The sequence below is a fragment of the Sarcophilus harrisii genome, chromosome 6 (genome assembly GCF_902635505.1).
Source record: "Sarcophilus harrisii chromosome 6, mSarHar1.11, whole genome shotgun sequence".
Taxonomy (NCBI): Eukaryota; Metazoa; Chordata; class Mammalia; order Dasyuromorphia; family Dasyuridae; genus Sarcophilus; species Sarcophilus harrisii.
This window is the reverse complement of record NC_045431.1, coordinates 234,453,085-234,577,111: the sequence shown is the minus strand read 5'-3', so window position 1 is coordinate 234,577,111 and position 124,027 is coordinate 234,453,085. Positions and strand designations below refer to the sequence as shown.

Genomic DNA, 124,027 nt, shown 5'->3' with positions numbered 1-124,027 from the left:
GATCAGGAGCACGTGCATCCTTGGGCGGTGCAAGAATTAACCGGGAGAGAAGCCCTGAAGGGAAGAAACCCTCGAGTCTCCGGGTCCGGCTAAAGCCACCCGGGAGCCGGCCCCAGGACACGCACTCCCCTGTGCTCGGGAGTCCCCGGCTGAGCGCCAGACCCTGCCGGGACACAGGGACAAACACCGGTAAAGGGAGATCTGGGAAGGCCCCGAGGGCCGGACCCGACCCTAAATGTGCCAGAAAACAGTCCGGCTCCCCCTGTGCCCTCGGTGCCCCAGCCCCCCCTTACTAGGGCTCAGTCATCTCCCCCAGCAGGTGGGAAGGTGCCCTGTGTTCTGAAAATCCCCCTCCCCCCTAGTGGGTGGGGCGTGGTGTGCACTCAGCACGCATTGCACACACCCACACACCCTCACCCGAACACAAGTCCAACCACCCCACACATAAAACAACTAAAAACACAACACACACAGATCACACTCCTCCTCAGACACCCCGACACACCCCGATACAATACCTCAGACACACACTCACACACATAGTCACACTCACAGATACACTCGCTCACTCAGACACACTCACTCAGACACACACACAGTCACACAGATACATATACTTACTCAGACACACAGCCACACTCACAGATACACACTCACAAACACACACAGATATACACACTCACTCAGACACACCAAAGAACCACCCCTCCACAGATAATACATCAGATCACACACAGTCACACACACAGTCCACACCAATACCTCAGTCACCCTCACAACACCCACAGATACACACCCACATGCCCCTCACCACACACACCTCACTCAGACACACACACCCCTCACAATCACCCTCAGATAACCTCACCTCCTCAGACCCCCACACACACACACACACTCACACACGCCCCCGATGCTCCTGGGTAACAGCCCCTGGAGCCTTGGGGGAAGAACAGGTGGGGGCGGGTGCAGAGGCCTGTGTTTCCTCCCGCTCTTCAGGAAGCCCCCGGGGCCTGGCCGCTGTCCACGGTCCTGAGAGGCCGAGCGGAAAGCGCGCCTGTCACTGTCCACAGCCGAATGGTTCTGACATTTGAGGGCCGGGAACAGCCAGGGCGACTCCCCCGCCTCCAACCTCGGGGGGCCTGGAGCCCGCCCCCCTCCTGTCTTGGGCCGATTCCGCGAGCTAAAGAAGGGTGTGGATGAGCCGGGCAGCGAGGGCGGCCTGGGAAGGGGGGCGCCGGGACAAAGAGCCTGGGAGGAAAGGGGCTGCCCTGGGCCGGGGGGGGGGCTGCGATGAGAGGGAGCAGGGCTGCTGCGCTTGGCCCCTAAGGGCTGGGCTGGAAGAAGGGGCCGCCCGCTGGTTTTTAAGAAAAGGCGCATTTCCTATTGCACAGAGATGATCATCGGAGCCCCAGGAGCAGATGAGCGCACCAAGAGGGAGAGAAGAAGAGCAGGGGGCCCAGGACAGACCCTGAGCGGCCCCCGAGGTTAGAGGGAGGAGGATCCAGCTACGGAGACAGAGCAGGAGAGGTCAGAGGGGGAGGGGGAGAGCCAGAAGGAAGGGGTGTCCCGAAAGCCCAGAGCAGAGGGCATCCAGGGTGAGAGGTCAATGTCAAAGGCGGCCCAAAGGTCAAGAAGCGGGGGCTGGAGAAAGTCAAACTTGGAAAGGATCCCGGGGGCAAGGGTTGGGCAACCAGAGTGCAGAAAAGGAAGAAAAGCGGGGCCAGGGCCCCCAAAGTTAAGCCAGAAACGGCCACGGACCAGGGGGCTGGGCGGGGCGGGGGTGAGGGGGCGGCCTGGGGAGCATGATCCCTCCTGGGGGCCCCGCCGGGCAGCTCCCTGGTCTGGCACAAAAGCTTTCCCAGCGGGGGGATAAGGGGGGAGTCCCTCCCAGGCTGCCCTGCTGGCGGGGAGGGAGGAGGGGAGAGGGAGGGAGGGGCAAGGGAAGGAGGGGGAGGGGAGGATGGAGGGGAGAGGAGGGGAGCCTGGAAAGCTGAGGCTGCCTGGCTCCATGCAAAGCGTGGGAGACAGGCATGGCCAAGCTGGGAATGCACTTTAGGGCCCCGGGGCCAGGGCTGGCGGAGGGGCGGGGGAGGGCCCCGCAGTGACGAGCTGCCCAGGGCAAGCACGAGGACCCCCTGGGGCTTCCTCCTGCCTCCCTCAGCCCTTCTCCCCCTCCCCACAAGCCCCTTCCCCTCCGGGCCGCGCTCTCGCAGGGACCCACGAGCATGCGCACAAGGACCGGGCGCCCGCCATCCCCATCCCAGCTCACCCACGGTTCTCGGCCAGAAAGCCCCTCCCCCGCCTCCCCCCGCAGGCTCCAGCCCCGACCTCACGGGCTCAGCAGGCGTGGCCAAAGGCCCCCGGCGCCCACTCGCCTGGGGCCGGCCTGGGGCAGCCTCCCCGAAGGAGCCGGGCCGGGGGCGGGCCCCCGGGTTTCTCTGGCAGGGCGGGGCTCAGCGGGCGGACCACCCCCCTCCCCAGGGGCCCCAAGGGTCCCGGGCGCGAAACCCAAGGCCCTTCCCCTGACCCTGGGCCCTGACCCTGAGAGGCGCCTGGCCCGTGACCCTCTGGGTCTTCCAAAGAACCCCGCAGCAGCCTCGAACAGTGGAAACTGGGCAAAGGGGGGCTTGCCCAGAGTCACACAGCTAGGAAGAGTCAGGTGGCACTCCGACCTCCTGCCTCCATTGTGCCGCCCAACTGGCATCTCTCTTCCTCCTCCATCATCCCCCTTCCGTCTCTCCTCCTCTCCCTCCTGTTCCTCCCACTCCCTCCTCCTCCTCCTTCCTTCCCCTTCCTCCTCTCCTTCTTTCTCCTTCCCCTCATTCCCCACTCTGTCTTCCTCTCTCCTTTCCTCTTCTCCCTCTTCTTCCTCCTCCTCCTCCTCTCTTTCCTCCTGCTCCTCTCCCTCCCCCTCTTTCCTTTCTCTCCCTCCTCCTCCTCCTCTCCCTCCCCTCCTCACTGCTCCCCCTCCTCTCTCTCCCCCTCTTTCCCTCCTCCTCCTCTCCCTCCCCCTCCTCACTCCTCTTCCCCTCGGAAGCTGACATTAAGGCAGAGTCCCGGGGGAAGCCACTGATGGGGCCCGGGCTGGGATCCAGGCCAGCAGTGGGACAATTTTCCTACCTCAGTAAAGGAGAAGATGGAGGGGTCCCGGCCCCGCGAGCTCCTTGACAGGCTCCAAGATCTGCCATTGATTTCCGAGTCGAGGCGCTTGGCCGCCCGGGATTGCCCCCTCCCCCAGAGCGGGGGCTTGGACCCCGGCCCTGCCGAGCTCTCCCCGAGTCTGCCCAGGGGAGGCAGAATGGCCCCGAGCCCTGACCTCTGGCAGGGGGCTGGGACACGGGGTAGGCTGCCTGGGAACAGCCCCCCCCAAACGGGGGGAACGGGGGGCCCTTTGCCCCTCAGCCCCCGGCAGAAAGAGACCCAAAGGGAGGCAGGGGAGGGAGGCATGAGGGCCCCCAAGGGAGCCCCCGGGAGGAGGAACCAGGGGAAAGGGGGTGGGCCCCCTCAGCCTCCAGGCCTGGCGCAGCCCGGTTCAAATCAAAAAGGGAGGAGGGAAGGAGGGGGGAGGAGGAAGGAGGAGGGGGAGAAGGGAGGACAAAAAAGAGGGAGGAGGGGGAAGAGGAGGAAGAGGGAGAGGAGGGGGGAGGGAGAGGGGAAAGGAAGAGACAGACGGGGGGAATGAGGGGAAAAAGGAGAGAGAGGAGGAAGGGGAAGGGAGAAGGAAGAGGAAGAGGGAGAGGAGGAGGAGGAGGAGGAGGAGGAGGAGGAGGAGGAGGAGGGAGAAGAGGCCTGGATACAAATCCTCCTTTTGGCCCTGTGGCCCTGGGCAAGCCCGAACCCCTGCAATGTCTATGGAGTAACCAGTTCCAGATGTCTGGCTGCGGGCTGGAGATGCCACAGGAGCTCAGAAGAGGGGACAAAGGGGGTCACTCAAGCCACGGAAGCTGAGGGGGCCGTGGAGGGAGGCCAGGGAGGACGCGGAGGGAGGCTGTCTCCTTCCTGAGGCATCCTCTTGCCCCATCCCCAGGGAGAAGCCTCAGCTTCGGGTGACTTTGGGGATCTCTGTGGGGCTGGTGAGGGGCCTGGTGGCGGCCTCTCGGTGCCCTCCCCCCGGGGCCTGGCATGGGCCCTTCCTTCCCCAGGGCCCCTCCTGTGCCAGCACCGGGGGTTCCTCTGTGAGGGAGCGCCAGCACGCCACACTCAGAGACGGAGGAAACGCCAGTTGTGAGGGACTTGGCAGAAGCGGCTCAGAGCAGGAGGAAGGCGTGGGCTCGGCGGGGCTCTGACGGGGGATCAATAACTTCCTCTGGCCCGGAACGGGCGCCTGGCACACAGAGCTCTGAGTCAGCTCCGGGCCAGCAGCGATGGGGAAGGAGGATGGGGGCGGGGGCAGGGGAGGGGGTGGGGGGTTAGAGGAGAAGGGGGTGGGGGGACAGGGAGTGTGGGGTGGGGAGCAGGGGAGGGGAAGGGACAGAGGGGCAGAGGCCTGCGCTCTGAAACGGGCCCTCAGGGGCTGGTGGAGGGGACTGGGGAGAGGGAAGGAGCCTCGGACCGCAGTCAGCAGAGAGGGCTAGTGGCTCCATGGGAGGCCATCCCAGGGACCCCCATGTCCAGCCCCGAGCTCCCCCGTGGGGTTCTAGCTCACGGGGCAGATGCATCTGGAGCCTCCCAGGGCCCTCCCCTCCCTGCCGTGTGGGAGACAAGACCCCCATTAAGTGCCCTTCCCTGCCGGGGAGAGCTGCCCCAGGCCAGACACAGCCCCACGGGCCTCTGCAGGCTGATGGATGACTCCCATCCAGCTCCGGGAGCTCCGCGGCTGTGGCCGAGAGCCGGCGAAACTTCCACCATCCCTGCTCATCATCCCGGAGCCAGAGTGGCGGCGAGCTCCCCCACGTGCTCCCTGGCCAGCCCGCCCAGCCCAGGCGCCCACGTGCCGCCCCAACTCCGCTCCCTCATCCCCACCGCCCCAGCCTGGCCCAGTCCTTCCTCCTGGGCACAAAGCGCCGAGTTGGGGAGCGAAGAAACCCAAGGAGTGCCCATCAGGTGGGAGTCCACACGTGCCCGGGAAGGAGGGTGAGGGCCGCAGGGATAACGAGGCTGGCCGGAGCCTGACGGGGAGAGCCCCCAGACGGGGAGAGCCCATGACGGGGAGAGCCCCCAGACGGGGAGAGCCCATGACGGGGAGAGCCCCTGGATGGGGGCACCTGAGATCTGAGAAGAAGAGAGCCAAACTGACCCTTAGTTACAAGGAGAAAAAGTCACATCCTTATATCGATAGATGCAGAAAAGGCTTCTGACAAAACGCAGCGTCCACTCATGTTCAATAAAAGTGTGAGAAAGTGAAGGGGGAAATGAATTTTTTCTTAATAATGGAAACCATGTTTATCCAAAACAAAGGATCCATAACACCTGTAATGGAATGAGGTGAGAGGCCGTTCCAGAAAGATCAGGAAAAGAGAGAGACCGTCCACTCCCGGCTCCACTATTTGTGGGAGTTCTGGGAATGCAATAAGACAAAGAAGGGGAATCGAGGGAATGGGCACAGGCCAGGAAAAAATAAAACCATCTCTTTGGTGAATGACAAAGAACAAAGATTCAACCACAAATTAATTTAGATCACTTCAGCAAAGTAACAGGATAGGAAAGAAGCCCACAAAACAGCACCTTTTCTGTATGTTACCAGCAGGAAGAGACAGAAAAAAAGAAATCCCATTAAAAAGAACTAAAAAATATACAAAAAATTTGAAGACACATACATGTAGAAATTGAAAGAATACAACTAAAAATACTCTACAGAAATATAGACCTGAATAACTAGAGAAATATTAATTGTTCATGGGTAGGCCATGTCAATATAATAAAAATGATAATTTTTAAATTAATTCACAAAAGTGTCATATCAAACAACCAAGTGATTTCTTTGCAGAAAAAGAAAAAAATAAACAAAATTCATCTCAAAGATCCAAAAAACAAAGAATCACAAGGGAAATGATAAAAAAAAAAAAAAATGGGAAGGAAGTGAGAGAGGAAGGAATCAGTAGTTACTGATCTAAATTTACCCTACTGAGTCAAAATATGAAAACTGGAACTACTTAAAAATATAAAAACGATCAGTGGAACAGATTAGATACATGAGACTCAGATGCTATCAAACATGGTAGCCTAGGGTTTAAAAAAAACCGAAAGACTCCAATTTACTGCAGGAAGGCACAACCACTGGATGGAAAGTGCTGACTAATAGTCTGGCAGAAGTTAGGTTTAGAACATCTCACAACAGACAGCACAATAAGCACCAAATGAATACGGTATCGAGATAGAACCGGTTGCATTAAGGAGGAGGTACCGGCCACAGAAGGAGCTTTTGACTGAAGAAGGGGTAGAGAGGACTACAGCAAGTGCAATGGGCAACTCTGATTATGTAAAATGTAAAGATTTTGCCCAAACAAAATTTATCCAGGTAGAGAGGAAATGGGCAACTGGAAGAAACAACAAATCTTTCCAACAAAATCCTTGAACATCCAAGAAATAGAGAGGATTGATAATGCTATAAACAGGGTATCAGAAAAGCTTTAGTGCCATTATAAGCGTTAATAACTTGCTTCATCCCAAGGAAGACCAGAAGAAAAAATATGGAAAATGGCAGTTGTGGGAAGGGCTGTGAATTGGTCTAAGTATTTGGGCCCAAACTGCTTACTTTGGACTCCACCTTCAAAGTCCCTAAACTGTGTAGACCTGTGTCCCAGTCACGTCCCCACCAGGCTCACACCCAAAAACGGAAGGAAAGGGGCCAGGTTTACACCAATATCGGGAGCAGCCCTTTTGTCAGGCTACCAAGGGGAATGGCCAGAGTGTGGTCACCGAAGAGCGTTGCTCCAGAAGAAAGGGGGGATGAGCTGACGTGCAGGGAAGGGACGATTCCAGCAAGGCCAACAAGACTGGAAGGAGAGCCAAGGGTTAAGGAGGGGGACGCCGCGGCAGTAGCCCTGCCTCCGAAGGCCGAGAGCGGCCCACGAGCGGTCCCGGGCAGGGAGGCGGCGAGCTCGGGGCACGGTCAGACCCGGGTGGACAGTGGCCGTGCCTTTTTGGGGACGCGGGGGCCGGTGTAGGAGGGAGCCACAGGGAAATGTTTAAAGGAAGAGCAGAATGTGTTTTTCAATGAATCATTTAAACGCATTCAGAGGCGAGCAGAAGGCGGCTCAGATAACAGGACACAGGGAAGTCGGCACACGGGTAAATTGGACATTTTTTTTAAATCCTCCGTGTTTTACATAGGGGAGGTTCACAGTCTTGCCCACAGTCCTCCAAGATTGGTCTCGTGGTTGTCTGTCAGGTTCATTGTTCACAGCGATAGAAAGGGATGTTCAAAATGCTTTAAAATGGCAAGCGGGAGGGGAGGGGAAGCTTTTCTGCCAGAAAATGAGAAGCTACCCGAGATTCTCGGAGCGGAGTGAGCCCTCTGCCAGCGGAAGGTCACTTGCGCGGCCGGGTGGAGGACTCACCAGAAAGGGAGAGGCAAGAAGCAGAGACCGCCGAGAAGACCCCGGCAACAGTCCAGCTGATGGTCCGATAGAGCACGGGCCGTGTGAGCGAAGAGAAGGACAGATGGAGGGGGGCTGAGAAGATCTGGCCAGACTGGGTGGGCAGGGGAGGGAGGAGCTCGGGATGACTCCAGGTCGCCGGCCCGGTGAGCAGAAGGATGAGCAGGCCGGACAGATGGAGAGGACCGGGGGCGAGCGCAGGCTGGGCCCAGAACACGTGACTGGGAGCCAGAGCCGGGAGGTCTCTGCCTAGAAACGATGGAGCTGATGAGAAGGCTGGGCAGGTGACCCGGCCCTGGACGCCCTCCCCGGCCACCGTGGCCAGCCCGAGAGGCGAAGGCCGGGAAAGCGGGGAACCGCGAGTCCTCTGAGCCGGCAGCCGGAGCCTGGGCAAGGGAGCTGAGGAAATCCAAGGCCTCAAGTGTCAGAACACAGCTGAGATGTCAAATGCAGCCCCCTCCCTTACCATCGGGAAGCTGGGGGAGGGATCAAAGGCCTGACCAAGTGGCAGATCCAGGACTGGACAGATCTCTGTCCCTTGTACCACGGCCTAAAACCTTGCCCCAACCCCAGTGTTACAAGTGGGGAAACTGAGACACCTCCTCCTGGGTCCCAGAGTTAGCAGGAGGCGGAACAAAGGCCAGCCCCAACTCAGCCCAGGTCTCTCGGTCCCCAGGATCCCTCGTCAGAGCCCAGCCACCATGGGAAGGTCCCCATGCTCCCAAAGCTCCCCAAAGAGGCGGCCGGGCCTTTCCCCAGCCCCTCCAGCAGGAACCAAGGGCCCAACAAACACACGAAAACCACCCCAACTCTCCTGGACTTTGATCCCCCCAATCCTCCCTGCCAGTCCTCCCTCCCGACCTCCCTCCTTGGCCCACCCAAATGAATGGGAAGAGAACATCCCGGGCCCGGAAAGGCCGGGCAAAGCCGCAAAATCAAGGCCTTGGCCCCGGGTAGGTTCCCTCCCAACCCCCACCCCGACCCCTTCCCAGGGGAAAGGGGGCCCTTTAGCCTCACGGCCGGGGCCCAACAAGGGCAATTTTTGGGAACCAAAGGGCCCGGCACTGAAACCACATCAGGCGCCGCCTTTCCGCCCTCCGCCACTGCCCATCAGGGGGGGGTGGGAGCCCCGCCGAAACCGGGCTAAAAGCCAAACCCGGTCTGGACCCAGCCAACCCAATTCCACCCGCCACCCCTTCCCGGGAAAGGAGGCAGCCTGCTGCCCACACAGCCCAAGAGGGGGAAGGAAGGGGGGGGGGAGAGGCCCAGGAGGGACCAGGGGGGCCCCCGGGAAGGGAGAAGGGGGGCCCAGGGGGGCCAGAGAAGAAGGAGGGAAAAAAGAGGGGACCCCAGAAAGGGGAAAGGGGGCCCAAAGGGGGCCAGAGAGAGGGGACCAGAGAGGGAGGGGGGGGAAAGAGAGGGGGAGGGGCCCGAGAGGGGACCAGAGGGGACCAGGAGGGAAGGGGACCAGAGGGGGGCCAGGGGGGGCCGAGGGGGCCAGAGGGGGCCAGGGGGGACAGGGGGAAGGGGGGCCAGAGAAGGGACCAGGAGAGGGGACCAGAGAGGAGAACCAGAGGGGGGGCCAGAGGGGGAAAGAAGGGGCCAGAGAGAGGGGACCAGAGAGGGGAACCCGAGGGACCAAGAGAGGGGACCAGAGAGGGGGCCAGAGGGGACCAGAGAGGGGACCAGAGAGAGGGGACCAGAGAGGGGACCAGAGAGAGGGGACCAGAGAGAGGGGACCAGAGAGAGGGGACCAGAGAGAGGGGACCAGAGAGGGGACCAGAGAGAGAGAACCAGAGAGAGGGGACCAGAGAAGGGACCAGAGAGAGGGGACCAGAGAGAGGGGACCAGAGAGAGGGGACCAGAGAAGGGACCAGAGAGGGGACCAGAGAGAGGGGCCCAGAGAGGGGACCAGAGAAGGCACCAGAGAGAAGGGACCACAAGCAGCCCAGTGACAGGGGGCCCAGCCTCGTTTTCCAGAAGAGGGAAGAGAGGCTGAGACTCTTGGCCATGATTTCCCAGCTAGGAAGGGTCAGACAGAGACCTGCCTCGGGGCGCACACGGACCCCTCCCCCCAGCCCCCAGAAGCCCCCATGCCAGATGAGGAGGGGGAGGGGAAGCGATCCGGGTCAGGAGTCAGGAATTGCCGGGGACCCTTAGGCCCCTTCTCTGAGCTGGGGCACCCAGGAAAGGAACCAGGCTGGGCCTGGGCAGTAGCAGCTGCTGGAGCCGCCCCTCCCCCTGGCTAGGCCCGCCGCCGCTGGGTAATTACTTGTCAAAACCTGTTAGCAGAGGTAAGGCAGTCCTGTTAATCCCGGAGATTCATTTGTTTTAATGACTTTTCGGGATCAGAAGCCCTCAATCTGCCAGAGCCTGCGGGGAGGGGGGGGCTTCTAACAGGGAAAGTCCTCTCCCTCCTCTGGGGATCCGCAGCCAAGAGCCGCCAGGGCCACAGGGAGCCCTCCCGACCCGGAAGCCCTCGGCGCCCCATTGCCGGACACCCGGCACTCAGAGTCGCCCCCCAAGCTTCCTGCCTCATCTCCTGAATCCCCTTGTTTCCGGGGTGTCCTCGAGGCCTGCCCCCCCAGCAGCAGTCTGGGGCCCTGAGAATCTTCAGAGATGGAGCTCTCCAGTCCCCTCTGCTCCCACCCTCTCACCACATACCAAGGAGCCATCTGCGGCCCGCAGGCAGGCTCTGAGCCAAGTCACTGGGAAGGGCAGGGGTACACTCAGAGACAGAGACAGAGAGAAAGGGGGGAGAGACAGACAGAGAGAAGGGAAAGAGAGAGAGAGAGAGAGAGAGAGAGAGAGAGAGAGAGAGAGACAGAAAGAGACAGAGAGAGACAGAGTGAAACAGAGACAGAGAGAGAGAGAGACAGAGACAGAAAGAGACAGAGAGACAGAGAGAGACAGAGTGAAAGAAACAGAGAGAGAGACAGAGACAGAAAGAGACAGAGAGACAGAGAGAGAGACAGAGAGAGAGAGACAGAGAGACAGAGACAGAGAGAGACAGTGAGAGACAGACAGTGAAAGAAACAGAGACAGACAGAGAGAGAGACAGAGAGACAGAGAAGCAGAGAGAGAGAGAGAGAGAAACAGAAACAGAGAGAGACAAATAGAGACAGTGTTAGAGACAGTGTCAGCGACAGAGTGAAAGAAACAGAGACAGAGAAAGAGAAAAATAGAGACAGACAGAAATAGAGACAAAGACAGAGAGCCCCAACCTCAGACAGAGATGGAGGAGAGAGGCCCCCCCAGTCACCGAGCCTGAAAGACTTGCCGAGCCCGCACACAGGACGGACGGCCACCAGAAAGCAGCCACCTGTCAGGGACAGGCCATGGCATTCCCCTTCGCTGCCCAACGAGGCGGAAAGAGCGAGACGAGCCAGCCGGAAGACAGCTCCCGCCCGCAGCAGAACGGGGACACCTGCTCGCTGGCAGCCATCCTGCCGGTGCCCCAGCTCGCTGGGGAGGCGGGAAGGGGCAGCTCCCGAGCACCCCCAGCGTCTCCCTCGGCCCCTGACCGCTGCTCCCGCCGGGCTCGGGGGGGCTTCCTGCCTCTGAGGTCTGAGCCTCAAGCTGGCGGCGGCAGGGGTAGCAGCCAGCAGGCATTTCCATGCCAGGGGGGATGGGGCAAGGAAGGTCCCAGATCCAGCCCAACGAGCCCCGTCCTCTATCTGAGCCTCCCACCCCTGGGGCCTCCCCCTGCCCAGGCCCTCCAGGCTTGCCTTGACCCTCTCCCCCTCCCCACAACAGGTCCAGGCTCAAGTCCCACAGAAGAGGCCAAAGAGGGGTCAGCACCACGGCCAGCGCCCTGCGGGCCCCAACCTACTTACAGAGGTGCAGGCGCACTCAGACACTCACACACACTCACTCACAGACACAGACACTCACACTCACACACTCACCGACACACACACACTCACTCACAGACACAACACAGACACACACAGTCACAGACACTCACAATCACACTCACTCTCAGACACACACACACTCAGACACACTCAGACACACACACATGCACACAGTCACACTCAGACACACTCACAGACACACAGACACTCACACACACTCACAGACACACACTCAGACACACTCACACATGCACACAGACACACACACATGCACACAGACACACTCACAGACACAAGACCTCAGACCTTCTGGGCCTGCAGCCGCCCGATGCCCTCCCCCGGAGGAAGGCCTGGGGGCCCTTGGGGGCGGCTTCCAGCTCCAGACAGTCAGGGCTGACCCATCCCCCCCAGGCTCCCGCCGGCACCCCGGGGTCACATGACTCCACACCCCGGCTTCCGAAAGGACCCTGCCCAGGCAGGGCTAGAGATCTCCAAGCGGCTGCGCCCCATGGGACTAGGGTGGGGAGACCATGCCCTGAGGCGGGAGACCCGGCCCATAATTCCCCGCCGGAGGCTCAGGACCGCGGAGGCGGGGTTTGGGGGCCAGCCCCGCCCCCGCCTGCAGGGCTGGGGGGGGGGTCCCAGCGGGCACTCGGCCGGCTCCGGGGCTTCGTGCTCCTCCTTCTCGGCCGCGCCCTGACGGCAGCCCCCCCTCCCCCCGAAGCCCCCATCAGCCCCTCCCACGGCCCGGGGCCTCCGGAGGCTGGAGAAGGTCACCCTCGAGATCCGAGCCCAAGGCCCCAGCGGCCCAGCCCAGCCCGCCCCAGCCCTGCCCCCCCAGCGCAGCCCCCCCCCAGCACAGCCCCCCCCAGCAGAGTCCCCAGGGCGGAAGGGGCCGGAGGCCCCAGAAGTCTGCAAGGCCCCCCCAGGCTGCCTGACCCCCTTGTTAGCCACCCCCTCCCATCCAGCCCTCGACCAAGAGTCTCCCCAGAACCCCTCCCGAGGTGCGAACTCCTCCCTTCTCGGTTCCGGTAACTCGCCCCCCCCCCCCCATTTGGGCACTGGAGGCCTTGGACCAGGAGACAGCCCAGCTCTCCCCAGGGACAAAATCCAAATCCAAGTGAGCTCCTAAAGGGGGGGGGGGGAGGGAAGGGACGGACAGACGGACGGATGGATGGACAGACTGCCTCCAGAGAGGGGGCCGGGACTCGCAGGGGAGGCCAGAGGAAGGAGGCAGCAAAGGGCCAGCAGCTGCCCCCTTTCTTGTGTCCCTTTTCCAATCACCAAAGAAGGAAACTCGGCCCTTCTGTCCAGGCCACCTCCTCTGGGAAGCCTTCCCTGACTGCCTCTCCCGGGACCATAAGCCCAGATTTGGAACCGATGGGGCCTTAGAGATGCTCAGAGTCCGCTTCCTTTTCAAGGGAAGGAAAGAAGCCCAAAGTCATGTGGCCAAAGAAGTCCAGCCCTTCCTCCGGGTCCACACTCTCTCCATGGCTCCAATCCTTCCTCTGAGCCGCCCCCACCCCAGGTCTGACCCAAGAGGAGCCCCCGGGACTTCTCCCCTCCCGCTGAATCCTGGCTGATCCAAAGAGGACGCCCTCACCCGCTGCCTGCTCCAAGGGGACTGACCTGCATCCCTGCCCCTGCCTCTTCGGGGCAGGATACAACCCACTGGGGGGGAGGAGGGGCGGACAGGTGGGACAGACTCCCTTCACCTCTGCAGACCCAAGGCATTGTGGGAACTCGAAGGGGGCAAAGCACCATCAGTTTTCACCAAACCACAAGAAAACCGGCCTCGCCAGCCTCCCCGGCTCTCCTGGGCCAGGTCTCCCCCCACCCTCACCTCGGCAGACTAGGGCCTTGGCTCTTGGGAATCAGGGGCCTGGCAGGGCGGGCCGTGGGAGCGGAGCAGGCAGTCTCTGGGCCTCGGGGACCCTGCCCAGAGCCAGGCTCCGTCTGGCCTGCCACCCCCTGCCACCGGTGCAGGGACATCCCCCTCTCAGACCCCGGAAGGACACACCCCCGGCCCCTAAGGAGGGAACTGGGCATTTGTGTGGGAAGTGACCTCGAAAACCAGGGACGCGGGCCTGGGCTCCCTGGTGGGTAGGACTCGGGCCCAGCTTCCAGAAGGCCTCTGCCCCCTGCCCCCAGCCCGTGTGGGCCGTAAGCCCACTCCCAGGATATCGCCTCAGCCCCAGCCCTTCCACAGGCCCCATTCTGAAGTGCCAAAGAAGTTTGGGGGGCCTGGGGTCCACCTGGCAGCGCTCCCCCAGGCTGGGATTGGCTCCCCCACATGCCCACCGAGGCCGGGCACTGCCCACGGGTTCTCTGCCCCCGCTCTCAGCAGCACCGAACTGCCTGTCAGGCTGCTCCGGCCCATTCCCCAACACTGCCAGCCAGCTTCTAGGCAAAGTTACTGCCAGCTGGGGGGGGCAATGCCCCCACTCTGCCTCCTTTTGGGAAACCAGGTGCCCTGCACCCGGCCGAGCCACGCAGCCCACCCTGGGCCATCCCTACGTGCTCTCGGGAAGCCAGTGTCAGCCGGCTGGGAGATCCGTGACAGGGGGTGAGACACCCCAGGTCCCCGGGCTGGGAACGGGGAGAGGAAGGAAGTGAGAGAAAGGCACCCCGGGCCGCCCGAGCCTGGGCCACGAATTCAAGCAGAGGCCGGACCCCAGCCCCCGCCTCCAGGGAGGGAGAACCCAGTGGGGAGCCACAGACAGGGGAGGCACGTGGCACCCTGGGACAGCTGTGGGAGAGGAGCCCAGCAGCTGGATGAAGAGCCAGGCCGCAAGGGTACCTCCTCCCCATGGGTCCCCAGCTCCCAGGTCCCTCCTCCCAGGGGTCCTCCCCCCCCGGGGCCCTCCCTCCCCCAGGGGTCCCTGCTCCCCCCCCTCCGGCAGGGTCCCTCCTCCCCATGAGTCCCTCCCCCTCCCCGGGCCTCCTCTCCCCCCCCCCGGGTCCTCCTCCCCTCCGGCACGGTCCCTCCTCCCCATGGGTCCCCACCAGGGTCCCTCCTCCCCTCCGGCAGGGGTCCCTCCCCCCGGCGTCCCTCCTCCCCCAGGGTCCCTCCCCCTCCCGCGGCCTCCTCCCCCAGGGGTCCTGCTCCCCTCCGGCAGGGTCCCTCCTCCCCTCGGCAGGGTCCCCCGCAGGGGTCCCTCCTCCCCGGCGGTCCTCCTCCCTCCCCGGCCCCTCCCCGCCAGGCCCCTTGCCCGGCTCCCCGCCCGGCCGCCCGGAGGCACTCCACCAGAAGGAGGGAGATTGAGACGAACGCGGGTTTGCGCCCTGGAGGCAGGTGTGCGCCATGCCGCAGCGCCGCAGCTCTAGGAGGAAGATGAAGGGAGGTCAGGTAAAGGCGCGTACGGCCCCGGGAGACGTGTGCCAGCCTTGGCGGCCTTGGGGCCGGGGGCGCCGGGGAAGCCGAAGAAGGAGGCGCCGGCGTCCTGGCTGCCCGCCGCCGGCCCCGCGCCGGCCCCGGCCCCGGCCCCGTAGAGGCCGCTGCAGCGGCGGAAGGCGCCCGGCGCGAAGCCCAGGTCCTTGCTGTCCAGGGACGGGCTCCGGCGGTAGGGAGACTCGTCCGTGCTGGACCTGCGCATGGCGCCCGCGGCCCGGGCCTCCCGGGCTGCTCCTCAGCGGCGGCGGCGGCGAATGCCCGCCATCCGGGGGGGGGGGGCCGGACCGGACGGGTCGGGGCGGGGGGCCCCTCCCTCGCTGGGGCCCGGCCCTTGCCCCGCCCCCCCCCCCCCCCCGGGCGGGTCGGCCTCGCTCCGGCTCCGCCCCGGGCCCCGCGGGGCCCACCCAGGCCGGGCCGGGCCCGCCCCGCTGCCCGGCGGGCGGCGCCTCCGCCCCGGACCGGCCTCCGGCTCACGGCTCGCACAACACGCCCGCGCCGCCGCGCTCCGGGGCCGGGGCCTTGTCCATGCCGCGGCCGGCCGCGCTCCTGGGGCCCCCGGCAGCCGCCGCCTCCCCGCCGCCCGCCCGGCGGCTCCCCGCGCTCACACTGCGGGCTCAGCACTCTCTCTCGCCGGCTCCCGCCCGCCCTCCGCAGCCAATCGTCAGTCCGGGCCCACGCCCCGCCCCTTCTCCCCCCGCCCCTCCCCCCGCCTCGGAGCCCCCTCCCAGACGGCGGAGCTCGGGCCCGCCCCCAGCCCCGGCCCCGGCAGCCCCGGCCCCGGCAGCCCCGGCCCCGGCAGCCCCGGCCCCGGCAGCCCCGGCCCCGGCAGCCCCGGCCCGGCGGGCCCCCCGGCCCCCGGCGGCCCCCGGCCCGGCGGCCCCGGCCCGGGGCCCCCGGAACCTGCGCGTCCCTCCCTCGCCCTGCTCTGGCCGGGTCCGAGCGCGCGGCAGTGGCAGCAGTCATTGGCTGCCGCGCTCCACAGGCTGCGCGGGGCAGGGTCGCGGGCGGGCTACACGGGATGGGGGGGCTCAGCGCCTCCCCCCTCCTTCCCCAGGTGGGGGCCCGGCTCGGGGAGAAGAGGAGGGGGCGGGGCGGACCCCCTCCGGCTCCGCCGCTTGTTCCGCCCAGTCCTTTCAGACCTGTCTGGCCCTGGGCCCCTCCCGGAGGGTCCCAGCAGCCTCGGCCTAGAAGCCCCTGCCCTAAGGGGTCCACGGGAAAGGGAAGAGGGAGCCTCAGACCCAGAGACCCTTAGTGGTGACTCGAGGTCCCCCGGAATGGGTGAGAGCGAAGGGGGGGGCAGCGAATGCGGGCGCCCAGCCCCAGCCCGGGGCCAGCCCGCTCCCTCCCGGGGGCCAGCCCGCTTCCGCCCGGGAGACCCCCAGCTGCCTCAGGCGCAGAGCAGTGGGAGACCGGGGACACCGCGGCCTTCAGCTCGGCCCGGGGTGACCAAAGGGCTTTTCCCGTCCTTGGGACGCTGGCAGAGCAGCTGGCACCCCCAGAACCCACCTGGGCCCCCTGCACCCCGACCAGGTGCCTCCACCCCGGGGGAGAAAGCCAGATGGGGGGGGGGGTTCTGAGGCAGGTGGGAGGAGGGAGAAAACCTGGGGCCGGAAGGCCAGGCTTGAGGATTGGGAGGAACAGGGAGGGGGGGCAGCTGCCCAGGGTCATCAACCTTGGGTGGAGACAGGCTTCTGGGAAGTCTGGGGAAAGGCCTGAAAGCGGCCAGCCTGGCCTGCCCGGGAGCCGGCGGGGGGGAGCCAGGGAGTCTGGGCGACAGGGCCCGAGGCCCGGGTGTCCTTGAGCCAGGGGCCCCAGATCCAGCCCACGGGCCTGCACTGGAAGCAGGGCCTGGGGTGTGGTCTCCTCTTTTGTCCCATGGGAAGGGGCAGGAGAAGTGGGCCCAGGGCCCCAGGGAGGGACTCGGTTTGGGGCCCAGGCCTGTACCCTGAGAGGGAGCAGGCACTCAGGGCAGACATCGAGACCCGGGGCCCCGACAGCCCAGCCTAGTCCCGTCTCTGCCCCCTTTGCCTCCTCCCCATCCATAACCGAGGGTGCCGTGTGCCCACCTCCCCCCGGAGCTCCAAGGACTGGGGGGGGGGGGGCAGGGGGGAATAAGAGCAGAGGAGAAAAACTGGCCAGGAGGATAACACCTCCTCCCCACCCAGCCCAGTGAGGCTGCAGAGAACGTTGTCACAGGGAACAAGGGGATCAGTCCCAGAGAGAGGATCAGCTCCCTACACCCACCCCCACACACTCACACACACACTCATATATACACGTGTGCACACACTCACTCATACACACCCACACACTCACACACTCATATATACATGTGTGCACACACACACAATCATATATACAGTGTGCACACACTCATACACACATACACATGCACGCACTCACACACTCTCACACTCACACACACTCACTCACACCCACCCACACACTCATATATACACGTGTGCACACACACACAATCATATATACAGTGTGCACACACTCATATATACACACCCACACACTCACACACACTCATATATACACATGTGCACACACTCACACCCACCCACACACTCATATACACGTGTGCACACACTCACTCATACACACACACACACACACTCATATATACGCGTGTGCACACACACACAATCATATATACAGTGTGCACACACTCATACACACATACACATGCACGCACTCACACACACTCTCACACTCACACACACTCACTCACACCCACACACTCATATATACACGTGTGCACACACACACACAATCATATATACAGTGTGCACACACTCATACACACACATGCACGCGCACACACACTCTCACACTCACACACACTCACTCATATACACACATATGCACACACACTCACTCTCACACACACACACTCTCTCACACAAACACCCTCCCCAGCAGCCTGTCAGGAGGCCCAGTGGGGCTCCTCTGGCCAACAAGGAGCCCTGCTCAGACACCATGGGGGTCTGTCCGGGGGCAGGGGGGCTCAGCCCCTCGGGGATGTGCGAGGCTGACCAGCCTCTGTCCCCCTCCCCACCCAGCGCAAGCTCGGACACTGGCGGTGACCAGAGCAGCCGCCCTCAGATCCCGACCCTCTGCTGACACCTGTCGGCTCCCGTGAGAACGCCACCCCAGCCGACCAGCGGGCCTCCTCCGCCCCAGCCCCTCCTCCTCACTCTCCCCAGGCCCTGGGACAGGCCCCCTCCCCCAAGCAGAAGCGGGGGTGACCCCCGGCCTCGGCCCCTCCCGGGCAGAGGGAGGTCGGCCTTCTAGCGCCATCTAGTGGCCGAATCACTGCGTGAGCTCCCCCTGAGGGGGCCTCAGTTTCCCCTTTCAGTTAAATAGAAGTTAGTCGAGATAACTTGTGGGATGCTCTCAGCTCACAAAATCGATCCCATTTCTGGAGTCAAGTCGGACCAGGAGCAAGTCATTTCACCTGGTTTGCCTCAGTTTCCACATTGGTCAAAGGGTCTGAAGGAGGAAATGACGAACCCCTCAGGAGCTCTGCCAAGAAAGCCCCCCGCGTGGGGGGGGTCACCAAGGCCAGACACTGACGCGGGGACAGTAACAAGGCGCCCTCCCTTCTCCCAGGGGAACAGCCGACTGCCGGGGAGGGGGACACCTCTGGGTCTGGGAATGTGCCAGTGTGTGCAGGTGTGCGTGCGAGGGCGCATGTGTTTTATGTGTGCAGCAGCGTGTGCACGTTGTGTATGCACGTGTATTTTATGTGTGCAGCAGCGTGCGCACATTGTGTGTGTGCACGTGTGTTTTATGTGTGTAACAATGCACGTGTGTTTTATGGGTGTAGCAACGTGTGCACGTTCTGTGTGTGCACGTGTTTTATGTGTGTAACAGCATGTGAAAACGTTGTGTGTGTGCACGTATATTTTATGTGTGCCCGTATATTTTATGTGTGCCCCAGCGTGTGCACGTTCTGTGTGTGCACATGTGTTTTATGGGTGCAGCGGCGACGTACGCGTGTGTTTTATAGGTGCAACAGCGTGCACATTGTGTGTGTGCGTGTGTTTATGGAATTAAACTGGTGTGTGCGCGTTCTGTGTGTGCACATGTGTTTTATGGGTGCAGCAGCATGTGCATTTTCTGTGTGTGCACGTGTGTTTTATGTGTGTAACGCCGTGTGCACGTTGTGTGTGTGTACGTGTGTTTTATATTGCAGCAGCGTGTACACGTTCTGTGTATGCACATGTTTTATGTGTGCAGCAGCGTGTGCACATTATTATTATCGCGATGTGCTAGGTGCAACAGCGTCACATTGTGTGTGTGCACGTGTGTTTTATGTGTGTAACAATGCACGTGTGTTTTATGGGTGTAGCAACGTGTGCACGTTCTGTGTGTGCACGTGTTTTATGTGTGTAACAGCATGTGAAAACGTTGTGTGTGTGCACGTATATTTTATGTGTGCCCGTATATTTTATGTGTGCCCCAGCGTGTGCACGTTGTGTGTGCACATGTGTTTTATGGGTGCAGCAGCGTGTGCATTTTCTGTGTGTGCACGTGTGTTTTATGGGTGCAGCAGCGTGTGCACATTGTGTGTGTGCACGTGTGTTTTATGGGTGCAGCAGCGTGTGCACGTTCTGTGTGTGCACGTGTGTTTTATGGGTGCAGCAGCGTGTGCACGTGTGTTTTATGGGTGCAGCAGCGTGTGCACATTGTGTGTGTGCACGTGTGTTTTATGGGTGCAGCAGCGTGTGCACGTTCTGTGTGTGCACGTGTGTTTTATGGGTGCAGCAGCGTGTGCACATTCTGTGTGTGCACGTGTGTTTTATGGGTGCAGCAGCGTGTGCACATTCTGTGTGTGCACGTGTGTTTTATGGGTGCAGCAGCGTGTGCACGTTCTGTGTGTGCACGTGTGTTTATGGGTGCAGCAGCGTGTGCACGTTGTGTGTGTGCACGTGTGTTTTATGGGTGCAGCAGCGTGTGCACATTCTGTGTGTGCACGTGTGTTTTATGGGTGCAGCAGCGTGTGCACATTCTGTGTGTGCACGTGTGTTTTATGGGTGCAGCAGCGTGTGCACGTTCTGTGTGTGCACGTGTGTTTTATGGGTGCAGCAGCGTGTGCACATTGTGTGTGTGCACGTGTGTTTTATGGGTGCAGCAGCGTGTGCACATTCTGTGTGTGCACGTGTGTTTTATGTGTGTAACAATGCACGTGTGTTTTATGGGTGTAGCAACGTGTGCACGTTCTGTGTGTGCACGTGTTTTATGTGTGTAACAGCATGTGAAAACGTTGTGTGTGTGCACGTATATTTTATGTGTGCCCGTATATTTTATGTGTGCCCCAGCGTGTGCACGTTCTGTGTGTGCACATGTGTTTTATGGGTGCAGCAGCATGTGCATTTTTCTGTTACGTGTGTTTTATGTGTAGCCGTGTACGCGTTGTGTCTCGTGTGTTTATATTGCATGGCGTGTTACACGTTGTATGCATGTTTTATGTGTGCAACGCGTGTACACATTATTATTGTGCGCGTTGTTTTATGGGTGCGGCAGCGTGCGCATTGTGTGTGCCACCGTATGTTTTATATGTGTAACAATACGCGTGTGTTTATGGGTGTAGCGTGTTACGCGTTCTGTGTGCACGTGTTTATGTAATAACAACGTAGCAAGCGTTGTGTGTGCCGTATATTTTATGTGCCCGTATATATTTTATATGTGCCCCAATGCACGTTCTGTGTGCACATATGTTTTATAGGTGCAGCAACATGTACATTTTTCTGTGTGTGTGTTTTTGTATGTGTACTTACGTGTGTGTGTCGTGTGTTTTATATTGCAACTTGGCGTATTACCCGTTCTGTGTATGCATGTTTATGTGTGCAACAGCGTGTGCACATTGTGTGTTAATACGTGTGTTTTTATAAGGTGCAACAGCGTCTTGTTGTGTGTGTGCACGTGTGTTTTATGTGTGTAACAATGCACGTGTGTTTTATGGGTGTAGCAACGTGTGCACGTTCTGTGTGTGCACGTGTTTTATTGTGTAACAGCATGTGAAAACGTTGTCTGTGTGCACATATATTTTATGTGTGCCCGTATATTTTATGTGTGCCCGTATATTTTATGTGTGCCCCAGCGTGTGCACGTTCTGTGTGTGCACATGTGTTTTATGGGTGCAGCAGCATGTGCATTTTCTGTGTGTGCACGTGTGTTTTATGGGTGCAGCAGCGTGTGCACATTGTGTGTGTACGTGTGTTTTATGGGTGCAGCAGCGTGTGCACGTTCTGTGTGTGCACGTGTGTTTTATGGGTGCAGCAGCGTGTGCACATTGTGTGTGTGCACGTGTGTTTTATGGGTGTAGCAGCGTGTGCACGTTCTGTGTGTGCACTGTTTTATGTGTGTAACAGCATGTGAAAACGTTGTGTGTGTGCGTATCTTTATGTGTGCCCATTATATTTTATATATGCCCAGGCGTGTACACGTTCTGTGTATTTTTGTATGTACATCGATTACCTTAGCATGTGCATTTCTGTGTGTGCGTGTGTTTTATAGGTGCAATAGCGTGTGCACATTGTGTGTGCACGTGTGTTTTAATAGGTGCAGCAGCGATATTGCATGTTCTGTGTGTGTCTGTTTATAGGTGCAGCAGCGTGTGCCGCGTGTGTTTATGTGTGCAGCAGGCGTGTGCATTGTGTGTGTACGTGTGTTTTCATAGGTGCAGCAGTGTACACGTTCTGTGTGTCTGCACGTGTGTTTTATGGTGCAGCAGCGTCTTCCATTATTATTAATGCGATATGTTTTATGGGTGCAGCAGCGTGTGCACATTCTGTGTGTGCACGTGTGTTTTATGGGTGCAGCAGCGTGTGCATGTTCTGTGTGTGCACGTGTGTTTTATGGGTGCAGCAGCGTGTGCATGTTCTGTGTGTGCACGTGTGTTTTATGGGTGCAGCAGCGTGTGCACATTGTGTGTGTGGCTGCATGCGTGTAGTCGGTGTCCTGCACACCCACCCGTGTGCGTGTGTATACTGTATCGGCTCCCTGGGAGGCAGAGCAGAGCCAGGTGCAGCCCCCCTTCTGCAGCCTCCCTTTGTGTCACGTCCCCCAGGCTCCTCCTTCCGTGGCCCAGGGTTCCCAGCACCGCAGTCCTGAGAGCAACCTCCTCTGCCTCCCCCCAGGACATCTTGGCTCTGGGATGCCTCTTCCCAAGGTCTCCCAGGATTCCTCCCCAAGCCCCGACCCTATCAGTGCCTCTGAGCTCTGGACTCCCACACACATGTACACCTGGAGGGGGGGAAACACAAGCTCCCCAGGGCAAGAACAACATCACCCCTGGCTCCCCCCTCAGACTGGAGAAAGAAGTTGAGAGCTCCTCTTAGAGCCCCCTTCTGAGGAGGGTGCCCAGGCTAGCTCCTTCCAGTGCCCAGGCTAGCCCCTCCCAGAGTCTCCATGTGAGGAGGGTGTCCAGGCTTGCTCCTCCCAGAGCCTCCATCTGAGGAGGGTGCCCAGGCTAGCGCCTCCCAGTGCCTCCATCTGAGGAGGGTGCCCAGGCTAGCTCCTTCCAGTGCCCCAGGCTAGCTCCTCCCAGAGCCTTCATCTAAGGAGGGGATGCAGGCCCGCCATCTTGTCTTTTTTCCACTGGCTCCTTCGGACTTTTCCAACCTTCCCCATGACAGGCATTTTCCCTCCCCACCTCACCTTTCTCCCCATGCTTTTCAGCTCCCTTCTCTGTGCTGTCTGCCTGGAAGGTCCTTAATGGCCCTTGGCACAATGCCTAGTAAGTGGTAGGTGCCAAATGAGCCACTTAATGAATCATTTTTCTTTCGTTCATTCTACCCTAGTGGTCTCAAAAGAAAAAGGAGGAATGAGCAATTCTGCCCTCCCACTGCCACCCGATCACGGCCCCAGCCACCCCAGGGAGCCTTCGGTTTCCCTCCGCCTGCTGCCGTTGCTTCCGCGCCTTGTGCCCTTCTTCCCTCGCTCCCTCTCCTCGGGCCCTTCCGAGTGTCAGCATCCCCGGGCATCCTTCTCAAGGGACTGCCCCGCCCCCACGTCCATCCCATTCGCCTTCATCCCACCTTCTCCACAGGTGTTTTAAACACCTGAATTGGTGAGCGAGCTCCCTGGGCAGCCGCCTCAGTCTCTTCAGAGAAATCCCCTCGTTCCTCCTCACACAGCTATCTCTGTCTCTGTCTCTGTCTCTCTCTCTCTCTGTCTCTGTATCTCTCTCTTTTTCTGTCTCTCTCTTTCTTTGTCTCTCTCTGTCTCTCTCTCTTTTTCTGTCTCTCTCTCTCTCTGTCTCTGCCTGCCCCTCCCGCCCTCTCTTCTTTCTCTTTCTCTCTCTCTCTCCCCTCTGTCTCTGTCTCTCTGTGTGTGTCTCTCTCCCTCTGTCTCTGTCTGTTTTTCTCTTTCTGTCTGTCTCTGTCTCTCTGTCTCTGTTTTTCTCTCTCTGTCTCTGTCTTTGTCTCTGACTCTTGATGCTCTCCTGTGTCAGACTTAGCCCATCATCTACCTTTTTTCTCTAAGCTCCCTGGACTCCCTGTCCCCCAACTCCAGGCCTCCGTGACCATCCCTCCTCCCGTGACCGTGACCGCCTCCCCTGGGTTCCTCATCGCCAGAGCCAGTTCCTCTGCCTGTCCATCGGCCTGGGGCAGCCACGCTCCCATGACCCAGTGGCTCGTGCCCCTCCCCTGCCGCTGGCCCCAACGTTTGCGCAGGGCATGAGCCCCCTCCCCCATGGAGGTTCCCCCCCCCCAATCCCAGGGGCCTCTTGGGCTCCACCCTCTGCGGCCGGGACGGGTGTCAGGCCATGGTTGTGCCCAGGAAGACCCTTCCTTGGGTCTTGTCTCTGGGGACTTCAGGAGGCCTGGGCAGCCTTCCTGCCTCCAGCCTTCTCCCTCCCCCACCCTTTCCAGCAAGTCCTTTCCATTCCATTTGCAAGACACCTGGAAAACACATTTTGGCCCCTTTGTCAAGCGCCGCTCCCGGCCCTATCCGGTTATTCCTGCCTTTGATGGAGGTCCAGAAATTCGGATCCAATTTCCGGCCGGGACCTCCCTGACCTTGGGACCCCTCTTCAGCCTCCCTGCCGGGCCCCGGGGTCCCCTCTTCAGCCTCCCCGTCGGGCCCCGCCACCCCTCCACGCTCCGGTTGTGAGCCGCAGGCCCCTCTGGCCGAGTCTGAGGGTCCCTGCGGCAGGAGCCCCGTCTGCCCTCAGGCCTGCCCCCCTCTGACAGCGAGGGGAAGGCCCCTGGAAGGGCTACAACAGGGGAGCCTGTGACAGCCCTGGCAGCGGGAGGGGTGCCTGGGAGGGGCCCCGAGGGGGCTCTCACACCCAGACCTCGGCCCTTCCTGCCAGGCTGAGGGGGACGGCCTCCAGGCGCTGTGATCCGTCACCCCCCACCCACCCACAGGGCGCAGAAATTCAGCTCCTTGCTCCTGCAGAGAGCAAGGGCTGCAGCCACTGGGGGGCAGCTTGGGTCAGGCACCCATCCTCTCTCACAGGGACCCTCGTCCTTCAGAGGTTCCCCTCCATCCCTCAGAGGGACCCCTCGGCCCGCCCAGCTCAGCCAGCCAGGGACAAGGGTGTGGCCTCGGGAACGCCTCTGGTCTCCCCTTTCCCCCCGGCTGTGGGATGCTCGGGACTGTGGGGGGGCAGAGGCCGGGAGGCCGGGGTCGCGGCGTGACCCGGGGAGTCAGGGAGACAGCCGGAGGTCAGTGCAAAAGGCCGGAGGAGCCGGGCCGGGGCGCAGCGGGACCCCCGGGCCCGAGAGAGGGGGACCGTGGCCAGTACTACCCCCCCACCCCCCACAGAAGCTGGCAGGGAAGCCCAGCAGGGAGAAGCTGCATGGGGGGGCTGGGGTGGGCAGAGGGCCCCGGCGGGAGAAGGCTCTGGCCAACGGCCGGCCGGTGACTCGGGGAGCTGCCCACTGCCATCCTGGGGCCCGAAGGCCAGAACCTCGATCCCAGCCCGGCTGATTCCGAGGCAGGATCGGCCCAGGGCAGCCCCCAGAATGAGGAAGCACGGGAGCTCGTCACTGGGGGGGTGCCAAGGGGAAACACACCCGGGTTTCTGTTTGACAAACAAAATTTGCCTAGTTCTCGTAATGCCCACTGCTGCTGCCTGGGCATGGGGTGGGGCACCCGGCTTGCAGCCCCCCCCCAGGCCGGGAGCAGAGGCTGAGGGGCCTCACCCAGGTTCACCCGGAGCCGCCTCCCTCGCCCAGAACCAACCCGGGGGGGGGGGGTGCGGCACATGCTTGGCTCTGGAGCCCCAGGACCGGGGGACTCAGGGAAGGGGGCCCAGCCCCGAGCCTTCCCGCAGCCCCGGGCCGTCCGAGGGGTCCCGGGGGCTCCCCGCCACCCCTGCCCAGAAGGGCCCCGGTTCTGCCGCCCGGGACAGCCCACTCTGGACAGCGAGTGGGGCCAGACGCCTTTGTGGAGGGGTGGGGCCGGCCTGCAGGGTCTCCAAGTCCTGGGGGGAGGGGCCCTCTGCCCCCCGCCCGGAGCCCCCGCCTCCTACCTGCTCTCAGGCCCCGAGGAAGGTCTGCTCAGGACGGTCCCAGAGGCTGCCGGCGAAGGAGGAAGCGCAGAGCCTGCAGGAAGGAGCCAGCTGGACGTCAAGGGTCATTTCGCATGTTTCCTGTCCCACTCGGAGCTGGGGAAGGAGGCTCTGGGACATGGGAGGGACTGCGACGGGGGGGGGGGGGGGGGGGGGGTGGCCAGAGCACGGGGAGGGGCCCGGATCCTGGGGAAGCCCCTTCACCCCCAGGGGCCCAGGCTGCAGGGACCAGCCCCTCCCCCAGACGAGGCAGCCTCTTCCTGAGCCGAGGGGGGAGGGCTGACAGCTTCAGCCTTGGGCCCATCGCTGACCCATCACTCCTCCCCCCAGCTCCCTCCCTCGGGGTCCTCTGGGCTCAGGCCCAAGAGCCTCCCTCTTCTTCCCATCCTCCCACCACCCCCGGCCCTGTATGCAGTCGGTACTCAATAACTGTCTGAGCTGACCCAAACCAAGTGGAGCCGTCAACCTCAAACCCTGCACTTCCCCACAAAGGAGTCAAGCCAGAAATCGTCCTGAAGCAACGGGGAGGGGGGGAGCAAAGCCCCCAGGTGTGGACTAAAACCCCAGGTGTAGACCCGAAGGTACTAGATGTAGACAGAAGGTCCCAGGTGTGGACCAAGGCAGAGGGCAGCCACAGAGACAACCCCGAGGGGAGGATGTGGGAAGGACAAGAGTGGCCCCCACAGTGTGGCTGCGAGTGGGCCCTCCTGGGTCAGAGAGTGGCCCCTTCCCCTTCGCGCCTCAGTTTCCACATGTGTACTTGTGTAGCCGTAGCTAAGGGTCACCTGTGCATCTGTATTCAAATGGACGGATGGGGGAGGGGGGTGGGGAGGCGGACAGATGGGCGGGTGACTGGCGGCCGGCCAGGGCGCAGACAGAAGCCAGGACGGACCCTCTGGCCCCTTTAGGCCCTGGGCCTGCGCTGCTCCCTCACACCTTGGAGCACAGAACAAGGTGGAGAATGCAGAGGCAGGTCCTGTCCTTTCCCCTCCCCCAGAGGCGTGGGGGGTGCTCCTGCCCGGAGAGCAGGTGCTCCCAGCCTGTTCAGGAGCAGGGGAGGAGCCCTCCGGCCTCATTATCGCCGGGAGCACTCGGGCTGAGGGAGGCTCTGCCAGCTCCATGGTAGCCGGGCTAACGGGCAGTGGGGTCAGCCCCGGGTAAGGGTCTTGGCCCCCTCCCCCAGCCTGGGGCCGGTTTTTTGGGGGAAGGGCCGTCCCTCTGCCCTGAGTCCGGGCTAGCCCCGAGCCCCCCTCCCGGCCCCCCCCGCATCCCCGGCCTCGGGGACTCCAGGTGCAGGAAGAGCTGGGGCTCCCAGAGCTTCCCAGCCCTGAGCGGGCGGAGGGCCCAGCAAGGCCCCAAGGGCGGCTGCTCGTCCCTGGACCCCGCTCGTCCCCGGACCCTGCTCGTCCCCGGACCCGCGCCTCCTCAGCCCGGAACTCGGGGCCATTTCGGAGGCAGGTTCTCCCTCTGATGCTGCGTTTGTGGGGCGGGGAGGGGGGGGGCCAGGCCGAGAGCTCTCCCCCTGATTGATTTAATGCCTTTTCTGTCTCTGGCTAATACAAGCGACCCATGGGCGGGGCTCAGAGGGTGGCCCTGAGTGGATCCGGGCCCAGAGCGTCTGGGAGCGACAGAGGGGACCAGCAGGTACCGCCCCACAAGGCTGAGGCACCGAGGGGCCCCGAGCACCGGCCCAGGAACCAGGATGGGGGGGGATGCTCTGCCCCAAAGTGGGGGGTTGGGGGGATACCAAGTGGGAGGGGGCACCCTCCCACACTGCTCACCGGGCTGCAGACGGGCCCCCCCAGGGTGGCGCCCTCCAGAGGCTCCCGGGAATCCCAAGGGACCCCCCCAAGAACTTGGACTGGTGAGGAGCTAACGGGAGACCGAGTCAGGGCACCCCAGCATGCTAGATCAGAGGAAATAGGGCTAAATGGGCCCCCTCCCCAGACAGCCAGGCCGCGGGGGCTCTAAAAGAGCTGAGTTCAAATCCTACCCAGCACTAGCTGGGTGTCGGGACATTTCATCTCGGAGCCCAGGAAACAGCAGGCGCTGCATAAATGCTTTTTGACTTTTCTGGTTGGAGGGCGCGGGGAATGGGAGTTCTGGGAGATGCCCCTGGCCCCACTTCGGCCGCCTTCCAGGAGGGGAGCGGAGTCGGGGGCAGGGAGCAGAGGGCTGGCAAAAACAACATTCCTCCAGCTAAAAATAGCCCTGCACCCCCTCCATTCCCCCTCCGAAATCGAGAACTTCAGGTCAGCAGAAAGTGGGAGGGAGGGCAGGGGTCTCTCTCCTTCCTTCGCATACCTTCCGAAATGGGCCCTGGCCGGGAGGGGGAGGGGCTTGCAGAATGGTGGTGCCGGGCAGGGACAGAGGGCGGTGCGGGGCTGGGGGGGAGTAGGGGGCCTGAGGGGGGGGCGGAGCAGAGGGAGTGTGAGGAGCAGCCTTGGGAGAGCAACCGTGGGGGAGCAGCCTTCGGGGGACCAGCCTCCGGGGAAGCAGGGGAGGAGCGAGCAGGGGAGGAGCGAGCAGGGGGAGCAGCCTTAGGGGGGGAGCAGCCTTGGGGGACCAGCCTCCGGGGAAGCAGGGGAGGAGCGAGCAGGGGAGGAGCGAGCAGGGGGAGCAGCCTTCGGGGGGAGCAGCCTTGGGGGGACCAGCCTCCGGGGAAGCAGGGGAGGAGCGAGCAGGGGAGGAGCGAGCAGGGAGAGCAGCCCTCCACCGCCGCGGCTCCCCTCCCTCCCACCCTCCCTAGCAATGCACGTCCATGGGAACGGGCCAGGGCTGGGTCCGGAAAGAAAACACAGACACACGTAAAAATTTTTAACGCCCCCCCCCTCGTGGAGCACACGCCCCTCAAACACAAACATACACACACCCTTGCTCACGTCACGGTGACCATCCTCATCCCCAGACCCCAGCACCCCCTGGGCGCTGCCGCCCCTCCCCCTCTCTTCCTTTAGGGTTTCTATTCAAAACATCGGCTCCCTTCCCACCCTCCGGCGAGAGGACGAGGGCGGGCGACGTTGGAGTTACGGCCCCCACCCCCTCCCGCGCATTACGATAATAGCCGGAACCCCAAACCCTGGGGCTGGGCCCGGGGCTCTAGGAGCAGCCCAGGGAAAACTCCCTGGACGCCGGCTCCGTTCCGCCCCGTCCGGCCCCTCGGCAAGCTGCCCCCACCACAGCCCTCCGCCCGGCCAGCCGCCTCCGCCTCTTCTACAAGACTCAGGGCGGCTTGACTTCCCTCGGCGGCTCACCCCAAACTGGGCCCCCCCCCTCGGCTCCGAAGCCCAGTGCGGGACGAGAGCAGAGGTGGAGTCCTCTGTGCACCTCCGCCCCCTCAGACCCCAGGCAGCTCACACCAGCTCCTCCCCAGGCCGCCAGCCAGCTGCAGCCATCCCCAGGACCCTCAAAGCCCCGAGAGCCACCTGGCGACCATGACAGCCCCCCCCTGCAGCAGCAGAAAGCCTGGCTGCCCCTCAGAGCTGGGGCTGGGCGCCCGGGGAAGGGGGGCTCCTCCCCGCGGGACCCCCAGCCTCCCCGCCGCAGCCCGCTCACTCACTAGCATGCCTTCGTCCCCTCCGGGGTGATCGCGCGATGGCCGCCTTCTAGCAGCAGCTCCCACCCCTCCCAGCTCTGACTCACCCTTTCCCTGCTCAGAAAGAACTCCCCGTCTCTGCCTTTCGCGGCATCTGGGAGCTGCGGCGGCCCCGGGGGATGGGGATCGGCCGCGGAACTGGGCAGGAAGGGGGGGGCAAGGACCCCGGGGGTCCTCCAGCACACACGGCCAGCCCCAGAGGCAGCCAGGGCTGGGGCAGGGGAGGACAGAGGCCTGAGGGGCAGGGGATGGAGACGGAAACCCGAGGGCTGCTCAGGACTGTGCGCCCCACACTGGAAGGGCTGCCAAGCTCGCAGGAGATTCTGGGCCAGGATGGGGTTCGAGTCCCCATCCCCATAAGCCCAGTAAGTCTGAGTCAGAACCACAGGATGGTCACGCCACCTGGTCTCTTGCCAAGAAAAGGCCTTGGCAATCAGCGGACCCCAAAGACAGACAGACAGACAGACAGACCGTGCCACCAGGGGAGGCCAAGGCAGAAGGCCAGGGAGCTCCTCCAAACTGGAGTTTTCCTTTAAAAGCCCTCTCTGGGCCCAAGAAGCAGAGGGCAAGGGGGTAGTCAGCAGGACTGAGGGCAGAGGGGAACCGAGGGCTCCAGGGGGCTGAGACTGCAAGACCTCGGCCCAGGCAAGCTGGTTCCTTCTCAAAGTGCCTCCCTGGGAGGGGGGCTCAATGAGACAGATCATCTGGACTCCCGTTGCCCCCCAAGAGGCAGAGATACCATTTGGACTGACACCCTCATACACCTCCAGGAACATAATCAAGAGGCCCTGAGGCTTCCCAGAAGGGATCAAGGGAGGACAGTGAGTGGCCAAGAGCAGGGAGGGAGCTGCCCCCCCCCCCCCAGCTACCTGTGCATGGTTGGACCTTCCCAGAGGTCCCACCTTCCCAGAAGTCCCACCAGCACCAGAAGTGACCCCTCAGGGCCGGGCACAAAGGGGCCTGGAGTATTAACCACTCACCCAAGAGCAGGGGCCCGGGACAGAGCCCCTTCCTGGCCAGGGAGCCCTCCGCAGCTCCAGCCCCGGGCCAGGGAGACGGGACCCCAGCCGGGAGTTCTGGGGCAGCCCGAGGCCCCCCCGCCCCTCCACCCCCTCCCCAAAGAGCACTGAGCCGCCTTTGAGCACGGCCAAGGCCCCACCAAAGGCAAACATGCCTGTGGTGAGCGCCTGCGTGGCTGGGCCCCCACAAGGCCAGGCAGGGGGAGAGGAGGGCCCCACGGGGGCTCAGGGCCCGGCGGCCCCTTCCTCCGCCTGGCCCTGCAGCTCCAGGAGGCAGGCCCACCCACCCCCATTCTGGGCCAGCCTTGGGTACTTTCTACCATGACCCTGAGGCCACCTGGCCAAGCTCTCAGCACCCCGGCTCCTGCCCCATTAGCCATGAGCCCCTTCCCAAACTGCCCAGACTGGGCCAGGCCCTCGTGAGCTCCCCCGGGAGTGCCAGGGCTGAGGCCGGCAGCCCCCCCCCAGGGGACCCCTCTCTGAGCAGCTCAGGACCTCCCACTCACTCCCAGGGGGCGGAGATCCGCGGGGGCTGTTCGAGGAGCGGGCTCCCCTTCTCTCGTGGCCCAGGGCCGGCCAGGGTGGCAGTTCCTGCCACGGACACAGCCCTGATCTGGCAGAGAAGAAGGGAGCTGAGCCCCCCGGGGTCAGGGAAAGAAGGGCTGGGCAGGACAGGGCTACGTCACCAAAGCCTAATGGCAGTGGGGGCGGGCGTCCCCCGACCAGCCCAGGCCGCGCTCCCCAAGCCAGACTGGCTTCTGATCCTGTCTCCCTGACAGGCCCGGGGACTCCAGGCCAGGTCTCAGTTTTACTAATGGAGAAACGAGGCCCCCCGTGTTAGGGCCGGGCCCAAAGTGGAACTCTGACCGCTCTCAGCAGGGGTCGCTAGCCCGGGGCCCAGCCCTGGACACTGCCCATCACTGCCCTGATGCCTGGCCCGGAGATGGCTGGGAACATGGGCAGAATCAAGTAACTGGCGACAGGAGCACTGGGCGCGGCGTCCGGCTTGGGGGCTGCCGCCCCCCCCATCCCGGTTCCCTTAGTCATCCTATCTCTTCCCTCCCGCCCCCATCTGTTTCCAAGGCGCCCGAGGTCCCAGAAGAGCCCGAGCTTGGGGGGGGCTCCCCCCCATCAGACCCCGTCATTTCCTTTTGTCTCCAGCCAATGTGACCCGGCCTCTGCCTGGAAATCTTGGGCAGCTGATCCCCGCCCACACGCTGGCCTGGCGCCAAGGTCCCCAGTGCCCCAGAGCTCAGCCCCCTGCCCAGCCCCCAGTGCCCCCCACCCACCCATGGAGCTCAACCCCCGGCCCAACCCCTGCCCCCTCCGGGGAACATCTCCCTCCCCACGGAGCCACAGAAACGTGGCCAGACTCCCCAAGGGCCGGCCCGGGGCCCAGCCTGCCCTCATGGGGGGCACGAGGACACGACAAGTCCTGCCGCTCCGGGGGGGGGCCTCCCGAGGCTCCCGATCCGGTTCCGGCACCCCCTCAGGCTCAACCCAGCCTTTGAGCCTGAACGGAGGCGCCCCTCGTCCTGCTGGAAGCAAGAAGCCCAACAAGGAGCCCGGGCTGGGCCGGCAACAAATGCCTTCGGCTCAAATCCTTCCAGGGACAGGAAGCTCAGCCCCTCGTCAGCTCGACCCAAGTACTCCTTGCAGGGGAGGGGAGCTGGGGCTGCTCTGGAGGCTTCCTGTGCCCGGGGCCCATCCCCACCCCCTCCCTGCCCAGGAGCCCATGGGGGCCCAGCCTCCCTCCCACCAGGCCACAAGCACCTACTATGCACCAGGAAGCCTAAGAACTGCCCACAGCCCTCCCCTTGTCAGGGAAGGCCCAGACCTGGGCTGAGACTCAGGCCCAGGACAGGGCGAGAGCCCAGGACAGGACATGAGCCCAGGACAGGACAAGGCAGGGGCCCCAGGCCCAGGACAGGACGCAGGCCCAGGACAGGACGCAGGCACAGGACAGGACGCAGGCCCAGGACAGGACGCAGGCCCAGGACAGGACAAGGCAGGGGCCCCAGGCCCAGGATAGGACGCGGGCCCCAGCCTAGTTCGGTTCTGCAGGCCCAGGGCTCCCAGCTGACCTGGCCACGGACACTTCCCTGGAAAGCCTGGAGTTCCCCTGCTGCTGCTGCTGCTCCCCTCCCAGCCTCGGGAGCCCATCTCCTGCCCCGGGCAGCTTGTGTCATGGGTACGCTCCTCCCACTGACTTCCCCCTCATTGCCCCCCAAGCCGCACCCGTGCTACAGACTCCCTGTCCAATCTGCTCCCCCCAGTCTGAGATGGCGGGAGTGGAGGTCTTGAGATAGAGATTAGAAAGGAGGAGAGAAAAGGAAGGAAGGAGGGAGGAGGAAGGGAAAGGGGAGGAGGAGACAGAGAGGAGAGAGAAGGAGGGGGGAAGAGAGGAAGGGGAAGAGGAGGGAGAGAAGAGAGGGGAGGAGGGGGAAGAGAGGAAGGGGAGGGAGAGAAGAGAGGGGAGGAGGAGACAGAGAGGAGAGGGAAAAAGGGGGGAAGGGAGGAAGAGGAGGGGAGACAAGATAGGGAAGGAGGGGGGAAAGGGAGGGTAAGAAAGGACAAAAGGGAAAGTTGGCAGGAGGGATGAAAGGGAAAGGGTAGAAGAGAGGAGAGGAGGACAGGAGGGAGGAGAGGCAGGAAGAGGAAGGGGGACAGGGAAGGGGAAGGAAAGGGTTTAAGAAAGGGAAGGAGGGAAGATGCCGGGAAAGGAGGACAGAGAGGAGGGGAAAGAGGAGAAGTGCAGAGTGGGCCCTTAATTAAATGACGGCTGACTGTCTTCCTCAGGGCCCTGGGCCTGCCCTAGGGAGATCCAAGCTCTGCCCATTGAATTTGGGTTGACTGGGAGGAGTCCCTTCTCCCATCTGGCCCCAGCTTGCTCCTCTGTAGGAGGGAGGGGCCATGGACAGATAAACTGAGACCCCTTCTGACCCTAAAATCGCAGATTCCAACCCTCGGACCCACCTCCCCACCCCCCAGGTCCCTAATTCCCTTTTAGGGGATGGAAACCACACCCCCGAAAAGCGGCCCATCACTGCTACGCCCAGGCCCCCAGCCCAGCCCTGGGCCCCCTTCTCCATCCTGTGATTTCCAGGGGCCGGCCATTTCCCTTGCCTCGTTAGCCACTGAGGGGAGGCCCAAGGCCCGGACTGGCCTCCCCACCGCTAGTCCTGAATAGGAGCACGTGGACTTGGCAGCCCCCGCCCTCCCTGCACGCCCCCCATCGGGTTTTAGTGTTTTCCAGGCCCCCAAATCCAGGTCTAGCCATTAGATAGCAGATGGAGAGGCTGAGCTAGGCCCTCTGAGCCCCCCTCCCCCAGTTCTTTCCCACCTCTCTGGAGACCCGCTTCTGAACCTCCAGGGCGATCAGACCATCCCTGCCCTGGCACAGAACAGCCAGGACCCCCCCCCTCCTGCCAGGGACCCCTCCCCACCAGCCAACCTGAAAGGGCATCCTCTGTGGAGAGCCTGGCCCCTCCCCCAGCTCCCAGCGCTGAGCTGCCAGGGATCACTGGGGCTTAGTGCAGACTGTCAGCCTCCCCCCCAGGGACTCCCCAAGAACAGCCCCAGTTGTGGCCGGGATTAGGTCCCAGAAAGCAGAGCAGAAAGGGGTTGGGAAGGGGTAGCTTTAGACTAGCTCTCAGGAAGACCTGATGAGGAGGCTGTCCCAGAACAGCCCGGGGCCTCCTGAGCGGGGGAAGCAGCTCCCAGCGGAAAACCGCGCAGCCCCAGAACCGCGCAGCCCCAGAACCGCGCAGCCCCAGAACCGCGCAGCCCCCGAACCGCGCAGCCCCCGAACCGAGCAGCCCCAGAACCGCGCAGCCCCCGAACCGAGGAGCCCCAGAACCGCGCAGCCCCCGAACCCGCGCAGCCCCAGAACCGCGCAGCCCCCGAACCGCGCAGCCCCCGAACCCGCGCAGCCCCAGAACCGCGCAGCCCCCGAACCGAGGAGCCCCAGAACCGAACAGCCCCCGAACCGAGCAGCCCCAGAACCGAGCAGCCCCCGAACCGCGCAGCCCCAGAACCGAGCAGCCCCAGAACCGCGCAGCCCCAGAACCGAGCAGCCCGGGGCTCCCAGCCCCAAACCCAGCGCCCGGCGTCCAGCCGAGGCTCCGAAGGGGGCCCGAATCTTGCCTTCTCGGGACCACGGTCTCCGCTCCTCGCCCTCAGACCCGGGGCAGCGCGCGCCCCGCCTCCCCACAGCCGCTTTACCCAGGCATCGGGCCGGGGTCTGCGCTCCCATCTACGTGGGCCGATCCTCCCGGGCGGCCCCTCCCCTAGGACTGCCCCGCGGCCAGCACGGGGGGCGCGCCCTGGAGCAGGTCGGGAGGGGCTGCCCAAGGGGGCGCGCGGCCACTTACCTCGGCCGGAGCTCCGCCGCCTCCCCCCAAGCGGCCTCCGCCCGGAGCGGGGATGTCCCGTCCGTGCGGACGGGACGGGCCGGGCCGGACCGACCGAGGCGAGCCTGCGAAGCGTCCGAGCCGCCGCCTGCTCAGGCTCTCGGGGACAGCCGCGCACCCCTTCGGATCCCCCGGGCCTGGAGGCCACCCCCGCCCCCCGCCCCCCGCCTTCCGTCTGAAGCCAATTAGGCGGCTGGGATTCGCGGGGGAGGGGCGGGACGCGGTTGGGGGAGGGGCGGCCGGGCCCCCTCTGGGAATGGGGGGCACCCTGTGGGGGGGGCAGGCCCTGTGTGTGTTGGGGGACACTTTTCTCGCACCCGAGATGCCGAGAGCGAAGGGGGCTGGAGGCAGCGGGACGGCCGCGGGAACAACCCACGGGGGATCGGGGTCCTGCTCTCGCCCCCTTCCCTGAGGACTCCGTTTCGGGCTCGGAGACGGAGGAGCGAGCCTTCACCCCCCCCCCCCACGCGGGGGGCGCCGGGGTCAGCACGTCCATCCCCCGTCTCCGAGCACCGGCCGTCGCCGCCAGAAGCTCCCCCTCCCCCCCGCGCCCCCGAGCGCTCGCCGGCCGGGTCAGAACCGGCCCGGGACTTCGCCACCGCCCCCCGAGGGCGGCCCCGGGCCAGCGAGGTCCAGCCCCCACCAGGGGCGCGGCCCGGGCCCGGGACGGCCGGCTCCGCCCCAGGCACTCCCGGGGCCCGCCCTCGCGGCCCGGAGCGAATGAGCGCGCGGAGGCGGGGGCGGCCCGGACTCAGCCCCGCCTCCTGGCCATCACTCAAATCCTGAGCGGGAAGCGCGCCCGGGATCTTTTGGCCTGAGCGGGCCGCCGTCGGCGTGGGCGAGACCATCACCGCACGGTCGGGGAGACCGAGGGGGCGTCCTCACGCCGGCGCGGCTCCGCGAGGCCACGCAGCCCGAGACCCCGCTGGCGAAGGCCCGGGACCGCGGCCCGGGGGAGAACTTGGGGCGGGGGGGAAAGGGAGCCGGGCCGAGCCGCTTCCTGGGCCCCCCGTCGGAGGCAGTGGAAGCAACCGCTGCGCCGGAAGCGGAAGCGGGGACGAGAGGAGGCGGGGCCCCCGGGGTTGCCGGAGCTCGGGCAGACCAGGAGCCGCGCATTTAGGGTTAGGGAGCGCCCCGCCGCCGCCGCCTTCGCCATGATCATCCCGGTGCGCTGCTTCACGTGCGGCAAGATCGTGGGCAACAAGTGGGAGGCCTACCTGGGGCTGCTGCAGGCCGAGTACACCGAAGGGTGGGTGCCTCCTCCGGGAGCCGCGGCGGGGGGAGGGGCGGGCCCGAAAAGCGGCCGCGGGGGGGGGGGGAGGGGGGCCGGCCCCTCCTTCAGGGCCCTCTTTGGTCTATTGCAGGGACGCCCTGGACGCGCTGGGCCTGAAGCGCTACTGCTGCCGTCGGATGCTGCTGGCCCACGTGGACCTGATCGAGAAGCTCCTCAACTACGCGCCCCTGGAGAAGTGAGGCCGCGGGGAGGCCGGGCCGCGCTGCCCCCTCCCCCCCTCGGGGACCCCCGGCCGCGCTGCCCCCTCCCCCCCTCGGGGACCCCCGGCCGCGCTGCCCGCCCTGTGACAGGCTCGGAGGGCTGAGCCCCCATGCGCGGCCTTGCCGTCCGCCCCGCGAGGAGCCCCCATCCCCCGAGGCCGGGCTCCGCCGTCGGCCCCAGGGCCACAGCTGTCAGTAAACCCGTCCTTGGGAGGGACCTTGGTTCCTTGGTCTGGCCCAGGGAAAGGTCTCCGGGAAACTGGGTGCGGGGCCTCCCCTCCCCTGCTGTGCAGGCCGAGGGGCCAGTGATGGGGGGGGTCCGGAGCCTCCCTGTCCCCACCAGCTCTCGCTGACCCCAGCGGGGAAACGTGGGGACCTTCTTTAGAACATAACGGCTCTCGGGGAGGTTTTCTGGAGCCTCAGTTTCAGTTGAAATAAATGATGACTCCAAAATCGCAGCCAGCTGGTGAAAGTTCAGCTCTTTTATTGCGTCCTTCAGTAGAGCTCAGGCCTCTCTCTCCGCTTGGTTCTATGAGCTCCCTCCGAATGTCTCCAAATCCAAAGGCTTGTCCTTCCGACTCCAGCCGGCCCCAAGGTGGAAGATGCAAGGACTCTCTTGCCTCGGAGATAGGGCCTGTGGGCTTCCTCCCAGAGCGCTCCTCTCCGACCCCTGGGAATGCTCCCAAGTAACTCTCCCCAGCTCTCAGAGCTCCCTGTATATATTAGCATCTCCCAAAGGTTAGCTCCGCCTTCTGGAGAGAGAGGGATTCTGGGTTATCTCCCAGAGTGCTCTCTGGCCCTAAGGGAGGTGTGAATTCGGATATCTCATACCAAGCCCTGAAATCTCCCAAAAGTGTGAACTCCATTGAGTACTTAGATACTTATGAGCTCTCTAAAGGTGTGAACACAAGCATTGTTTCCATCAGTTGTACTTAGTACCTTGTTTCAGGTTCTGGCCCAAAATATCTTCTGAGATCAGAGCAATCACACAAAACCAGGCCAAACCAGATAACTCTCCTCTCTATCAGCTCCAGTGGCTTAACCCTTTGTAAAGATTCCAACAGGGAGGATGCTGGAAGCTCGGGCTCCCCAGGCTGAGCGGCATCTGGGCCCGGCCTTGGAGCGGGCAAGGCTCGGGTCTGTGCCCTGGCCAGAATACAGCAGCCTCCCCTGCACAAAAGGCTCCGGAGGCTCTTGTCCTCTCACCTGGAGGTCCGATCCCAGCACCTGCTCACCTTTGGCCAAGGAGAAGGGGGGGGGGGGTGAGGGCTAAGCCCCATTTGGAGGGAGGGTTCCACTTTTCGATCTCTTTCTGGCTCCCACAAAGCTCTTAGACCTCTCAGTGACGCTGCTTTGCCCACTACTTTTATTTTTAGTGTTGGGACTTAGATCAGAGGCATTAGTGCGCCTGAGGTTAAGCTCAGGGGACTCCCAACCACTTGCCTCGCTTACTGCTAAATTGCCTTCTTTTAAAGTTCATACAGTCCGGGAGTGATGTATTTCAGACTAGGGCGTGAGATGGGAGTGGGGTCTCAGGTGGAGAGCGGTATAGGAAATGCTTGCTATGTGGGATTTGAACCTCGGCTTCCCTCCTCTTCAACATGGCTTGGCTTGGCTGGAGGCTTTTGGGCAATCACCTTGCTTGGCATTCGTCAGGCCATACCTCCTGCTACGTGTGGGGTTCACCCACTGTGCCTTTAGCACTTGGGGCCCTGTTCCGTGCAGGTGGGTGGGTAATACTGGGATGGTCTCACATTCTGCACTTGTCCAGTTTCTGGTTTGCTTCTTCTATCTTCGGCGCTGAGTTTGTCGCAGGGAGCTCATGTCTACAGCCATCACTTCCTAAGAAAGCATTCTACTGCTGGATGACTAGGTAGTGTTTATTTAAATATTGCAGTTTCTCTCATTCCTCGGGATTCAACTTCACTCTCTCTGTGAGAGCCGACTCAGGATTGGGGACTTTTGAGGACTCGGCTAGGGTTGGGATGGTGGGATGAGACTTCCTTTCTCTAAAAGGCACAGACATGGGGTAGACATGTTTCAGGCTATTTGAATCACCTTTAGGGGTTAAGCGGGGTTGAGGTCTAGGGTTGTTGAGACAGGGGGGTTTAGAGGAGTGAGATGACTTGGCACCTGTTCTTCGTGGGTGGGGCCGCCTCTGCTGCATTTGTTCTCTCTGGGGAATGTTCGGGACTTGGGGATTATCAGCAGTGGGGTTGTTTTTGGGGCGGGAGTTTCTTCCCTAGAAGGGTAGTTTTATCAGTAGTCAGTGGCTGAGCTTAAGTACAAGTGGAAAGAGGGGCACTTAAGTGTGGCAGGGTGAGTGGGCTAGGGAGGGGCCTTGTAATGCTTAAGTTTGAGGCTTTGTACAGGCAGCAGGTGAAAATCATCCTCAAGATTCTGGGAGAAGGGAGGTGGTTGAGGGGTCGGGTTCTCAGCTCCTCTCCCTTCTGCCTTCCTGCTTTCCCAGCTTTCAGCTCTGCCTTTCCCTGCTCCCTCCCCTCACTGCACACAGGCAATGCCCAAGTTTCACGGTTTCGAGGTGATCTTTCAGGTGCTCCTGAATGAACTTCTCCAGTTTGCTGATGCAGCCGCCCTGGGGGACGGGAGGGAGGCCTCCTGAGGAGGGAGCCCAGGGGCCCCAGCCAGACCTCGGCCTAAGGGACCCCTCCATCCCCTCCATCCATCAGCCACGGTGGCCAGGGGGCCCGGGAGGGGCCCGGGGCACATGCCGGGGACCGGGGAGGGGGATGGGGCACACTAGAGGCCCGGGAGGGGCACCGGGCACATGCCAGGGACCAGGGAGGGGCACGGGGCACATCAGGGGCATCCAGGCAGCCGTTTCTCGAGGCCCCACCTACCTCCACTTTGTAGATGTTGGAGGCGTGGTCCCGCTGGCCGCAGCCCTCCACCACAGTCTTGCAGCAGCTGTCCGGGAACTTGCGGCCGCCGGCCTCTCCGGAGCGAATCCATGCGCTCTCCGCCCAGTCCCGGGAGTTGTTGCTCCCGCAGCACTTGAACTAGCGTGGGCGGCAAAGGGGAGGCCAGCGTGAGGAGGGGGCCGGGGCGGGGTTCCGGGGGGCTGGGGAGGGGGCCCCGGTGTCCGGGGGCAGAGGCCCAGAGGCCGGCGAGGGCACAGGGACACCGACCTCCTGCTGCAGCTTGTCCACCGCCGTGGTCACCCCCTCCTGGCCGGGCTGGTGGTACTTCTGGACCATGGTGTCCTTGAGGGTGTCCTTCAGCTCAGAGCTCAGCTGGGGGCGAGGGAGGGGCGGCCGTGAACCCAGAGCTCCGGGCCACTGAGCCACGGCCTCTCTGCGGGGGCCGGGGCCCAGCTCCCTCCCCCAACCCCCCCCCCCCCCGGGTCCCCGGCCGAGGCAGGGCAGTCCCCGAAGGGAGCCCCATCACAGCCAGAAAGGTCTGCCGGCCGGCCCCGCCCCCCAGACCCCCTCCCGGCCCCCCCACAACGTCCCGCCCCACCTGCTGGTAGTAGACGTAAGCCAGGATGCCCGCGATGACCTCGAGCAGGAAGATAATGAGCAGGAGGATGAAGTACTGGGGAGGGCAGAGGGCGGTGAGACCCTGACAGAGTGAGTCACAGGCCCTGCCCTCCCCCCAACTCTGGCTGTGGGAGGAGGGGGAGGGAGGGGCGAGGAAAGAGGGGAAGAGGAGGAAAGAGGGAGGGGAGAGGAAAGGGGGAGGGAAAGAGGGGGGAAGGAAGGAGGGGGAGAGAGGGGAGGAATGCTCCCCCTTGGCTTCCCCAAGGGCAGAAACACCCCCAAAGGCTGGGCCACGCCCAGAGCTGAATAACAGCTCTCCCAGTGATCTCATGCAACCTGAGCTGAGCCTGCAGACAAAGGCCTTGGTTCCCCCCCCCCCCAACCTGGGGAGAGGGGAGACAAAGGCCTCCAGTCTCCGGGCACGGATCCACCCCGACAAGGCAGGGCCAGGCCCAGGGAGTGTCTCCTCTCCAGCCAGGCAGCCGGGCAGCCGCGGCACCACGGAGCCATCCCGGGTGGGCTCAGGCAGCCTCCCCCCTGTGTCCCAGGCTGGTCTCAGACCCCTCCTGGCTGCGTGACCCTGGCCCAGTCACTTCCCCCTTGCCTGATCTCATCCATGGCAGCCCACCCAGTATCTGCCAAGACCCCCAAGGGGCCGGGAGAGCTGGAGCCCACTGAGCAGCGACTTCCCGAGCCCACTCCCTTCTCCCCCAGGAAGGGCCTTTAGAACGTGGGTGCCAGACACCTGGGGGTGCTGGGGGTGAGCTGACCCCCACCCCCCACTCTGCAGCCCCCCAGGGCCCTCTGGCGCTCAGGGGCTTGACCCACCAGGCGAAGCAGGTTCCTCCGCTCCTTGAAGGTGGCGCAGCATCCCAGGATGCCCGTCACCATGACCACGGCCCCGGCCACCACCAGGATGTAGGCAATGGCCAGGTAAGTGCTTGAGGCCAGGAGGCTGATGTAGTCGCTCTTGAGGGCCAGGGTCCAGATGCCCACGGCCATGACGAAGAGGCCGGCCAGCTGGGGGGGGGGGGGGAAGAGAGTCACTGTCCGGCCCAAGCCGTCCCGCCGGAGTTGGGGGGGCACATGAGGAGGGCGTCAGGGAGACACCAGCCTCTCGCCCAAAGGGTCCCAAGAAACCCCAGGCAGCACCGGCCTTCCACCCCCGGGCCCGCCCCCCTCCCAGGAGTCCCTTTCCCCCAGGGCCCAGCGTCCCATAGGGCCGCCCCCAGGTGCCCCTTTGTCAACACAGCTCCAAGTCTCCCTGCTCTAGGGCCTCGGCCTAACCCCAAGTGGGGGCACTGTCAAAGGGGGGCAGGGAGAGCTGGTTCCGAGACTACGGGGGCAGAGGGGCAGCGAAGGGCTGGGCGGGAGAGGGAAGGCCCCGAGGCACAGGGCAACTGATCACACAGCAACGGCTCCAGGGGGCCGAGGGCCAAACCCCAGCTCACGGGCCGAAGCAGGACCCCCAGGTGGGACGTGGGTGCCCCTCCCTGCTCACACCCTGCCTCCCCCCCAGGCTGGTCCTTGTCCCCCCCCAGGGTGGTCCTTGTCCCCCCCCACCCCCGGCTGGTCCTTGTCTCCCCCCCAGGGTGGTCCTTGTCTCCTCCCCAAGCTGGTCCTTGTCCCCCCCCAGGCCTGGTCCTTGTCCCCTGCCCCCTTACCCAGAAGCAGCAGTTGAAGGTAAAGAGCAGGTACTTCAGGCAGATGGTCCCACATGTCTCCTTCTTCTCGTTATATTCGCCCATGGCGAGGGCCCAGGTGGGGAGGGGGGCTCCCAGTCAAAAGGAAGACCTGGGGGCGGCAAGGCCAGTTAGGGAGGTGGGCCCTGCCCGGCTGGAGCCCCCCCTTCCAGGCCGATCCCTCATCAGCCACAGCCCCTGGGGGGGGCAGCTTGGCCTGGGACCTGCCCCCCCAGTGCCCCCCAGGCCTCCCAGCCACCTGTGCCCACAGCTTGGAAGCGTTTCCTCGGGAACTCAGGGCAAGGGGCGGCTTCCAGGCAGAAATGACAAGTCAGAAGGGAGGGGGCCGCCCCCCCAGCACAGCCAGAGCAGGACTTCCCTCCCTCCTCAGTGCCGGGAATCTCTGCCGGGGCCAAGTTCATTTCCTCAGCCCCGGGGGAACCCTGGTGTCCAGAGGAAGCCCGAGGGCGGGCCAGGGCAGGAAGCCCCCCCAGCGGCCCAGGGCGCAGGCTCCCAGGGCGGCCCCCTCGGCCCGCCCCGCCCCGGCCCACATTCCCCAGGCCCAACGTCAGGCTGGGCCCAGCCAAGGGGAGCGGAGCCGGAGCCGGGCAGGAACCAACTGGCCCTGGGGGAGGAGGAAGCTCCAGAGCGGAGGGAGGGCAGGGGTCAAGGCCGCTGCTCTGCCCTGCGCTCCCTCCTGGCCCTCAGAGACGGCTCCCTCACCGGGGACCTGGGGGGGGGGGGGGCGGGGGCTGGTCCCTTTTCTGTAGGATGAGGCTCCTCCTCTCCGAGCCCTGCTCTAACCATTGGTCTCCAGCACCTATTACCCCAGCAGAGGCTTCTTGGTGCCCCGGTCCTCCCACCAACTGGCCGTAGCCCCTCCTCTGGCTCAGACCCCGGCCTGTGGAGGCCGCCCCCACCCAGAGTTTCTGGACAAAATGGCTGAAGGAGCCAGGAAGAGAGGGGGGGGGGGCGCGGTGCCATCCATCCGGGCCCTTGCCAGCCGGCCCCGTCGGCCCCTGGACGACAGCGGCCGCCTTCGCGGGCACCCAGGGCCGGGCCAGCTGCTTGGCCAGCCTGACTCAGTTTGCCTGCCCTGGCTTGGACTTTAGCTCCCTGGCTCCGGCCCAGCAGCGCACCCTGCCCGCTTATCAGCCTTGTGCCTCCCAGCCCTTCCCCAGCACCTGGCATGGGGAGAGGTCCAGGAAAGGGGCTCCCGCTGCGACTCCGGCCCGGCCCCGGGAGGGCTAGCGGCCACTCTGGGCAGGGGAGAACGGGGGCCAGTCCTTCCTCGAGTGGGGGGAGAACCTCGGGGGACCCCCGCTGAGCCACCTCCCCCCAAGGGTCCCAGGGTCCCAGCCTCTGCAAACATTTGGCGGGCGCCTGGCCTCTGGGGGGCGCCGTCTCCCAGGATCTCAGCAAGCCAGGGCCAGGGGCAGACAGGCGAGAGGCCCCTGGGGCCGGGGAGATGTGGGCGCAGGTGCCCCAAGCTGCTCACGCCAGGCTGGGCCTGAGGAGGGGCCTGAGGGGACAGGCACCCAAGGGTGCCCCTCAGCTCTGGCTGGGCAGGGGTCACCCCCGGCACAGAGAAGGGGAAGGGGCCGGACCCCGCCCCTGCCCGGCCGGGCCTCCCAGGATCTAAGGCCAGGAGGCACTGCCCCCGCTCTAGGACAGAAATAGCCCTTGGAGTCACAGGGGACAGCCTTGGGCCCCACCCCCACACAGCAGGCTCCCCTCCAATCCCGTGGCCTGGGGCACTCCCCAGAGATGCTCGATCCCGACTTCCAGGGGAGAGTGGGAGCGCCCCCAGCCCCGCCAGGAGCTCACCGCCCCCCCCCCAAGCTGGAGAAAGTCTCAGCCAATGAGGTGGTGGGAAACAGAGGCCCTGCCAGGTCAAGGGGGGCTTGAGGAGGCCCCGAGGCCACTGGCCCGACACAAACATCCCCCGCCCTCCAGGAGAACAGATGCTTCATCGGAGGAGCCCCCTCCCACTCCTTGAGACCCTCTCTCCAGGATAAGCGCGACCACCAGGGCTCTGGAAGGGAAACTGAGGCAGGGAGCGGCAGGGGCGCTGGGGCGGGAGAGTAGGTGCCTTGTGGGCTGGGGCCCAGGGATCCTCCCTTGGGCCGAGGCAGGCGGGCGGCCCCGGCCCACCCCGGAGAGGGGGGTGGGGAGAAGGGAGACGCGGCGCGGCCCGCGGCCGGCCCGGGGCCCCCCGGAGCCCCCCCGCCCCGTCCCCCACCCCGAGCGGCCCGGGCCCAGTCTCTCACCGAGCTGCGTGCGGCCCCGAGCGCGGCGGCGGCGGCGGCGGCGGCGGCTCCGGTGCAGGGAGGAGACGTGGATGGGACGGGACGGAATGTGAGGCCTCCGGGCCAGGCCCCAGACAGACCCCGCCCCGGCCCGGCCCCGCCCCGCCGGACCCAGGCCCGGCCCTCGGCGCGGCCCCCGCCCACAGGGACGGGCAGAAGGCGGGCGCGCCCGGCCCCCGCCCCCCCCGCCCCCCCCCCGGCAGTCTGAGAACTCCGAGCTGGGGGGGAAAGGACGGCCCCGGGCGTCCCCCGCCGAGCGACCTTCGGGGTGGCCCCCTCCCAGCCCGAGCGCTCCCAGCGCGAGCTTCCGGACCCGCTGCCTCAGTGGGCCCGGTCTGGGCCGCCGGAGCGAGGATGGGGGGAAGGCGGGAGGGGCCGCGGGGGGGCGGAGCTCTCTCCGGAAAGGGCTTAGCGTGCACCCCCTGCCCCGCAGCCTCTGACCCGACCGGGGGCGGGCACTCAATGGAAGGGTCGCCCCCACCCCCCATCTCGCTTCCTGTGCCTGGGGGAGGCGATGGAAAGGTTCCCCCCAGATTCTCGTGCTGGGCTGGGGGGGGTGGAGGGGGTCACACCAGGTTCCGGGGGGGCCGAGGCAGGATCCCCCCAATGTTCCTGTGCGTGGGGGTCCGCAGGGGCGTGTCCCCCCCGAGCGAGCAGAGCCGCGTCTTCCCGGCCCGTTTGTCTCCCGGCGCGCCCCGCGGCCGAGTCCATTTCTCCTCCGGGAAGGTGCGACCCCCAGGCCTGCCTCCCCCCGCCGGTGTGCGGGCCGCGCGCTCACAGCCGGCGCTTCAGAAATGTGCACTGGCTGCTGGGCTGCGTGAGCCGGGCAGCGCCCCCCCCCCCCCCCCGCCGCCGCGGCCGCCCCCCCCCCCCCCGAGCGCCGCCCGGCTCAGAACGTCCCGGGGCCCGCCGCGCTCCTGCCGCCTGCGGGCGGACAAATGGGCCCCAAACGGGCCGGGCCGGTTTCGTCTCCCGGCCTCCCGAGCTGTGCCGGGGGAAGGTTCTTAAAGGCGCCGCTAGGGGACGCCAGGCGCGCAGAGCGCGGGCCCGGGGGCGGACGCTTGGCGGCCGGGAGACCCTGGTCCCTCACCTGTAAGGGGGATAAGTAACGGCCCCACCCCCCGGGGGATCCACTGGGATAGCAGTTAGAGAGCCCCCGGCCCGGCCCGGCCCGCAGCACCTTCCCTCCCCCTTCTAGGCAGTGAGGGGCCCGACAAGTCGCTCCCACAGGGTGGGAAGGGAGTCACTGGGCCCCCAGGGCTCCCCAAGTCCCCCAGCTTCCCAAGGCCTCCAGGGCCCCCACCCCAGGGTCTCCCAGGCCGCCAGGACTTCCAAGGCACCTAGGAGCCCCCAGGCTCCCAGCCAGGCCAGGGGCTTGGTAGCCCGCCTCAGAAAGGGCAAATGAGGGTTCCGGTAGCCCCTGGCCCACCCCCTCCCCAACCTCTCCAGCATCAGAACAGCCAACGCCACCTAGCGGGTAAAAGGCAGTAAGGGCGCAGGGCCCAGCCTGGTGGGCGGAGAGCTTCCTGGTGCTCTGCCCCGCCCCCCACCTGGAAGCCTCCCCCTCCTGGGGCCTGTGCCAGAGCCTGCCTTCCTCCAGACCGCCCCCTCCCGCCCCCAGCTCTGTCCCGCCCCCAGTTCGGACCCAGGGGCTGCCCGTGGAGGTCAGTGGCAGGCCCAGCGCCCACTTGCGCCGTGGCCCCCACCCCCCACCCCACCCCCGCAGCCCCACAAACACGCCCAGGGCCGGTGGGTGCATGGCCGGGTTTATTTGGAGATGGGAGCTCCGACGGAGGCTACTCAGGACAGCACTGATGTTGCAGGGTCTTAGTCCTTCACGTTGAGCGAGGGCTGAGGCCGCGGCCTCCAGGCTTGCTGGAGACCAGCAGAGCCGTGGCTTCCTGGGCCAGGAGCTGGGGGGACGAGAGGTTTCAGCCCCGGCCACAGGGTCAGCCGTGGACGCCTGGTTCTGCCCGGCCCAGCTGCCAGCCCGACCCCAGCCTTCCTCTGGCCCCCTGGGGCACCCCGGCCCCTCCCCCAGCCCAGCCCAGAAGTGAGCAGAGCTCCCATGGGGAGCTGCTCCCTCACAGCCTCCCCAGGATGGCGCACTCTGGAGCTGCGCTGTGGCCGGGACGTGTCGGAAGAACGGCTGGAGATGGAGGCGGGGAGACTCCTGCTGGGGCCGGGCCGGCGGGACGGAGAGGGGGCTGCCCCCATCAGGGCCCGGTGGCGAGGGCCCTTTGGGAGCACCCACAGCCGCAGCAGCAGGTACCCCGGGGGAGCCGGGCAGGAGGAGCTGGAGTCTTCCTCCTCCACCCACTAACCAGCTTCCTGGCGTCAAAGGCGTCTCTCTCATCCCGCAGCCTCCTGTTCAGGTCCCTGGTGACGCAGTTGGGAGAGAGAACAGGACATCAGCGGGGTGGGGGGGGCACTCTGTCCTCAGCTGAGTGCTAAAGGAATGAAGTGGGGGCCATGCAGACAGAAATGAGCGAGGGGGGGACATGGGAGCCATCGAGGCTAATGAGGGAGGGCAGCGGCAGGGGAGCCAGGAAGTCAGAGGGGGAGAGTTTTTCAGAATCTGGGTCTGGTCAAAGGGAGGTCTGGGAAAAGGAGAGGCCGAGGAGCCGAGCTCGGCTTCGGCCCCAGACTGACCTCAGGAGCTCCAGTTGCCGGAGGAGGCTGTGTTTCTCCTTCTGCATGTTCCTAGACACAATGACCGCATCCCTGTGGACAGGGAGCAGCGTTAGGGAGATAGCGCAGACGTTACTGACCTCCCCCTTCGATGCCTGTGGTTCGTGCCCTCAGGCCCTGCTGGGTCCCCAGAGATCAGGCCACCTCCAGCCTCCCTCTCTCCAGGATCAGAGTCCCCCTAGGGTAGATGCTTGGCTCCTTTCCAGGGAGGGGAGGGAGGAGCAAGAAGAGAAGGAAAGACAAGGGAAACTGAGGTAGCAGGGCTGCTCTCAGAACAGGCCGAGATCCCAGGGGCTCCCGCCCCCGGGCCCAGAGTCATATTGCGGGACCTGTGCTTCTGCTCCTTCTCAGCCTGGGCTTCCATTTGCAGCTGCAGCAGCTGCTCCTGAGCCGCCTCCAGCTGGGCCCGGCTCTGCTCCAGCTGGGCCCGGCTCTGCTCCAGCTGGGTCCGGAGCTCCTCATTGGCCAGCCAGAGCTGGGCGTTCTGCACCTGCATCTCCAGCCGCTCCGACGTCCGCTGCTGCAGCTGCTGCTCTAGCTGGGAGGAGGCGGGAGGGAGAAAGGCTCAGGCCTGCAGCCCAGACGCCACGGGCGGGAGTGGCGCAGGGGAGCGGAGGGCCAGGGGAGCAGCATCCCGGACACGGGCATCCTCTGCTCGTCTGAGGAGTGCTCCTCTGCTGTGCTCTCCGAGGAGCCCCCTGGCTGGGGAGGGGGAGGGATAGGCCTGCCATGATCTGATGCTATTCTTGGGCGCCCTCCTGCCGGCTGGAAGCAGTGTTTCTGGGCAAGGCCCCCCATCTTCCTCCCTGCCCCACGAGAGACAGCTTCCGGAACCTGGGGAGATCCAAGACGGCTCCTCGGAGGCCCAGCAAATGGGAGCCCCTCCAGGGCACAGCCGGCCTTGTGTCCCCCCGGAAGAAATCTCAGAGTTCATGGAGCATGGGAGCCAATCCTGGCTCCCAGAGCCTTCAGGGTGTGGGGAGAGGGGGCCCAACTCCCTAGTGCAGACAGGGACGGAGGGGGCTCAAGGAACAAGAGGAAAGGAAGCTGCTCTGGTCCACCGAGTCGCAAGGAAGCAGGGGATGAGGAGCTTGGGCAAGGGCCCTCCTGCCTAGGCCAGGGCCTGGCGTCCAGGCCCTCTGCCACACCCGGAGCCCGGAAGGATTTCTCTATTTGCCTCAATGACAACTCTTTCCTTCAGGTTCAGCGAGGGCTTATTGGTCAGCCCGGGTCAGGGGGTGTGACAGTAATGATCGGCCCGGGGCATGGGGTATGACAGTGGATAACAAGGACATATATAAATAGAGAATCAGCATAAAGAGAAGAAACACAAAATGTGCTCCTGGGGCCAAAGGCCCAACGAGCCAGGATTCTTCCTGGTCTGAGGGAGCAAAGAAGGAGAAAGCGACAGTGAAAAGGACCCTCAAAGAAAGGCTCTTCTGAGCAATTAGAACCCCCAGCCGCCACCCCCCCACAGAGAGGTAGGGACTGGGGAGGGGGATTGTTGGCTAACACAGAGGGTCACAGGTTTGTACTTAATGATTTTTCTCTATTATAAAGGACAGCGCCCCCCACAGGCCAGAGACACAATGATCTCTTGAAGGGAAGGGAAGGGAAGGGCGAGACTTGTAACTGAATCACTCCTGGTTTTGTCCCTTGATACTTTGTTTCTCTGGCTCTGCCCCTGGCGGGGTCAGGTGTTCTGTCCCCTTTTCTTACAGCGCCCCCCACAGGCCAGGGACACAATGATCCCTTGAAGGGAAGGGAAGGGTGAGACTTGTAACTGTATCACTCCCAGTTTTGTCCCTTGATACTTTGTTTCTCTGGCTCTGCCTTCCCAAGACCCCAGAGCCCTCCAGGCAAGGACTGAGGCAGGCCTGGCGGAGCCCCAGCTTCGCGATGCTTCCCTGCTCCCTCCATTCTTTCATCACCAAAAGAAAACGGCCTGGGTTCGAGCCCAGGCTCCACATTCAGCAGCAGCTCACCCTGGGCAGGTCCCCTCAGCTTTCTAGCCCTTGGTTTCTCCTCTGGAGAGAACAGCCCTTGCATAACCCACTCGGTTGGTGGCTGTTAGGAAAAAGCCTCCTGGAAAAGCTCCAGAGCTAGACAAGGAGATGGCGATCTCATGCAGCCCAGGGGGATCTCGTGGGAGGGTCTGCCTGAGACCCGGCCCAGATGCCCCGAGTGAGGCCCCTTCTGGGCCCCAAGTGTGGAAGGTGGGGCATCGTGGGCTGTTTAGGAAGGGAGGGAGGGAGAGAAGGAGGGAGAGAAGGGAGGGAGGGAGGGAGGAGGGAGGGAGGAGGGAAAAAGAGGGGGGGAAGAAAGAAGGAAGGGAAGGAAGGAAGGAAGAAGGGGGAGGGAGAGAGGAAGGAGGGAGGGAGAGAAGGAGTGAGGAAGGAAGGAAGGAAGGAGGGAGGAGGGAGGAAAGAGGGAGGGAGGGAGAGAGGGAGGAAGGAGGGAGGGAGGGAGAGAGGGAGGAAAGAGGGGGTGGGTGGGGGGAGGGAGGGAGGTGGGTACTTGCAGCCCAGCACTGGGCCAATCCTCAGATTTCCAGGGTTGCTGAGGCAAAGGTGGGCCCTGAGGGAAGCCAGCAGTCCCCCCAAGCAGACTGAGTAAAGATGCAGCTTTCCTCGGGGACTTTTGAGGGTGCGGGGTGGAACTTTGCCCTGGCAGGGGTGGAACCGGGCAGGACCACGGGCTCCACTGATGCTGCCCCGGGGAGGCAGGAGGGGATCACGGAGTGACCCAGAGGCTCTGATGGTCCGGGATGGGGATCATCTCCCACCAAGCAGTTCTGGGGGCCACGGAGGGGTGCTTCCGAGCCTGGCAGAGATGGCCCTGCCCCCAGGGACGCCCGGAGCCTTAGGAAGTTCTCGCCCCCGCCACGCCCCCCCCCCTCCCTCCCCCTCCCCCTGCGCCCTCACCTCCCTCTGGCCGCGGCTGGCCCGATCTAGCTCCTGGTCTCGATTCTGCAGTTCCTGCAGGATGTGACTGAGCCGGTCCTGACGGGAGGAGTCCTGTGGGGGGAGGGGCAGGTGGCGTCGCAGCCCCTCAAAGCCAGCACCAGGCTTGTGCCCATTTCCCAGAGAAGGGAACCTCAGGTCACCCGGGCTGCCTCAGGGAAGGGCTGTTGACATGCGGGAGGGGGCCGGGCCCTCTGTGGCCCCTCCCAGCGCCTGTGGCCATGGGTGGCTGGGAGGGGGGGCGCTGCGGGACACCCCCAGACCTGGTTTTGCAGCCGCTCCCGCCTCAGGATCTGCTGTCCATTTCTTCCAAACACCGATTCCTTCTCGGGTCGCCCGCCTGGGAGGCAGGGGACCCACTTCCCCAAGGCCCCCCAGCACTTGGGCCCGCAGTCTCTCTCTGTGTGTGTTTACCCACAGGGGCTTCGGGCCGTGCCCATAACCCGCGAGGCCCACCCCCTAGCAAAGTCCCCATATAACAGCACCCCACAAATTTCCCCCAACCCCCCTGACACGCCCCCCCCCAGCGCCCGCTCCCCTGGGGGGCCGCCCAAGCCCCCTCGCCCCTCCCCAGGCGGGAGGACCGGCAGCAGCACATCCTCGGCTCCCCACTTTCGGGCCCTCCCGAGCTCAGCCAGGGCTCGCACCTGGTGCTGCCTGCGGAGATGGGGCCAGGGGTCATGGGGGACACCCCCCAGCGCCCCTCCCCCCAGGACTGGGGCTCCCCAACAAAGCTCATCAATGTCCTGCACGCCCTCCTCCCTCCCCACCACCTGCTGACTTGTGCTGGCTCGGGGGCCACTGAGACCCCTGGATCCTTGCTAGCGGCCCTCTCTGAGCCATGCTCCCTCACTGACCCCTTCTCCCTTTTCCTTTGGCTCGAGCTTCCCTCTGCCAAGATCTGAGTCCTCCCTTCCACCTGCTCCCTCCTCAGGCACTTGGGCAGTCGGTGCTCCTCCCCTTCGGCCATGGCCTGACACAAGGCCCCAGCTCAGGCCAAGTCCAGATCACCGGGCCCCGCCCACGTGCCCTGGGAACGCACATCAGCAGCCTGGCTCTTTCTGGAGGCCGTCCCTCACCGTCAGACGGCCTCACCCTGGCCCCGGGGCAGCCCCCTGCCAGAGCAACCCTCCCCTTCCCGTCTCCAGCTGCCCCCAGGAAAGGCCTCCCTTATTCCAGGGCCTGAGAAGGGGAAACTGAGGCAGATCCAGGGCTCTGGGCCTGCTGCCTGTGCCGGGGGCGGGGGGGGGGCTCCAGTATGGTTCCTGTTGGGGGGGGTCCAGCATGGTTCCTGTTGGGGGGGCTCTAGCATGGTTCCTGTGTCTGGGGGGGCTCCAGCATGGTTCCTGTTGGGGGGGGCTCTAGCATGGTTCCTGTGTCTGGGGGGGCTCTAGCATGGTTCCTGTGTCTGGGGGGGCTCCAGCATGGTTCCTGTGTCTGGGGGGGCTCCAGCATGGTTCCTGTTGGGGCCCCGCCCGGCTCCTTGTTTGGGGGCTTAGCCACCCTGTGTTGGGGGGGTCAGCCCGCTCCCTGTCATGGGGTTTCCGATGGTTTGGGGCCCTGCAGCCCGGCCCCGGGGCAAAAGGCAGAAGGAAATGCTTCCGGCACTAAAGACATCCTGGCCACAGCCCTCGGGGAACGGCCAAACCGGCACACACCAACGTAGGGCACCAATTTCCCCCCTTAACCACACCCCTTGAAGGAAGCCGGAAGCCCGGCCCCGGCCCCCCGGGCGCCCCCAACCCTGCCCCCAGCGGGCCCCAGCTGGCGGCGCCGGCCGGTCGGCCGCTCCTCGCCAGGACGGGGGCGGCCCCCAGCCCCAGGGGCCCCGGGTCCCCCTCCCCGGCCTCCTCCTCCTCCGGGGCCCCGGGCCCCGGGAGCCAGCCGGACTCAAAGGTCTCCTCCTGGGACCCCAAGGCGGGGCCGCTCCCCGGCATCTCCGCTCCCACAAACGCTCCTGCAGAGACGGGGGCCAGAGCATGGTCCCGGAGCTGGGATTCCCGCCCCCGCCAGCACGCCTCCCACTCCCAGCAGCGGCTCCCAGGCCGCACATCCTGCGCCCCCACCCAAGTTTCCTGTTTTTCCGCCCTGTTCTCCATCCGGGAATAGGAGGAAGTCGGGCCCTTCGACCCCTGAGGGGGGGTGGATGCCTGGGTCCGCTCAGGATGGGTGGGGAGAGGGGGGCAGGAGGAGGCCGAGTAGACGCAGGTCACACAGGGAGGGGGCGGGCAAGGAGGGCTCCTCAGGCTGCTCTCCCACCCCACGCCGCGGACCCAGGTCCAGACCCAGGAGACCCCAGGCTCAGGCGGGCCTTCAGGCCGCCCAAACCCCCAGCTGGGGAGGCTCAGTCCCGTCTCCTGGGCAGCTCACAAAGGCCGGGCCCCGCTCTGGAGGGGGCGTGCCACGAGCGCAGATCCCCGTGCGGGTGCCCGGCGCCCAGGTGCCAGCCGCTCACTCACCCAGGCCCATGCTGAATTCTCGGGGGGTCAGGAAGCCCGCGTGCCCTCGGTCCAGGCTCTCAAATACGGACTCCAGCTGCTCCCGGGTCAGGGGAAGCTCGTTCTGGAGCCTCTGGGGAAGAGAGGCCGAGCCGGTGAGGGCCCCAAGGGCCGGCGGGTGCGGGGCCGGGCCCGGCCGGGCTCCCCCTCACCTGCAGGTCCGCCTTGGTGATGAAGCCTTTGGCCTCCTTGTCACACAGGAAGAAAAGCTCCCGGGCCTTCTCCAGCGTTTCCCCGGGGTCTCCCCCGGACTCCTCACTCGGGGGCTGGGGGGCCTCCCCCGGGGGGCCATCCCCTTCTTGGGGCCCCCCCCGGCCGGCCATGCTGGGACGCGGCTGGTGCCTGCTGGGGGAGGGGAGACGAATCAGCACCCCCTCCCCCTCCCATGAGAGTGAACGTGCTTACACACACACACACACACTCACACACACCTTGTACAGAGATCTGATATATATTTATATCTCTCTCTTCATATATATATAGAGAGAGACAGAGAGAGACAGAGAGAGAGGGGGCGGGGGGGGGGGGATCTCAGTATAGAGAGCTGTAATGGGCTGAAACTGAGCAGATGCACTTGGACAGCCGAGCACTTGAGGCTAACTACCGACTGGCCCATTCTCTATTAGCATTTGCTTGGAAAATGGCCCGGCCCACTATCCTGGGGTGTATGCAGAGGATGGTAGGAGGGATTACCAGGGGTCCTCAGACTTTTTAAATAGGGGCCAGTTCCTTGTCCCTCAGACTGCGGGAGGGCCGGACTAGAGTAAAAACAAAACCTTGTTTTGTGGGCCTTTAAATAAACTTCATAGCCCTGGGGGAGGGGGATAAACGTCCTCCGCTGCCGCATCTGGCCCCAGCGTAGTTTGAGGACCCCTGGATTAGGGGGTGGAGGAAGATAAGCGAGTGTGGCTCCTGCGGAGGGAGGAAGAGGAGATTCCTGTGTCCATTCGTCTCACTTGGACAGAGAATGAAGGCCAAGGACGTTTGCTCATCCTGACTCCGGCTGATTCTAAGGCGGTCTTCACAGAGAGATAGATAGAGATAAATACCTGGGATACTGAGATACATACATACATACAGAGAGAGAGAGAGAGAGAGAGAGAGAGAGAGCTCAGTCTACATAGATATAGACATACACACACTCACACACCTGTACAGGGATTTGATATAATCCATATAGCTATATCTATTTTCCTATAGATATATACACACACATGCACTCTCACACACACACACATGCACTCACACTCACACACACACACATGCACTCACACTCACACACACACACACTCACCTGTACAGGGATTTGATATATATCCGTATAGCTATATCTATTTTTCTCTAGATATATATGCACACACATGCACTCACACTCATACACACACACATGCACTCACACACACACACACATGCACTCACACTCACACACACACACATGCACTCACACTCACACACACACACACTCACCTGTACAGGGATTTGATATAAACCCATTTAGCCCTATAATCCCTATTTTTCTCCCTAATATAAACCACACATGCACTCCCCCCTTTTGAAACATCCACACACACATTGCACTCACACCACCCCTGGCACCTCCACACACACACACATGCCCTTTCACACCCCTCCTTTACACTCACCACACACACACAATGAACTCACCCACACACACACACCCCATGGGCCTCCCCAAACACCTTTTCCAATAAACACACACATGCACTCACCTCCAACACAAACTGCACTTAACCAAACAAAGCCCTTTAAACTTCTCCAACCCTCCTCCCCCTCCCACAACCACAACCTCCCTTCACCCCAATTCCAGTTCCTCTTAACCCCACACCCCCAAAAACATGGCTTCACACCTTCAACCCCCAGTAACACTCAAACAACCCTGGGTATCCCAACAAACCCAAAAACATTAAATTTACAAACCAATAAAGGACCTGGTTCAATAAGGTGCGGAGGAAAAGCCCTTTGGGTAAGGAGCAAAAGTCCAGGGTTTTCCCTTCTCCTCCCAAAAGCCTTTGGAAGGGTTCTTGAACCCTGGAGGGCGGATTAACCAGGGGCCCGGGCCAGGCCCCCCAGCCTAACAAGGGGTTCGGGAAAGGCGGAGGCCGGGGGGCGGGAGTCCCCAAGGGACCGGGCCCTTGGGGAATGGCCAAAAATTGGCGGGCCCAGGGAACCAATCGGAAGAAAAGGGGAGGAGGCCTTCTAAGGAAGGAAGCCGGAGAAGCGCGGAAGGTGAAGGTGGAGGCAAAAGGCCAGGGGGGGAAAGGGGACCTTGGGCTTGAATTTGGAAGGGTCCCCGGGCTTCCCCTCCCCGCCTGGGCTGGGGAAGGGCCTTGGAGGGAGGCTGGGGGCAAGGAGGGTTTGGCCTCCAAGGCCCTGGGACCAGGGGCAGGGGGAAGCCTGGGGTCAGGAAAAGAAGGAAAAGAGAGAAAGGGGAGGAGGTTTGGAGGAGGAGGTGGTGGGAGGTCCAGGAGGGGGGGGGAGGAAAGGGCGAAGGCCCAGGTAAGGCCCTTTGGCTGGGCGGGGGGGCCAGGTGGGTCTGGCAGTGGGAACCCGGCCGCCTCCCAAACGGGGCCTCCCTCCAAAGAGGGGGAAAAACCGGAAGGGTTAAAGGCCCAGGGAATGGGGGAAAGGAAGGGGCAGGAAGGAAAGGGGATGGGCAAAGGGGGGGAGGGGGGAAGGGAGAGAAGAAAAAGGGGATGGGGGGAAGGGAAGGAAAGGAAGGAGGAAAAGGGGGAAGGAAGGAAAGGAGAAGGGGAAGGGAAAGGATGGAAAAGGGAGAGAAGGAAGGAAGGGAGGAAAGGAAAGGAAGGAAAAGGAAGGGGAGAAAGGGAAGGAAGGAAAGGGATGGAAAGGGAAAGGAAAGAGAAGGAAGGAAAGGATGGAAAAGGGGGAAGGGAGAGAAGGAGGAAGGAAAGGATGGAGAAAAGGGAAGAGGAGAAAGGGAGAAGGAAAGGATAGAGAAAAGGGAAGGGGAGAGAGGGAGGAAGGAAAGGATGGAGAAAAGGGAAGGAGAGAGAGAAGGAAGGAAAGGATGGAAAAGGGGGAAGGGAGAGAAGGAGGAAGGAAAGGATGGAGAAAAGGGAAGAGGAGAAAGGGAGGAAGGAAATGATGGAGAAAAGGGAAGGAGAGAGAGAAAGAAGGAAAGGATGGGGGAAGGGGAAGGGGAAATGGAATTAGGAAGGGGAAGAAGGGAAGACAGGGAGAGCCACAGCCAGGGAGCCGGCCTTTCCAATGGGACTCCCCTGGGACCCTTGGAGTCGCCTCTTTCCCAGACTCCCCGGGGGCTCCGGAATCTGGAGAGTGGGGCTAGGAGGCCGGCCTGGAGCAGAGCCTGCGCTCCATTGGCTGGGAGGATCGGGACTGCCCGCAGCCCCTCCCTCAAGGCCGCGGAGGAGCCAGGTGCTGCACTCTCAGGCCCACAGCCGGGCCAGCTGGGCCAAGTGTGAGCATCTCCCCGGGACACAAAGGGTTAAGGAGCCCGTCGGGACACCTTGGGCCAACAGGGAGGGGCCGTTCACGTGGTGACCTAATCGCTTTAATATCAGGACCTCCCAGAGGTCGGAGAACTCTGGGCCCTGCCCGGGGGAGAGCGTGTGCCAGTCCCCACCCCCACCCCGTGGCAGCTGCGCCCCCGCACCTCTCAGGCCCCCCCTATCCGTCCGCCCCCCCCCCCCCCCATTGTGCGGCCCGGGAGGGCCCCGTGACTCACCTCCAACCTCCTTCCCCAGCTCAAATCTCAGCCCAAAGCCCCACGGGAGGCCGGGGCGAGGGGCACCTCGGGGCTCCGGAGCCCGGCACTGCCAGCCGCGGCTGACCCACAGCAGGCCCGTGACCGGGGATCCAGCTGCTCCCCGAGGGGTCCCGGAGCGCCCAGTATTCTGACCCCCCCCACTCCCGCAGGTGCAGGGACCCCAGCTGTGTCTCCTCCTCCCAGAGCTTCTCCCAGAACAAATGAAGCTCCGGGATCCCGTGCCAGCCTCTTCCTCTCCCACAGGTGCCTTTCGGCCGCACCCTAGGGCCCCGGTCTGCACCTGTCACTGCGTGTGGGAGGGCAGGAGGGAGGGAGAGCGGCCCCTTCCTCGCATTCCGCAAAGGGGGGGGGCAGCGGCTCAGAAGGGGAAGGCGAGGCAGCGCCGAGATTTCGGGGCTCCATTTGCTCAGGCTCCTCTCCCCCCTTAGATAGGGGCAGGGGGGAGGGAAGAAATGGGGCTGGAGTGGCCAGACGTCGCTGCCAGCTGGCCCGGGCCGGTTTGCCAACGGGGGATTGTGGCAGGCCTGGGGGCCGGGGGAAGTGACCTGGCGAGAGCCTCCCGGCCCCAGGGGCCCCGCCCGTTCCCCGCCCCAGGGGCTCCGCCGGTCCCGCCCCCCCCCGCCGCTGCCCCGCTTGGAGCGGAACGCGGCCGCCGGTGCGGAGGATCTCAGTCCAGCCCGCCCGCCGCGGGTCCAGCCTCCCTCGCTGTGCCCTATTCCGGGCCGCCGCCCCTCGTCCTCCTGCTGCGCCCGCCTCCGGCCCCCCGCCCTCGGGCCCCACGGGGCTCTGGTCCCGTTTGGGGCTGAAGCTCGGGGGGGGGGGGGGGGGGGGGGCGGCCCAGAGGCGGCAGAGGTCGGGCGTGGTGGGACGGGGGAGGAAGGCGCCGGGACGGGTGCGGCTCCGAGGGCCGAGGTGCCCCGGTCCCTGCCACCCTGGAGCGGAGCCCCCCGCTCGCCTCGGCTCTTACCTGGGAGCCGCCCGCACCTGCGGCGGGCTGCCCGGGGCCCGGGCCCGGAGGGGAGGATGGGGAAGGGAGGGCGGGGCGGGCCACCGCGCGGCTCCTCCCGGAGAGGGGGAGGGGCGGACAGGGGCCGGCCCGCCACATAACCCCTTTCCCGCCGGGCCAGCGCTTAGGAGCCCCGGCCGGAGACCGGGAAGGAGAGGGGGCCAGTGAGAAACGAGGGCCGGGGCCGGGGGAGGGGCGACCACGGGTGCTCCTGACCGCATGGGGGGGGCGACGCCCTGGGGGCAGGCCGCTGCCTCCCGGAACCCCGCCCCCGGCGGCCCCCCCCCCCCCGCAGGGATCCCGCTGGCCCCGTACTTGTGGGCCCCAAGACTTAGTGGCCGCGGGGCAGAGGGGAGCGGGAAGAGTGAAGGGGGTGCCGGGGGCTCCAGGTATGTCTCCGGGAGCCCCTTTCCTGATACACACACACACTCCGGCGGGATTTTAGGGCTGGGAAGGACCAGAACCACTGACAGGGACCGGGGTGGGGGTAGGGGGGCGAGAAAGAGAGACAGAGACACAGAGACAGAGTAGAGACACAGAGATAGAAACATACACAGAGAGACAGTGACAGAGAAACACAGATACAGGGAGATACACAGAGATACCAGAGACAGAGAGAAACAGATACACAGAGACACAGACACAGTGACAGAGACACAGAGATAGAAGACAGTGACAAACACATACAGAGAGACAGAGAGATAGACATAGAGAAACAGACAGTGACAGACACAGACACAGGGAGACAGAGATAGAGACACAGATACACAGACAGCGACAGAGACACGGACACAGAAAGATAAGGACACACAGAAACACACAGAGACATAGATACACACAGAGAGATAGTAACAGAGAGACTTAGATGCACAGACACAGAGACCCAGAGACGGCCTCGACCAGACATGATGGGAGGTTGCCGGTGTCAGGATGTTTACTGGGGACCTCTGGGCCCCATGGGTGGGAACGTCTCTGGGCCCTGGCTCAGGGGGGCCTTTCTGAGCGGGCTTGTTCCCCCCTCGCGCCGAGTGGGATGGGGGGGGGGGTTGCGGGGCTTGTCCTGAGGAGGGAGTAGAGGGTCCTGGTCCCTGCCCCCAGGAGCGCAGGAGGAGCCCGGGCCAAGCCGCCTGGCGGGGGCTCAGGAAGTCTGCCCCGAGGATGGAGTGCGGAGCCCTCCCCAGGCTGCCCCGGGCCCAGCTTCAGCCCCCACCTGCAGGCTGGGAGCCCGGAGCGGATATCGCGGAGCATCCTCCAGGCCGATGCTCTGGGCCCGGCCGCCCGAGTGCATGGGGAGGGCTGCGGGAGGGTTCCCCCTGGAACCTGCCAGGGCCAGCGTGGTCAGATTTGGCCCCTTGCCCGGGAGGCCCCTGCCTCTAGGGACACAAGGAGGCCGGGACTGGCTCGACAGGCTCTCCCGCTCTTCTGTCTCCGTTATTGTAGGAAAGCCTCCAAGGGCCTGGGGCTCAGCCCCAGTGGGGAAGGGGGGCCGGCACTTCAGATCCCCCCCCACCCCCCCACTCCCGTGGCCGTAGGTCTCCTCCTCCACCCAGCACTTCTCCCTCGGACTGGGGCCCCGCTCTCATCTCTGCAGGGAGGGAGGAGGAGGGGGGGGGAGGGAGGATCCGCCCAGAAAATCCATGCCCCCTCCCAGAGCTGAGGGAGCTGCTCCATCCCCCTGTGCTGTTCCCAGAAGGGGAAGGGTAAGAGATCTGCCCCTCACTGTTCTGTGAGACAGCCTGGGATGGAGGCTCCTGGCCCCCTCCCCACCCCCCCCCCTCTGCTAGGGGAGGTCACCTGCTGGCACAAGATCAGCTCCAGCCCAGAGATGAGGGAAGGGGGCGGGTAGGGCCCCCTGGGAGGAACACCTGGGCTCCTTGGGCCTCCAGGACTCGGGCGGCAGGCCCTCCTTCCCTCTCTGGGCCCTGAGGAGGGAGCTGGGGTTGGGGGCCTCTGCACCCCGCCTTTGCTGGGTTTTCCCCTTTCTTTGGGGACGGGAACGAACCCCCCTTTTGGGCCCGGGCTCGGCCCCTTTTCCTTTTCTATTCCCGAACCTTTTTCCCACTTTAAGGCCGGGGGTTCTAAGGCCCTTTTCCCCTTTCCCTTTCCTTTCCCTTTTAGGGTTTCCTTTGCCCCAAATTCTTTACCTTTAGGGCCCCCCCCCACCCCAGCCCCCTCCATTCCTTTCCCGGCCCCCTTCTGCCTCCCCCCCCAGGGCCCCCGGCCAACCCGGCCTGGGAACCCCTTCCCCCCCACCCCGGAGCACCTCTGGGGCCCCAGGGCCCTTGGTCCCCCCCGCACTCCCCTTAAGCCCAACACCCCTCCCCGCAAGCCCCGGCCCCGGGACAATTTCCTGGGCTCCGGGCCTGGGAACCCTTCCCCCCAGCCCCCTGAAAGAAGCTGGCCCCAGGGCCAGGGGACCTTTGGGGGCTGCCCCCTTTCCTCCCCAGACTAGGAGCAATGGGGGGAAGGGGCATGAGGGGGAGGGGGTACAGGCGTGCAGGTGGGATCTGGATCTGCCAGCTGCAGAGCCTCCAGCTTTGCAGACAGTGCGATTCCCAGGTAGGGAACCCCTGGGTTCTAGCTCCCCGGACTCCAGACCCCCTGGATTCCAGGCTCCTGGACCCCGGACCCCCTGGGTTCTAACTCCCCGGACTCCAGATTCCTTGGATTCTAGGCTCCTGGACTCCCACCGCCCTCCAGGCCCCCTGGTCTCCAGGCCAGCTGCCCTCCCGTCTGAGACTGGCAGGGGCGTCCTTGCCCAAGGGCAGCAGGGCCGGACTTGTGGCCAGGGCCCCGCCTCCATCCTCACCCCCCCCCAGCCCCGCCCCCCACAAAGCAGCAGCCCAGCTCCAGCCTTTATTACGACATCTATTTTTCACCAAAATAAATAGTTCTGCATACATTCCTCTTAAATGCAGGGGGAGGCACAAGCGGGGGCGGGGTGTAATACTGCTCTTGGAGGGCTCCCAACACCGGGCTGGCCACTCCAGGGGAGCTCCAGCTTTCGCTTCCTTGGGGGGTCTCAAGCCCCCAAAGCGGGCTGGGGCGGGAGGGGGGGCAAAGGTGGGGAAATAAGGCACAGGGGGCACCATCCTCCCCTCCCCCATCACGGCTCCAGACCGCAGCCCCCCGACTGGGGAGGAGCCCCCGCTTCAGCCCACTCGGCAGGGAAGGCCCCCAGGGCGGCCCCTCCCTGACCGAAAGAGGAGGGGGAGGGGCCGGTTCTCCCCCCCTCACCCCCTCTGTCTAGAAGCACCAAGCCCGGGGCAGGCCCCGGCTACGGGACTCTCCTCTGAGGGAGAGCTGGAGACCCCCCAGGCCCCGGCAGAAGGGGGGCTCTCAGTGGTGGGGGAGGGCGGGCGGCCCCGAGGGGGGCTTCATGCGGAGAGCATCCGGGGGGAAGGCCACGTTGGTACAGAAGAGCCCGAGCAGGAGCTGGCGCTGGTACTCCTCCCACTTGGCCACCGCGTCCCCCAAGGACAGGTTGTTGCGCATCCAGCGGGGCAAGTCTCCGTAGAAAGACTGGGGCACCGAGGGCAGGGACTGGGCCCGCCGCAGCTCCAGGGGGTCGGAGACCCTGCGGGGCAAGGGCGAGGCGGTGGGAGGGCTGGGGGGGAGAGCGCCCACCTCCCCCGGCCCTCGGCGCCCGTACCTGGGACAAAGGTGGCTGCCCAGCTTCCTCTTGGCTCGCATCACCAGGTACTGGCAGATGCTGCCCGTCTGCTCCTTCATCCAGCGGATGTCCTCGGGGACGTCGGGGAGCCACTCCAGCAGCCTGGAGGTGGGGGAGGGGGACGGTGGGGGCTGCCCTGCCCCCCAACGCCCCCAACGCCCCCTCTCCTCCCTCTTGTAGCCAGGGGACCCCCTCCTGCAGGGCTCTTCCTCATCATGGTCACAGCTACTTCTGGGCCCCCATGTCCCCCCCACATTTGGGTCTCACACACACAAATCCCTTCCCTGCTCCCAAAGCCGATCCCTCCAACCCTTGCGCCTCCTCGGGGAAGCCTCCCCCCCACCTTGTGGGCTGCCCTGAGAGGGGAAGGGGGAGGAGGAGGGGGGATAAGGAGGGGGGAGGAGGAGGGGGAAGGAGGAGGGAGAAGGAAGATTGGGGGTCTCCGGGCTGTCTCCGCCCCGGCCCGGCCACACTCACCGGATGGTGAAGGACACGGCGCTCTCCAGGGGCAGCGTGTAGGGCACCATCATGGCCGTGGCCAGGCGCACGGGGAGCATGTTGGAGAGGGTGCTCATCAGGTCCTTGGGCTCCACGCAGGCCTCCAGCAGGGCTGCAAAGGGTGGGGGGGGGGGGGCACGTGTTCTCTGAGGGCGGGTCTCGGGGGCGGGGCCTTCCAGGAAGGGCTGGGGGCACTCGGCGGGGAGGGGGGGGCAACATGGCCACCTCCCGAGGGCGGGAGGGAATCTGCAGCTCAAGGGTTTCTTAATGGTCGAGAAAAATGACTTTTACCCGTGATTTGAAAAAAGGAAACAAAAACTGTCTGAGCTGTTCCTTGCTTCCCTCCTTTGCCCCCAGGTGCCCCAGCTCCCGGCCCTCGGCCCCTCCCTGAGCCCCGGCCCTCGCTCAGGCCTCCCTCACCAGGAGCTCGGACCCCCCGCTTTGGTCACTCCCCGCACCCCATCCTTGGATGAAGCTCTTCCTTGGTCCCCAGGCCTCCTAGTGGCCCCCGTCGGCCTCACTCCTCAGCCCCCGGGCACCTCCCACCCAAGCCCCCACCCTGGGACCGGGGCCCGCGCCCTCCACCCCCCCCCCCCCCCCCGGGACCCCGGCCCAAGCCCCGGTGTCTGCCCTGACCAGGGTTCCGGCCCCTGCAGCAGCTCCCTGGGAGGCCCCCTGGGGCCGGCAGTCAGAGGCCAGAGCCCGCGTGTGGGCACAATCCCCCAGCCAGGTGCAGGGGGTGGGGGTGGGGGGACGGCTACCTTCGTTGAGCCTGGCCGGCAGGTGCTCCAGGATATGGTCTTCAGCAGGGCCCCGGCCCCCCGGGGAGAGCTCGTGCTGCCCGACCCGGGCTCGGACCACTGCCCCCCGGGCGGCCGCTGGCCCTTCCTCCTCCTCCTCCTCCTCCTCCAGAACCTTCCCAGAAGGGGGCAAGGCCAGCAGGGGGTTGGGGCGGTTCAGGAGACCTGGTCAGGGGAGACAAGGTCTGCACCTCTGCGTCCCCCCAGCAGGGGCAGCATTGGGACCAGCTCCCCACCCCCACCCCCACCCCCCGCCCCCGGCCTCCTTCTCCCCCTTTCAGAGGGAAGGCCCTGGTTTGGAGCTGGGGGGGGGCTGCCACGGGTCAGACTGAGGCCCCCCTCCAGGCCCCCACTCACCATTCCGCCGCAGGAAGCGCAGCCCGTCCCGATAGCCCTGTTTGCACATCTCCCTCAGCACCTGGGGGGGGGGGGGGGGGGGGGGGGCGGGGGGGGGGGGGGAAGTTCTGGATCCAGCCTGGTCCTCCCCACGTGGATTCGGGCCTCCTCCGCTGTCCCCGGCTCCCCTCATCCTGAAACCCCTGTTCTCGGCCCCCCGGCTCCTGGGCCCCCAGCTGCTCCTGGGCCCTCCCCCAGCTGCCCGAAGCCCCTCCGGTTCCGCCAGACGTGGCTCCCGGGCCAGGAGCTCCTGGGACTGGAAAGCTCACTTCCCTCCACTCCCTCATCTGTAAACGGGGTTGAGAGCAGTTCCTGCCTCCGGGGGCCAGATGAGATCATGATTCTAAAGGGCCCGGCCTACAGCCAGCACCCCCTGAGTAACCCCCCCGAGTGCCCCTCCCCCTCACCAGGGGCTCGGGAGGGAAGAGCGCCTTGGAGAGCCGGTAGAGGTTCCTCAGGTTGAACTGGATGCTGGTGTTGGTGACCCGCAGCTCGTGGATGTTGGTGGAGCTGTCCTGGGGGCAGATGTCGCTCTCCCCGGAGAACGGGGACACGGTGATGGTGTTCTTCAGCTCGTAGAGGGGCAGGTTGTCTGAGATCCCGCCGTCCACGTAGCGCTGCAGGCCACGAGCAGGTGGGCGGTGGTCTCGGACTCCCGCCTTTCCCCTGCCCGCCCCGGTGCCCGCCGCCCAAGGCCCCCCCTGTGCCCGCCACCTGAGGCCCCCCCTGTGCCCACTGCCCAAGGCCCCCCGTGCCCGCTGCCTGAGGCCCCCCTGTGCACGCTGCCCGAGGCCCCCCTGTGCCCGCTGCCCAAGGCACACACCCCCCGTGCCCACCGCCAGTCTGGGAGCTCCTTGACGGAGCCACTCCCTCCTTCCCTGTTCTCCGGGACTATTATTAGCCACTCCCGCCCGCTGCCAGCTCCCACTCTAGCCTTTCACCCAGTGGGCCAGACTGGACACTCTGCCCGCCCTGCCCAGGGCTCAGGCGCCCCCGCGGTGGCACTGACAGACCTGGCCCCGGAACTTCCCCAAAGGAGGCCTCACAATTGTGCAACCTGGGGGAAGGGCCGGCCCCCAGGGAAACCGCTTCCCCAGCTCCATTGTCCCCCCCATCCTGCCAGGGGCCACACTCACCACGCCCTGCAGGGTCGGAGGGATAAGCCCACAGTACACGGGGATGAAGGTGCTGCAGACATTGGCCTGGGAGAGACGGAGGAATGAGAGCCGGAAATGAGCCCAGAGCCCCCGACCCTACAGGGCTCCTGACCCTGCACAAGCCCCCAACTCTATGGGAGCCCCCAACCCTGCAGGACCCCCCAGTCCTGTGGGACCCCCTGACCCTGCAAGACCCCCTGACCCTGGAGGACCCCCCGACCCTTCAAGACCCCCTGACCCTGCGGGACCCCCTGACCCTGTGGGACCCCCCGACCCTGTGGGACCCCCCCGACCCTGTGGGACCCCCCAGTCCTGTGGGACCCCCTGACCCTGCAAGACGCCCTGACCCTGGAGGACCCCCTGACCCTTCAAGACCCCCTGACCCTGCGGGACCCCCTGACCCTGTGGGACCCCCCGACCCTGTGGGACCCCCAATCCTGTGCAAGCCCCGCCACCCATAGGGCGTCTCACACACACACCTGGACCAGCTCCTCCTTGGAGTTGAAGTGGGACACGAGGACATTCTCACCATCTGACACGCGGGTGAGGGAGATGCCCAGGCGCCCGTTGGCATGCTCATGGGCATCGGCCGGCAGGGTCTTCAGCAGGCAGCCCCGGATGATCTTCACCAGGTTGAAGGAGGGGTGCAGGGGCCCCAGGAAGCGCTTCCTCGCCTCCTTGGACACCTCAATGATGTTGGCCCCGGCCTCCCCTGGAGAGAGACCAGGACATCAGGAGCGCCCAAGCCCCGGTGCTGCCCAACTCCCCGGTGCCACCCTGGGCTTTCTGCCCCCGGGGAGTGACCGTGACCAGGGCAGCTTCTCTCACCGCGGGCAGCCTGTGAGGCCGGAGTCTGGGCCGCCTGCGGGAGGCTGAAGGAGCAGCGCCCGCGGCCCCACTCGGCAGTGGGAGACCTCCAGGCCCAGGCCCACGCGGCTCCGGGGCAGAGGGTGGGCTCTAGTCACTGGTCCGGGCAGGAGCACAGGGAGGGACTCGGAGGGAGACCCGCTGAGCCCCTTCTCGGGCCCTGGCCCTCCCCACAGAGATGGGTGCCAAAAAGGGGGCCAGCGGCCTCCTGTCTGTCTGCCCTGCTCCTGCCCCCGCACCCCGGTCTCTGGCAGCGGCCTGCAGGAGCTGAGAGCTCAGGGATGGGCATGCCCTCTGAGGCCGCCGGGACCCTCGGGGTCCGTCTGTAACCCCCCCCCGGGGGCTGGCAGCAGGGCCCCACCAGAACCACTGAAAGGAGTCTCCTTCCCGGAGACACCCCCGAGACGGTGGCCCTGCTGAGGGCCAGGCAGGGCCTAGCCAGTGCCCCCAAGGCCCTCCCAGCTCGGCGGCCCCAAGGCCAGGTGGGAAGGAGCCCGCTGGCCCACTCACCAGGGGGGCTCCGCACAGCGACCAGGCCCGGAATGACCTCGGGCCCTGGAGACCCCGAGGGGTGTCAAATGCCTTCGCTCCCCCAGAGGGGGAGAATTGGGCCTGAGGGGGAAGAGCCTGCCCCTCCCCTCTCCAGCTGAGGGGATGGGGAAAAGGCCCACCTCTGGGGGAGGGGGCAGGGGCGGGCCCCAGGAAAGCCGCTGCCCAGGCAGGGAGGGGCCCAATTCCCCAGGGTCCTGGGGGGGCTCCCTCAGAGGAACTGATGACAAGGCCCCGCGGGCCGGGGCCGCTCCGGACCCGCCTCAGTTTCCCTCACTGGAAGCCCTCCGGGGCCGCGCTCTGGCGGCCTCTGCCCCGGGGGGGCCGAGGCCCGGAGCTGCCCTGGGAGGGAGCGGGTCTGGCCGGGCCCCCGCGTCTGAAGGGGAGCTGGAAAGCCTCGGGCCCGGGGGGCACCGAACGGGCGCTTGCCAGCCTCCCGCAGGCGGGCGGCCGGACCTCTGCCCCCCCCCCCGCCTGGCCCCGCCCCCGGCCCCGCCCTCCCTGCCAAGGAAAACAAGCACGGCCCCGCCCCCGCCCCGCCCCGCGGCCCCGGCGCTCACCCAGGCAGGCCCCGGTGACCAGCGCGGTGGCCGTGAGCGCGCCCGCGGACGCGCCGTAGATGCGCCGGGCATTGGCCACCAGGAAGGGCGCGTGCTCCCGCAGGCAGCTGGCCACCCCGATGTGGTAGACGCCCAGGAAGCCGCAGCCGGCGAACGAGATGTTCCAGGCCGTCTCCTTGGGAAACATCGCGCGGGCGCCGGCCCGGGCCGGGGGGGGCGGGGGCCCGGGGGCCGGGGGATGGGCCGGGGGCCCGCTGAAGGCCGACTCCGGACGTCAGGCTCGGGCCGGGCTCAGCCTGCGCCGGCTCCCTCCCTGCTTCTCTGGCGGCGGCGGCGGTCCGAGTCCTCGGGAGGCGGAGGCAGCTGTGCCGGCTGCGCGGAGGAGGCGGCGTTATGAGAGTCGGCCGAGGGGCGGGCCTGGCCCGGAGCCCCTCCCCCTAGGGCCCCGCCCCAGGAGGCGGAGCCCGGGGCACCGGGGACCCAATGGCCAGCCCGCTGTGGCCCCACCGCCCCCTCGGGAGCCGCGGTTCCGGGAACCGGCCGCTGCCCTCCAAGTCTCCCCGGGGGCGCCCGTCGGGCCCCGGGGACACAAGCGCGCGCGCGCGCACATCAAGCGCACGAACTTCCAGAGACCGGGCAGCCGCCTCGGACCCACCCGAGCCAGAATCACAATCGTACAAGGGGGAGGGGAGCCGGGGGGGGGAGGGCCTCTTAGGACACCCGGACTCCGCCCCTCCCCCATGGCCAGCCCCCCCCCGCACCCCGCCCCACTAACGCCCAACACACGGACCGGCCCCCCCACCTGAGGCCAGGCCGTCTCTAGGCCGGGGCCGGCTTTGTCTGTTGCCTGGGTCACCAGGTTCTGTTTGTGCCCAGATTGAGGCAGGGCAGCGACTTCTGGCCAATCAGAGGTCATCTGCCGCCCCAGCCCCACCCTACCCCCAATTACCCTTGGACCTCGCCGCACCCCTGGTGACGTCACCCTTCCTGGGGCCGTTTGCGCATTTCTCGGGCCGAGCTCACTTGCTCCTTGGCCCTGCTCCCTCCGCCCCCCTCCCCGGACTTCGGGGGATGGAGCAGGGCACAGAGATCTTTCTGCTCCTCCCCCCCCCCCCCCCGCCCCCCGCACCCACTTTCCGTGACTCAGGCAAGGAAGGGTGACATCACTCGGGCTCCCAGGAGGAAATTGCTCCCATTCAATACCAAGTCCAACAGCCAGAGGGCCCTGTCCTACCCAGGGGTCAATGAGCTTCTGGAGGCGCTGTGGCCAAAGCAAGCCCGGGTAGTGGGGGTGGGGCTGCCCAGGGATGCCCTCCCTTTGACTGGCCCACCTGAGGCCATTAAGTGGGGACCTGGCTGGGCCAGCTCTTTGCCCTACTTTAAGGGGGTCAGAGGCAAGCCAGGCCGCCTGCTCTCCTGGGGACCAGGAGCACACGGCATGCAGGGCCTCTGGCCTCCTTTCCAGTACGGCCGGCCCCCATGGCCTCCCCCCCCCCCCCCCCCCCCCCCCCCCCCCCCCAAGTTCCCCCTTGTCCCACTCTCCATATCCAGGAATAAAGGGAACAGCCTGCTCCTTGCTCCACTTCCCAGAATGCCCAGAACTCTTTCCAAGGGCCTCTTGGGAGGCCTAGTGGAGGGGGCAGGAACCACTTCCCTACATGTTTCATTCTCCCCAGCTCTAATAGGCGTTTAAACCAGCCTCTCCCCAATGCGGGCACAAAAATGCCCCAGTGCACATCCTTCCAGGGCCACAAGAGGCAGGTCCAGCTAACTACTCCAGCCTTCAACTGCCACCTAGAACCAGGGAGAGCAGATGCAGGGACAACAAAAGCAACACCACGAAGGGGCCCCAGGGCCCAAGCTCAGCCCCCTCAAGACCTTTGGGACTGCCACCTTGGCAGGGACCCTTCCCTCTGAAAACAGCCAAGGGTCTGCAGCATCGCTGGCCCTCCCTCCCAGGCTGGCACAGTCTCTTTCATTGTCCTCCCTCAGGCCACAGCTACAGGCTGCCCCTCCCACTCTGCCTTGGCAATGGCAGAGCCCCAAGCCCCATTTCTGGCTCAACAATTGCCCAATTCTTTTGTTGTCACATTCCTGGGCCCACATGGGGCTATCCCAGAGCCCCGGGTCAGAAAGGAGGCATTCTGAGTGGAGGTGAGGGCTCCAGGGCCCTCTGGGCAGGATCCGAATCCTGGCTCGGAACACCTTCTACCCTGCTACCCTTGGCCCACTAGACACCACAGAGTCGGCCTTCTTAAATAAAAGGTTTATTTGCTCTGGGATCAGGGGTGGATGCTCAGTCAAAGAGCCCAAAGCCCATATCGTCGTCGGACTCGTCTGACTCCTCCTTCTTCTCTTCTTTCTTCTCCTCTGCTGCAGAGATGAAAGAAGGGGCAGCAGTGAGGGAGCCTGACTCCCCCACTCCCCTCCTGCCCCCCCACCAGCCCTCCGCTCACACTCACCAGCAGCAGGAGCAGCACCACCAGCAGCGGGGGCAGCAGAACCTGCACTAGCGGCCACAGGGACAGCACCACCGGCGGGCATGGATGCCAACTTACTGCTCCCTGCAGATGGGAGAAAGGGCATTGGAGGAGCCTTCCTGGGAAGGCAGCAGCTGCACATGAAAGAGGTGCCCCTGCCAGGCTGGAGGACCCCACACAAGACCTGGCGTTTGAAACAAGAGCCTAACAGACTCCACTTCTGAAGCCCTGATTCCCCGGCTGATTTGGATCGGGACCTTCAAGGACGGCCCCTCGTATGGCCAGCAGCCCCATTTTCTCAGGCCCACCATCCTTTTGCAAACAGGCTACATCCCCTGGTCCAGCTTCCGAGGTTGGGTCAGCCGGTGGCCCCGGGGCTCGGGCCAAGGAGTCGGGATGTGGGCAGCAGCGGCCAGGACCAAGGCTGTTCCTTGGAAGGACTGGGGTGTGTGGAGACAAGCCCTCCCCCCGTCTGCCTAGCTGTCCAAAGTCTGATGGTGTCTGGAGACCCCGGCTGGCTGCGAGCCCACGGATGCGCCACAGCCACCAGGGGGGGGTTTCTACTTTGCTTTGGTCCACCAGCGAAACCTGGAAGGTACAATGTGACCAGCAGGAATTAGGATGGACTGGAACAAACCAGGGCCAAACCTGGGAGGGCCGCAGCCCGCTGGCCTCCAGCTCAGGCCCCTAATCGCTTCCTAGACTGAACCCGCAGCAGAAAACACACCTGCCCCCGCACTGTTTACATGAGCTCCTGGGTTCCCGGCAGAAGCAGGTTACAAAAAACGCCGCCCCCCCCCCACTTCCTTACCCTGGGCGATCACATCTTCTATGTTCTTGCCGCTCAGCTCACTGATGACCTAGGAAATGGAGGGGGGGAGGGGTTAAAGGGCAAGGAAAGGGTTAAAGGGCAAGGGTCCCGCTCCAGAGCGTCCCCGGGAAACCCACCCAAAGCGGGCTTCTCCAAGGGGGTTATCGCAGGCAACCGACCAGCCGGATCGGCCCCGCGCGGGCGGGGATCCCCACTGACCTTCTTCAGCCGCTCCTCGTCGGTCTCGATGCCCACGCTGTCCAGGATCTTTTTCAGGTCCTTGGAATTGGGCGAATCGTTGCCGCCAAGGACGGCCAGGAGATAGGCGGCCACGTAGCGCATCCTGCGGGGAGGGGGACACCGTGAGCAGGGGAGGGGGCGCGGGGGAAGGGGCGCGGGGGAGGAGAAGGGCGCCGGGGGAGGGGGAAGGGCGCCGCGGGAGGGGGAAGGGGGAAGGGGCGCGGGGGGGGGGGGGAAGGGGCGCCGCGGGAGGGGGAAGGGCGCCGCGGGAGGGGGAAGGGCGCCGGCGCCTCCCGGGCCACGCGCCCAGCACGCCCCGCTGTGGCCGACAAACCGCCTCCGCGCTCTCCCGCGGGAGAGGGGCAACGAGCCGTCCCTTCCGTGCCCGGGGGACTGCGGGCCCGGTAACGCCGCCCCTCACAGCGGCCGGACGCCGGGCCCTCCAAGGGCCGCACGAGGCGGGCCGCGCCGCGCGGGCCCCCGCACCCCGGGCCTGGAAGCGGCCGCCGGAACCCGGCCGCGCCTGGTCCCCGCACTCACTTGGTCTGAGATCTACTCGGGGCCCGGCCGGAGGTCGCGATGTGGCGCGGCGGGGGCGGCGGGAGAGGCGACGAGCGCAGCGAGTCCAACTTCGGCGGCGTCAAGGCCGGGAAAGGAAGAGGGGGCCGCAGGGGCGGGGATTAAACCTCTACCCGTGAGCCTCCGGGACCAATGCCGCCGCTCCCGCCCCTTCCGCCCGGGCGCGCTGACGTCACTGGGGAGGCCGGACCATCGGCGCCGGGACGCAGGGGTGCCAGGGTTCGGTGGCTACGGCAGGAAGTCCCGCCCGAGCCGAATCGGAGCCCCTTGGGCCACTGAAGACCTCCGAAAACACCTGAAGTCTCAGTCTTTATTGGCGACTTCGCAAAGGAGGAAAGGGTGCTCCCAAGGGCGAACCTCCCGCCGAAACCCCCCACCCCGGCTCCCACTCACTCCGGCGTCTTCGATTTGCGCATGCCTGGTGCAGCCGAGAACTCCCTGTCCCGGCATGCCTCGGGTCCGGAAGCACAAGGGCCCTTGCGGCCTCCTCCTGGTGCACATGGCCCGCTGGGCCCCGCCGGAAAGATTGTCTGGCGCAGGCGCACTAATGTCGGCGGGCCTGCGCGGGCCAATGCGCCCCCTGGGGGCTCCTCGAGGTTCAGCGGAACCCCATTTCCCCCACCTCACACACGCAGATGCACGTGCGCACGCGCACACTGGTCGGAGGGAGTGGAGAATAAAGGGGCGCCCCCGGTGGTCACTGCGGGTTCGTGAGCCCGAGATGCGGGCTCTGAGGGCCCGAGATGCGGTCCGGGGGCGGGGCCTCGTCGGGGCGGGGCCTCGTCGGGGGCGGGAACTCGGGCAGGAAGCGCGGGAGCCCCTCCCGGCCCGACCTTCCTGGCCCCTTGGGTCCCCTCCGGGTTCCTGAGCCGCTGCCGGACCCCAGGTACCCGCCGCCAGCCCGGAGTTGCCCCCCTGCCCAGTGGGAGACCTGCACCGGACACAGCCCCGCCCCCCCGGTCATTTGTCCCGGACACAGCCCCCACGTGACCAGCAGGCCCCAGTACTGCCACCCAGAGGCGGGCGATTGGTCCCCCTGACGGTCCGCCCCCGGCAGGTCCCCGGCGCGCTCTGCGCCGCCCTTGCCCCGGATAGTGCCCGGGCAGCCTGGGGCCGCTTCATCCGCCCGCCTTGGAGACGGCGGGAACTGGGGCCGATGAGCTGCACTTAGTTAACTGACCTGCTCTGACCCTCGCCCCGGTGAGCGGCGGCCGCGATGAGCCCAGGAAGCCTCTGCCCCAGGACCCCCCCCTTCCCCCGGAGCCCCTGCTGGGCGGAGCAGCCAGACCCGGACGGAGGCAGGGGCATGGCCAAGATGCCCTCGCAGGGTCTCGCCCCCTCCCCCAGCAGACTTCTGGGCGAACCTGGTGGGCAGGGGCTCTGCCGCGGGAAACCTGAGAGCCTGTGGCCAGACCGGAGGCTCGACCTCCGCAGCCCTCCCAGCCCGGGGCAGTGATGAGGACCCCCTGCCCCTTTTCCCGGCTGTCTCCTCTCTGTCTGTGTCCCCCTCCATTCCGTCCGTCTCTCCTGTCTCTGTCTCTGTCTGTCTCGCCATCTCCATCTCTCCTCTTTGTTCTTCTCTGTCTCCAGCTCACTCCTTTTCCTCTTTCCTCTTATCTCCTCCCTCCATCTTTATCCTTTTCCATTCTGTTTTTCTTCTATCTCTCTCTTGTCTTCTCTCTATCTCTCCCTCCCTCTGTCTGTCTCTGTCTCCTTTCCAGTCTCCCTCTCTTCGTTCTCTTCTTCTCCTCTGTCTCTCTCTTTCTCCCTCTTTCTGTCTCTCTGTCTCCTCTCTACATTCTGTTTCTCCTCTGTCTCTGTCTTAATCTCTGTGTCTCCCTGTCCACCTCTGTCCCTCTCCATTCTCTTCTCCTCTGTGTCTCCCTGTTTCTGTTTGCCTCTCTGTCTCTTTCCTTTCTCTCCATCTCTGTCGCTCGCCATTCTTTCTTTTCTTCTTGTGTCTTGATCTCTTTTCTCCATCTGTCTCCTCTCTCCATCTCTCTCCATTATGTCTCTCCTCCATCTTTCCCTGTCTCCCACTGCATTCTTTCTCTTTGCCTTCTTTGTGTCTCTTTGTCTCTCTCTTCCTCTCTATTTCTCTCCTCTCTGTCTCCTCTCCCCCCCCCCGTCTCTGTCCCTCGCTATTCTTTCTCCTTTCCTCCTCTGTGTCTCTGTCTTTCTGTCTCTCTCTCCATTCTGTCTCTCTGTCTTCCCCTCTGTCTCTGTCTCTTTCTCTCCCTGTCTCTGTATCTCTCCCCCGTCTCTGTCCCCCTCCTTTCTCCCCTTCTCCTCTGTGTCTCGGTCTCTTTTTTTCTCCATCTCCGTCTCCTCCCTTTGTCCCATCCAGCTCCCTCCGCTCCCCGCCCCTGCCTCCTCCCTCCCTCCCTCCGGTTTTCTCACCTCTTCTCTCTTTCCAAGCAGCCTTCCCCCTGGAGACCCCCGGCCCTGCCTCTGCCCGCCCGCCTGGCACGCCGCAACATGCCCGGGCCACCAGGCACCAGGTGGGGGCCCAGGGGGAGGAGGAGCAGAAAGGAGATGCGGAGGAGGATGCTGAGGACGCGGCCACCCCGGACCTGGGCTCCCTCCTGGCCAGCGACAGGCTGAACCTGGACGTCTATCCCGGGGGCTGCGGACTCCTGCTGCGCCTGCTGCGGGAGGGCAGCCCCCGCCTGCAGCAGGTCCGGTTCCTGCGGCTGAACTGCAACGAGGAGCAGATTGGGGCCGCCCTGGCCGCCCTCCCCAGCCTCCGGCGCCTCCGTTCTCTGGTCCTCAAAGGTGAGCCGGGAGCCAGAGGGGGCCGGGCGGGGAGGCAGGGGTTCTCTGTGCCGGGGGCCCTTCGGCCCCCGCCTCCTCCCTCAGCGCCTTTGTCCGTCCCTCCCCTCTCCTTGGTCTGACCACCCTCCCCCACCCTCAGGGGGGCACCTTCGTGATGACTGGGGCTCCTGCCTGCGGGGCTCCCTGACCACGCTGCCCTCCTGCCTGAGCGACCTGGCGCGCCTCGCCCACCTGGATCTCAGCTTCAACAGCCTGCGGGCGCTGCCGGCCTGCATCCCCCACATGAGCGGCCTGGACGCCCTGCTGCTCAGCCACAACCTGCTGGAGAGCCTGCCCGAGGCCCTGGGTGCCCTGCGCGCCCTCACCTTCCTCTCCGTGTCCAGCAACTGCCTGCGGGCGCTGCCGGCGGGCATGGCCGGGCTGAGTGCCCTGCGGCAGCTGGACCTCTCCGAGAACCAGCTGGACGCGGTGCCCGAAGAGATCGGAGCCCTGAGCAGCCTCACTCAGCTCAACCTGGCCTCCAACCGCCTCCGGAGCCTCCCCGACTCCTTGGGTGAGAACATGGGAGCCCCCCTCCCCCTCCCCCTCCCCCTCCCACTCACTCAGCTCCCAGGAAGAGGAGAAAAACCAACGGGTGGGTTTTTCCCTCGCCTCCCCCTCCTCCCCGTCCTTTGGGGTGCAGCTCCAAGCCCGCCTCCTCCAGGAAGGTCTCCCGGATCACCGTTTCTCGTCGCCCTTCCCTGCTTCCCCCGGGCGGTGAGGGAGAATGGGGCTGGGGCTCGGAGAGGCTCCCCCTCACCCCTCCCCTCTTCCCTCAGCCAGCCTCCAGTCTCTGCAGCTGCTGCTCCTGCACAGCAACCTCCTAGTCTCTGTCCCCCCCAGCCTCGCCCGCCTCCCGCTCCTCACCCGGCTCGACCTGAGGGACAACAGGCTTCGGGCCGTGCCCCGTGAGATCCAGGAGGCCCCCTTCGTGCGGCTGCAGGGGAACCCCCTCGGGGTGCCTGAGCCAGTGCCGGCAGCGTCTCCAGGTGGCGGCAGATCTGAGGGGAGGAAGGGGGGACCCCTGGGGCCGCCCCACTGACCGTCCCTGCTGTTTGGTGCAGGGGAAGACCCGGCCCCGGAAGTTCCCAGAGTCCTGCTGGCCTCGGATGTAGACAGGTGGGAAGGGGGGGCCCGGGGGCGGGAGGGAAGGGGGACCAGCGTCCCCTGCAGTCCGGCATCTCTGGGTTCCGGCCCCACAGTTTCCGCGTGACCTCCCGTGGATGCTCCGTGGCCCTGGCCTGTGGGGTCCGCCTGCTCTTTCCCCCTGGCGCCACCGCCGCCCCCACCACCGTCTCCTACCGCCAGCTGCCCCCAGAGCCTCGCCTCGTGCGGCTGGGCCCCCACGATGCCCTGCTCAGTGCCGTCCTGGAGCTGCGGCCCCACGGGACCCCCTTCCGACAGGTCGGTGCCCGGGCTTGGGGTCGGGGAGGGCCCGGAGAAGGGTGGAGCACCGACAAGGCTCTCTGTGCCGTGGCAGGAAGTCCACCTGTGGCTGCCCTTCGTGTCCCCCCGTGCTCGGCGTGGCCGTCAAGTGGTGGTCAGGACCCTGAGCGGCCACACCTGGAAGGATCTGGACACGCGCTTGGAGCGGGAAGAAAAGCCCAAGGTCGGGGGACGCAGGAGGGCCGGGGTCGGGGGTCCGGGGTGGGGGCCCGCATGGGCCCGGCCGAGCCCTGAGCCCGCCCTCCCCCCCCAGCGGCTTTGGGCCAGCTGCCAAGTTCCTCACTTCTCCTGGTTCCTGGTGGTCTCTCGTCCCGTGGAAGACAGCTGCTTGGTGCCCCAGCAGGGGGCCCTTCTCTGCTCCTCGGCCAACCCCGAGGTCAAGGTCATCTTCCCCTCTGGGGTCACTGCCGAGCCGCGACACGTGCGCATGCAGGTATCCCAGAAGTAGGGGCCGGGCGGGGGGAGGCCGGGGGGCCACGCTCCGCGCCCCAGCTCCGCCGCTCTCCTCTGCAGGTGGTGAGGGTGCCAGGCTGGGCTCTGGGCACAGACGGCCCCGCTGCCGCCAGCCCCCTGCTCTGCCTGTCCCAGGACGGCCCCCAGCGCTTTCTCCGTCCCGTCACCATCCAGCTGCCCCTGCCCCCCGGCATCACAGGTGAGACTCTGCCCCCGGCCGGCCTTGGTGCCCAAGGGTGGCCTCGCGCTGCCCGCCTTGCTCTCTCCCCTCCAGGCCTGAGCCTGGACCGGAGCCATCTGCATCTGCTGCACGGGGATCCTCGGGCCCCGGCGTGGGATGACATCACAGCCCAGGTGGCTCTGGAGCTCACCCACCTGTATGCCCGCTTTCAGGTCACACACTTCTCCTGGTTAGTGCCCGGGACGGGCGGGGGGCCCCGCAGCCCAGCCTCGTGCCCTACCGGGGAGCCTGCGGCCCTGGCCGCCATCCCCGCCCCCTCCCCCAAGGGCTGCGCCAGCTCCCGCCCTGGCAGGGCCCCTGTCCCCCCCCCCAAGCCTCCCACCCTGGCCACATCCCCACCCCCTCCCTCGAGGGCCACGCCAGCTCCCGCCCTGGCAGGGCCCCTGTGACCCCGATTCCTGGGCCTCAGGTACTGGCTCTGGTACACCACCAAGAGCTGCGTGGAGGGCCTGGCCCGCAAGGTCTACGAGCGGCTGCGGCTCTACCGGGTGAACTTCATCGCGCTGCAGAGGCGGCGGGACCCGGAGCAGGTGCTGCTGCAGTGCTTGCCGGGAAAGAAGGTGAGGGGGAGTGGGGACGGGGACGGATCCTGGCTGCGGGCAGGGCGCCCTGACCCGTGCCGGCCCCTCCCCCAGGTGGAACCCACCCTGAGGAGGCTGCACCCCAGGTACCGCGGCCCCGAGCCCTCCGACACCGTGGAGCTCTTCGAAGGCGAGCAGTTCTTTGCCGCCTTTGAACGTGGAATTGACGTTGATGCTGGTACAGACCCTGAGGCAGGGGGCCTGGGGGGGGGGGGGGCCTGAGGTGGGGGGGCCCGAGGTGGGGGGGCATGAGGTCGGGGGGCCTGAGGTGGGAGCCCTGAGGTCGGGGGGTCTTGAGGTGGGGGGCCTGAGCTCGGGGGGCATGGGGGTGGGGCCCCAAGGAGTGCCTCTGTGCCCCTTTGAAGGTGGGGGCGGGGCGGGGGGTGGGGGGGCGTCCCCAGGGCCCCCCTGCCTCCTGTCCCCCAGCCCGGCCCTGGGGGTCTTTGGCTGGGGGTTGCACCCAAGTGGACTGGTCAGGTGTTGGCCCCGGGGACACCCCACCCCTTTTCACCCTCCCCCGCTGCCCCCCCCTCCCTGATCCCAGGGGTCTCGCTCAAGCCCGCCCTCGGCGTTCTCTTTCCCGCCTTTCTTTCGTCTCCGGCCCCCAGTGAACTCCATGTGTTGGGCTCGGGGGCTCATGGGAGCCCAGCTTTATCCTGGGGCGCCTTTCCATCCTTTCCAAAAGAGCATTGGGAGTTAACTTAGAAAGTGGGACACGGGCAAACTCCCGCCTCCGCCGCCGCTCTGACTCCCCGGTCTCGGCCCCGGCGCTGCGCGCGGTCCAGACGCTAGGGCCGGTTCAGGGCGACGCTGGCAGGGGGCACTCGGCGGTCGCCGCGTCCTTTTCTGGAGCTCCCTCGGCATCCCCGCGAGCCCCACGGCAGATCCACATCAGAGCCTGCACAGGCCTGCCAGGTCTGTGACGGCCGCGTCCCCCTTCCCTCTGGGCTTGAAGCTGTCTTGCTCGGACCGGGAGGACGTGGAGCAGGTGGAGGCCACGCTCCTGCCAGAGGCCCGCCCGCCTCCAGCTCGTGGCCCGGAAAGCCGGCTCTGCTCTCAGACGTCACCAGCTGCCGGGGCGTCCGCCCTCCGACGCGTGTTCCCCTTCTTCTGCCTGGGACGGTCTCAACCACAGCCATTGTTTCTGGCCAATGCCCAGGAGCAGCGAGGCTTCTGGGCAGTCCGCCGCCTCAGGCAGTCGTTCTGGGGGCCCTCTCTCAGAACCCCCCCGGGTTCCCTGCTTTTCCTTGTTCCCTCCCAGGAGCATTCGGTGCTGGGCGCGGCGCGTCCTTCCTGCCCCGTCGTGGGTTTTCCCTCCCCGGCTCCCCGGCCCCTGGCTCCGGCGGCGGGCTCCCCTTCCTTTGCTGGCCCCTGAGGGGGAGTTGGGGGCGGCTCAGGCCGCCCCCTTCCCTCCCTTTGCCCCTCGGGACCGGGGCGCGGGCCCTGGCCACCCCCGGGGGGGCTCCTTCCTAGCCCGGGGTCCCCGGGGGAGGGGCCCGGGCTTTCCCCCCGGGGGGCCACTTCCCCCTGCGGGGGTGGCGGGCCTTGACGAGGCCTCCCGGGCCATGGCCCCCGGGTCCAAGGAAACGGGCGGGCTTCCTCCCCTCCCGTCCTTCCCCTGCTGGCGGGGAAGGTCAATTTTGTCCCCTCCCTCCCCACCCTAAGGAACCCCCATGAAAGGGAGATCATGGACATCCACCGTGGACAGGAAGGTGCAGGCGGTGAAGGGCCAGGTGGGTGCGAGCCTCTGCCCTCCCCCGGCAGACCAGACTGCTCCTGGGTGTCCCGTGTGGCCGCCGGAGGGGGAAGGGGGGTTGCCGTCACGCCCCTGGCCGGCCCGTTTCCCCTGGGCAGCTGGGCAGGGGCCGGGCTGGTCGCCGATCTTTGGCTCACCTGGGACCGGCGCCCCCAGGTGTCCTTTTACCGAGGGGCGGTGCCTGAGGCTGTTCCGGAGGAAGCCGTGAGAAGGCGCAAGGGCCCGGATGCCCTGTGGCTTGCCACGCTGCCCATCAAGCTGCCCGTGAGCATGGGGCGGGAGGGGGGCGGGAGGTGCAGCCGGGGATCAAGGAGGCGAGGCAGGTCGGAGTGTGCCAGGCTCTGTGCCTAGCGCTGTCCAGTTGGGCACACAGCCCAGGCCACCTGAGGTTGGATTTGAATCTGGGTCATCCCGGCCTGATGGGGGTAGGGGGGAGGCAGTTATCGGCTGGGGACACCCGGGGGGGGGGGGGGCCAAGAGAGTCCTGTGTGCCCTTGGTTGAACAGAGGTTGCCCCCTGGAGAAGGGCAGGCTCCCCTGGAGGGGCTGACCTTGGCCTCCCTGAACCTGGGCGACGCCGAGAGTGGCTTCCTGACCCAGAGCAACCTTGTGACGGTGGCCAGCCGACTGGGGCCGGACTGGCAAAGCGTGGCCCTCCACCTGGGCCTCTCGTACCCGGAGGTGCAGCGGATCCAGTACGCGTACAGGTGAGCGGGACAGGGCGGGCGGCAGGGAGAGGTGGCGGGCGGCCAGGGGACAGGGCGGGCGGCAGGGAGAGGGGGTGGGCGGGGGGATGGGGCGGGCAGCGGGGAGAGGGGGCGGGCGGCTGGGGGACGGGGCAGGCGGCAGGACCCAACCCTCCCGGGGGGAGAGAAATGCTGTCTGAGCACGGCCCTTCCCTGCAGAGACGACCTGGACGGGCAGGTCCGCCACATGCTGTTCTCCTGGGCCGAGCGCCAGGCCGGGCGGCCGGGCAGTGTCCGGCAGCTGCTGGAGGCCCTGGAGCAGAGCGAGCGCCACGACGTGGTGGAGGAGGTGCGGGCCATCCTGGAGCTGGGCCGTACCAAGTATCGGGAGTCCATCCACAGAGTGGGCCTGGCCTCCGAGGAGGACCCCCTCAGTGCCACGGCCTAGGGCCGCCCCAAGGTGGGCAGGCCCCACCCAGCCAAGATGCAAGGGGAGCACGGGGACGAGCCTCGCTCTGTCTCGGACCCTGGGCTGCCCTTGGTCCGAGGGAAGGAGCGGCCCGCTCTGCGTTTGTCGGGGGGCGGCGAGCTGCAGCAAGACAGACTCCCTGATTTCACCCCCAAGACGGCCAGCCTCCTGCTTCCGTAAACTCGCCATCTCAGCGGCCCTTCGGCCTTGTCAGGCTCCACCAACCCGCTCCCCAAAGAATGGCGGCCGGGGGCCCTCTCTCCTCCCCCTCTCCTGGACATGCCTTCTGCCTCCGTGCTGTCCTGCACCTGCCAAGAGGCGACTCCTTTCCCCTCCGCGGACAATCCCTCCCAGCCGGCTTCCTCCGCTGGCCCCCTCTTTGTCATCCCCCTGTCTCCACTCTCCCGTCTGACACATGCTCACGTGGGACAGCTGCTGCTTCTCCGTCTCCTTCCCCGGCTCTTCGGCCGGATCACCGCAGCCAAAGGCGGCTCCCCGGGGAGAACTCTGGCCAGTGGGCCGGGCTGGACGGTGGTTAGCCAGCCGCACTCCCCCCCTGCTGAGGGCCGACAGCCCATCTCCCAGAAGGTGCCGGGGCTGCTCGATTTCGCCTCCTCCCGGCCTCCTTGCTGGGCTCCCGCAATAGCTGCCCGTGGGCCTGCCCCCCTCCAGTCTATCCAGCCCTTACCGGTTATCACAAAGGGTGGCTTGGACCATGGCCGCCCCCTAGCCCTACTCCGCCAGCCCCAGGGCTCCCTGTCAAAGGCCCTGGTGTCCAAAGCCCTTCATAAAAATCTGGGCTCCACTTTCCAGACCTTTCTTACTGTGCCCCTCCCCTTAGTCCAGAAGGGCTGCCCCCCAGCAGCATTCCCCCAGGCCTAACATGCCCTCCCTTTTCCGCTCTCTGGGGTCCCCTGGCTACGATCCAGCCTCCCTCCTCGGAGCCCTCCCCTCCCAAAGCCCGTTGTCCCAACTCCTGCCTGGGGTCGTTGTCTCCCTCTTTAGACTGGAAGCTCCTTGAGAGCAGGGGCTGCCTTCCCCTTTGTGTTCTCAGGGCTTAGCCCGGTGTCTGGCACATAGTAGGTGCTTAATAATAAATGTTTATTGACCTCTTGCACGTCCCTTTTTCCTGCGGCCTAAGGCCCCATTGCTTCCTTAAGACACCAGGAAAGGGGCGGGCAGCTCCTGGAGCAGCCTCTGCGGGCCTGGCCCTTTCCTCCTGGAAACATTAGAACCCGAAGGACACAAAGTAGCGCTGGAGGCAACATTGTAACCGGCTCCCACTGACGGGCGGGGGACTCCCAGCGAGAGGGAGCCGGCCCTTCTGACAGCGTCGGCCGGGCCCTGGGCCACGGACTCAGCGTGGCAGGGGCGCCGATGGAGGGAAGGGGGTCTGGGCGAGGGGCTGCCGGAGCAAGGGGATGGCGAGGAAAAGGCTGGCTTTGGGGAAGGGCCCTCCCCGAGAACACCGGGGTCTGAGCTCAAGGGAGCCCGAGGAAAAGCCTCAAAAGGGAGGCCGAGCCCCGGTGTGAGTGGCCAGAGACGCAGCCGAGGATGCTCGGCCTGGGGGACTTAGGATCCCGGCTCTTCTGGAGGCTCGCCCCTTTCCCGAGGGCTGTGCTGAGCTCCGCGGGCACCAGGGGGAGCCCGGAGCCCCGGCGGACGCCGAGGTGGTCCTCGGGGGCCATCGGCCAGTGCAGCTCGCGCCGCCAGCGGCGGGGCTGCTCGGGAAAGCTGGTCCCGAGCCGGTCCGCTGTCTCTCCCTCCCCCCCCCCCCGCCCCCCCCCCCGGGCCACAGCCACGCGTTCCTCGGACTGACTTCCACGTGCGCCTGCAGCCTCCCCAGAGCCGAGCCCTTGGGGGGTTCCGACCCGCCCCGAGGTAGGACGCTCAAGGGCCCGCGGTGTCCTGCGGACGCCTCCGCCGCTCACTCGGAGGTGACGAAAAGTAGCCCCCAGTTCCTCCGGGGGAGCGGGGCGGGGCCGGGGGCGGAGCGGGAGGGAGGGCCGGGCCCCACTCCGCACCGCCCGGCTCTACGCGGCAGAGCGGCCAGACGAGCGCGGCAGGGCGGCCGGGGCGCCAGGGCGGGAGTCACCGCCAGCCGGAGCCGAGGGAGCTTCGCCCGGTGAGTGCCGTGCCCCGGGCCGGCCGGAGGGGGGCCGGGGGCGGGGGCTGTAACGGGAAGGCAGGAGGGGAGACGCGCTCCCGGCCGATGCTCCCTCTGTAATCCTCGGGGCCGCGTGCGCGCGACCGCCCGGGCTGTACCCTGCTCGCCTACCCCGCGCACACGTGTCCCGGGCGGCCTGCTTGGGCAGAGGGGACCGCGCTGAGCCGGCCGGGAGATGGGAGCCCGGGCCGGCCTCCGGGTCAGCACACGTGGAGAGGGCGCGGGGAGGAACGGGCGCAGAACAGGGAGACAGGCCTGGGTCCGCTTCCTCCCGGCCGGGTCCGCTTCCTCCGGGTGGGCCCGCTCTAAGGCTGGAGCCCGAGGGGCGCCCCAGCACCGCCCGCAGGGACCCCGCTCCGCCCACACGCTGCGAGCGCTCCCTCGGTCCGGGCCCCATCCTGGGCCGGAGGGCACCTTCAGCCCGCGTCGTCCCGTCCCCCCCCCAAGCTCCAAAGCTAGAAGGGAAAGGGGGCGCCTCCTCGTTCTGCTTCGGGTCTGCCGCGGGCCCACGGTGGGGACTCCGGCCTTCTGCGCAGTGCGTCCTGCCCCGGCCCCGGAGGGAGCAACGGGAACGAGGGGGAGAAGGGGCAGGCTTAGGGCTGGAGGGGACAGCTTCGAACTCGGAGCCTGGCCCCGCCGGGAGTCCCTCTCCGGGAAGTGCCCTCCGCTGCCTCAGTTTACTGGAAGAGAAGGATGCAGGAAAGACCTTCTCAGCCTGGCGAAGGGCAGGAGCGGGATGAGAATGCTCAGGGAGTTCCCATTTCCCAGACTAGGGATGAAAGCAGACAGACAGCACGTTTCCATGACAACAGAACAAGGGTTGTGTGTGGTTAGGCCCCGGTTGTGGCAGATGGAGCTGGGGGGAGGGATGGGGAGCACTCTCAGGAATCGTGATTTCTCAAGGGAGATGGGGTGGGAAGAAAAGCAGAGAGCAGCTTCGGGAGCCCGCCCCTCCCCTGAGGCCCCGGCCCTGGGCTCCCCGGTCCCCAGCTTCCTTTTTCTGCATCGAGCTCCCAGAGGACTCCGGGCTCCAGTCCCAGCCCCTGTACGGCCTTAGGCTCAGATGCAGCTCCTGGAAGCCGGGGCTCTCTGGGCCTCCCCAGAAGGGGCCAGAGTGACAGCCCGGCCCGAGAGGGGCCACGCTGAAGGAACAGACATCCGGGCTCTGGTGTCCTAAAGGGGGAAGGTTGTGTCTGCTCCTCCCCTCCCAAAGTCCAGCCTGGCTCCCGCCGGGCAGCAGATAGGGCAGGGGGGCTCTCCCGCCCTTCCCCCACACTTGCAGCCCTGCCTAGGTCAGCTGATCAAAGCCCAGCCCTCCCTATTAATCAGGGTCTGGGCTGGGGCAAGGGAGATTAGAAGAGGATGCTGAGAGGGAGAGGGCTGGGGGGGAGGGTGAGATTGGGTGCTCTGGGGCAGTCCGAGGAATGGCCAAGAAGCCTTAGGGACACGTACACACACACACACAATCCCCTTATGCAAACACATTTGCACACACACACATACACAGGAACTGCTATATACTCCCATAATATGCAGACACACACACTCATGGACACACAAGTACACACACACACACAATCCCCACGCGCAGACACATTTGCACACAGACCCAAAGGAACTGGTATATACTCCATAAAATGCAGACACACTTACACACTCATGGACACACAAGTACACACACATACACAATCCCCATGTACACACATATTGCACACACACACACACAGGAACTGGTATATACTCCCATAATATGCAGACACACACACACATTCATGGACACACAAGTACACACACACACACACAGAGGAACTGGTATATACTCCCATAATATGCAGACACACACACACACTCATGGACACACAAGTACACACACACACACACAGAGGAACTGGTATATACTCCCATAATATGCAGACACACACACACACTCATGGACACACAAGTACACACACACACACACAGAGGAACTGGTATATACTCCCATAATATGCAGACACACACACACACTCATGGACACACAAGTACACACACACACACACAATCCCCATGTACACACATATTGCACACACACACACACACACACACACAGGAACTGGTATATACTCCCATAATATGCAGACACACACACACATTCATGGACACACAAGTACACACACACACACACAATCCCCATATACACACATACTGCACACACACACACACATGGGAGTTGGCATATTGAGGGGAGGTTCCCACCCTGCTGCAGCTGCTGGCCTCCCAGCTGGAGGAGTTGGGACCTTGGAGGAAGAGCAGCCCTGCACTGGAGAGCGCCCGAGGCGCTGGTGCCTGGGGAAGCTTGGCTGAAGAGCCAGCCTTGGAGCCTGCAAAGTGGGGAAGGGGAGGGCCCCAAAGCTGCATTCCCTAGGTCCTGGTCCCTGTCTTTATTTGATCTTCACCCAGGCCCGAGGCAGGTGCTATTATATCCCCGGAGGCAGAAATGGAGTCTGGGAGATGATTCAGCCAGTAGTGACTTCCCAGTGTTGCCATTCAGTGCTCTGGGATGTGTCCATTCTCTGTGACCCAGTTTGGGATTTTCTGACCCAACTGCCATTTCCTTCTCCACATCATGTTGCAGGTCAGGAAACTGAGGCAAACAGGGGAAAGCTCAGGCCTCACAGCTAGGAAGTGTCCTCGGGGAGATCCCCGCCCACTGCGCTAACCCCTGGGTCACCCAGCTTCTAGTGCCTGAGACCAAACTTGACCCCAGAGCCCTGGCTCTGAACCCAGTGTCTGAGGAGCAGGCCGCTGGGAGAAGGATGAGACCCCTCCCCGTCCAAGGTGTGTGTGGGGGGGGGAGGGAGTGGAGAGAGACGAATTCGGGCTGGGGGTGGGGAGAAGAAAAACCTGCTCCCGAGGAGTCCCAGCGTGAGCCGGAGCCTCCTTTCCTGCTCCCCCTCTGTGAGCCCCAGGGAGCCATTTCTTGTGTGGCGCAGACGGCACGGCTTCTGGGGTCCCTTCCAAGCCCAAGGTTTGTGAGTCGGGCAACCCCGATGGGAAGCCGGGCCCTGCCACCCGCTCCCTGGGCCAAGCGGTGCAGGCCCCTTCCCTGCCTCCCGAGCCCCAGCTTCCCTTGGGTTAAATACTGGCTCAACTCCCCTGGCCAGGGCCCTGTCCACCAGCAGGTGGCTTAAAGGTGGGAGAGTCCTAGAGCTAGCGCCGGAGCGTATCAGCCGCCCCCTTCATTTTACTGAGGAGGAAGCTGAGTCCCAAAGAGGGGCAAGAACTAGACCAAGATCAATGCTCATGCATTTATGTAGTACCCACTGGGTGCTTTTAAACAAACGTCTCATTTGCTCCTCACTGAGAGGTAGAGGTTATTATTATCCCTGTTATCCTCCAACCCTCACAAAAGGACGGACCCAAATTGAGAGGGAGCGGTCACTATGCAAGGGTAGGACCTGAAAGAGACTTGAAGTTAGACCAGGTCAGGGCAACTTTGCCTCAGTTTCGTTTTTTGTAAAATGGAAAGAATTCAGGTTTTTGGTAGCTACTTGCCCAGGTGGTTGTGAGAAGCATGGCCTTCCCTGCCTAAAAGCCACGTATAAATGTTATTGCCATGATACCTGAAGGATGGGTGGGATCTGGAGAGAGGGAGAGGGCAGCAGAAGACCCCAAGGCCTGGCCAAGGCTGAGAGTCCCCTCCCCCAGGAGCACATTAGGGACCTCTGGACGCCCCCAGAAAGAACCTGAGCTCCTGGAGACCTTGCCAGTCAGAGGAAGCCTGTTGCCATTCTGGGCAGGCAGCAGCCTCTGCTGAGGGCCGTGTCCCAGCCATGAGACAGCCTCTCACTCCCACTGCAGGCCACAGGAAATGGCTTGGAGCCTTTCTAGCTCCAAGAGGAAACGTGTTGGGATGGTCACCACCTCCTGGAGAGAACTCACTGGCCCCTCCATTTTACCTCCCCACCCCCACCATCCATCCATCCCCCACGTCATATCACACACACACACACACCCATCCACACACCTCACACCTCCCTCACACACTGAAGTCAGCCAAGCAATTGGCTGAAGCCCCCTGGGGCCTCCATCTGCCTCCCTCCACCATCCCTCCATCAGCTCTTTCACAAAATAATTGCAGATCCCACCGGAGCTCCAGGCCCCACACCCACGGCTCCTGCAGCCGACCTTGAGCTCCAGGCCCCATACCCCGGGCTCCTCCAGCCTCCTCTGGCCTAGACTCCATCATGGCTGCATTCTCCTCTTCCCCCCACCCCCACCCCAGAATCTACAATCCTTTGCAAACCTTCGGCCTATATCAACGTTAGCGCTTTTTGTTCTTGTTATTAATTATTACATGAATGGGAATCGACCCTCCGCTCCCACCCAGGAAAATGCAGGGGTCCCCAGGTGTCTATCCTAGCAGGCTTCCAACACAGGGATGTCCACTGCGGCAAGGCCTCAGTTTCCCTCTTGGCAGGGCCTTGTTCCCACTGCCTGGGTTCGTGGCGGGGCCTCGGTTTCCCCTGCCGCAAAGCTAGTTTGGGGATGGAAGGAAGCCGGGCCCGCAGCGGAGCCGCTTGCCCTTTCTGGCCCGATGGGCGAGGCCGGGTATGAACGCAGGCCCCCGGGTCCTTCTCTGGGCGTTTGGACAGCGGGCTCCGCAGAGCCTCGTTCCCGGAGAATTTCCGGAGCTCCCGCTTTGGAAAACCGCCGTCCTTAGCGAGAGGGGAGGCGACTGGACCTGCTTCCAAGCCGGTGTCCCGGGGGGATGCGAACCCAGGTCTAGTTCTAGCCGGAGCGCACCGAGGCCCAGCCCGGCGGGTCCCGAGCGCCCTTTGGTCACGTTCTCTGCCTTCCAAAGTCCCTGTCTCCCACGCCCGGGTTCAGGGTCCGGCTCTGCTGTAACTTAGAAGCCGGATATCGGCTCTGAGGGCCCAGTGAGCCTCCGGGCGGGAGGAGGGGGGAGCAAGGGGGGCAGAATTGGCCCGGGAGTGAAAGACCCGAATCCCCGGCCCCAGACCCCCTTCACTCCGTGCCGCCCCCCCCCCCCCAGCCCCCGCAGAACCGAAAGAGAAAGTGGTGCCCCGCCCCTTCCCCGGGGCCGTCCCGCCCCCAGGCTCTGCGGCCAATGGACGCCGCCAGAGCCGCCCCTCCCCCGGGCCCGCCGGCCTTTATCTCTGCTCTGGCTGGGCTGGAGCCGAGCTGCCGCCGGAGCCGGGCTTGGAGGGCAGGTAGGAGGCTGGCGGGCAGGTAGGAGGGCTTGAGCCAGCCGGCGCTCGGGGCCCCGTGGAGCCTCGGAGGACTGAGCGAGGAGACAGCTGGGGCGGGGGGAGGGGAGGATCCTTGGGGCGGGGAGGGAGGGGACAGCTTTGTTCACCTCCCGCCTCGGTGCAGAACTGCCCCCAGAAAGCCGAAAGCAGGTAAAGGGAAGCCGGGCGCCCCCCAGACGCGGAGAGGTGACAGGCGGGGGGAGGGGGGGCGGCGGCGGAGCCCGGCTGGCGGGCCGCTCTCGGGGGGGGGGGGGGGGGGGGGGGGGGGGGGGAGCGAGCCGCCTCGGACCCCTCTCTGCAGGAGGGAGGGAGGGGGCCCGCAGGCCTCGCCGTCCGCCGCCGGCACTGCCGCCCGCCCGGAGAGCGATGGAGGAGTAGCGCGCCCTGCTCCCGAGCCTGGCGCTCCTCCCCGCCGCATGGCCCGGCGCCGGGGACCTGGCCAGGGTGGGCGCGGGCCGTTTCCCGATTCCCCAAATCCGCAGCGAGACCTCGCGTCTCCCCCCGGCAGAATCCGGGGTTAGAACTACCGCGGTCGCCGGTGGTTCCCCTCTTCCTGAAAGGGGGAAACTGAGGCCCGAGAGGAAAGGCTACTTCCCAAGGTGACACGGGAAGCCGCGGCCCGATCTGGAGGAGAGCCAGGTCTCGCAGCCTTCTGTCCACCTCCCCACACTGATTGTGGGACTTTCAAAGGGCTTTGGGCCATTTCCCAGAAGGTGCTGAGTGCAGAGGGGAGCGAGCTGGCTGCGAGTGTGGGAAGCTCCGGGCAGTCCTGGATGCATTTGTGTGTCTGGAAATGAGGCTGAGGGGGACGGGGGGGGGGGGGGGGGGGGGGGGGGGGGGGGGGGGGGGCGGGGGGGGGGGGGGGGGGGGGGGGGGGGAGGCGGGGAGGGACCTGAAACAGGAGGCGCAGCGAGAGACCCTGGCCCCTCCCCACTTCCACCCCGACCCCGCCCTTCCCCACCCTTCCCCACCCCCCCTCCCTTGCCCTGCCCCTCCCCACTCCTTCCTCCTGCCCCTCATGGGAGCTTGCCCTGCCCCCTCCCGACTCCCACTCCCTCCCCTGTACCTCTCAAGGGAGCCTACCTTGCCGCTGACCCCCATCGTCCTCCCCTCTGCCCTCTCCCTTCTCTGCCTCCATACCCCTTTCCCCTCTCGCCATGTCTCTTGGGCAGGCTCTAGGACAGTTTCTTTGTACTCGGAAACCCACAGCGGGGAGTGGGGTCCAATAGTCCTCCCCTGGAGGCCAGGGCTTAGCATCCCACCTGGGGGGGACTGAGAAGGACCCAGGAATCATTTTGATCCATTCCCCTCCTTTTACAGGTGAGGAATTGGAGGGCTACAGGGGCAGTGACTTGTCCAAGGTCACACAGCTGGTAAGTAGTAGATTTGAAACCAGATGCTTTTCGCTCCAAACCCAGAGTTCTTTTCCCCACATGGGCAGATTGCCCCCACCTGCCCTTGCAATGGCCATCTTGGTCCGAAAACGCCCTCTGTGGCGGGGAGGGAACGCCCCGGCTCCTGCTTCCCAGGTTCCTCCGGAGGGCGGCTTCTCTGGGGAGCAGGCAAGGGGCGGAGGAGGCCCAGGGAGAGAAGAGGCTCTTCCTCTTAGGCTGATGCTGGCCCTTTAAGGCTAAGGCGAGATACTGAGATGCTGCGCTGCAGCGGGAGAACTCGGGCTCCGGCCTGAGGTGCGGGCCTGGCCCTTTAAGAGCAGCTGGGAACCTATGGGTGTGGAAGGAGAGGGGCTGATTGGGTGAGGATCCTGGGGGCCCCTCCCCCAAGGAGCGAAGCCTCCCTAGACATCTCGGGGAGCGGCATGTGTGAGGTCCCCTCCGGGAGTCGGCGGCGGCTCACCTCCTCCTCGCCCTCCTCCCAGGACAGAACTCAAGGTGGCAGCTGCTGCCCTCAGGTTTGCGCCGTCTGCCTCCTTCCATCTCCGCTCTGCGTTAAATGGCTGAGAAACAGATCAGGTAGGGGAGCCCCTCCCACCCGGGGATCTCCTCCCCTCCTTCTCTGGTTGCTGCCCCGTGCCCCCTCCCCTCCCCCTTCCCAATTTTCCCCTCCCCTTCTCAATTTTCCCCTCCCCCTTCCCTATTTCTCCCTCCCCTTTCCTATTTCCCCTTCCCTATTCCCCTCCTTCTTTTCCCCTCCCCTTTTTCCCCTCCCCTCCCCCCCCTTTCCCCCCCTTCCCTTATTTCCCTCCCCCCATTTCCCCCCCCTTTTTTTCCCCCTTCCCTATTTCCCCCTCCCCTTTTTTTAACCCCCCAAAAACCCCCCCCCCCCCCCCCCCCCCCCCCCCCCCCTTTTCCAGAACCCCCCCCCCCCCCCCCCCCAGCCCCCAAAGAATTGGAAAACCCCCCCCCAAAAAAAATCCTAAACCCCCCCCAACCAAAAACCCAATGGAGGGGGGAAAGGGGGTTTTACAAGCAAACCCAAAAAGGGGCCAAATGGGGAGGTAAAAATTTGGGGGTTAAATGGGAAAAAAGCCACAAAAGGGGGGCTGGGGCTTTCTACACCCCCCCCAGTGGGTCAAGGGGCTGGAGGGCATTAGGGCAGGGAGGCTCTGGCTAACAGGAAGGGGCATGCAGGCCAGTGGCCCTGCCCGAGCTGACCCCTGCTCCTGCTCCCCCTGCCCAGGTCAGGGAGGGTGGGGCATCGGGCTCTGGCTGACGGGAAGGGGCACGCAGGCCAGTGGCCCTGCCCGAGCTGACCCCTGCTCCTGCTCCCCCTGCCCAGGTCAGGGAGGGTGGGGCATCGGGCTCTGGCTGACGGGAAGGGGCACGCAGGCCAGTGGCCCTGCCCGAGCTGACCCCTGCTCCTGCTCCCCCTGCCCAGGTCAGACTGTCTCATCAAGACCATCCGCTCTGAGGGCTACTTCGGCATGTACAGAGGTAAAGCCTGAGTCTCTTGGGGGGGCTTTCCTCCCCATCTCTGTGCCTTTTACTGCCCAGGCCCAGAAGGGATGGCTGTCCTGCAGCCCCGGCCCCTCCTGGCTTCAGCTGCCAAGGGAACAAGGAGGCAGGAGGAATAGCTGGCACTTCGCTCTTCCCCTTGGGGCAGGGAGTCAAGGGCAGAGCTGGCAGAGCAGCCCCCGGGCATGAGTCCCAGAGGGCCACTTGTGCCGGAGCATGCAGTGAATGGAAAGCTGCCCCCTTACAAGTGGCACGTCTCCAGGCCGGCTCTTTGGGGGAGACCCAGTTGCCACTGCTCCCACCACGCCCAGCAGGGGCTGAACATTAAACCCGGGGAGCAATAGCCACGGGCTGTCTGGGGGAGAGAACTCGCCCCACGTCCCCAGGCTGTATCTAAGGAGCGCTGCAGAGACTCCTGAGACCCCCTCCCCCAGCCACAGGCCCTGGGCTCATGGAAGCCCAGTCTGGAGGAGGTCTAGGAACATCTCCTCCGGGCGCCCCCCCCCCCCGGGCCCCCCCCCCCCCCCCCCCCCCCCCCCCCCCCCGCCCGCCTCTGTCTGCCCGCAGCAGCTCTCCACTTTGACACTGCTGCTGACGGGGCACTCACTGCCCACCCCGGGACTCGCACGCTTGGTTCTCACCTACCCTCACCAGCCTATTCCTGGCACCCACAGTGCCAACTAAGCTGCTATTTGGGTCCTCTGGAGGTGGAAGTGCCCCCCTGAGCTCTGCCTTCCATCCCATCAGCCCCTTCACCAGCCGTCTGAGACCGAGTCTTGGGCCAGCCCAGGCCAGAGCTGCCTGCTTGAGGCAAGGGCCCTTGGGGCCTGGGCAGGGCAGAAGCCTGACACCCCCCCCCCCCCCCCCAGTGGGCTGCTGGCAGCTGATGGGGATTATGAGCCACAAAGAGGATTGATGGCAGTGTCCCAGCTGTTGGAGAAATGTGGATTTGTGGGGAAGCATCTCTGGCCCTCCTGGGCATGGATGTGGAGGGGCCGGTTCCAAGCCTCCTCACCCAGAGAGCCCGGGCTCTGCAGGCCAGGGTGGCGGGGTTCTCCTTGCTCTGGGCTGCTGCTGGGAAGAGGCTCAAGGGCAGTCCTGGGGATGGGGCCATGTCCCCTCGGCACTCCCGGGGCCACAGATCACGCGAGGCTCTGGAACCCGGGGAGGCTCGTGCATTCTCACGTGCTCACTGTCCTTTGCCTCCACTGACCCCACTGTTCCAGGCAGCTCCATAAATAGCCTGCTCAGAGCCCATCCCTGGGGGCTTTAGAGGGAGCACTGACCACACGGGGCCACTGCCAAAGTAGGAATCCTGGTCGTCACCCCCCCCCCCGGGAACCCCCAGGAGCTCAAATCCTGGCCAGGTTCCCCCGGGAAAGGGGATGAACGAGGCGTGTTGGCCGGGGCCCGAGGGACAGCCTGGAGACCGGCCTGGCCCGCCCCTCCGCTGCCTGGCACCAGCATTTGGGTGAAAGGGAAATGCAGAAGGGCCAGAAGAGAGGCTGGCCACGGGCCCTCCCCCTTGTGGGCCAGTCAGTCTCGTCTGCCCTCCCCCAGGCGCTGCTGTAAACCTGACCCTGGTCACCCCAGAGAAGGCCATCAAGCTCGCAGCCAATGACTTCTTCCGCCATCACCTTTCCAAGGATGGGTGAGTGGGGGGGGCCGGCGAGGCTGGGGTCCCCCGGGACCTGCTGGAGCTGCGGGCTCCCCGTGCCTAGAGATGCTGCACCCACTCGCTGGCCTGGCCGGGGGGCCAAGACGAGTCCTTTCTGGGGAGCTCGGGGCTTGGTGGGGCCTGCAGCTGGCATGGCCACATTGGTGCTCTGGGAGGGAGCTGGGGCTGTCACAAAGGGCAAGCACAGGCACAGGACAGTGAAGGGGCTCCATCCGCCCGAGCCTCCTTCCTGGCCCCCTCGCCTCTGGAGGAACAGCCGTGGAGCTGGGTCGGACGGCCTGGATTCTTCTCCGGCCTGTCTTCCCATGTCCAGCGCAAATGCAGGACTCCGGCGTCCTCACCTATAAAATGGGTCATGTTGCCCATACACGCTCACGCCCTTCCGGGGAGGGACTCCTGGGGGACAGCGCCCCGTCTCAGTGAGAGCGCAGAGGGAGACCGCCCGCTGCTTCCCCACGCCTTCCTGGTCCCCAGCGGCCGCCTCGTTCGGGTGCCTCCATCTGGGCCGGCTCTCACACCCCCACTGTCCTCCAGGCAGAAGCTGACCCTCCTGAAGGAGATGCTGGCAGGCTGTGGGGCTGGCACCTGCCAAGTGATCGTCACCACCCCCATGGAGATGCTCAAGATCCAGTTGCAGGACGCGGGGCGCCTTGGTACGCGGGTGTGGGGGGGAGGGGGGAGATTAGCCCAAGGAGAGCCCGTCTCACGGCTGGAGAATCTGCCAGGCCCGAGGTGGGGGGGGCAGGGTTAGGGCCAACCCTATGCACTTGTGTGTGGTGGGTTCCCTCCTAGCCTGAAGGCGAGGGGAACCCCCTAATCTCGAGCTCCCCCCACTCTCCCCCTACCCTTCCCCAGAGGCCCAGAAGAAGATGCTGGAGACCCAGGCCCACCTCTCGGCCAAGGGGGGGGCTCAGTCTGTGCCGGGCTCCGCCACCCCTGGCCGTCCCACGGCCACCCAGCTGACCCGGGAACTGTTGAGAAGCAAGGGCATTGCCGGGCTCTATAAGGGGCTGGGAGCCACGCTGCTCAGGTACAGGCCAGGACTGGGACCAGGGACTGGGACTGAGACTGGGGCTGGGGCTGGGGACTGGGGCTGGGGCCGGGGCCGGGGCCGGGCCCACGGGTGCCTCTCTCCCTCTGGACTCAGCCTTCTGCCCTCCTTCCCCAGGGATGTTCCTTTCTCCATTGTCTACTTCCCTCTTTTCGCCAACCTCAATCAACTGGGCCACTCGGAAGCGGGGGAGAAGTCGCCCTTCTACGTGTCTTTCCTAGCGGGCTGTGTGGCGGGGAGCACGGCGGCCGTGGCCGTCAACCCCTGCGATGGTCAGTGTCTACTTGGGGCGTGGGAAGGAGGGCCCTCTGCCTGCCCCCCCCATCCTTCCCTTCCCCTTTCCCCCTTCCCCCTTCCCCCTTCTTCCCTCTGTCCCCCTTCCTGCTCCCCCTCCTGCTTATCTCCATCTTCTCCCTGAACAGTGGTCAAGACCCGCCTCCAGTCGCTGCAGCGCGGTGTGAATGAGGACACCTACTCGGGCTTCCTGGACTGCGCCAGGTCAGGGGGCGGCAGCGCCCGCAGGGCAGGGCACTAGGGGGGCAGAGGGGCCTCCTCGGGCGGGACCCTGACGCCCACCTCCTTCTCTCCTCCCCCAGGAAGATTCTGAGGCACGAAGGCCCGTTGGCTTTCCTCAAGGGCGCCTACTGCCGGGCCCTGGTCATCGCGCCGCTCTTCGGCATCGCCCAGGTGGTTTACTTTGTGGGCATCGGCGAGGCCCTGCTGGGGCTGCTCCCGGGTCACCGTCGTGACTGAGCCCCGCCTGGTGCCCACCCTACCCCCCACCCACCACCCTCTGGGAGACCCCACCCTAGAGCAACAAGAGGAAGCCCGGAAGGAGAGCTTGGCGCTGGGGGCGGCTCCCACGAGTCCTCCACGCCATGTGGCAGGGGGGAAAGTGGGGCACGGCCCCTCCCCCTCCTGCAGTGACTGGGATCAATTTTTTATTTATGTGGAAAATGGAGACCATTACATTCCTTAGTTCCGGCCCCGACTTGGGCTGGGAAGGGACCCCCAAAGACCCGCTGGGTATCCCTCCCCTCCCCCTCTCTGAGCTGGCCTCAGGCTGGGGGGCCCCGTTGGTCACTGCCCCAGGGCCTTCCTGGCAGGGTCCCGGGCATGGGAACCTCTCCCTCTGGGGGGGGAGGGGGGGGCAGGCCGGACCCTGAGCAGGATTAGCATCAGCTGTGGGGCAGGCAGGCCCAGATACCCCCCAGCCTCCGTCCAAGCCCTTGCCTCTAATCTGCTGTCCCGGGGGGTGGGGGTCTGCTCCCTACCCCCCACCAATCAGGGTCTCTAAAGGACTTTGCTGCTCCGAGGCCCCTGACTTGGCAGTCCCCAGGGACCCCCACCTAGGGACCCCCACCCAGGGGCCAGATTCGCTTCCGAAGCTCCTTGCCCTCCTTTCTTCCTCTGGGAAGAGGCCTTCCTCTGGCCTCTTCTGCAGGAGATTTTGACTGGGCGGGGCCTATTTTCCCCTCCCGGCCTTGCTGTCCATAAGGGGAGATCTGGCTGAGATCCTTGGGAGCTTCAGAGAGGGGGAGGGGCCCTCTGAGAGTGGGGCCTCCCAGAATCCCACCCTGTGCTCCCAGAGGCTTGTGGGGAGGGGGTTCCCAATGTCGTCTCTGTGTGCAGTTAAGTGCAGTGTCGTGTTATGTCCGACTCGTGAGCGTGCCAGTGTGTGTGTAAGTGTGTGTCTTGGAGAAGGGGAGCAGTGCCCAAGACCCCCAGTGGCAGAGAAGGGGCTCCCGGCCCCTCATCGGCCGCCTCCCCCCCCCCCAGCTGGGAACTGGATCTTGGGGGGTGAGGGCGCCTGAAGGGTCATCTCGAGCCCTGCCCCTTAGTCCCTGCTCCCTGTGGACTCCGCCTGGGGCCCGGGACCACCTGACCTCGTAGCCCTCCCCTTCCCTAGCCCTACCCCAGCTGGGGTCCGTAAGGGGGACTGGCCGCCTTGTTCTCCAGCATCAGGAGTGGGGGCTTCTTGGGCAGCCCCGTCTCGGGGCCCTGACTAGGTAGACTTCAGAAGGTCCCCCCAAACTAATCCAACTCGCTTAGTTTGCCCCCAAGTCCCAGGCCGAGTGCCGCGCTGCCCCTCGCCGCTTGCTGGGAGTTGGGGCCCCTCGGTGACACTAACTTTGGCCCGCCCGGTGCCCAGGAGGCCGGTCCTGAGGCCGACTGCCAGAGGGGGCCATGCGGCCCCTCGAACCCCGGACAAACCTGTACTTTCCAAAGCTGCTGCTTACAGAAGTATATTTTTTTTCCTTCTGAACAAGAGTTTTAAAAAGTTGTAATTTTTGTGTCTTGTCATGTAAAAGAATAAAGAAATAAATATTCTAAATAGATTCCTCCAGTCCTGAGCCCTGGCTTGGGGGCTGGCATTGGGCAAGGGCCCCCTTCCCGCAGGGGACTCTGGGAAGCAGCACTCCCTGGCTGGGGGAGGCGGGAACAGGCTCTTCCTCCATCGCTGTGGGCCCCAAGGAAGCCCTTGCCTCTCCACGTCCACATCTGTAAAATACAAACTTCCCCAGCTTTCCTGGGTCGCTCTGGGGGGGGGACCCCACCCCCCAGGCTAATAGGCTGGGAAAAGTCTGGTGTCTGCTGACCTTGGACAAGGCACTTGCGGGAGGTAGAGAGGCCCAAGGCCATGGAGGCCGCATTCTCGGGATTGTACCTCCCCCTGACTAGGAAGGAGACCATGGGAGGGAAGGCTGCCTTCTCCCCAGCCCCAGGGGCCCGGGTTCCCGGTTTCCCAATCCCCTCCTGGAGTAAATCAGGGGCCAGGAATCCGGGATCTCCAGGCTGGAAATAATCTGGCCTCTGGCACAAAGCAGAGCAAAGATCCTGCAAACCCTCGGGCAAGGGGGCTCTGGAGTCCCTGGCCCCCAGGCAGCCCCTGTACAGTTTGGAAGTGTTCCCGGCCTCTTTCCTCGGTGTGTCTGAATGGGGTCCTCCGCGGCCCCCCACCCCCTGAGGCAGAACAGGACCAACTGAATCTGTCCTGGCAATGACCAGCCTGTCCTCCCTGAGGAGTCTCCCAGGGAGCAGCTCCAGTTCCCTCGAGCGCTCCTCCACCCAGGGGCCCCTCCCATCCTCCTGGCCTTCTCCCCTGTAACTTCCAGCTCTCAGACATCCTCAGGGAAGCGCCCCACACAGTGCCCCAGACTCTGCCCCAAGACAGCCAGAAGGCAGCAGGGCCACCCCTCCTCAGGGTGCCACCTCCCACCAAGTTGAGCCTCCCTTCCACCTTGAACCCTCTGATGAGGCGGGTGCCTGGCCTTCAGCTCTGGAAGAGCTGAAGCTGAAGCTGGGGACTCCATCCCCGGCACAGCCATGCCCCCCCAGACCCCACACCCTCTAGACCCTATACCATCGGCAGTTTTCTCCAGTTCCTTGGAAAACCTTAGGGGTGTCACCAGCAGTTCTCATGGTCTGAGGAATGACAGACGTAGGGCTCTCCTTGGTTCCATTTGGCCTGAGTCACTAATGAGCCCGCTTCTGGCGCCTGACTCCCTCCCCAATATTCCCGGCAGGGCCTTGCTGAGGCAGGTGGAGAAGCCGCCCCTCAGCTCAAAGATGTGTGACACCGAGGACCCCTGGGCACCCAGGCTCAGAGTCTTGCTTGGGCTTGGCAAACATTAATCACTGGGCCCGGAGACGGCGGGGCTGAGTTCACATTCAGCCTCAGACACTTCCCAGGCAGCCACGTGAGCTAGGCAGGTCACTCGGACCTCTCTCTGCCCTCTGTCCTCCCCTTCTCCCTCCTTCCTCCTTCTCCACGGGTCCCCTGTTCCTGCTCTCTCCTTCGCTTGCCCAGGACAGAACCTCGAGCTTGCCGGCCTGCAGTTTGAAGGCCCCAAATCAGGATGGGATCGCTTGTTGCTAGTTTAGGCTTCCTCCCCATTTGCTGCTTCACCCGTCCCTGGGCAAGGCTCAGCAAACACCCCTGCCTGCTTTTCCAGGGCCGGGTTCATTGGGCCAGAGAATCCACGCTCCCGGGGTCACCTTGGGGCCCTTCCCCTTCCTTACTCACCTTGGTGGTGCACTGGCCACCAGCTGGGCTCTGAGCCTCCCTCCCTCAGGGCCTCCTCTTTCCCACAATGCCCCTCTAGAGCCCGGGGCTATGGCCCCCCAACACTGTGGTCCCTTCCCTGGTTCAGTGCCTCCACTGCAGGGGAGCCCTCCTCCTCTCCAGGCTTTGCCTCCTTCCAGATCCTTCTTCCTCCATCCGGTCGGACCCAGGTCTCTCCCTCCCCTTGTTCCCTTCGCACAGCCTCCCCCTTTCTCATTATCAGAGCTATTTGTAAATTGCAATTTACCTTCTCAATTCGGGATGGGATCTTCCCAGAGAATGGGGGTCCATGGGGACAAAGGAGTCCCCTCTGACCTTCTGGGGTCCCCCTTCCCAGTGTGCCCCCGGGTAGCAGGCTGCTCTAAACTTTGCTCCTTTCCCGAGAGCTCTCAGATGCCCCGGGTCTCTCCACATCCCTGCCCTGGTTCTGTCTCCCACCACGGTGGCTCAGCTCTTCCAGAGCGAGACTTAGAGTCAGATGAGAAGCTCCCTCTGGGGGGTCTCTGGCTTCAGCCGGAAAAGGGTCCTTTTTCTATTTGTCTATTTTTTCTGAATAGACACATACACACACACATATATATTCAAGATACGTATGCACATGCACACATATGGGGGCATACAGCCCACTTAGTTTTTTTACACATTTAGAACATATACTTTGTAAAAATGGGAGGTTAATGACTTTTGTAATTTCCGGGATTAGCTCCAGCTTCCTGACCATTAGTTCCCTGACCAGTAGCTCCAGCTCCCTGACCATAGCTCCAGCTCCTGACTGCCTAGAAGAGGTGGGCTGACCCAGACTCCAGATAAAGCTGAGCATGGTTGCAGCATCTCCCAGGATCTGAGCACCGATCCATGTCAGCTCCTTCTGAGAAACGACCCGGGCTAGAGATGAGCTGATGGGACCCTGAGTGATGACTGCAGCCCGCCCCCCTCCTCACCCCCTCTGGGACTCTGGGCGGGATAACGCCCACGACCCGTGGCCACTCTCTCTTGAGCTCCCGTGTATCCACATCCGGCTGCTTAGGGAGATAAAGCCTCGGACACGGTCTGTTTTGTGGTTCCTAGACCTGGCTCCTGGCCGGGGGGAGGGGGGATGACAATGGGGATCCCTACGTGTAAGTATATGGGGAAGTCATCGCCACAGACTCATTTAATGAGGCTCTGGTTGAAGGCAGCTTGCCTTGGCCTGGGTTGGAGTCTACCAGGTCCTGACGCTCAGGGCTCAGGAGACTGCTGGGGCGGGTGCAGCCGTCTGTCTCGGGGGCAGGGAAGGAGAAGGCCCACCCCCAGCCTCCCATTGGACCAAAGGCCCAGCCCACACCCACCCTCTCCAGTCTCTGGTCCTCAGCTTAGTGCAGACTGGAGTGGTGCATTGTGGGAAACTCCCAAGTTCTCCTCCCCGCCCCCACCCTCTCCTCCTCCTCCTCCTCCTCATCTTCCTCCTCCTGTCCCTCCTGTCTCTTTGCAGACCGATAGCAGCCAGGTTGGTGGGAAAGGGCCAGCCTGGCCCAGTCTGACCTCGGGGACCATTCCTGGTAAGCATCTCAACCTTCAGCCGGTGTTTGGCTCCTCCTTGATGGGGACAAAGGGAAGTGGGGATGGGACCTGGGACCCGGGATGGGGGAGGGGGGTGTCCGGGACGTGCGGATCACAGGAAGGGCTCCCCTTTTGGGGGCTGAGCACCGGCACTGGCTGCCTGAAGGTCACTGGGCTCGGGAGAGGAGACGAGAGGCGCTGGGGTTAGGGTCCTCCTCCCCCTAAAGGTAGCAGGCAGGACCTCGTGACCCCTCCCCAGCCTAATGACTGTCTGCATAGCACAGCAGAGGAGGAGGCAGGAGAGGGCAAGAAGGAGGAATAAAACCTGGGAGGGATTGGGGTCCGGGGACGGGAGAAGAGGGGTCAAGAGGGAATGTTGGGGAGGGCGGGTGTGGTGCTTTGTATTTAGTGATGTCATTCAGGGGTTAAAAATAGCCCTAGGTGTCGGGGGAGGGTTCTTGGTCCCCCTTCCTCCTCCTCCTCCTCTTCCTCCTTTCTTTTCACCTGGAGTTTCTGGAGGTTCCACCCGCGATGGAAACCTTAGCCCCAGGCCCCTTCCCTGCCTCTGAGCAGAGCCGGGCTGGTGGGGTGCAGGGGACAGAGGCAGAAGCCCTTTCACCCCTCGTTCTAGGCCTCTGGCCAGAGGAGGGGGAGAGGCTTGGGGCCCCTGCATCTAAATTATGAGGGAGGAGGGAAAGGGGGGAGCCTGGGTTCTGGCCCTGTCAAAGCCTAAGCTTTGCCTTTCAAGGTGACCTTCAGGAGGCTCTGTAGGGCAAAGGCATGGCTCCTGCCAAGGCTGAAAGATGGGCAGTGGCCTCGTCCCCTGGTGGAGGCGGGGAGGCCGGCCCGGCTACTCCCAGCAGGAAGCAGGAGGCCTTGAGGGGCCGGGCCGGGGCAGCCGGGCAGGCAGACTGCGCTTTGGGGAGCTCTCAATGCCGAGGTCTCCCTCTGAGGCAAAGCTCTTTCCCAGAAGGCTGACCAGGGCCTCTCAGCCCCCAGGCTCCTCCCAGACTCTCCCTGCCCTTGCCGGCCCCATGGCTGCCCCTGTCTCCTCCCCAGGGCCTGGGACTACACTCCCATCCCCCTGAGGCTGCCTCTCTGGCCCCTTGCAGGGGCTAGGTCACCATGGTGTCAGACCGGAAGGGGAGGGCCCATAGGGAGGGGCTGCCCGGAGCTACCCTGGGGGCAGGCCCCGGCCCAGGAGCTCTCAGGAGAGGGAGGAGAAGCTAGAGCAGATGCTCCCTGGGTGGGGAGGGGGAGTTGTGGGTGAGGAGCAGGGGCCCAGAGGCCCTCAGGGCCAGAGGGGGCAGGGAAGCGGAGGAGGGCGGGCCCTGGGAGGAGAGGGGCCTGCACTGAGCAGGGGGGGGCCCACTGGGCAGGACAAGCCGACCCAGAAGCCTAAGCACCCACTTCACTCCCCAGCACCTTCATTCTATTCTTCTTTCTTCTCTTCCAAGTGGGGCAATAATGGGGGCCTCCCAGGGTGCTCAGCGCCGGGGGGGGGGGGGGGGGGGACCAGGACAGCCCCAAAGAGGCCCTGGCTCGCCCTGTCCCCCCAGGAGCCTCTGCCAGGCTCAGGTGACTCAGAGCTCAGGGCATCCTTTGGCCTTGGGCTGAGATGCCCCAGAAAGTCCCCACCCCCTCCCAGCCAGGCCAGGCCAGGTGCTGCCCAAAGCAGAATCTAAATGGGGGAAAATGGATCCAAGACGATTCACCATTGGGCAGGGCCTCGGCTCTCACGCCTGCAAAATGGGGTAATGATATCGGGGGCTTCTTCTGCTGGGGTTTTGAAAGCTCAGATCATTTCAGTGAATATCTCTGGAGAGGGCAGCGCTGTGGGCATGCAGAAGCCTCAGGGCTGAGCTTGGGAATGCGGCCCTTAACTGGCACTGCTTCCCGTGGAGAGGAGCCTCCTCTCCTCTGGTCCCGCGTCCTCCCCGTGTGCGCCCGTCCGCACACAGGGCATCTTTTCCAGCCTTTGCCCTTTCCACTCTCCCCAAACACACCTGACATTTGCACCTTGGGGCCCTCTGTCATCCAGTGCCCCAGTGGGATTATGCTCCCTCCTGCTCCTTCTGCAAAACTTGCCTAGCTGCCTTCTGACCCCCCCCCCCACTCAGCTCCTACAAGCTGTGAACAGCCCTGCCTCCGGGCTTCTAGATGCTCCAGGGCTCCCACATGCCCTTGCTCTGGGCTCCCAGCTGCCCTTGCCCAAGGCAGAAGCTCTGCCAAGGATTTCTGCCAGGACACTGGACAGCCCAAAGGGGTGAGAGGCCCGGCCATTAAGGCAGAGCGAGCCCTCAGCTCCTAGTCCGGCGGAGCGGAAAGCGGGGTCAGAGTGGCCGCGAGTGCCTGTGCCAGCGATGACTCCCTCCCTGCCTCTCCTCCAGGTTCTGGGCCATGCCCAGGGACCCTCTGGCCTGAGGCACAGTCACGCTCCTCCAGACCTGCCCTCCCGCTGCCAGCAGCCCTTAGTGAGGCCGTCCAGGCTAGCTCCGCCAAAATGGAGGCCAAGGGGAGAGCCACTAGCGGGCCCAAGTCCGAGTCCAAGCCCTCCCCAGCTCCCGCCGCCCCCTCAGCAAAGGCTGAGAAGAAGGAGACTCCGGAGAAGAGGGAGCAGCCATCCACGCCTCCAGCACCCCCCAAGAAGGCCCAGGCGCCGGCTGACCCAGCCCTGCTCAACAGCCACAGCAACCTGAAGCCCAACCCGGGAGCGGCTCCGGCCCCCAGCCCCCCTGACGAGTCGGAGCCCAAGGGCCCCGGAGACGGTGCGGAGGAGGAGGGGGTGGCCTCCCCGGCCGGAGGCCCCAGCACCTTTGAGAACCTGAAGCCGCTGCTCCTGGCTGGCGGGGTGGCCGTGGCCGCCCTGGCAGTGATTCTGGGGGTGGCTTTCCTGGCTCGGAAAAAATAACGCAGCCTCTGTGGGGAAGGGGCACCGGGGACAGCGGCCCCTGTGGAATCCATGCATGCCGGGGAGATTCTCTATTGTAACGATACATATATACATATTCTACACCGATATCTATATCTATATCTGCACAGAGACAGACAGACAGCCGAGTGGCCGGCCACGAGCGGGGGGCCACGACCGGGGAGCCACGGCGCTTCGGCGCTTCGGGGGGCCTGTGGAGCAGGATGCAGCCGGGTCCCGGAGCCTTCTGCTCCCTGCAGCCCCTTAGGAGCGCGCCCCTCCTTACAGCCTCGAGCCTGCCAGACCCCTCTTGGCCCCCGCTGCATCACGCGCCTTCTCTCCACCCCAGTGCAGCCTCCCCGACGGGGTGTCCCCCACCCTCCCCCAGATCCCCCTCCTCAGAGCTCGCTTCGGTCTGTCCCCGGAATCCAGGAGGTGGGACCAGAAAGGCCGAGTCAGATCCAGGGGCAGTCTTTGGCCTCATGGGAAGTAGGAGGGAGGCCTGGCTGGTCCCAGGACAGGGCCCACAGTCCTGCGGGGTTCTGGTCAGAGGGCATGGGCAGGGCCGAGGCCCTGGTTCCCTGGCCCTGGGCCCAGAGCCCTGTGGGATGTGGGGGCTGCTCCTCTCTGCCAGGGAGATCGTCAGAGTTGTCCTGCGCCCCGGCTAGGCGTGAGGGTAGAAAGGCGCCGCCCTGGTCATGGCTGGCAGAGGCAGGAAGTGCCACGGCTAAGGGCGTGACGGCTACTTCCAGACTGGGGGGGTCTGGAGGGCTTTGGGGGGCTGACAGCTGCCCTCCCACGGGGGTGTGTACAGCAAGCTTCTAGGTCCATGTGCCTGTTTGTGGGCGGGTGCCTGCGTCTGTCTCCCTTGTCAACTCCTGTGGACGCCACAATAGCCCCGTGTGTGGCCTGGAGTCTTCATTTATCTGTGCTCCTGGAGCCCCCGCCCGATGTCCAAAGCTTGTGGAGTCCCAACTTCGTTCCCCCCCAGCCCCATCCAACCAGCCCTCAGGACCTCTCCTCTCCCCCTCCCCGGGGCAAAGGGCTTTGGCAGAAAAAGTGCGGGGCCCAGGTTGTGGGGAGCAGCTTTTGGGGGCACTCCACGGCCCTTTGAGCTCCCCACATCCGACCCGGGCCTCCTGAGGCACCGTGACAGGGGCCTGGCCACCTTCCAGGGGGCTCTCTCTGCCTGCCCGGGGTGGGGGTGGGGATCCCACAGAGGAGGCTCCACAGCCAGAAGAGATCGACCCACAGCTGGGGGGGGGGGGGGGGGGGGGGGGGGGGGGGGGGGGGGGGGGGGGGGGGGGGGGGGGGGGAGATGGTGAGTGAGGGGGAGGGGGAACCGGGAGCCAGAGGTGGTGGTCAGCACCGGACAGTGGGACTGGAAAGGACAGACAGAGAACAGAGGATGTAACGTCCTCACCTGGGTAGGAGGGAGAGAGAACCGCCCTTACCCACAGCCAAAGCAAGGGGAAGCAGAGGGGGGCGGGGGAGAGGAAAGGAGGCTGGGAAAAGGGGGAAGTTGGGGGGGAGAGGAGCGGAGTCCCTCGGCGGGAAGGGCCTCCCCTTGCCCTCCCGTCTGGTCTCCTGGCTGGGCTTGTCCTGCGGCTCCCTCCCGTTCCTGCAGAGCCCCCACAGCCATCCCAGGAACAAAGTGTCGGGGGAGGGGGGGGGGACGGACCCGCGGTGAAAAGCGAGTCTTCAAGGCTGGGGACCAACCAGCCTGGGGGCGGGCCCAGGAGCTGAGAGTCAGGCTCGGTCCGGGCCCAGGATGCGCCGATCCCGCCCCAGGGAGCCGGGTCTGACCCGACCCCGACCAGGGAGTCCGGAGAACTGGCCCCCACCCCGCCCCGCCCCCGCGTGAGGGTCCCGGCAAGGACGCCCGGAGACACGGCCCGTGTACCTCGGACAGCGCCCGCCAGGGAGGAGGGGCCTCCAAGCTCCGCCCCTCCCACCTCGGCTCTCTTCCCCCCCCCCCCCCCCCCCCCCGCGGGCTGTGACGGCTTCTAGTCGAAGGCAGGCAGCCCCGCCCCCCGTCTCCCTTCACTTTGACTTTAAACAAGCGTATACATGCAATAACGCCGATAGACTAGAAATACTAGATTGGAATATAAGGTAGCCTCGAGCGGCTGCTTCTCCCCGGCCCCGCCCACACCCGCCGCCCCTCCCCCTCCCCTCCCCCTCCCCCGCGGATCTAGTATTAGCTTCTCCCCGCGGCGAGTGCGAGGGGTGTGTGTGCGCGTGCGTGCGCCCGTGTGCGTGTGTCTGGGGGCTCGCGGGGCCCCCGGGGACGGGAGGGAGTCGGGGTGCGCAGGGTGCAGCCTCCGGGCGGCCCTCGGCGAGTTTGTCTGAAATAAACACTCTATATTGTCTAACTCGGGAGGCTCCAGATCTGTCCGCCCCCTCCCCTCCCCCCTTCCTCGGAGTGGTGGGGGAGGGGACCCGTCGGCTCGGTGCAAAATAAATCCCAGGGGAGGGGGAGGGAATGCAGGAGCGGGCAATCTGGGGGGGCTTCCCAGAGGCGGCGGCGCCAAGTGAGCTCCAACCGCCGCCTGCAAACCTCCCGAGGACGGGAGCTCGCCCCTTCCAGGGCAGCCCGGCCCCTGCCGGGAAACGTCCCCGAAACTGGCCCCGGCGGCTTCCCGGCGCGCTCCGCCAGCACTGGCCCCCCTTCAGAAAGGCCCCTCCCCCCCCGTCCGGGGCTCTTCTGCAGGGCTCGGGCCCTCGTCTCCCTCCCCTGCAGTACCAAGGGCGACCGGGCCGGTCCCACCTCCCCTGGCCCGCGCCGCAGAGCTAACGGGGCCCGTCCCACCTCCCCTGGCCCGCGCCGCAGAGCTAACGGGGTCGTGCTGTTGTGCCCATTTTACACACAAGAAAACTGACGCTGAGACGGGTCATTTGCACGGCCGGTAATTGAGGTCATGGGCCCCGGGAGACCCGGGGAGACCCGGGGAGGGCCGCTTGTTGAGGTCTGGCTTTGGAGACCTAAATGAGATCAGGGTTTAGTTAAGGTCTAGTGGCAGGTTTGGGGTACAGGGAGTCCAGCGGAGCCCCCTGCGACCCCCTGGATGCGGCGGGAAAGGAGGTCTAGTAGCGGCGCATTTATCCCCCGAGAGCCGGAGTGATAAAGGCGGTTGTCATTGGGCTTGGCTGCAGGAGATAAGCGGAGGCGGCGATAAGGAGGCGGGGACTGAGGGTCCTCCGTGGCGGCGGGTTTGGAATCAATGCCAGGAGGGGTCCCGGGGGGCCCTTTTACAATGGGAGACTTAGCTCGAGGGGCCCGTGGGTGTTGGCTCAGATCCGGGTGGGGCTGGGACGGGCCGATCTTCTACTGAAATTCAAAGGGACCCGGATTTGTGAGTTCCAGGGTAATTCACATTATTAACTCCGAGGGGCGGGAATCTAGAATCTTTCCCACATCAGGGTCGCAGGGGTTTCCGGCCTCTCTGCACTGAGTCAGTGAAATAAGGCCCGGATCGGTTGCAGCCCCCCCCTCCCCCGCCGGACCCCAGATCTCCGAGCCGAGGCGCTCTGGGCCAAGAGCCTCCCGTCAGTAACTAATCCATCCTTTCCTTAACTACCTGAACAAACATGGGCTCCCTCCCTCCCTCCCCTGCTTCTTTCTCTTCTCCACGTTCGCTCCCAGTCCCTTCCCAAGGACGCAAACCGGCCTCCAGGTGAGTCTGATAAAGGCCGAGGGGAACCATTACCTTCTTCCTTGTGGACTTTGTTGTTGCTCTAGACAAAGAGCAAAGTTAAAGGAACTGGTGTGTCCCCCCCTCCCCCCCTTCTGCTCCCTCAGGCCGCAGCAGTCACCCCCAGTTCCTCTGCAAGGGGCCGCTTTATCATTTCTACGGCGCACTTGTATCCACTTCCTATGACCCCGCTGGGGGTTTTCTTGGCCCAGACATTTGCCATTCCTTCTCTAGCTCATTTTATACACGAGGAAACTGAGGCAAATGGGGCAGAGACTTGCCTGGGGTCCCACAGTAAGTGTCTTAGGCCAACTTTGAACTCGGGAAGACAAGTCTCCTGGTTCCGGATCCGCTGCGGCCCGAGCTGCCCCATCGTTGGGAACCTAATCAGTTCCTGCGGCCCGAGCTGCCCCATCGTTGGGAACCTAATCAGTTCCCACTGACCTCGGCCTTTCGTAATCGCTGCCAAATAATTGTGTGAACATTGCTTTGTGACAGTGTGGAACGGGGGCCCAGAGATGCTCTTCCTTCCCACCTTTCTCCGCTTACCCTGGAGATTCCCCAGCCTTGGTTCTTCCACAGGCATTTCACTGTTTTTTAGCCCTTTGGGACCTGATGGCATGGAACTGAATGGCGACTTCACTGTCCTTTTTGTTGTCTCGGCTCGAGCTACCTATGAGCAACTATTATTTCTCCAGGTATTTAGACCACCCTTGTAGCCCGTTCCCAACTCCTGGATGAATCCTGCAGACCCGCTCCCAGATAGTTTGTAGCTTCCATAGTTACGCCACACGCATCTCCTCTTTCTCACTTTTCCTGGTGACATACAGAAGGTTAATGATTTGCGGATTGATTTTGCACCTTGCAAAGGCTGCTGAGGTTACATTTCCGTGACTTTTTTGCTTGGCTGGTTAGTTTTCAAAAACATCGTGATTTCATCTGCAAAAAGGAATCACTGTGTCTGCTCGCTGCCGGCCTCCCAACTCTCCCCACCCCGAGCCACTTCCCCGGGAGCCATGTGGCTCCTTGCCAGACCTGGACTCCCAATTAATGCTGTCTTTCATTCGGGCGGCTTTGCAGTTCTCTCAGGGTCTCCGCTTCAATTCTGGAGAAAGAAAACGGCCTCATTCTCCGCCTGCCCCTGGCTGCCTGCCCCAGGCCAGGCTGGCCCACCCAGCTGTTGGCCACCTTCTTTGTCCCCCCTCCAAGCTCAACGCTGTCTCCATCTCCCCCCTCCGAGCCCCGCCCTGTCTCCATCTCCCCCCTCCGAGCCCCGCCCTGTCTCCATCTCCCCCCTCCTTTTTTTTTTGGGTTCATGCTGGTTCTGAGCGAGCAAACAGCACCAAGAGGAGGTAATATCCCACAAAAGGAACCCACAGAGAAAGGCCCCCCAATGGCGGACTGGCTGGAAGGAGAAACCGAGACTAAAAGCCCCAGGACCCAAGGCCCCCAGCGCCAAACTCTGGATAGGGTTGGGGCCTTTGGCCCTTCCCGGGTAAGGAGAAATACTGGAACGGGGCTGGGGGGTGACATAGAGACGAGGGAATGGCCAACCTGCCTGCCAGACTGAGGAGGAGTCGGAAGCCCCTCGGCAGCCCCTTTCCCCGAGGCTCCAGAGAAGGGGTGCTCTTTGCTTCCTGTGGTTATGTTGTTGAGGTCAGGAACCAAATGTTGAGGTGTAGACCATGTGTTGAGGTCTACATTTGGGGGATCTAAATGAAATTAGGGTTTTAGTTAAGGTCTAGTGGCGAGTTTGGGGTACAGAGAGTCAAACAGAGTTCCCCTGCAACCCCCTTGGATTCGGCGCAAGGATAAGGTGGTAAATGAGGTCTAGTGGTATTCCCAATAAAAGCATTTTATTAGCCCGAGAGCTAGATTGATAAAAGAGGTTTAATACTGAGTTTAGAAGTAGGAGATGGTGAAGGTAGAGACAAGGAGGGCACTGGACAGAGGGTCCAGTGGACAGAGGGGCCAGTGGACAGAGACTCCTCACATGGCTGCCATGTTTGGAATCTCTGCCAAGATGGGTTCCCAGCATAGCCCTTTTAAGTCGGAGACTTAGCTCGAGGGGCTTTGGGGTGTAGCCCCAAAGTTGGCTCAGATCCGGGTGGGGCTGGGACAGGTCCAGATCTTCTATTGGAATTCAAAGGGACCAGGATTTGTGAGTCAAAGGGTAATTTACATTAACTTGGGGGGTTGGGAATCAAAGATTGGAATCTTTCCCTCATCATTATGGGCCCAGCCCAGCCCTAGATGGGGAAGCTCCCCAGGCTCAGCCCCCAGCCCCTTCTCTCTGCTCCCTCTCGGAGCCCTCAGCAGGTCAGTCAGTTCTGTCCCGAAGCTGCCTCCTGCCTCACCACCCCCTGAACATCTTTTCCCTCTTTCCTTCTGCCTCCTCGAGGGCAGCCCTCGGAGCACGTGCCAGCCTCTCTCCCTCACCAGGCTTTCCCTGTCCCCCAAGGGAGGACTGTCTCCCGTTAGGGCAGAGGCCCTGATAACCTTGTGATGGGACCAGAGGTAGAGGTCAGAGAGCCAGGATCTGAGCTGGTGCCCGCTGATCTCTGCTCCACGGGAGTCAAAAGGTCTGGGTTCTAGTCTTGACTCTGCAGACCTTCAAGCAAGGCCCTCCGCATTTCTGGGCCTCAGTTTCCCCAGCTGGGTTGGGCTTCAGGGTTGGGCTTTGTGATCTGTCCCAGTGTTAACAATTTCTGATTCTAGAAGGCTCAGAGGGGTGAAGAGCCTCCAGCACCACAGCACAGCAGCCGGTGTTTGAGAGCACCTCACAGAAAGGAGCCTTGGATCAGCCCTGGGAGCTGGGCATTTCCTGCAGAGGGCCCAGGGGGAGCAAATGTCCAGGGCCGCCCAGGCTGGAAGGGTCCCGATGGCGGGCCAGCCCATGACCAAGCCCTGCCCCATTTTGCCCCGGACAGAGCCCAGCTTGGGGTAGCAGGGCGGCATTCCCTGTTGAGGAGAGGAAGGGAGACCCGAAGGGGCTAATTGGCTTCTCCTCAGGGAGCAGGTTGAGCCCCTTCCCCTCCTTACCCCTGGTGGGCTTGGCCACCTCCTGGTGTGGCCAGACCATTTCTGGAGCCACCTTTGCCTGCCGGCCACTGAACTCACCAAGATTTACATTATGGAATATTATTGTTCTATAAAAAGTGATGAACAAACTGATTTTAGAAAGGCCTGGATTTACACGAACTAATGCTGAGTGAAACAAGCAGAAGCAGGAATACATTGTGCACAGTAACAGCAAACATGGGCGATGATCAACCGGGAAAGGGTCGGTTCTTCTCAGCGGGTCAGTGATCCCAAGCAGTCCCAATAGACTTTGGACAGAAAATGCCGTCTGCGGCCAGAAAAAGATCTGTGGAGATTGAACATAAATAACACGCACTGTGCTCACTTCTTTTTTCTGTCTGTTTTCTGTTGGGTTTTTTATCTCTCCCATGGTTTTTCCCTTTTGTTCTGCTTTTTCTCTCCCAACATGATTCATAAAACAATGTGTATTCAAATAAATAAAATTATTACAATAAAAAACAACCCGCTCTCTGGGCAAAAAAAAAAAAAAAGGTATAACAGGAAGGAAGGAAGGAAAGAAAGAAAAAAGAGGGAAGGAAGTGAAAGAGAAGAGGTGAGATCTTTTAAGACAGCCGTGAAAATCGAGTAAGGTTTCATCTATTTCAAAGTTTGAGTAGGCCTGAAGGACTTTAAGCATTAAGTCAAGGGCGTACTTAAGCCCCCTCCCTGCTATCCTCCGGAGGACATAAGTCCCCTTGTTATCCTCCCTATTTCAGTCAAATATGGGCAACTATGTACTTATTGGTCAAGTTCAATTTCTTGGGTAGTTCCCACATTTAGAATGTAAGATCCTCAGCCAGTGAGGATGAGTGTCAGTGGTGGGAGGGGGTGTTAGGGATTAAAAGTGTTGACCCTGCCCCCTAGGGTGCCTCCTCCAGGGTGGTTCCCTGCCCTGATTTAGGCAGCCGGCCAGCGTCCAGGGCTTCTCCTTACTCCCCAAGGTAAAGTGGGCCCGAAGTGGAGGAACTCGGAGCAAAGCAAAGGGAAAAACTCCACGGAAAAATCCAGACCGGTTCAGTGGAGGACAGGTATCAGTCAAGCAATTTGTTGTGCAACACCCCAGAGGTAAGCCCCCTGGGAGGCCCTTGAGTCCTAAACTCTGGAGGGGTCTCTGGACAGGACCCTGTGAGGCCTGGAGTCTTAACCTCTGGGTCTCTGGACAGGATTGGCTTGGCGAGGCCTTCTAGGGTGACTGGAGACAATTGGCGTGTTTGGGCGTTTTGGAATTTAGATTCCGTCCAAATTCAATGGGTGTGGCCCAGTCCCAGGCAGCCCTCGCCGGGAGAAAGGAGAAAAATGATCAGAAAATACCGGAGATAGTCCCTTGGGAGATAAATTAAGTAATTGGAATGAATTGCCAAAATATAGAAGGAAAAAGCTAGGGAATAAGGCATTGCTGTGTTGTCTGGGGTGACAAAGATATTGGTGGAGGCACTGGGTGGGCCAAAGACTGAATTTGTACCTGAAAGAGAAGGAAAGGATTTGATTCCATCTGCCCTCCCCAAGGGCCCTCGGGGTCGGGAGGAGAATTTAGGTCTATTTTGAATTCTCTCTTCTCACTAGAGGAGAGGGGACTGATTAGAGATGCAGCTATGAAGGACTGGGACAGGAGAAACCCTCCGGCTGCAGGAGTAGTTTCAGCTGATCAGAAATGCCTTTAGCCCATCCCAATTGGGAGCACAATCACCCTATACATGGGGGAAGTATGTGGGATGGAGAGAGTGAAGATGGTGGCTTCTTTCCTTTCCCTCCCATGTGACCCGGCCTGCAGCAGAGCCACGTGGGACCAAGGGAAAGAAACTGCTATTTGGTGAAATTCATTATTTTAAATATGATGGTGAAAGTGGTTTTATATTATTGGGAAATGAAAGCCGTGTTTGGGATTTTAAGTTAGAATATAGGTATTAAAACAAAATGCTGGTAGTTTACCTTAGGGGAGGTTGGGGTTGTATCTCCCTACTTAGATGGTATGTTGTTTTCTAGAGGTACTGGGTAATTTGTAACTGAGTTATGCCTTAAAAATTTGTCATCTCTGTTGGGCATGGATAAGTTTTATGAAATTTGGTTCAGTTATTTGCAAACCTTTAAAGCTTAAAAAAATTTTTTTTGACTTAAAGATGAGGGACAAGAAAGACTGATTTGCAAAAGCAATTAATAGTTTAAATGGAGCATCTAGCATTGGTTTGGGAATTTTTAGCATATGTTGGAGAAGGTTTAAGCAAGTAAGCTTTGGAAGGAGAGAGATGGGAACAGGAAGAGATGATGTGAGAGAAAAAGAGGAAAATAGCTCTCCAGAAATGGAAGAAAAAGGCACAATTCCATAATGAATCTGCCGTTTGCCATGGGAAAAGGAGATGTATCCATGAGGTTGGGGCCTGTCTTGAGCTGGCAGATTGGATCCTGGGGAAATGGCACCCTAAAAAGTTAGCTGTGATAAGTTAGGGTTGGGAAGCATGGTGGAGTGGGGAAGGGTGGCCACGTGGAGAGGGACCTTGTCAGGTGATCTAATCCCCCTTCCCCATTAAGTATGGTGGCTTTTTAACAACTGCCACACCTTGCTGGTTCAGCTATCAATTGATTCTACTGTTTGAAGGAACAGCCTACATTTATATAGTGTTAATAACGGAATGTTTTATTTTTATTTTTCAAGTCTAGCTGCTCTAAGAAGTTTGTTGGAACTGTAAGTTATCTGAAAGCGATTTATTTTTACTAAGAGCCCATCTGTCTAAAGCAAATTATTTAATGTTTATTTATCTGCATGATAGTCTCCTTGTTTGAGGAAGATGATAAAAATATGTAGAGCAGGATTTTAATCTGATCTGATAATTTGATAGGGCTATTTCCAAAAATTGAAGAGAGTATCAATGTTAAATCTGAAAGATCTAAAAGTTTCTTTTATGTGGAAACGGGATGGACAACGTGCAATTAGAATTTTGTTTCTTTGTATTTGAGTATTTTAAAGGCAAAATGATCTGTGTAATGTTAAACTTAGAACTATCTAAGCTGTATAAACTGTGAACTTTCTAGGATGAACCCTTTACTGGGATTCTTGAACTAGATTCATCGGAAGCCTTGATAAATGATAACTGCTGTAGGAGATAAAATCTTTTGGGACTGCAGCTAGTATTTGCTGGGAATTTTGAATTCGGGGGTGACTGTGATAGGTCATAAGGTGGAATTGTTAAACAAGGACAGGTACCCAAAGTAAAACTGCCTTCAAGAGATATTTAATTTGCGGCCAGACTTTGGTGGCTGCTTTTAATCTTTTTTAACCTTTTTATTTTCTGGGGCTAGAGTTTCTTTATCTAAAGGCTTACTTAGCCCAAGAACTTGGGGCCACTCCCACCTTGCCTTTTGAAAAAGCCAGGAATGTCGTCACGCCCTGATTAGGTTAAGGTTTAGGCCTAGAGCCTTTTACACTGTATCTTGATGGAAGACCGGGCTATCTCTGCGACCCCAATCCCAGGCCCCTGACTTATAAAGTATTAGACCCAAAGCATGGCCGACCTGTGTACAAGCAGTAGCTGCTACCAATCTCTTGGTAGAAGAGAGTAGGAAGCTCACCTTTGGAGGCAGTGTTATAGTAAGTGTCCCACACCAAGTAAGAACGATATGAAATCAGAGGGCTGGGGAAGAGCTCACCGATTCCAGAATGTTGATCATCTTAATCCTGCCTCCTGTCCCTTGGAACGGAACCACCGCTGCACAGGAATATTGTTGTTTAGAGTTAATTGATTTTCAGACGAAAGTAAGAGGATTCACAAGAATCCCCAATGCCTGGGGAGTAAATTGATTTCTAGATGGATCTTCTAAAGTGGTAGAAGGGAAAATCTTTTGAGGCAAGGGGAAATAGATTAGCAGATGAGGAGCCCAAGGGAGCTGGAGACCAAGAGATGTCTCATATAATGGCCTTGCTACCTGTACTTCCCCCTAGTCTACCCTCTCCCAGTTTTGCCCAGAAGGAAAAAGAGAAGGCCTCGACTCTCAGAGCAGTTGGGACTCGGAAAGATGATGGCTCTTACCTGATGGCAGAGAGGTACTGACCAAAGCAAGTATGAGGCAGGTCCTTCAGCAGCTGCCCCAGGGCAGTCACTGGGATGTCCAAAACCTGTGTGATGCTGTGCTGACAAGGTATGTTTCCCTTGGCCTATATATGACCTGACAACTGGTGGATGCCTGTCCCGTTTTGTCGAAGGACAACAAGGCTGCTCAACGCCAGATCCCAAAAGGGGGACGAGCTGCGGGAATCGGACCATTCTAAAGCATCCGGGTGAACTTCACTGAGCTGCCACCAGTGGGTCGCCTTAAATACTTGCCAGTCATAGTGGACCATCTGACCTCATGGGTGGAGGCATTCCCCTCAGCCCGAGCAACTGCCTCCACAGTAAGGTCTTATTAGAATGAGTTATTCCCAGATATGGAATAGTGAGAGGATAGACTAGGATCAGGAACACATTTTTCTGCCCAAGTATGGCAGAATCTGATTGGGGCCTTAGAAATCACTTGGGATCTCCACACCCCTTGGCATCCTCCCTCTTCTGGAAAAGTAGAAAGGATGAATCAAGAAATAAAACAGCAACTGACTAAATTATCTTTAGAGACTCCACTACCTTGGACTAAATGTCTTCCTCTCACTGTGGTCAGAATCGGAACCAAGCCACATAGAGATAGAGGGCTTTCGCCTTAGGAATTATTGTACGGTCATCCTCTCCAGGCTTGTCCTATGGGAAACTGGGACCCTATCTTAGAGACAAAGGATTTATTTCTTAAGAGATGTTAATTCATTGCTAGGACTTCAACAAAAGGGTTAATAGCTCGGACTCCTAGGTTTCCCTATTCATAGAATTCAGGTTGGAGATTGGGTGTTGGTCCGTTCCTGGAAGGATGAGAAGCTGACTCCGGAAGGATGAGAAGCTGACTCCGTGTGCTGACACGGGCCCTACCAGGTGATACTGACCTTGGACACTGCAATTCGCACCCAGGAACGAGGCTGGACACACCACACCAGAACAAAAGGACCTGTGGCGCCACCTTTATCCGAGTGGACAGTTGAAAATGGGGAAACCTCGAGGAGGGGACCTCCACTGAATGGGAACACAAACTCAAAATCCAGTGCATTGTAATTGTATGACTTTATTTACATTAATTACTTTGGGAGACCCTCATGGGGCTTTCCCTGAGCCTTGGGTTTGCCTATTTCCTCATGATAGCCATAGAAACCAGACCTTTACCTTCCAGAGATGAGAACCAGTTCCTCCTGCTCATGCAGAATATAGGGAGAACTTTTAACTTATCAAATTGTTGGATCTGTGGTGGATCCCAACAATTGAGTCAATGGCCATGGGTACCTATCCCCTTAAGCCCAGCCTGGATCCTTAGTAACTGATTCCAGATTCATAATGGGACTGATTTCTGGAACTTGGAAAAGAAACATCAGTGGCCATTGACAGAAGATAGATTTTGTAAACAGGGCAAAGTTTGAAGCTGGGAAATAGTGTATGTGAGTGGACTTAACTCTGGACAAGGTAAAAGACTTAGCTCCAGGGGCTTTGGGGTGTAGCCCCAAAGTTGGCTCAGATCCTGGTGGGGCTGGGACAGGTCCAGATCTTCTATTGGAATTCAAAGGGACCAGGATTTGTGAGTCAAAGGGTAATTTACATTAGCTAGGGGGGTTGGGAATCAGAGATTGGAATCTTTCCCCCATCAATGGGACTCTTGTTTCCCACATTTTGGAGAACCTCTAACCTAGCAGGTCAATGGCCAGTTGCCAATTGTAGTTGGAGGAAGGAGCGGGGTTTATCAAACGTCAGTATGTCACCTTTGTAGGGGAAGGTCCCCTAGGGACGAGGGACCAGCAATATTGCCCTTTTACAAGGAATATTTCGGACATATTTTCGAGGGAACAACCTGTTCTAATGGGTCATTATTAGATCTGTGGACTAACTGCTGATACTCCCCTACCTCTTAATTGGATAGGGATTTGCTATATTGGACTAATAAGGCCAAAATTTTTCTTTCCTCCTCAATAGGTAAACCAATATTTAGGGATTCAGTTGTACGATGATTTGGGAAGAGAGAAATGGGGTTTAGATACCTCCATTACTCAGACTGGAGATGCAAATGGTTGGGGTGGTACCTGGCCTCCAGAGAAAACAGTTAGTATGGGCCAGGCACTTGGGCTCAAGATAGAAGTTGGGGATATAGAATCCCAATCTCTATGTTGAACAGAATAATTAAGCTTCAAGCAGTTGTAGAGATTATGGTTGAGGCACTAGATCTTTTGGCTGACCAAGCTCCTCAAACCAGAGAGGCTGTTTTACAACATAGACTTGTGTTGGCCGAGGAAGGGGGAGTTTGTGCGAAACTAAATTTGTATATTTGTTGTATAAAGATTGATGACAATGGAAATCTAGTAAAAGAAGTCACTAAGAACATTAGGAAACTTGCTCATGTTCCTGTACAGACCTGGACCTCACCGTTCAATACTTCCTGGTGGTCCTGGTTTGGGGGAAGCTGGTGGGAGCAGCTCCTTTGGTTTGGCCTTATAGCTCTCAGTGGTGTTATATTACTCCCTATCTGCATACCTTGTTTGATCCCATTGATAACCAGAATAGTCCAAACCTCATTATCTAGAATGATTGAGTTGGAAGAGAAAGCTGAAGGCTCTGTTAAGATTGATGGCGTTAAAAGGATGGGAGCCAGAAGGGGATGAGGAATTCGATTGGGAATGTGAAGTTAGGCTACCAGAATTTGAAGAGATCTCATTGTACAAATAAGAGGGGGGACGGATCGAGATGAGATCTTTCAAGACACTTGTGAAAATCGATAAGGCTTCATCTATTTCAAAGTTTGAGTAGGCCTGAAGGACTTTGAGCATTGAGTCAAGGGCACACTTAAGCCCCCTCCCTACTGTCCTCCTGAGGGCATACTTAAGTCCCCTTCTTGTTACCCTCCCTATTTCAGTCAAATATGGGAAAGTATGTACTCATTGGTCAAGTTCAATTTCTTGTGTAGTTCCAACGTGTAAAATGTAAGCTCCTCAACCAATAAAGATGAGGGTCAATGGTGGGAGGGGGTATTTGCGTTAGGTATTAAAAGTGTTGATCCTGCAACCCAAAGGTGCCTCCTCCCTTCAATTGTCTACTCAGGATGGGGGGATGACACCCGATTCTCCCAAGAATATATGTTAAACTTTGCTTTGCTTCTAGATATCTTTCCAGCTTTTTTATTAAATGCTGTCTGAACCACACAGAAGTAAGGAAGGAGGGAGAGAGGGAAAGAGGAAAGAAGAAAAGGAGGGAGGAAGGATAAATCTTATTAAAAGGAAGAATGAAAGTACTGTCATATACAAAAGTATTTGTAGAAGCACATTTTGTAAAGGCAGCCAGGAAACCAAGGGGATGGCTCTCAATCAGAGAATGTGCATTAAATAATCATGTAGATCTTGAGTTTGTCTCATGGGAGGAAACTCCGTTTATTAATGGAACTAGCTCCTTTTTCTGCAACTTAGCCTTCCTGAGTTGCCAGAAGTGGATATAAATATGATGGGATATTATTGTGTCTTGAGGAATAAGGAGGGGTTCAGAGACGCCCGGGGGAAGCCGAGCTGCTACAAAGCAAAGGGAGCAGGAACTGGAGAACAACTGATACCATTGCGATGTTATAAAGGCAAACACCTGGGGAAGCCTTAAGCCCTCTGCTCAGCACAATGGCCACCCTGATAGCCAGGACCCAGGATGGAGCTGTAATGCCAAAAGAAACTGAGCAAGACAGAGATTAGAGACCAATTCAATAGTTAAAACAATTACAAATTTCAATAGTTAAAACAATGACATAATACAGAGACCTAGGTGGGGATAGCCTCATAGAAGGAGGTTACTGATATTCTAAAGACATTAAGGAATGTGTATAACACCTTTATTTCAACCATTAAGAGGGGACGGTCATAACCTTAAGGCAGAATACGAAATGGGACAAATGGAGGAACTGGTCACCCCATTAAAAGTGACCTTTGGCATTACAGAGCTGGCTGCCCACCCTGCAGAGTGAGAACGGTCCCAGGGACCAAGACAACACTGCCAAATCTGGATCTGCCTCCAACAAAAGAGATTTAATAGGGGGTGGGGGGAGAGGAGGGAGCCCAGCCGTGGACCAGGGAAGGACTGCAGTTGTGGAGGGAAGTGGGTTCTATTGGTGCCACCCAGAGGCATAAGAATGGTTGCCAAAGGTTATGATGGATGCTGTTTCCTCCCTGACAGTCGCAGCGGAGGAGGATGCTTTGAGCGCCTTCTCTCTCCCACCTGTGTCCCAAGCGCATGGCCCCCATTTGCTTTGCCTTTATTCTTCCTCTGATGTGAAAGAGTGTTCAGATAGGGGGTTTATCAGGTTATAACCCTGAGAACTTCAGAATATTAAAAGAGCCTTTGGAGGCTTCCTCGTCAGTGGGAGCGGGAAGTCCGAAGCCTGATTAGGCCCTGGTCCAGTGGGAGACTGGCCCGGCTACTTCATCCTGCAAGGAATAAGGGGTACCTTGCCCAGGTTGGCACCATTCCCTGACCCAAACTTTGTGGGGATTCCTTAAAGGGAGAAATAGACTCCCAGGGCCGCGAAGTGTGAGGTACCCTCAGGCCCCACCGTTCTCTGGGTCATCCCAAGGACCTTGTATCATACAGGATGAAGAGTGTGCTCCGGGGTTGGGTGAGCGAATATTTTCCCCCCACCACTTTGAGTGAGGGCGCTCTTTTCATAGGAAATTGTGTCCCTGGTTTGGGGGGGGGGAGGGGGCCTGCTTTTGAACTTCTTTCTTTGCTATTCCTTCTCAATAAAATGTTCATTAAAGCTAATTAATAGCAACAGACCTTTGTACTTTTTCATTAATTTCCTTGATATTCTTGACATTTTCTTCTTCCAGATGAATTATTAGATGCCTACTATGTGCCATACACTTGCCTAAATGCTTTATAAATATGATCTCATTTGATTCTCACCACAAGGGAGGGGTCAAAATCATTTCCATTTTACAGTTGAGGAAACTGTGGTAGAGGTTAAATGATTCACTCAGATCATAAGTTAGGAAGTGTCTTAGGCCATATTTGAACTTAAGTGCTCTCAGGCCACCCTACTGCCTCTTTGGGGGAAGGACACTGGCTCCTCAGATGGACCCATCTATCTGAATAGTTGGAGACCCCAGCCCCTCAGAGTTATCCAGTGTTAGAACCCTGAGAGGAGAAGCAGCTGTTCCACTCTGGGAACCTCATCTTCTCGTGAGAGTTGGAGCAATTGGAACTATCCCCAAAGGGCTATAAAACTGCACAGACCCTTTGATCCAGCAGTACCACTACTTCATAAAAAAGGGAAACGACCCACACGGGCGCAAATGTTTGTAGCAGCCCTTTGTGTGTGACAAGAGCTGGAAATTGAGTAGATGCTCATCAGCTGGGGAATGGCTGTAGTACAGGAAAGTCATGGGATATGTTCTATAAGAAGGTTCTGTGATGAGCAGCTGCAGTGTAGTCATCCAGTACAATTCCAAAAGACTTGGGATGGAAACTGCCATCCCCACCAGAGAAAACTAAAAACTGAATGTGGATCAAAGCACGCTGTCTTTACCCTTTTTATTGTTTGCTTTTTTTCTCATAGTATTTTCCCCTTTTGTGTAGGACTGTACATATTTAACCTTATGAGATTGCTGTCTGGATGAGGTGGGGGAGGAAGGGAGAAAAAAATTTTGGAACATAAAATCTCACAGAAATGAATGTTGAAAACAATCTTTACATATATTTAGAAAAAATGAAATACTCTTAATGGGGGGAATGACAAGCAGGTGGATTGCAGAGGAGCCGGGGAAGACTTACATGAACTGATACTGTGGGAAGTGAGCAAGACCAGGAGAATATTGTACATAGTAACAGTCAGATTATGTGGTAACTATAACAGACTTAACTCCTCAGCAAGACAATTCCAAAGGGAGAAAGAACCACGGAGAGCGAATGCAGAACAAAGCACAGTTTTCGCTTTTTTCCCTTTCTTTTGTTTTGATTTTTCTTTCACAACATGACTAATGTGGAAATGTTTAATATGATAGTATGTGTGTAACTTACATGAGATTGTTTTCTGTCGGGGAGACGGGAAAGAGGGAAGGAAAAAATTGGAACTCAAAATTTTTCAAAAATAAATGTTGAAAACCCTTTACATGTAATTGGAGAAAAATATATAATATTAAGTGGGGGGGAAAGAGAGAATGAGCCTGAGCAGGTGTTAATGCCCAATGAAAGAAAAATCACCCAAGAAATATTAGAAACCACCCAGAAGGAAGTGAGAGGGGCCCCAGAAGGGAGGGCAGCACCTGAGAATGTTTTATGTACCCTAACCCCCTCCCTTCCTTCCTATTTTGCCATTCTTCGTGTATGCAAATCCGTTGGGTTTTGTTGGTGTTTCTCAAGAACAAGACAAAATAAAAATCCATTAGTCAAGGCTGGCTGGGGAGTGTACCCAGGCCCAGAGGGCACCAGGAGCCACCTCTGGCAGGCTCTGCTGGCCACGTCAGGCCAGAGTGAGCAGAGTTCCAGGGTAGGAAGCTTCCCACAATGTTCCTGCCTGAAGGGCTCCACAGGGGGCCCTGCCCTTTGGCTCCCGGTGATTTCACAACAGGCGACTTGCCTGATGTTGTTTCTCTCCTTCTGGACCCTGAGCTTTCCAGGAGGCCCTCCCTGTAGGAAGGGACAGTTAGCCTGGATTATTTGAGTCCCTAAGGGAAGATGAAGGTCAGAGGGCTAGGGGAACATCCTCCATCTGTCTCTGCTCCTTCAGCTGCGGCTCTTCCAGGAAGGGGAAGGAGCAGGTTCTCACTTGTCTCGAGAGGCCAGGCCTTTACTGGACCTTCTCCAGACCTTTCTCTTGCCCAAACACCAGGATGAGGCTCCTGTTATAACCGGAAGAGAGAATCCCTTGAGTTCAATTTGGGCCTGGGGTTCCCAAGCACTCCCAAGGTCCTCTCTGCCCACCAGCCCACAGGAAAGGGAAGACAGCGTCTGAGTCAAAGGAACCAAGTTCCTATTCCAGGTCTGATTACTGACCCCCTGGACGATCTTGGGTAGATCTCAGTACCCCTCTGTAAAATGAGGTGGCTGTGGTTCAGTCATGTCTGACTCTTCGTGCCCTCGTTTGGGGTTTTCTGGGCAGAGATACAGGTTTGCCATTTCCTTCTCCAGATGATTTTGTGGATGAGGAAACTGAGGCAAACCAGGTGCAGTGACTAGTCCAGGGTCACACAGTAAGTGTGGCCAGATTTAATTTGGGAAGATGAGGCTTCCTGACTTCAGGCCTGGGGCTCTGGGCACTATGGTGCCTTCCAGTAAAATGAGACTAGATACTAAATGACCCTCAAAGTCCTTTGGCTCCCAGCCCAGTCCATCTGCTAAGGAGCGACTGGATGAGATGCTGGTGTGGGCAAGAGTTCCCATCTCTAAACCTGGAGGTCGGAATGAGTAAAAGTGGGAGGGGAAGGGAATAGTCCCTGACCAACTGATGTGCCCTTCCTTGCCGCTCAGCCAGCCACGTCCAAGCACAGCTGGAATCCCTTCTGGGAGAGTGGATAAGCTGGGAATATCCAGAGCTGGGAACCCAGATGTGCACCCAACAGCTTATTTAGCCTCTGCTTTGTGGTTTTGGCAAAGAGAAAAGGAAACCCCCCCCCCCACCCCCGAGTTTATATTCCAAGTGTTGGGGGAGTGGGGAGGGGTCAGGGCTTTGAGAGAAACTGGGTAATCTCCCAGCAGCAGTGGGCTAGAGGCCCCACCTTGAGAAAAACACCTTAGCTGCCAGCTAAACCTGGTGGAGGCTAAGCAGTGAGGTGGGGAAGGGGAGGCAGGGGAGGTGAGGGAGTCATGGGAGGCAAGAGAGGTGAGAGAGGCAGGGGAGGCAAGGGAGGTGAGGGAGGCAGGGGAAGACTTCCCCTGAAGAAAGGGCAGATGAGGACAATTGTGTTCAGCAGCCCCAGAGGCAGCTTAAGCAGGCCTTTGCTCAGACATTGGAGACACTACCGGGGTCGTTGGTGCTCCTCAGAATGAAGGACAAGCAGGCCAGGGAGCCGGAGGGGGCGGGGGGGGGGGGGGGGGGGGGGGGGGGGGGGGGCCTGGGCTGGCCAGGCTGACTGTCCCAGGAGGGAAGGCTTTCAGAGCCGAGCCAGAGGGTGTGTCAGATCCCAGAAGTGAGGAGCCACTGGGGCTTTCTGAGCAGGACATGGTGTGGTCAGACCATCAATATGGCGGCCCTTGGAGGAACACCTAGAGAGGGGGGAGCTCTGCTGCTGTTCAGTCTTGCCCGACTTCCTGACCCCGGGACAGGACCCTGGGGCCCTTCTGCCCTCCGCTAGCTCTACAAGTGCCCAAGCTCATTGCTCCCCTCACTGACCACTCAGCCATGCTCTGCCAGCCCCTCCGCAGCCTTTCCCGACATCGACTTCCGGGACTTTTCCAACGAGACCCATTTTCCCTTTATGCACCCAAAGGATTTCAGAGTCAGTTCGTCCCTTGGCAAAAGATTGGGCTGAATTTCTTTGATCTTGTCCAAGGGACTTTCCAGTGACTTCTTCAGCCTCAGTCAAGTGGGCTCAGTTTCCTCCTGGTCCCATTCTTTTTTTTTTTTTTTTTTCTTCTTGGTAATTTTATATTTATTTATTTATTTTCTTTCTTTCTTTCTTTTTAATTTAATGGCCTTTAATTTACAGGATATATGCATGGGTAACTTTACAGCATTAACAATTGCCAAACCTCTTGTTCCAATTTTTCACCTCTTACCCCCACCCCCTCCCCCAGATGGCAGGATGACCAGTAGATGTGAAATACATTAAAATATAAATTAGATACACAATAAGTATACGTGCCTCCTGGTCCCATTCTTATAGCCACTCAGTGCCCCTGGCGAACCCTGGCCCACAAGGCGATGTCTCTGGTTTTGTCCCCGGTCGCTTTGTTGAGGTCTAGATTCGGGGAACCTAAATGAAATTAGGGTTTAGTTGAGGTCTAGTGGCAGGTTTGGGGTACAGGGAGTCAAGCAAAGCTCCCCTGTAATCCCCTTGGATTCGGCGGTAAATGAGGTCTAGTAGCTGGTGCAAGTCCCCAATAAAGGAATTTATCTGCCCAACAGCTAGATTGATAAAAGAGCTTTATTATTGGATTTGGAAGTAGGAGATAGGTGAAGGCAGAGATAAGGGGGGTCCTCCTCCCATGGCCGGCATGTTTGGAATCTCTGCCAAGAGGGGGTCCCAGCCTGTCCTTTTATAATAGGAGACTTGGCGCAAGTGGCCTGTAGGTGTGGCCCCAGAGTTGGCTCAGATCCAGATGGGGCTGGGACAAGTCGGGATCTTCTATTGGAATTCAAAGGGACCAGGATTTGTGAGTCAAGGGGCAATTTACATTATGAACTCCCCGAGGGGATGGGAATCTAGAAAGGAATCTTTCCCACATCATTCCCCCCTCAAGCAGTTGGAACTTAAATTCATTAAAGGAAAAAGACATGGGGCAAAGTCTCTTATTGAGGCAGAATTGAAGATTTTCTCCTTCCAGGATTTTCCAAGTTCAGGGGTCCCCTCTTCATCCCCCGCCTCAAGCAGTCACCTCCAAAGGCATGTGGGGAAAAGGGGCGCCGGTTTCCTCTTAACTGCTTCGAGCTGGCAAGGGTTGGAGAGATTGGGGGTTCATGCCAGGAAGTGAGGCGTGAGATGTGGGGTTTGGGGATGGCAGCAGGGCATCTAAGGGGTGTTTGTCTCAGTCACTTGTCCCATCTCCAGGCTGAAGGGCAGTTGCGAGTCCAAAGATTGGAGCCCAGCTCTCGGGAGCAGGTTAAACCCGGGGTGTCATCCAGGGTGGAGATGGGGACAGCAGAAGATGCATCAGGTCCCTTCTGTGGGCTGCCTGTAAGAATGCTGATGGCCCATCTAATTTAATGATCAAAGAGAAGTAGGAGAAAGTGCTGGGAGCAAAAGATTATTTGTCCATAGTAAAAAGTGTTAAGTAGCCTAGAGTTAGCCCTTTCACTCTTAATTTCCAGGAAAGCTAATTTCTCCTGGGGTTGGTTCAGGGTGTGGACTAAAGTCAGGGGAAAGAGGAGGCCTGGATATCTAGTCAAGATAAGAATGCAATTTAGCTCTTAGAAATCTTTTAACTGTGCTGCCTTTCTTTAAAAAGAGTTGGTTCCTCTATAAGCAAAGACCCTGAGCCTTCCCCCCACTTTCTCCACTCTTATGGGGAAGGGGTGGAAGGGGTCAGAAGGAGTGCAAAGTATCAGCACTGCCGACCCAACTCACCGGCCCCTGAGCTGTTGGGACTATCCTGGGAATGTAATGCTAAAGGTCACTTTTAAAGGGGTGACCAGTTCCTCCATTTGTCCTATTTCGTAATTCTGCCTTAAGGTCATGACTGTCCCCTCTTAAAGGTTGAGGTAAAGGTGTTATAGACATTCCTTAATGTCATTAGAATATCAGTACCCTCCCTCTAATGAATGAATGAATGAATAAATAAATGAATAAAATAAAAAAATAAATGAATAAAATAAAAAGTAAATAAATAAATAAATAAAATAAAATTTTTTAAAAAGGGATTTGAAAGTTTGGAAAGTTAAAAAAAAAATCTAGAAGAGCAGTGTGCTAACATTTAAAGAAAAGAAGTTTAAATGGAATATCTAGGCCTTCTCTGAAGGCACAAAATGGGCTTGGAAGTTCATAGAAGACTCTTTGGATTCTGGAAGGGAAAAAGGGAATTCAAGGTGAAACAAACTTCTCCCCCAGGGCGGAGGTCTTGGAAACAACCCCTAGTCTGTTTACTGATGTAAAAGCTTTAAGTATTTAAGAACAATGATAAAGGAATTTGGGAATTGGTTATTTGAAAATCTGCTTGTGATTTTAAAACTTTTTACCTGATGTACTAATTTTGTACGTAAATGGAATTTAGATATTTTAAACAGACAGGAAAGTCTTTTTCCCCTTGAAACAGAGCCCGGCCCAAAGGAGCGCCTGAGTGTTCAGGTATATAGCTAGGGAGAAAGAGAAAACTGGAAATGGGTAGATTTGGGAAGAAAGTAAATAAAACTGATGGGCTAAATCTTGAAAAGGATTTTTAGGAAATGCCACTGTACTAGTCTTGTTATGTATAGGGATTTTGATTCACTCTTGGGATTTATATGGGGAATAGTCATTTGATTCCTTTCCGTGAGAAAAAAAAAAAAAAAGGGAGGAAAGGATAGAATATTTGGAAAATTGGTAGATTTTTTCAAAATACCTGAAATAATAGGAACCCCTATTCACTTTGCCTTAGGCATTTCAGCCCCACCCCCTATCTCATTAGTTCAGATTGAATTTGGAGGCTTTAGCTTTAGAATCCCTTATTTTGTTAAAATTGCCCTGGCAGACTCAGTTTTGGGGATTATTTTTTAAGCTTTAGAATTAATTAGTACTTCAGAAGTTCAAAGGGTCTTTAATTGGCCTTCTTTTACTTTTGTCTTTTGGACCCTGGGCCTTCCGGAAAATCATTTCCTTTGTAAAATCCCAAGTAGATAGTGCGTTGGCCAAACCCATTCATGGACACTATCACCGCCTTGAGACTGGTGATGACCCCCTTGATGCTCATATGAGCAATAGAAATTTTTGACAAACATCGAGACCTGGTTAGCCAATGACAGGGAAGATTCCTCAAGGACTAGCCGACCTAACCTAGCCAGGAAGAGACGTTTCTGTACATCCTTCCTATGACGGGTAAGGCTTTTCCCCATAGGAACAACCTAAGCCAGGCACAGGTCGAGAAATGAAAAATTCTACATTTGATTCTTTGAATATAAATGAAAAAAGGGGGACCTGTGGGGAGCCGGCACTAATCTACAGCCACATAAGGCCAACCTTGAATAGGTTGAATTTCCTAATCACATTATACCAAAGACTTCCTGAATAGGAATCTCCTAATCACATCCTAACTTTGAATAGACAGATATCTAGGCATCCCCTAATCGCATCATAGAGCTTCCTGCCACCAGAAACATCTGAGCAGCTCATCCTTGGGCGGGATACCAACCCTTTGTCATGGACCCCCACCCTGTACTGTGTTTGAATAACCCTGCCTTCTTTTCTACTGCTATATATATCTGTACTATTGCACCCATTAAAATGAGGCTTGATCAGATGGATTTGCCTTGCCTCCATTTTGCACCTCCCCTCTCTCTTGCCCTTATCTCTTTTCTTCCAGGGTCCACACACTCTGCCTCGCGGGCCTAGGCAGGTCTCTGCATTATGTCATTGTTCTTAAATTTAACAGAGCTTTTAAGTTACCAAAACAAACAAATTACAAACAATTTCACAAAAATCACACAGAACACGGAGCACAACTAGACTGTCTAATAACATAGAAGACATACAGAACACTGGTCACACTTAGACTGTCCAATAACATACAAGACATACAGAACGCTGATCACACAGACTGCACAATTACAACATTCAGTAGGACGCTAACATTAAAGCCAAACCAAATGGCGTTTTTAAAACCCCGAGTCTTTGTAGATAGCCCCCTGACCATGCAAAAGCCAGAGGGGCCGGCATTACTCTGACACAGGATGAGCCAAGCAGGGAAACTGAGTCCCATTTTCAAATGTCTATACTTCCCACTCGATGGAAGAAGTGGGAGGACCTCTCTTAGAAATGCAAAGGATGGGCCTTTGTCTCTGGAAAACAGTTGGACAGAAAGAGTTTCCTCAAGCAAAGCATCTGCTCCAGGAAAAGAGTTTTGAGGGGGCAGAGTGTCTAGATTGCAGACAAGTAAAACTTAGTTTTCCCAACCTTTGCAGCTTCCCTCGTATCTCTTTTTAGAGGTAGAGCCGCAGCAATTCCTAAAGAATTGTGCCAGAGATCCCAAGAGCTCCAAACAACGAGTGCAGTCTTGATGACCGCAGTGTCCACCACAAGATAAGGAAAGAAAGTCTTTTACCTTGTCCAAAATTCCATCACTCCAGTAGCGACCCCCTGCGTCCAGTAGGCCACTCATCAACCAAGCAAATGGCACCCCCAAAAAGGGCACCCCAAGTGACCCCGCTTCCGGTTATTCACTAATCAACCAAACCAACCGGTACCCCAAGAAAAGGGCACCCCCAAAGTCAAACAAACAAAACCACATGGTACCACAGTGTCTACCCAGACAAACTTACTCTCCTGTGGCCGAAATGGGGGTGTCTACCATCAGGCTATTGTGGCTGGAAACTGTTCTCTTTCCCAGAGGCTCTGGCCCGACCTCTCCAGGCCAAGAGTTCAGATTCGCAGCCACAGTGCACTGTGGTTGCGAATCTGAACTCAAATAGGACAAATGGAGGAACTGGTCACGCCATTAAAAGTGACCTTTGGCATTACAGGATAAAAGGGGAAACAGGGCCAGACCCCAATTCCCTACTGGGGAACAGGACGCCAGGGGCCAATTCAGCCCCTGTGGTGTGGCGCAGTTCCTCCATTATTCTCCTGCTCGAACTCAGGACAGAGACTGGGGGATACTCGGACAGTTTCCGGGGCACCTACAGGCCTAAGTCTGGGAGAGATTTGTATTAAGAGGCGCTTCTGCTCCACTCCGAGTGTTTTTTCAGGAGGCAGAAGATCCCCTGAGAAGAAAAGAGTTGAGAGTCTCAGGTTAGAGTGAAAGGGAAACCAACAAACAGCTGTTAGCAGCAGTGGCAGAAACCTTGAGGTTTGTCCCCCGAAAAAATTGAAGTGGTGGGTGGGTCCTAGGTTTCAGGAGGCTGAGTTTTTCAGCTGTAAAAGAGAAGAATGTGTGGGGTGTGCTGGGCTCCCCGCTTTTGCCTGAGGGCACGAGTGTTAATCAGTCCCAGGATTCGAAAGGAAAAAAGCACTTAAAGAATGGACTTGTCCGGAGACAGACAATTCTTGGAATTCAGCTAATCTATTCGGAGTTCAGGTGCTGAGATTGAGGCATGTTTCTCAAGCCCAGTGTTTGTCTTTGCATTGAGAGGCAGTTTAAAATCCCTAGGGATGGGGGAGGGAAGCCAATTGATTGCAAAACCCGAAGACTTTCCCATTCTTCCTAGACGTCTCTAGAAGGTGTCACAAAGGGCCTCCAAGAAGGCCGTTTGCCAAAGAAAAACCAGGATTTCGTCCTCACAGCGTCCTATGAGCGACAAATCCCCCCGAGCGTGGAGCTCCCCGATAGTCCGGCCACCGATCCCGGGATTTGGACTGTCTCCCCCATTATAGAAGCGTGATGCAGGGGGGGGAGGGGGGGGTTTGCCTCGGTGGAAACCTCCTAGAGAGCCACCAACATAGAGGGCAGGGTAGTGAAGGAGAAGTGTGATCTCCATTTCAATAGCTCTTC

General features: G+C 61.8%; 9 protein-coding genes and 1 non-coding gene across 10 annotated transcripts; 5 read left to right on the top strand and 5 right to left on the bottom strand.

The window, feature by feature from the left end:
• The first annotated feature begins 35,339 nt into the window (after positions 1 to 35,339).
• Positions 35,340 to 36,304, top strand: POLR2L (RNA polymerase II subunit L). The gene is made up of 2 exons (XM_031942588.1): positions 35,340 to 35,601; positions 35,717 to 36,304. Exons 1-2 carry the CDS (start codon positions 35,507 to 35,509, stop codon positions 35,823 to 35,825), a joined length of 204 nt encoding a protein of 67 aa, XP_031798448.1. The 5' UTR covers positions 35,340 to 35,506; the 3' UTR covers positions 35,826 to 36,304.
• Positions 36,305 to 38,375: 2,071 nt separating this feature from the next.
• On the bottom strand, positions 38,376 to 43,441 carry CD151 (CD151 molecule (Raph blood group)). The gene is given in 8 exon segments (XM_031943587.1): positions 38,376 to 38,394; positions 38,396 to 38,442; positions 38,708 to 38,866; positions 38,996 to 39,100; positions 39,327 to 39,401; positions 40,175 to 40,366; positions 41,011 to 41,140; positions 43,299 to 43,441. Coding segments are annotated over 7 exon segments (681 nt in total). The 5' UTR covers positions 41,095 to 41,140; positions 43,299 to 43,441.
• A 1,644-nt stretch (positions 43,442 to 45,085) lies between these two features.
• On the bottom strand, positions 45,086 to 56,416 carry CRACR2B (calcium release activated channel regulator 2B). The gene is made up of 12 exons (XM_031943586.1): positions 56,226 to 56,416; positions 52,539 to 52,546; positions 51,642 to 51,834; positions 51,451 to 51,562; positions 50,735 to 50,948; positions 49,509 to 49,648; positions 49,255 to 49,331; positions 48,953 to 49,045; positions 46,358 to 46,566; positions 45,990 to 46,061; positions 45,662 to 45,716; positions 45,086 to 45,250 (listed from the first exon to the last, which is right to left on the bottom strand). The coding sequence occupies exons 1-12, from the start codon at positions 56,361 to 56,363 to the stop codon at positions 45,173 to 45,175; spliced, it is 1,389 nt and encodes a 462-aa protein (XP_031799446.1). The 5' UTR covers positions 56,364 to 56,416; the 3' UTR covers positions 45,086 to 45,172.
• A 67-nt stretch (positions 56,417 to 56,483) lies between these two features.
• On the top strand, positions 56,484 to 58,716 carry LOC116420080 (basic salivary proline-rich protein 1-like). The gene is made up of 3 exons (XM_031943585.1): positions 56,484 to 56,653; positions 57,363 to 57,792; positions 58,477 to 58,716. Exons 1-3 carry the CDS (start codon positions 56,484 to 56,486, stop codon positions 58,714 to 58,716), a joined length of 840 nt encoding a protein of 279 aa, XP_031799445.1.
• Positions 58,717 to 59,112: 396 nt separating this feature from the next.
• Positions 59,113 to 64,951, bottom strand: PNPLA2 (patatin like phospholipase domain containing 2). Its single transcript, XM_031942539.1, has 9 exons — positions 64,765 to 64,951; positions 63,268 to 63,500; positions 62,768 to 62,833; positions 62,039 to 62,248; positions 61,593 to 61,653; positions 61,197 to 61,400; positions 60,415 to 60,547; positions 59,917 to 60,039; positions 59,113 to 59,841 (listed from the first exon to the last, which is right to left on the bottom strand). Exons 1-9 carry the CDS (start codon positions 64,949 to 64,951, stop codon positions 59,604 to 59,606), a joined length of 1,455 nt encoding a protein of 484 aa, XP_031798399.1. The 3' UTR covers positions 59,113 to 59,603.
• A 2,063-nt stretch (positions 64,952 to 67,014) lies between these two features.
• On the bottom strand, positions 67,015 to 68,974 carry RPLP2 (ribosomal protein lateral stalk subunit P2). Its single transcript, XM_031942585.1, has 5 exons — positions 68,836 to 68,974; positions 68,275 to 68,398; positions 68,056 to 68,104; positions 67,227 to 67,328; positions 67,015 to 67,137 (listed from the first exon to the last, which is right to left on the bottom strand). Exons 2-5 carry the CDS (start codon positions 68,395 to 68,397, stop codon positions 67,061 to 67,063), a joined length of 351 nt encoding a protein of 116 aa, XP_031798445.1. The 5' UTR covers position 68,398; positions 68,836 to 68,974; the 3' UTR covers positions 67,015 to 67,060.
• Positions 67,740 to 67,873, bottom strand: LOC111721504. The gene has a single exon (XR_002770664.1). It is a non-coding gene; the product is annotated as a small nucleolar RNA SNORA52 (small nucleolar RNA).
• Positions 68,975 to 69,322: 348 nt separating the features above from the next.
• PIDD1 (p53-induced death domain protein 1) lies at positions 69,323 to 86,767 on the top strand. Its single transcript, XM_031943584.1, has 20 exons — positions 69,323 to 69,470; positions 69,590 to 69,760; positions 71,296 to 71,649; positions 71,789 to 72,202; positions 72,468 to 72,677; positions 72,753 to 72,807; positions 72,891 to 73,092; positions 73,169 to 73,297; positions 73,388 to 73,567; positions 73,648 to 73,786; positions 73,862 to 73,997; positions 74,238 to 74,388; positions 74,464 to 74,625; positions 75,365 to 75,641; positions 76,075 to 76,142; positions 76,322 to 76,429; positions 76,672 to 76,871; positions 77,070 to 79,444; positions 86,059 to 86,111; positions 86,615 to 86,767. The coding sequence occupies exons 1-18, from the start codon at positions 69,323 to 69,325 to the stop codon at positions 77,296 to 77,298; spliced, it is 3,333 nt and encodes a 1,110-aa protein (XP_031799444.1). The 3' UTR covers positions 77,299 to 79,444; positions 86,059 to 86,111; positions 86,615 to 86,767.
• A 687-nt stretch (positions 86,768 to 87,454) lies between these two features.
• Positions 87,455 to 92,718, top strand: SLC25A22 (solute carrier family 25 member 22). Its single transcript, XM_031942564.1, has 8 exons — positions 87,455 to 87,474; positions 87,574 to 87,629; positions 89,211 to 89,301; positions 89,863 to 89,981; positions 90,184 to 90,358; positions 90,497 to 90,651; positions 90,802 to 90,877; positions 90,976 to 92,718. Exons 2-8 carry the CDS (start codon positions 87,620 to 87,622, stop codon positions 91,130 to 91,132), a joined length of 783 nt encoding a protein of 260 aa, XP_031798424.1. The 5' UTR covers positions 87,455 to 87,474; positions 87,574 to 87,619; the 3' UTR covers positions 91,133 to 92,718.
• Positions 92,719 to 95,712: 2,994 nt separating this feature from the next.
• CEND1 (cell cycle exit and neuronal differentiation 1) lies at positions 95,713 to 99,005 on the top strand. The gene is made up of 2 exons (XM_012553038.2): positions 95,713 to 95,983; positions 98,375 to 99,005. Exon 2 carries the CDS (start codon positions 98,488 to 98,490, stop codon positions 98,893 to 98,895), a length of 408 nt encoding a protein of 135 aa, XP_012408492.1. The 5' UTR covers positions 95,713 to 95,983; positions 98,375 to 98,487; the 3' UTR covers positions 98,896 to 99,005.
• The last annotated feature ends 25,022 nt before the right edge of the window (positions 99,006 to 124,027 follow it).

What these genes read in the sequence shown, in the direction of transcription:
- POLR2L (XM_031942588.1), top strand. Translation starts at nt 35,507, where the DNA reads ATGATCATCCCGGTGCGCTGCTTCACGTGCGGCAAGATCGTGGGCAAC. An exon ending in CAGGCCGAGTACACCGAAGG is followed by an intron (nt 35,602 to 35,716) that starts GTGGGTGCCTCC and finishes GGTCTATTGCAG; the next exon opens with GGACGCCCTGGACGCGCTGG.
- CRACR2B (XM_031943586.1), bottom strand. Translation starts at nt 56,363, where the DNA reads ATGTGGCGGGCCGGCCCCTGTCCGCCCCTCCCCCTCTCCGGGAGGAGC. An exon ending in AGAATTCAGCATGGGCCTGG is followed by an intron (nt 50,949 to 51,450) that starts GTGAGTGAGCGG and finishes CCGTCTCTGCAG; the next exon opens with GAGCGTTTGTGGGAGCGGAG. An exon ending in CGGCAACTGGAGCTCCTGAG is followed by an intron (nt 45,717 to 45,989) that starts GTCAGTCTGGGG and finishes CTGCGTCACCAG; the next exon opens with GGACCTGAACAGGAGGCTGC.
- LOC116420080 (XM_031943585.1), top strand. Translation starts at nt 56,484, where the DNA reads ATGGGGGGGGCGACGCCCTGGGGGCAGGCCGCTGCCTCCCGGAACCCC. An exon ending in GGGGGTGCCGGGGGCTCCAG is followed by an intron (nt 56,654 to 57,362) that starts GTATGTCTCCGG and finishes CCCTGCCCCCAG; the next exon opens with GAGCGCAGGAGGAGCCCGGG. An exon ending in ACCCCCCCACTCCCGTGGCC is followed by an intron (nt 57,793 to 58,476) that starts GTAGGTCTCCTC and finishes CTCCCCCCCCAG; the next exon opens with GGCCCCCGGCCAACCCGGCC.
- PNPLA2 (XM_031942539.1), bottom strand. Translation starts at nt 64,951, where the DNA reads ATGTTTCCCAAGGAGACGGCCTGGAACATCTCGTTCGCCGGCTGCGGC. An exon ending in CCAAGGAGGAGCTGGTCCAG is followed by an intron (nt 62,834 to 63,267) that starts GTGTGTGTGTGA and finishes CGTCTCTCCCAG; the next exon opens with GCCAATGTCTGCAGCACCTT. An exon ending in GCGCTTCCTGCGGCGGAATG is followed by an intron (nt 61,401 to 61,592) that starts GTGAGTGGGGGC and finishes TCCCCTGACCAG; the next exon opens with GTCTCCTGAACCGCCCCAAC.
- RPLP2 (XM_031942585.1), bottom strand. Translation starts at nt 68,397, where the DNA reads ATGCGCTACGTGGCCGCCTATCTCCTGGCCGTCCTTGGCGGCAACGAT. An exon ending in ACGAGGAGCGGCTGAAGAAG is followed by an intron (nt 68,105 to 68,274) that starts GTCAGTGGGGAT and finishes TCCATTTCCTAG; the next exon opens with GTCATCAGTGAGCTGAGCGG. An exon ending in AGAAGATGTGATCGCCCAGG is followed by an intron (nt 67,329 to 68,055) that starts GTAAGGAAGTGG and finishes TCCCATCTGCAG; the next exon opens with GGAGCAGTAAGTTGGCATCC.
- PIDD1 (XM_031943584.1), top strand. Translation starts at nt 69,323, where the DNA reads ATGCCTCGGGTCCGGAAGCACAAGGGCCCTTGCGGCCTCCTCCTGGTG. An exon ending in CGCGACACGTGCGCATGCAG is followed by an intron (nt 73,568 to 73,647) that starts GTATCCCAGAAG and finishes TCTCCTCTGCAG; the next exon opens with GTGGTGAGGGTGCCAGGCTG. An exon ending in GGGGCCTGGGGGGGGGGGGG is followed by an intron (nt 74,626 to 75,364) that starts GCCTGAGGTGGG and finishes CTGGGCTTGAAG; the next exon opens with CTGTCTTGCTCGGACCGGGA.
- SLC25A22 (XM_031942564.1), top strand. An exon ending in GCAGGACGCGGGGCGCCTTG is followed by an intron (nt 89,982 to 90,183) that starts GTACGCGGGTGT and finishes ACCCTTCCCCAG; the next exon opens with AGGCCCAGAAGAAGATGCTG. An exon ending in GGCCGTCAACCCCTGCGATG is followed by an intron (nt 90,652 to 90,801) that starts GTCAGTGTCTAC and finishes CTCCCTGAACAG; the next exon opens with TGGTCAAGACCCGCCTCCAG.
- CEND1 (XM_012553038.2), top strand. Translation starts at nt 98,488, where the DNA reads ATGGAGGCCAAGGGGAGAGCCACTAGCGGGCCCAAGTCCGAGTCCAAG.